The following is a 138,711-nucleotide window of genomic DNA, read 5'->3' as shown; positions in this document are numbered from 1 at the left end:
TGTCTACATACAGAGTTCTGTGAGGACAGCCGCTAGCAGGTACACACACACAGAGCGCCATCCGAGCAGGGATACGTGTGTGACACACACAAATTCCCCACCTATACACTCACAACATCATCGCACGCTTGCTCACGCACCTCAGGATGCGTACGCAGGGACATAAAGAGCTAAGGGCACACGCATCCTTCGGATGGGCTCATTAGGTGTGCGCACTCTTACGCACCAACAGGAACACACACAGATACGTGCCCGTTCACGTGTACATAAATATACGTCCCTACAGAAGCGCCACACGACCAGACTCACGCAGACGCCTCTCGACTGAAGCACATGCACACACGCACACAAACTCACACGTATACACATACATTAAGATGCCCGTACAGGTGTGGGCCAGCATACTGTGCACATCGGCAAGCACAACCTTGCACGCAGCCGGAGGACAGCTATGCACACCCACGGGGAGCAGGACACAAGCCTACTCACGCGCATGCATACACACACGTTTATTTACACACATGCTGTGGCACCCAGCATCCCCGGCTCCAACGGCTGCACTTGCACGAGCAGCTCTTACAAAAAAAGACTGGTGAAGAGAGCTGAACCCTTCGTACGCATCTCTGCGTTTCTCCCACCTCCCGTTCCCATCTGTCCACGACGTCACCCATCCCAAGAAGCAGGGCTGGAAACGCACAACGCGCTTTGATTCAGGGAACATACCTTTTTTGAGAGGTTTCTCAGTGGAGACTTCACACAGTTGCCCATAATATGTTGAGTCTGCCTTTCCGGTGGACTTGGTTATAAAGGAACTGGAGCAATTGATCCCATTAAAGGTACTCCTTGGGAGCAAAGCAAGAAAGGCAGCGCCAGGCAAATCCAAACAGCTACTGGCTGCTGGGGCTTCCCTCTTCAGGGAGCTTTTTCTCTCTCTGCCTCTCTCTCTCCGTGTTTTTACTTTATGTTCACTTTCTTGAAGAGATGAAGCAGGAAGGAGAGGGAGGGGAGAGAAACAGACAGAAAGAGAGGGAGAGAGAGGGAGAGAGAGAGAGTGAGAAGGGGAGAGAGAGGGAGGCGGATGTATAATCTACATCAGATTAATGTTCAAATCCCTCCCACCCCCCTCAATCTGCAGGCAAGATTGTTTCACTCATGGGAGAGGGCTGATTCAGGGAGAATTAAAACAGAGAGGCACCGCAAGAAGTGATTTCAGTGATGAGTTCAGTGAATCCAGCTAGTTTGGGTCCGCACAGCCTCTGAACATCGCATCCCTACCCACCCCCCTTCTAACTCCTCTCGGCTTTTCAATCACCAGAGAGCTAGGCTGCCCAGAAGGCAATCCACTTAGGGGCTTGCAGCAGAGTCCGGAGCTCATTTCGGAGCAGAAACGGACCATTTATCTGGGTGGGACCTCTTTCAGCTTATGAACACCAGCAGACCTAGAAGTCCCTCATTCTTTTCCTGCCGCGGTGGAAGCAAGCCTGGAGGCGGCGGTCCAGGGACCCTACAACACTCTCAGCCCCGGGACAGTAATTTTTAACCACAAGGGAGAGACCTTGAGCCAGTCTTGCAGTAAAGCTTTTCCAGCTTTCTGCAAGTAGAAATCAACTGGCGGTTTACCTGCACAAGTCTGCCACAGATGGGCTCACACCTCAATCCCAAATCTGAACAGCCCCACGCTAGATAAGGTGAAGCAAAGAATTTGGACGTCAGATCCATCCGTTCCATTTCCAAGCACCCAAGTCCTGGAATAAATAAGAGGCTCCTAAACCTAGAGCCAGCTCTGAACTCTGGACTTTAGGCCTGTTGTGGTAACAGAATAATCTCTGAACGAAAAGGGATGAGTCCCCAGTACATTTGCCTCTGATCTCAGGCTGAGCATAAGAGCATTCGGTTTGAAAAGAGACTTAAATTGCATAAAAAACTCACCATCACACCCAGGCAACAGGATCTGAGCAGGACAGCGAAGGCACCCTTAGCTATGAAGCCACCACAGCTGCAGCTCTGCAGTGATAAGAAGCCATGGCATGAAGAGCTACCTCCTTCAAGAACTGCAAAGAGCAAGACGACATTGATCCTACACCCGGTCTATGCAGCAGGCTGGTTGGACACTCAGGTGTTCAGCTGAAAGATTTCACAACTTTCTTTGTGAGTGTGGTTCCAAACAAAAGGCTCTACAAAGACCTAACCCACGGGCCGAGGACTTGCACCACATGCTTTTTTGTGCAGGAGCCAAGGACTCACTCTCCCGGCAGCTCTAGGGCTGTAGGACAGAGAAGGATGAACTATCAATGTCACAACAAAGCAGGGATTTCTCTGCTTCTGCCCTGATGGTGCTGTGGCAAATCAAGTATGATTATAAGGTGAATCAACACTTGCTTTAGAGCTTAGAGGCTTCTACCACCTGAGGAGATGAGTTTAGGAGTCCAACCATGACAAGAGTCAACAGCTTCCCCAGTTCCAGTCGCAGCCAGAAGTGCACGGCCATGCGGGATGGTGTTTCTTGCACCAACCGCTTCCCAAGAGCGAAGGCAGTGGAACAGCCTCCTCTCAGATCCCTTCAATGCCTTCTTCACTGCATGGCCTGGGAGGGAGCTGCACAAAGGTCCACAGGCCCTCCAAAGCAAGAAGCTGCCGTAGCAGAGACTGGAAGACACCTTTTGTACCCAGGGCAGACTGAGAGAGGGAGAGAGGGGATGGGGAAGTCTGGTCTGGAAGACCTCCATAGCAGAGCCCAGCCGTGGTGGGCTGGGAAGAGAAACTGTTCCTGAGCCGGGCCTGTCTCCTGCTGTCACAGTTCGAAGACCCCTGACGCTGGGGAAATCTACGGTCACTCCCTGGGGCTGCGCCAGCCCTGGGCCTCGCAGTGGGGGACTTTGCAGGAGGATGCTGAAACTCCCAGCTCCTCTCAAGGCTGCCATCTTTAGCTCTGTTTCTCTTTCCCCTCTTAAGGCAGCTAATGGGAGGCTGATCTACCCTCGGCCAAAGTGCCCGTCGTTAATAATGTCCTCTGTCAGCCGGAGCCATTCCCCAGGCTCCTTGTTTATTGACGAAGTGCTTGTCTCCCTTGAGCAGAACCTGCCACACAGCGAGCGAGGCGCCTGGGCTCCTTCCCGAGACAAACGACTCCAATTCCAGAGCAGAGAGGAGAGAGAATCGCCTCCCTGCCGCTAATGAATCTCCCCTTGACAGGCAGCGCGGAGGCCAGGAACGCCCTGCAATTGAGAAGTGCCCATCTCCCGCATCCTCCCGGAGAGAGGGAGCGGAGCAAGGGAGTCGGGCATCTCCTGCCAAGAGAATCCATCACAGCCCAGACTGCCACGGGACAGCTTCAGAAGACAGCCGTTGAGCGTGCCTTACAGAGCTCTAAAAGCCTCTCAACAAAAGTTGAGATGGTCACCCTCTAAATATTAGCTTGTACCAGAGCATTTGGAGCCAGCCACCACAGCACGCTGCTGCGTTTGCCTGCTCTCCTGCCTTTCTTCCCTGCAGTCGCAGGCAGCTGCGGGAAACGTGCGGGGCAGAGGGAGCGGGCTGAGACCTGCTGCCAGGCTTGGCAGGGAGTTCGCAGTCCAGGGAGGGAAGAGGCGATGGGAGCCCACTTGCACCAGGTTTGCAGCACAGTCACAGTCCTTCGACTCCTCAAGAACTCTGGCAGAGCTGCAAGAGGCCCAAGAGACGCATTCGTAAACAATTTTCTTATCTCCTTATTTATCCTGAATCTCTTAAGAGCAAATGGGCAGCACATCACAATCTAGCAGACAGACCCTGCTGACCTCTGAGGAGGAAAATCACTCTCTGCATTGGGATCTTGTTCCCATCCCCACCACAGGCAGCTTAGAGATAGGCAGGGAAGTGGAGTTGGCAGAAAGGTCATTAGAAGATTAGGTTAGAAAGAACATATTTTCTCCCTTCCTCCAACTGAGGCTGCTGTAAGAGAACAGGATGCTGAGAATAAGTGTGTCAAAAACATTTGTGTGTAGGTGCTGATCTGTGGGTATGCCTATATCTGGGGTAGTCAGTATGCGAGTGGGAGGGCTGCACATGCATGTATACTGGTTTTCCCACACTGTTCTTTGTGGCAATCACACTGTTCTTTTAAGGTCTGGGGCTCTGTTGTAAACTTTCTAAAAATCGGTAGGATCTTTGTGAAATGCCAGTCTTGCCTCTGCGCCCGCATCCCTTCCTCTCCCCTGAGGCCCAAGGTGGAGAGCGGAGACCCCAGTGGATGTGGTTTGGCACAGAGCGAGGTCTCGGCTCGCGGGAAGGAAGGGACTGGCACATTGACTGACCTGAGCGCAGAGCAGGGAGGAGGCCGGGTGACTTGGCATTGAACAGGGAGTGATTTAGGTGGTTTAATATGTCTGGATTCTTCATAAAAAGCAGCAGTGCTGGGCTTCGGGCTGGCACCTTTGGCAGAAATGCTCATTCCGTAGGAAAATGCTGGATCCCACCAGAGCTAATCACTTGCCAGAAACTTTGTCCAGTGGCAGCAAATATCCAACAATCACAACAGAAAGAACAAAAGTCAATCCAAAACTTGGGATTGCTTATCAGACTGCAGCTTTGCTTGGCAAAAAATGCCAGTGGAAGTATGGATTTGTACAGGGAGACTGTTCGGATGCCAGGCCCGCTTCAGTGCGCGGTCTTTCACTTGCTGGAACATTATATCAGATGGTCGTCCTCAACACAACACGGACACTGCAGCAGGGCGATGTCAGTGGGTAGGGGGTAATCTCTGAGGGGAGCACACAGTAAAGCAGGGAAAACTCATTCCTAGCATCTTTTCACTGAATTCCGTAGTTTTACCTAAGAGCCCATTGCATGCTTTGAAGATTTAGTATTTCAAAATAGGCCACCTTATTTAATTTATCCTAACAGGGCAAGAATTTTTGATCTATTTTTTCCCGTCACAGAGTGGAGAATGCACATATTGATTAGTAGCTTTCAAATCGGCTCCCAGCCACCCTTTAGCTGGTGCCTATAGATCTGTATTTTACAAGAAACAACCCAGACTTGTTTGCTGGATGACCTCAGAAGAGCCTAAGCATTTGGAGCTGTTAACATCCTCCCCTTGCCAGTGCTGTCGGGGGCCTCATTTCAAAGCTCCCGACGGCTGGAACACGCACTGCCACTCCGAACTTCTGCGACTGGCTTCCCGCTCTTCTCCTGCGTCAGGCTCCCGAGTGCTTTTGCTGCACATTGTGTTGTGTCTTCTAACCTCAAATGAACCTTGGATGGCTCCATATTCCAGCCAGACAAGTACGGGTCGACCTCAAGGGGAGGCACCAGCAGGTACTGGTGGGTGCAGTCCAGATCCTCATCTGGGGGGAGGAATATTTCTGCAGAGAGTTTGGGAACTTTCTTTGCTGTCAGCTGTTCCAGGAAGAAAGTGTTGCTGACTCATGCTGTGCATAATATTCTCCTCCATTAGAGCGACTGGATCATATTCAATTGCGAACAACAGAAAGGTTATTAAAAAGACCAAGGGTATTTTCCATCCCTCTCAAGGTAACAAAGTCTGGACTGTCAACTTCTGTTTAGAACAGCTTTGCCTGTAATTAGCTAGCTTTATGCTGCGTTAGATGAAAAGAGATGGGAACGTGCCATCTCCTGACACCTTCCATGCAGATCTGGTCCACGTATTTTGCACTAGCCCAGCTTCCAAGTCCCTGCACAGGAGATGTGTTGGCCAGAGCACAATGTGTTGTGGATATTTTCTGCTTTCAAGATCATCAATGGGCTACAAAAAGACAAGTACAAGCTTGACAGCCCAGAAGCTGCTGTGACAATTTGCCATGCACACGCAGTACAAAGATTGCTTAAAACAAACCTTAGGTGGTCCCTTCCCTTTGCTCAGGAACATGCGAATCGTGAATCCCTCTCTGTCTGCCTGGGACTACTGCAAAAGCAGCTAATTCTGCCCTGGCTCCCTCACCTCTTTCGAAGTAGAAGGGACAGGGGGTCAGTATTTGGCTGGCACACCGAGGTGCTACAGAAAGCGTGGCTGATTACCAGGCGAGCAGGAGCCTGGGAACCAGTACTACCCAAATGCTCCAAACCTACCCTGTAGCATTACACGAGATACGCCACTATAGAACTGAGGGCTGCCTCACGTCTCTTTTGAGTAAGGATCTGGCAGCACCTTTAGAAGGACCAAACTGCACATCCCAGTATGAGCTCTCTCGCTGTATCTCAACACAAACTACCCAGGCCCTTTCTGCGTCATTTCAGCAGGACGCAAGGGGTTGCTGGCGGTTTTCGGCTTCCTGCCTTCAACCGCTGTGACACGATGCCTCACAACGTTACACGGTTGCTGTTTCCTTCCAAGAGCAGAGAATGTATTTCATCTGTGTGGGATGAAGCAATGCTATATATTCTTTCCAAAGATGGGTGCAGGGTGCAAAGTACTCCAGGGGAGGAATGGGTGGCAGAAATATTAGAATATTGCTAATGACTTCATTCATAGACAGTATTGAGTTCATGGTCTTATGCTGGTGCAGAAAGCTACTAAAAAACCTAAATATGACCATACAAGCTAGGACGGCTGTTCGTCTTTATTTCTAAGTGGGGCTTTTGATTGAAATTGGAGGATTACTCAAGTTCATGGGCACTGCTGTTGCTCTCTAAGGTCACAGGAATGTCAGAGGATTATTGAAAGGGAGCCCAAAGTTAGCTAGGCGTCTTTTACTGGATGCACACCATATAGCTGCTTGTTATTGGAAATCAATACCACTCATGGACTCATCAGGGAAAAACGGTTACTGAAGCTGCGATGCTACAAAGAACCACAGCTAATTCAGCTGACAAACCTGCAGCCCAGCCACTACATCTAAAGCTAAACTCCTCCCTGACACCTTGTTCAAACGCAGCATTGCATGAAACGAACATCAAGGCGGTATAGGTTGATGGAATGCACAGTGGACTAATTTAAATGATGATTAATTTATTATTAAAAGATTTTCTTCTCTCAAAAGATAAGTTGAATCTAACCAGAAGGTTTGTGTATTTCAGTGCATTAGATCATGCTGCTGTATATTTCATGAACGGAATATTTAATGAATGTTCTTTTAGCTTGGTTTTATTTTGATGTCTTTCCATATCCTTTTAAAACAGATTTGTTTTAAAAAGTAAATCACTGACAAAGATTAATGTTTGCTGGCAGGCCCACTGCAGGCAGGAAGCTTATCCATTGCCCCTCAGTGATTCTGTACGTCTGGCTCCCATCCCTCAAGCTCTTTACAAGCAATAAATGTGATAAATTTTCCTCCAAGCTGAGCAAGGGGGGAGCTGAGTGGACGTGCTCAAGTGGAACAATGTTTTTCTGTGTCTGTGTCCATTACACATAGAAAACATGAGACGTACCTTAGGAGGTATGGGGGGTGTCAGCAGGCAGGGTTGTACGCATACGCCGATCGTTTTTAAGCACAGGAATGCATACGCATGTAGAGAGATGGTTGCACAGCCACAGAGAAGGTTTAGCAGAGGCTGCACGCGTACGGGCTGTGTGTATGCAGGCAAGACGTGCAGACGAAGGCTTTTTATGTCAGGCGACATGCATGGGCACGGGCTGTGTCAACACATGCGGGGATGGAAGCACGGAGGCCGCAGGAGCCGCAGGCAGGTACCCGGACCCCTGCGAATACGCGCCCGGCCATCAGCTCTCGCCTCCACCCGGGGAGCCAGGGGGCTCTCCCCGGGCCTGACGCGCCCACGGGCGGCCCGGGCAGCGGCCAAGCCCCGGCGGCACGGGCAGGCCCGGGGTGCGCAGGGCGAGCCCGCTCCGGGGCCCCGGGGGAGGAGGCGGCCGGGCCGGGCCGGGCCGGGCCGGGCAGGGCAGCGCCGCCCGCAGCAGGGGGCGCCCTGGGGCCGCCGAGCGCGGCGGGACCGGACGGGCCGGGGCCGGGGCCGGGGCCGGGGCCGGGGCCGCACCAGGCCGAGCCGCCGCTGCCCCGGGGGAGCCCCGCGGCGGAGAGAAGCGGGGTGAGCTGGCGCCCGCAGCGGCCTTTCCCGGGGAGCCCCGGCGGGCCCGGCCGCCTCAGCACCCGGCCGGGCAGGGCTGCGGCTCGGGGCGCGCCACCGGCTGCAGCAGCGTCCCCTGCCCCCGGGACACCCGTCCCTCGCCGCGCCCTTCGAGGACCCGCCTGGGGCCGGAACAGGCCTTCAGGGGTGCCGTAAAAAGAGGAGCAAACGTCGGGGGAGGATACGGTGCCCCTTCTGGTTTTTTCCCCTCCCAACCTGCGCACCCATGCTCCGCACCAGCGAGCTAAGGCTACGTACTGGGATCAGCATGGCTACGGCGGTTGGTCATTGTCAGCCAGAAGGCGGCTGTTCACCCCAAATTACTGTGCCGATGTGACATGGTAAATGAGCAGCCGTCCCAGACCGCCCTCGCTCTGCCTGGAGCCCTGACCCTGCCTTACAGCACGGCACGAACCCTTCACCTTCACCTTCACCTTCTCCATCCCACAGCACGACGCCCGAAAGCTCCCGTCGCTGGCGTCACCGCTCCAGCACAGCCCGCAGCGCTGCGGCCTCCCTCGCTAATACACGGGGGCAACTGAAAACTTCCATTTCTGAACCATTAACCACTAGCCCTTGGCCGGGCTGGCCGGGGCTCACCAGCTCTCCGCTGGCGGAGCCGAAGCCACTGGTCATCCTGCAGATGAGGAGGCCAGAAGGGCGAGAGGCTGGACAAGGCGCTTTTTCCCTACCCGCTCCCGGCTGGTTTAGAGGAGAACACTCTTGACACCTGGTTCCCACACAGGCAGCCGCCCCGAAACAGGGCCACTTCTGTCATCCCGGTTTGCTGTAAGGTCCATTAAGACCTGTTAAGAAGAACTAAAGCCCGTGAGTAAAGGAAGATAGAGCAGGAGAAGGAAAGGAAACCGATAGAGGAAATGCAGAAAGATTCCTCCCCTATTTTAATGGTAATGTGGACGCTGACATTAAAGCAGGAATGGGAGACGGTGCAGGTAGGAGAGGCTTTTAACTCCCTGTACAAATAGAAACACAAAAGCCCCTTTGGCCACAGTGCTAACAGCAGAAGCCTGTAAATATTTAATGATTCCCTACGCGTTGTTTGACCCCTCTGCTCCCCATGCTACCAGAGGCAATTGACAGAAAACTGTTGGGGAATCACTTCACTGAAAAATTTAACAGGCAGGCAGGGTGTGAAAGCTAAACGGCTCTGCAAACGGTCAGGTCTCACATGGCAGGATCACTTGCAAATTAATATTGCATAGCAAAGGTCCGGAAAAAGCTCTTCTTAAAGGTGCCAGCTAGGCCAACGCTGTGGCACGGGAGGAATGAAGCACGGAGAACTGGGGGGTTTCTGTGCCGCAGTACCCGTACGGCGCTGTGCCGCAAGCCCGGTGCCAAGCTGCCGCATCGCCGCTGCCCCGGGAGTCCTCCTGCCACAAAACTGTTGTATCGCGGTCCCTGCTGCCACTGCACTGCCGTCCCAGTCTCTGTGCTGCTGTTGTCACGTTAATGAACTCCGTCCTGCTGCCAGGCTGCCACCTCACCGCCATCCCGGCTGCCCAGGGAATCAGGGAATCACTGCCCCGCTGCTGTTACGGACGTGCGACTGCTCGCTACTGCACTGTTGCTAAACTGTGTCCTGTAGCCACGCTATAGGACCATCATGCTATACTGCTCTGCAGGGCTGACAGCGTGCTCCTTTTTGCTCCGCGACGCTCCTTTACCACTTGGACACTCCAACACTATCCTGCTACCGGGCCAAAATTTTATGAAACGCCCTCCCCACGCTCCCTTTTCTTGCCACTTTCCCACTTTGCTGCATTCTCACACATGCATCTCTTGCCAACTACACCCGTGAGTCACCGCACCGCGCTCGCACCGCACTGAGCTCCTGCTGCCGCGGGGCCGCTTTAAAGCACTGCTGCCCCGCTCTCACACGCGGAGTACAACCGGCCCGTACTCACGCTGCGCTTCTGTCGCCGTGTCAGCCTGTGGCGTTGCCCTCGTGCTAACTCACAGCCGTGCTTCCGAAACTGCGGCACGGAGGTAACATCTCGCTCGCTGCCTTCTGCTACAGCGGGATGGTGCTGTCAGATCAGCGCGGCCCTTTGCTAATATCACACCAGAAGTAATCACTGCTGTATAGAATAGCTCCCGTCTGGAATATTGTATTACTACATCATTAGACTGCTAAACTCTTCTGTCAGGCTACAACACTACACAATTATCACGCGCGTGCACTGCCAAACTCCTACCTCATGGCACCAGTATCACATCTCTGTTCTGCCACGGGATTGCGTTACCACACCGCCGCGCTGTCAGTGCTGTGCTCTCCAGGCACTCGGTGCTGTGCGGCACTGCATGCTAACCCGCTATAAACTCCACAGCAGAGCGCTTTTCTGCAGCTGCCTCGCCGGTCCAGCGTGCAAACATGTCATTAGACTAAGATGACATCCTGGCTTATACTAATACATCATTGCACTACCCTACATTTGTTAATTCACGAACCACTCAATTACAAAATGGTAAAATGCCCTAGAAGAGTATTATTGCTTTATTATATTAGAACATCACTGCACCAATATAGCATGAGCCTAATTAATAAAATATCACTGCATCCTGTATCCTGGCAGTATCTTAGCATTCTCCTGGAGTACACACCCACAGTGCACTATATTGCTGTGCTGGTTATATAAACACGGCACTTCTGCCTTCACTCCGTCTTTTTTTCTGCACAGCTACAAATCTGCCTCCCTCAGACACAACCCCGTAGTCCTGGGCTGCTCCTTTTTGCCGTTACTGCAATCATGACATCCTCCGTGAAGTCATCCCTGCAATCTTTTCTGCGTATCTGACTGTACCACTGTAGTGGCTGCATCTGCGACCACATCACTGCACCACCGTGGAACAGGGTGATGTTCCACATCTGTAGAGCTGGGACAAGATATACCGGTGCTGCTGGACCACAGTGCTCTGCTGCTGCAGATATGCATCACTCTGCTCCTCTCCTTCTACGTACTGCAAAATTACTGTTTTAGCTGTTTCACAGTGGGCTGGAGAGAAGTTCTTGCATTAAATAAATTGTCTGCCGAGCTGTTGCTCTCTTCTCATTACAATGTGGAGCAGCCTGGTGTTACAGCACCTGCAGCCTTGTACTGCAATCCTGGGCACTTCTGTACCTGCGGCCCTGCCTCAGCCCAGGCTTGGGCTCCTGCAGGTTTAAGTCCCTGCCTGTCTCAAAGCATCACTCACATTTTTACGCAATGCTTAGCGTTTGTTTCTTCACTCACAGAAACAAAATTTCCATCATTCAGTTCCATGACAGAATTTCCACAGTTCTTTTCCTCAGGCCTTTATTCATCCCAGGATTTTGATATCACTACAAAAAAATCTTCACATCTCTCCTCCTGTAACCAGCTCTTTGCGTATCCCCCATTACAGTTCCCCTTCTTGTATCCACAAATCCCCTGTACAGCCCACTCCTAAAAGCCAGTCCTAAAATCTCCACTAGATGGTCGTTCTCTCATAGTTACTTCAAACAAAGCAAGTGAGAGCTGAATACAGAGAGAAATGGGAATAAATAATATTATGCTCTAAAAGAAAGGTGTTGGTGTTTGTTTGTAAGCACTGGTGCAATGTACCCCGTGGAAGGATGAAAACTGGAATCGTACCCGTCTCTTTCCTGTAAGGGACATTGCTCAACACTGCAATGAAATTTTGCTAAGTTTACGGCTTTCGGAAGCGTCTTATGACAGTGGAAAGCAAGCAGCAAAGCAGGCAAAATAAAGATGCCGTTCAGACAAGCACTGAGTTCAAACCCAGAGAGCCTGCTGTGAGTGGGAGCCCTGGCATGGACTTGTTTGTATTTCTGACACTTTGGGGACACGCAGCTCCGTAGACTTAAAATCTGTTCTCAGATACATCTTCACTTTCCTCAAAACTACAGGGACAGCACAAGTCAGAGCTGAGCCCCCAGATTTCAAAGCCTGGGGCTGGAATATTGCTTTTTGTAACCCGGTTGAGCACCAAGCCGCTCACCAGGCCGTTCCTTATCGCTACTCCAAAATTTTAATCTGTTCTTCTGGTACACCATTGGCGCAGGGAGGGTAATACCCGTTCTGAGTTAAACACAAGCGTAACGCTCATAAATAACAGACTGTCAGTGAGGATGCAGGATTGTTGAGGAGAACAGATGCGGTTTGATTTTTCTCTGGAGAAGTCAAGACAAACAGAAGTAGACAACACTTCCCGACAGCAGATTAAACAGATACGGGTGTATCGCCTCCTTCCACCCAATTACAAAAATTCTTCTCATTCTCCCCACAATCTTAATTTGCACGGGCACCCTGCAAAGCCTCCCAAACCTGCTTTAAAAAGAAAAAGACCCAACGACAACAAACCCCACAAATCATAATTCTGGTTTAACTGATCACTTCCAGGGCTGGAACTGAGCTGCCCAGGCTACTGGCTTACACCTATAATTGCGCTTCTGGGAGACTGCAGTTACATTAATCTTGCCGGAGCTTACATCTCCCAGTAACATCCCTAAATGGCTCTAAAAGAAAATTTCGAGCCAGTCTCCCTCTGCCTTTTCATTTTTAGAGGGTAGCCCTGTTGGGTAATTTCACTACCAGCAGCAGCTAAAAGCGACAGCTTTGTACCGAAAGAGCTTGCAAACACCGAAAGCATCTGTTCCATCCTAACATAGTGACTGGGAAGGCTTCGGAATTGGGTCAGGATTTTTTTTTGTCGTCCTCCCCACTACCTTCTCCTGACAGCTTCTGCCATCAGAAATGATTCATATGCTGATTGTACAGAAATGTACCATAAGGAGATGTAAACAAATACAGCAAAGCAAGGCGGGGAGCCAGAGAGATGGAATCTAATAAGTAAATACATTTTAAAAATCCGCTTCTCTGACTCTCGCCCTCAGCAGGCAGAGCCACAACTTCCCCCGGCGACAGGGAAAGCGCCGGCCCTTCTCCCGCCAGCGCCGCCGAGAGCCCCCCGCAGCGGCCGGCGGGGCGGGCGGGGGCCGGGGGCTGCGGGCGGCTCCGACCCGCGCCCCCTCCCCGCCGCGGAGCCCTCCTCGGGGCCGGCCCCGCAGCGCCCCGGCGGTGCCGCAGCGCCGGGAGAAGTTCGGCAGGGGCGGCCAGGGAGCAGTGCGTTTACAGCGGCGGGCGCCGGAGCGGCTCCGGAGCGGCTCCGGAGCGGGGAGCCGGAGGTCCGGCCGCCAGCGGGCAGGAGGAGGGGGCGCGGAGGGCAGGCGGGGGGAGGCGGGGGGGGCCGAGAGGCGCTTTGCCCCTTACCTGGCCAAAAACCGAGCTGAGCATGGGGTGCAGCTGGTGGAAAAGGGGGTCCGCTTCCACCGACCGATCGCTGCCGCTGGACTTGGTGGAGTACTTGCTGCTGGATTTGGACAGAGGTGAGGCGCCTTCCGAGAGCTTCAGGGACTCTCTGCTGGACCTCTGCCTGTGACCGAAGAAAAAGTCCTCCTCTGCCTCCTCCCCATCCCTGTCTGAGAGCTGATGCTGGTCCTGGGGGTGACCGTGGCTGCCGTGCGGCGGGAGGCGGCCGTGCCTGGATGTCCGCGCCGCTTCCTTGCCGCTGCCTCGCCTCGGACCTCCTTCCGCCGGCTCGGGCTGGCTCTCCCCCCGTCCATGTGACAGCCTCCCCGCGCCCCGAGCCCCGTCCTCCCGGGCGCCCGGGTGGCAGAGCGGCCTGCGGGCGCTGGGCTCCCCGGGGAGCGGCTCCGGGCTCTGCTCCCTCCCCGCCGGCCCGCCGCGTCCTCCGCCGTCCCGGGCGCGGCTGCCGCGGGGCTGGGGCTGGGCGCCCGCCGCCCTCCGGCTCCCCGCCGCCTTCAGCAGCGAAGTGCGGGACTCGCTCTTCGCCATGGAGGAGCCGCTCATCGCGGGGCCGCTAGAGCCGCATCCCCGGCCGGGCGGAGCGCTGCCGCTGCGGGCAGGGCTGCGGCGCGCCGCTCACGGCATGTCCTGCGGAGACCCGCTTAAATCCCGCACCGCGGCCCATGTGACAGCGCAGACAAAGGCCGCGGAAGGGGCGCTCCGGCGGGGGCTGGCGGGCACCGTTCCCCCCGCCGGGGCTCCCCCCCGCGCCGCCGCCGCCTCTCCAGGTGAGCCGGGGCCTCCCCCCGCCAGGGGCCGGCTCAGGCCGGGGCGCGCCGGCAGCCGAGCGGCGCCGCCGAGGGGGTGCGGGCGGCGGCGGCGGGCGGCGCTCCCGCAGCGCGGCGGGCGGGCAGGGCCCGGCGGCCCCGGGCGCGGCGGGGAGGGGGACGGCAGGGCCGCGGCGCGGCGGCGGGACGGAGCCGCGGGAGCATCGCCCCCGGCGGCGGCGGCGGGAGGCCTGACCGCCGGGGCTTCCGCGTCTCCCAGGGCCGGAGCTCGGTGCCTCCGGGGGCAGAGCCGGGAGGGCGAGCCCCGCTGCCCCGCGGGGGACCGGCCCTCGGACGGTCCCTGCGCGCCGGCACCGGCAGCCAGCGCGGTGCGGGGCCCGGGGCCCGCCGGGGCGCTCGGCCTGCCGAAACGGGAGCACGGTGGATCCCGGCTCTGCAGGGCAGCACCTCTAGGTCTTAGCGTTACAACTGAGAGGATTCAAAGCCTTGATCCAAATCCCAGCCTTCCCAAAGTTCAGGAGAGGAGGCTGGGCGGCCAGCCTGCCCGACAGCCCGCGGGGGAAGCTGGGATCCAGCCTTCCAAACGGCCACAGAGGCTTTGTTAGGGCAGGTCGCTAAAGGACATCAAAATGAGGGAGTTTGTACCTAAAAAGCCGATCACTTAGCGTCTTTGTAATCAAACACAGGTAATTAAGTGGCAACAGGTGGTTCAATAATGATGTTCTGTTTAAAAACAGTAAAAGATAATGGTGTCAAATCAGACATATGTTCGCAGTGAGGAAAGGACCCGGCTCCTTCTTGCTCATCTTCAGACAGTGAGCGTGCCTCACTGCCAGACTTGGATACCTCAGCAGTTTATGTACCCAGAAAGATGAAGGTGTGATTATCGCATAATAAGCTTACTCATGCTAGCTCTGCTCTTGCTGGCACATGCACAGCAGTTACTATGGGATGACACAGTCTTTGCAACAACCCAAGTGCAACGTCTCGCTGCGGCGCGGGGTCCCGCTGCAGCCCGTGCTGCTGTGCCCCCGCCGCTGCAGCCACGCGCGCCGGCCAGGGCAAAGCCGCCGCGGAAGGAGCCGCGCTGCAGCCCTGGCGCGGGTGCTGCCGGCACCAGATGCGCAGCAGCCCCGTGCAATTCCTGCGCAAGGTGCCTCTGTCCATCCTCAGGATGCCAGAGAGGCTGGTCCCTCTGCCTCTCTCCTGCTTTGGGTGCTTGGCGGCAGCTGTCTTGGTGGCTAACGGGCTGTTGAAGGGCTTTGTGGTGTGGACATTTGTCAAGCAACAATTTCCTATTCATACCTGCAGCAACATTTCAGCTCCTAATTACAGCCAAGATACTTTTTTGCGGTTGTGTTTTGTTTTTTATTTCAGAACAGGCTGCTCCTGTTTGGTATCAGCAGTGCAGAACCACTGCTCACGGCTGGATGAACGCGAGCCCCGGCTTTCCCTCCTGCAGCTGCATTGCTGGGGCTGCGGCTGCTGAAGGGGTCCTTCTGCCCGAAGCTCAGAGGTAGGAGGAGGCTGAGATGAACGTTTCTCAATACCTCTCTGTCCTGGGGAAGTTAATTCCGTCAGGATGTAACATTGCTTCTAGATAAGCTGCCATTTCTGGAGTTGCAGCTGGTGCTGACGAGGCATTGCTGCGAGGAAGTTCACACAGATAAGATTCCTGTCTAGCATGACTAACGCTGCCCTCGCCCCCCTTGGGGTCTTTGGAGCTATTCCTGGGACTGCAGCGGCGCTGCTGTCTACAGGTGGGTTGCAGCTCCTTGCCTCGATCAACGGAGCACTGCAGAATTTGGAGCAGATGCCTCATTAGTGAGAAGGGACTCACTAGTGCAGGTGTGATTCATCACTTTGGAGAGCACTTCAGGGATCAGGGCAAGAAACGGCTTGACTAACAGAGGCAATAACAATGCAGGCAGGGGCCATGTTACAGAACCAAGCCACAAAACAGCAGCAGCAGCAGCTGAAAAAACTATGAAATGGGCCAGAGTGAGAGCACAAACCAGAAAGCTGGCGGTCCACAACACCTGTGTTTGGGTTTCAGCTGGGGATGAACCCCGGCTGTTCAGAGAATCTGGAGTGCACCCTCCTCACAAATTCATTTTGGAGGTTCTTCATGTATATCCTTTTCTAGACAAATTAATCTTGGGATCAGAGTGGCTGCGTAACATCCGCAGCATACTAAAGAGCTAGCTATTCTGGAGCCAAATGCCAGGGAACAACAGTGCCCGGCTGCAGAGAGAAGCACGTAATTCCAGCACGGCTGAGCGGCGAGATGCGCAGGGACGTCTCTCCAGAGAGAGCGTGGCTCCCCTTCCATCTGGCAGCACAAAAGAGGACAGGCCTGAATCCTCGAGGCACAAAGATTATATTATGTAATGTGCACGCTTGCCGCTTCTGGAGACGGAGCGAAGTCAAAACCACCCGCGTGATTCAGTCAGGCCACGCCAGAGGGGAGCTGCGCTTTCCTCCCCAGACCCGGGGGATTCTGGAGCGAGGGAGTAGCCTGGGGCCGGCGGGGGAAGGTGGCTCCGATTCCAGCTTGCAATGACAAATACGGCACTGCCTGCAAGCGTAAAATCCTGTCTTTCCTTAAAAGTGCTAGCAAAAAGCATGCATGTGAGCAATGCATGAGCATTTTTGGGGGAAGGGTTTGTTCGATTCTTTTTTGGCTTCACTTGTGTAGGGAAAATTTTTGGAAAATATTGAGAACACCGCTCAAAAAAACAGGGGCTGCATTGCCTGCCCTGCACTTGGAAGAGTGTTATTTCAATTTCAGTTAAAGCAACAGCCAGAAAAGGAGTTTGAGAGTGAAATGAGAGAGAACCGCCCATGAAAAAAAAGTCTCCAGCAAGCTGTTGACAGGAAGGCACAAAGAGTCTGTAATATTTTGGAGCAGTCTTGTTGGTGCTAGTTTCTTAGTCTTCATTATTTCTCTCACCTGCGTTTGCAAGAACATCATCGTCTAGGGTAAGTTTGATATCATACAAACGATCTGCCAAAGCACAGTAAATCTAAGCTGGACTGGCCTGAGAATCGGGATACGAATCGGGAATCTGTCCCGTAACAGAGGATGAACTGTCTAGCCCTCATTTGTGGCCTTACCTTTCCCTTCACTATCTTCGCATCGCCTTTAAAGGGTTTCAGAAACGTGGCACATTTCAACAGTCATAAAGATGCCAAGTACCGGTCTTCCGGCATATTGTATTTGGACAGGCAAGCGTCTGCCTCCAGAGGAAGCAAAAGCACTAACAGCTGGAGATTCTGTTTGCTTGAAGACTTGGTATTGCTCTTCAGGTTTTACTCCACGGGAGAGGAATAATCCCGACAGCATTACAAAGGCATTATTGTTCTGGCTGTAATCCCCGTGCTCAAATCCACCCCGGTTACTTGCATCCTGATTGCAAACGGAGAACTTCCCTTTGTATTTGTCAGGACGAGACTGGCAGATGGATTGGAAGTCACTGTTTTCTATGGTCAAATAGCATCGAAGGGGGGCAAAGGCCGCAGGGTGATCCTGTAATAAGCCTACAGGAATGCAAAAGGAGGATGAAGAGCAATGGAACAAAAATAACAGTCCACAAGAGGAACGGATGAACTACAGGAAAAACACGGCTGGAGGAAAGCAAGATGAGAGAAAAGGGGGAGAAGAAAATGTGTAGGGACAAAGGTGAAGCTCCCTATACATTATAATGTAAATACACAGGGCTCACCAGAGGGCCGGGCTATGCCCGCGGAGCTGGCAGTGAGAAAAACAGGTAAGAGCAATCACCAGCGTGGAAGAGGGGATGGTTTCCCAAGGGAAGCAACAAACCTTTTCACAACGATGCTCTATGAGCGCACAGACCTCGGCTTGACAAATTCAGCTCCGTGGTGTTGGCACGCAAGAGGCCAGCCAGAGCAGGAGACCACACTTCACACAGAGATGATGCCCCAGCCCTTTCTTAGCTTGTTAAACCAAATAACGTGGAAGAAGACGCAAGGAAAACTCTGCTGCTCAATGGGACAGACGTGGCTGAGCTCCCTGAGCCAGCACGTGTGGCCTAACTTTAGCCAGACTCCAGAGAAGAGACCCAACCGTCCCTATTCCAGGTGTGTAAAAATAAAAAGTAAATAATTTTCCTGGAATTACGCCTCACCCTACCTCCTTCCCACACACCCTTTTTGAGACTTATCGTCTTCCAGTTCACACAGCTAGGAATGCGATTAATTAAGCTGATAGAGCTGGCTCAGCTTTGCAGTTTTAGAGCCCACGGCTGGCAAATGTCACCTCTTCTGTATCAGCCATCTCTGTTGCCAAACTACAATAACTTCACGGTCACGTCTATGTAGAAGGCACTGCTGTGCAAGTGGAGGTGAACCACAAGGCAGGCAGGATGCACATCAAAGTGGAGGTCTGAGTACAGGGTTTAGGGAAAACAAACAACTTTGAAAATCACTGAAGCGAGACTGACATGGATTTAACAGTGACAGTGGTGCCTCTCTCCGTTTGACACAGTCTCAAGGCACAAAATGGTAAGGTGCCAAAGAGTAAATAGCAAAGGAACGCTCAATTGGTTGGCTTGTCTTTGGCTTACATTGAGAGCAGCAATTAATATAGGAAGAAAAACATTAAATCACTTCATAATTTTCCACTTTCAGATGACCTGAGCTCTCCTAGAGAAGAGCAAAGCTTTTCACGAGCCCATGCAGATGTTTTACAGTCACAATAAACTACGTATGTGATGGAGTGATCTTTTTCTGAAATATGATCTGGATCACAGGATTATGGCTGCTTGTCAGAGAGACAGGTGGACTCTTCAGCTGCATTAAAAAGGATCCCTGATTATCAGGTTAAAAGCCTGCATTTTTTTTCTAACTAGGAACATTTAATCTTTGGTAGTTTACAAAAAAAAAAAAAAAAAAAAAAAAGGTTATTTATCACCTGCTTAAAGAATTAGTTTAGGGAATGGGAGGGAAAGAGCGCAGCACTGACAGCCAGATACTTGAGGTCTGGGTTGGAAGTTACTTGGGGACAAGGCTGAATAAACTGCTATGGTTTGCTCATCGCCTGGCAGCCTGATCTCTGGCCAGTCTCCTGGCAAAGAAAACCTCTTGTGTTTATTGTGGGAGAGGGTTACTTTCCAATGGGAAGGGTATTAAGGTGTATCAAGATTATGATAGATCAGTCCTCATGTTTTATTCTGCCACTACTGATGCAGCTGGGAAATCAGAATAAAAGTAGTTGCTGCTTTTCATCCTTTGACCCTTTCACTACCACCAGCTAAAATACGAGCTACCGTCATAAGACAACTCAGTTATACAACATAAACTCAGTTATACAACAAACAGGCAAGAGTATGAAATAACTACAGTGGGTTCAAATCCGTTTAGGGATCAGTCGGAGTGAATCACTCATTATCTGCAGGGCAGCTCTTCTCTCTCCATAGAGCTGCTCTCTCTCAAATATTTTATTTAATGAACACAGATACCGGTACATTAACAGCACAGCGCTGGTAAGAGAGAGCTCCAGGGAGAGACAGGATTTGGCACATCTGGCTTGTAAGCAGAAAGGAAGCTGTACGAGTTGCAAAATGCGGTCAGGTTTCTGTTGGCAGCCAGTAGTCCCTTTCAGACAAAAAATTATAGCCCTGGGACTGCCACAAGAGAAGAGGGTCAGGAACACGTGGCCAGTGGAGGAAGGACGCCTTGTTTCGGTGGCAGAGCTGCTCAAACCTCCTGTGCAAGCATGCCCACCTCCCCGCTGACTCAGCAGGCTGGGAGAGGGGCAAGCTGTTGCTGCCAGTCTCACTGGCACGAGAAACCAAACAAAGGCACCGAGGATTCGTAATCTGGGAGGTCTAAATTTTTCTTTTTTCCTTTTTTGCAAGAATTTAATAAAAGACCTGATGTCCTGAACAAATCACAGCTTAGGCAGTTACATTCTGCCTAAATTACCCTTCAATTTCAGATAAAGTCATTTGTCAATTCCACAAATAAGTTAGTTGCAAAATGCTTTTTATGCCTCATTTCAGAGGGGTGCTACGTTTTGGTAGGTGATCTAACAGCATCTCATTAGTACAATTATCAAGTTACATTGAATAATGTAGGGTTTTAGTCATTTCCAACATCCTGTTAAACATCTAGAGAAGCATTTCTAGTTCATAGTTGTTAGAGGATCAAATTAACTCGTACAGAATGAGTTGTTCTATCTCGTGCAGCAGCAAAATTCAGCTTTGCAGTTTCGGGCAGGCAGCACACACTAGTGTATAACCGGGGAGCTGGGTGTCAGAATGAGAGCCAACGACCCCTCTGACTGCCGTGGTTTTGTTTGAATCGCTGAACACTAAATTCTGACATCTTCCCCCCCCAGTGAAGAGTACCTACGGGGATTTGAGCTTTTTGCACTATGCCTTAATTTCTTTCCATGAGAAGCGCAGACAGTAGCGCCTGCTTTCCAAAGGTGTTCCCAGCTCTTTGGATTTAAGAATTTCTGTTCGGATACGAAGTGTTGTGGGCTTCTAAAAATCATTTAATGCAGCATGGACAGAAGCTGGAGAAAACTGAAATCTTCTGCTTCTGGATGTGACTTCAAAATGCAAACTGCAGACATGTGCTGGTATGTTCTTTATCTTTTGAAGTGGGATTTAAGGAGAGGTTTATATTTGCTCAAGTTCACATCTCTCCTTTATTGGCTTATTAATAACATCAAACTCTATTAAAACTGTTTGTTTCCTGCATTAGTTTACCAGGAAGGCTCTCTGTTTACTCTCTGGGCTTTGTTCAGTCTGAACAATAGGTGTCTGAGCTGAATCAATCTCCAGAAGAAAATCTCCTTAAGACAAGTAAACATGAAGGTTCGTATTCTAAACATGCCAGTTTGTTAGTTTTAAGGCTCGCTCCTAGTCTTTACTAAAATATATAAACATTGGGAAAAGCTGGCAATTGCCTGAAATAGCTGAAGCAGTATAAGAGGAAAAGGGATGATCATCTGCAATGAATTAAAAATCTTAAGAACCATACTTCATAAAGGCTTATTATTGATTAGTAAAAACACCTCTCCTTTCGTCCTTTTCAGTGACTTTCTGGGTTATTCACAGTGAGGAAACAAGTAGTTCCCAGTTTCCAAGTGCTCTCATCTATTTACCCAGCTCAAAAAAAGCTAATGTGTAGTAGGATCTTATCAGCAATGGCACTTCATGGAACACCTTCCTTCTCTCCATGTCCTATAGCTTCTTTCACTTTCCAGATGATTTAGAGCTGCAAACAAGGCTCCTGGTTTATAGAGACTTTGCTAACTACATCACTTAAATCTGTACATGACAGCAAGTCATACTCTTTCTAATAATATCAAATATTTAAAAATATACATTGACTGAGCTTAGACTTTTGAAACGTATTGTTAATTTCTAATGGGTTTGTGCATTAAAGGCATGAGGACTAATGACAGCCTAGGCAGATCAAACAGAGGTTTCTCCTGACACTCCAGCTCTGAAAGACTCAAGGGTGGATAAGGCTGTTATGTAAGACCGGCTTTCGGATATCACTGAAGTGCTTTACAATTAAGATGGAATATTAATAAAAGACTTAAACTGAAAACCTCCAGCTATTAGAAGGATTAGGACTTTGCGGCGGGCTAGGGGAATACATGCAGTGTCAAAGCCATCTTCTTGGCTGTGATCAAAGGCAGAAAAGGCTCTGGCAGAAACAGCATCTTGGAGGGAGGGGAATAGATCTGCAGCGTCACATAATAATAATAAAATATAACAATAATAGCAGCAACAACAGCTCATGCAGAGATTGCAATCCATAGCAGCAAAAGACAACGAACTAGGGGTGCAGCGCAGAGCTTCTCCGGCTCAGCCGGGTGCCCTCTGACAGCACGCGTCCCCACGAATGGAGGAAAGCAGCCGCTCATTCACACGCGTGTGGCTGTACCGGCCTGCCTGGGAAGAGCACGCGGGAACAGAATTCGCGCTCGCTGCGTCTGTCATTCAGCGGTGACATCTGCTCCTTACACCTCTGTGCTGGCCAAGAGGAGTTAGCACCAAAGCTCACAGGGCTCAGTGCTACGTAAACAAACTGGAGTTTATTAGATTTATTTTCTGGTGATTGATTCTTTTTTCAAAACCAATCTCCTCAAGGAAGTGCCCGAAAGGGTATTTCCTGTAAGAGCCCAGGCCATTTCCCTGTGATCCTCGTGGGAACAATTACTCTGATAGTTTCATTCTGTTCTACAGAAATACCATTTTGTAATATACTGTAATCAGGCAAATAGTATTGACTGCATTCTGAATATACTTCTTATGAGGTGTCCTCCTTCTGGAAAAACCTGAGACCTGACCCCCTCTGCAAATACACCATTCCCACACTGCACCTTCTACTGCAGGCACCGTGCCTGGAGCGTGTCCCCTCCCGAGCCGTAGCCCTGGCGACTCTGTCTAAAAGTGGTTTAGTTGCCCAGGCTCCGGAACAGGGACGTGGCAAGAGCCTTCGTTCTAAGCAGAGGCAGCTGGAAATGTGTCATTAACAAGGAATAACTTTTAAAGCAGTTTGGGTGCGGAGGGATTAAGGAATGCCATATGGTATCAGGAGTAAAAAGATGCCAAAGAGTGTAACTTGAATGGGAAAGACGACGCTACCAAGATGCCCAGAAGAGCCAAAAGTCTGGAAATACAGAAAGCAATTGGGAAAATATTAAATTGCATGTGTATGTGCTAGAAATCCTTGTTTATCTAAAAGCCATATATGTCAGTAAAGAAAGGAAGACAATCAAAAGCTTTATTTTTCTTAATACTCAATTTTGATGCATTTGAAATGTTTAAGAGGTTCCAGTCAATTCTGGCAGTGAAAACCTCTTAGAAATCCATATACATTATGAGATATTACACTTCACGCAAAAATGAAGTGTAGAAGATGTTTTTTTAGGCAAATATAAAAAAAGGAGAGTGAAACTGTGGAAATGCCTGCACCTGGCTGATTCTTACCTTTTCAAAGATTACTAAGGGGTGTCTCTCCTGAGATTTTTGCTGAAAACTCAAATTATGGCCTGGCCTCTTATTAGGGAATTGGTTTTCCCTCAAAAGTTTCAAGTCTGATAGAAGGTCAAAGAACAAATCTATGGCAATCATCCCGTCCAGAATTAAGTGCCAGTCAGATTTAAACACAATGAAAACACAAAATACCCCAAGCAAGAGATCTGAGAGAGAAAATCACATTAAGCTCAAAGATAAATCATGCAGAATCACACACGCACTACGACAACCAGGACAGACCAAGAAAATATTTGGCATATGGCAGAAGATGCAACAAATGTCATGCAAGCAGCAGCAGAGCATTGCTACCTCAGGTAAACTGTTCGTAAGAGGAAAGTTCAGTGTTGCAGTGAGAAACGAATACGCTATCAGCTTGAAAGGCAATGAAACATTTATTGAATTGGACAACGGCACACAAGTGAGTATGATGCTAGAAGCGGTCTTATGTCCAATAAAAAAAAACAAAACAGAGAGAGCAAGGGATATCCAGGTAAAATTCAGAGATTACACTGATAAGCCTGTCACCATTAAAGGATTATAGAGACTAGATATATGAGTAAATAGGAGACTGAAAATAATTTAATGGTAATGGCTAAGAGTATTGTTTACCGTGCCAAACGCACGGCAAGCCCTAGACTTGAGCAACCGGCAGCACAGATGGGAAGGGTGGTACAACATGGGATGTAAAGAAAAGCTTGATAATGATTTTCCAGCTGAAAGATGCCAGCCATATCTCTAAGCCCTTCCAATGCAGGAAAGGCTCATGGGTCTCAGAGTCACCAACTGGTAAAAGAGACAATAAGTGAAACAAAAAACCCGACACAATGCTTTCCCAGCGGCACCCACGCTGTATTCTGTCCCTATAGAGAACTTCTAGTCTCCCTTATCCCCACTCCAACAACGTGGTGGAAACCGCTATTAAAATAAGTTCTCGGTTATTGGCAAATGCTGTTGATAAAACTAGTGCTGTCAGATGCTAATATGTATTTCATATTAGATAATTTGATCTGCAGCAAGTAAATCCAACGGGTATCCAGCTGGATTCAACGCTCACGGCTTTGGCAAAAGGAACACTGGTGACTTAGGAAAATGTTCAACCAAAATATTAATAAACATTATTAATAGCGCACAAGCAATCCAGAACATTGGCTGAAACAAGAGAATATTTAAAAAACGCATTTTCCAAATACTTGTCTACTTCTGTTCTGCGGTGACAAAGCACAAGGTTAATGAATCAGTTACTTCTGCAGTAAAATCTCCACATTTTCCAGCAGAAAGACAAGACAGAAATTTAAGAACTCCCTTTTTACTCACATTAATTCAATTTCTTATTGATCCTTCAGAAAATGTCAATTAGATATAATTTTTTACACTCTGAAGGTAGGTAAAGAGACTTGCCTATACTGTCGCTGTAATAAGTAGCTGAAGCTTTCAGGCTAGGCAGTACCTACTGGTTTATAAATTAGTGTCCTCTTCTACCTAACAGACTTAGCATGATTTTATTAATGAAGTTCCAAAGTTCATTAACACTTAAATTTACTGTCCCTGGCTCAAAAGCTTGGCGATTATTGACAATGTTGAAATAAACATACAATTACAAGCAAGAATATATTAACTAGATAAAGTAAATAATTCCTGAAATGCTATTACTGTACTTACAACTAAAAGTTAAACATACACTTTATGTATAATTTTGAGTATTTATAATGCAAACTAATAGTCTCCGACGCAGCATATTAGAAAACCACATTAATAGAATAGGGCTTCTCACCTGTAGACTATGCATGTAACAAAACAAAAAATGAGAATTAGAATACTTATCCTGAAAAAAGCCGAAGTTAGAGGAACTGAAGTTTTGCAATAATGGAGAGAGAGAGAGAGATAAAATGGGACAAACTCGCGAGCTACACCTTGTAGTCCCTGGGCCCAACAGCTTTACAAGCATGGCGCAGTACACATTTAGGATGAAAATCCATAGCTCTAAACAAGTATTCACGGGAGGCTGTGGACATAGGAGGTTGTCCTAGAAGACAGGCATATGCTGAAGAGGAACACACATTTCCAACTCCAGGAACAAGATTTTTTTCTTGCCTGAGCAAGTGACAGCTTGGTAGCAGTTGTAAGTTGAAACAATCTAGATTTGGTATCACCACGTGCACTTACCACACCCTAACATCAGTAGTTTTATGCATTGAGAGACAGAGTCACCTTCATGCAACACTCTCAGTCCTTCAGAGGATAATGAGGATCTTTAGCATGCTGGTTATAAGTATTTGTTAGAGCCATGTATCATAGAACGATTGCTTTGTTTATTTTTATTATGATGAAGATGTGGCTTGGCTAGAAGGGTGAGGTATCGAGCATTTAAACAGTTTAGCCTCCCAGACGCAGGAACTCTGTGGTAGAAGCCCAGCAGAAACACATGGTGGCTGAGCAGCTGAATTTTTGACTGATTACTGAATATTATGCAAGCAGAGCCCTTGCACAGTTCCCCACAGTGATTTCTGCTGGCAGCAGAGGCTGAAAACTGTAACAAAAAGCACTACTTGTCCATTACAATAGCAGTATGGCAAATTGTACACATGTTCAAACAAGATGTCTATGGTAAAGGCTGCTGATTACCCAGACAACGCTTCAGTCGCTAACCCCATCTCTCAGCCTGGAGTGTTGTCTCACTCCCAGCTAGAGCTGGGGAATATGAAAGTTTTCCCACAGTTATTCACCCCAATCCAGTGCTATTCCTGGAAGCACAATCTGGTCCTATGATTTGAATCCCCACTTGCAGCAGAAACACTGATCTGGAACATTGCATCCTGTCCCCCTCAGAACAGCAAATCTTTTATGGGTCCTCCCGTGACCCAAGAGCCGGGAGGACAGCATGGGAGGAATCATCAGCAAGAAAGCCCTAAATGAAGAAATGAAATACATTTCCCTTGGAGAGGAGGCTTACTGGAGTGTAACGAAAACAAGCCGCGTCCCTCCTCCCCTGCGCACACATACACATACACCCTAAAGGCTTTTGCAAAGCCACAGGAACGGAAATAATTTCGTTTGAATCCATCAAGCATTAAAATCCGTTCGCTGAGGGATTGAAGTGAAAAATGAGCTGGAGACAGGAATTAGAAGCTCACCGCCTGGGCTGTCAAAAGGGATTTTCCCCAGATAGAAAACAAGCAATTGGAAATGCAGGGAGGTAAATCCTTTCAGTCTCTGACATGTATGCACACCCTCGGTTTTCCCTCCTGGCCCTCTCAGTTCTGGGTTCGTGGAGCCGAACCCGGACACGTCCCCTGGTGCGCTCTCTGGCCATAGCACCCATCCTTGGGATCCCCTTCCAGGGGTCTGCGCAAGAGTGTCGCAGGCCTCGGGCCAAGGGGAGGTGGTGAGGCACGCAGGGGAGCCGGCTGCGCTACGTGCAGCGTACTCACGGGTGCCTGAGGTGCCAACGGGAAGACAAGGCAGCTGCTGAAAGGATAAACCAACAGCTCTAAGAACCATTTTATCTACTGCGTAAAATTTGCTGAAGAAAGAGACAAGGAGCAAAGTTGACATTATAGTTACAATCGCTATTATAATCGACATTATAGTTGCATCTTAGTTTGCCACTCAAAAAAACCAAACACGACGCTCCATGCCCCTGAAATACAGTCTCTTTCTCTCAAGACCAATACAAATATCTCTGCACCAGCTACATTTTGTTGATGTTTCAGAGGCTTATTTGCAACCATAAGAGCTAGAGGTCTACTTTCTCCAAAACCAAACTGAGATTCAGGAAAATAATGTGGCAGCTAGGGAGACTTGGGGCTACTGTGCAGAGACCACCTCCAGTCCAGATTATGAGCTGAAGCATATAAGGTACATCTCACATTCACAAATCTCTAAGCCTTATAGCTGGGCTTTGAGAAAAAAAACGTTCATCACGGCACTGTTTGGTTTATGCAGGGTAGACTTCCCCTTCAGTTGGTTGCCAAAACTGAAGGCAAGAATTATTTACAGTACTGCTTCTGTATGAAGATAATAAACACTGTAAAAAAGGCCCGTACACCTCTGGGTCCACAGCGCAGTGATGCAGGACAGCCAAAAGAGAGAACACCAAAAAACCCTATGGATCTACCAAATGGCCTCAGCAATGTGCCGAGACTTTATACTCATCTAACTGTACACCGGTCGGATACTGTGGAGCCAGTTGTCCATGTAGCGAAGAAGAGGTAGGAAGAGAGAAGTAGAGAGAAGAAAAAGAGAAGATGAATAGCCAGATAGGAAGCATTTAAGCTACGGGAAGAAGCCTACAGAATGACAGGAGCCAAAAAGCCATCTAACCGCAGCCCAGTTCCAGATGCGCAAATTGGTTTAAGAACAAGGCAGAACAAGGTAAGCATTCATGCAACAGGATCCCTGGTGCCGTGTGGCTTTGAATTCAAAAGCCAGTTAAGAGAACAGACAACTTGAAGAAGTTTAATTTAACATAAAATTCAATAATTTTAATGTATGCTAATATGCTTCAAGATAAAGGCCACAGTTACCTAGATACAAAGATGTATGTGTTCGTAGTAAATATTTTCTTTAACACATGCTGTCCTCTACTGTTGTGTAATATGCTTTCCTACTGTTCTGTGACTCTCTCTGGTAATAATACTGCCACTTAGGTGGTGTTTCATAGCTATAGATCACACTGTGCTTAACCCAGGGGGTATCATTATCTCCGTTTCACATATGGAGTCATGGAAGCACCTAAAGATGAAATGAGTCCACGGCAAGATTGGAAAAACAACTACAGTTTTACAAATTATAGTGTTAGCTTGTATATAGGAGAAACCTCAGGAGGTTTAAATGGGATTTGCTGGCAGCATAAAGGCTGTTTGAAAACACCCGTGAACAGAGCTCGTCTTAACGGCAAGCCAGGGATAAACATGGACAGAGACCAAGAAAAGATAAGGTGATAATGCTATGGCCACGGGTCAGAAAGAATCAGCAAGTCAGCTTAGCAGCTACAGCATAAAGAGTTTCTGTTCTGTTCACACTGATGATATTCACAGTTGTCTCCCTGCTCTTTGAGGAGCTGATGAGTTATCAGCAGAATCTTACACCAGGACCAGAGCACCCAGACAGCTGAGCAAAAGGCTTGGGAAAAAGGGCTGGCTGAAGTCAGCTGGGGGCTACAATATCGGGGTGGGGGTTGATCTGTATCTGGAAAGTCTTATGTGCCATCCCCATTCTGTCCCCCTCCTCCTGCTGAAGATGCTGCTGCACTGAACCTGAAAGGTCTGGTTATAAATAGCTTCTCCCTGCAGCTCCTCAATGAGCCACTGAGGCGGAATGAGTCATCTCTGCCGGCTCCGTGGCCCCCCCAAAGCGACTGCGTCAGGTTGGGAGCGTGGCTGCCAAACGCAGTGGTACAGGCTGTTCTCTCTCAAAGGGCAGTGGCCTTGGGGGACAGGGACACTAAACAAACTAGCTCTACTCATTACTCATAAGCACCCGAGAGCCGCATCACTTTGTGAATAAGAATAATGCGAAATCCATCAGGAGCGCTTAGAAATGACACGGGCACTTCAGCCCCCTCTGTCCACACCATTATCCATGCCACCCTGCTTTTCAACTGGCGCTTCTAACCCATCAATTGGTTTGTTATGGAAAGGATCGAGCACATCTCGGAAAGTGAGCCTCTCCTTCTCCTTACAAAGAACTCCTCCTTACCAAGACTTGGTGGCATTGTTCAGTGAAGAGACACAGCAACAAGTAGGTGAGGTGACAAAGCCTCGCCTCTAGCTGAGGTGTGATACCAAGCACACCTCTGTATTTCCCATGAGAAAAGATGATGAGAATTTTAACAAGAAAAGTCAGACTTAGATTTGCTTATTCCATTGTGAGAGAAATTCACCCAGGACCCGCATCCTCTTCTAAACAAGACAATGCACGGGGCTGATAGACAGCTGTGTCTCTTCTAGTCCTGTTGCAGGAAAGCAGTGTTCCCCCATGGGATTCCCTGAACTTCCATAGGACGTCAGGTGCCCAGAGTAAAGGAATTCCAGCAACTATTTGCTTTGTTCACGTGGGCTTTATTCAGAGGCAAATGGAGCTCTCCTGAAACATGCCCTTTCTCAAGCCTAAGACAATAAAGAAAGGTGTTTCGTGAGCTTTAGGATAAACACCTACGTAAGTAAGTAAAGCACAAGTCCTAGCCGAGAACATACCAAATGTGCTATGATTAGCAGAGACTGGAGGGGTTGGGAGTAAGTACTTATGGTAGGGGAAATAATTTAAACCTATACTGGGTTAAAAGGAAGGAAAAGAACACCAGGTAGGGAGGAGAATACAAAGTGGAAGCCAAAGAAGAACACAAGCAGGGTCTGGAAGCCAGTATTACTGTTATTAAAAAAAGAAAGATTTGGAGATGATAGGAAGCGAGGAAATCTCCTAGTGCTACATTTCTTTCAAATGGAGAGTTTAAGATAATGTGATCAAAGTGATTCTGGTATGTTTTCCATAAACTAAATTTAATGGCTGTGACCCATGGCTCACTCAAGTATTGTGTGAGAAAGCAAGCTCAGGACACCAGCGAGCGAGGACAACAGGACGGGCAATCAAGAATATCTTATGGTTCACTTGAAGCCAAACCTTTGCAAGTAGAATCTTGAAAAATAAAATTCACACATAGCTATTATTGGAACTGAAAACTGGCAAGGTTGATGAAGATCCACACAACAGAATAAACAGAGCAATATATTTCAGTTCCCTCGGTCTGTCAGCATTCAGCCGTGCTGACACGAGAAATATTCCCCAGCTATATGGCCACTGTGGTTCTGCAAGCGATCCCCGGCACCGTACTGCGTGACAGCAGAGGGTATGTTTGCTCTTGGGTCACACTGTCATGCAAACGATGACAAAGCCTGGCAGATTTTTTGCTGCCAGTAAAGGTGATACAGTGTTGTCTCAATGGAGGCAGAGGATGATGCAGCTTTACATGAGCTGCCTTTTCATTTTCCTTCCAGTTTTTAATTCGTCATCGAATCAACGAAGTACATTCTGTTAAAAGGTAATGACTTTGTTCTGATAGAGTTTTAAAACAGACCTACTTCAGAATTGTATAAGTTCATCATGTGCAGCCTAATCATTTCTATATTCATGTTGGCTGGGAATATTTTATCTTTGATGATTTTTTTTTTCCCCCTAAACAGAAGGGACTTACTCCACAGAACCACCTAAACATGGAAAAGACCCCTGTCCTGCTTTCGACCTTCTTCTCAGCACTTAGAAAGTTATTTACTAGTACCTGGCATCCACAAAAGAACAATTCTCCTTTCTGCTATCACCTCTAACCTCTCCTCCCTTTCCTCATTATTACCTCTTCTCTATCTCCTAACAAGGATACAAAGAAGAGTATCTGTTTTCTCTTGCAATGTTCCCATATCAGCGAATAACAACAGAAGATCCTCACCTCCTTAACTTTCACTGTGCAGAAGAGACAGGCTCGCCACCTCTTCGCTCATCTCTAAATTGTGCAATTAGAAAAGATCTCGCCACATTGCTATTGATCGCTATATTCCTTAGCCTCTCTGTGGAATCCAAGCTTTACAAAGGTTGTACAATTTCCTTTGGTGATGGGAAAAGGATAGAAAAGGTGAACTCCTGGAATTTCATTAATTTTTTAGCACTCTAGGATTTTTTAGTCTCACTAATAAATGTATTTATCAATTCAGAAACTTAACATTTTGGTCCTTTGTTGTATTTGAATCTCAATGCAGGTTATTTTAACCATAACTGTAGTCCTGTTACTTGCCACTTAGATGCAGACATAGTAGCCAGTACAAGATACAGGACATAGAGATACATCTCAATACATAACAGAGCAAATTCTTTGCTCATTTGCAAATACACAATTCCAATTACTTCAAGAGATATGGCCAGTGTACCCAGAGGGAGCATCTGTCCTAACAATGGGAGGGCATGCCAATGGCAAAGGCTACAGGGACGGCTCCACAACAGAGAGGATGGTGGGTCCCATACTTAAGAAGTACAACATATATTTTTATTAATGATCATGAAAATAGTTAGTAAAAAGAAAATGAGGTATATGGGAGGCAAGAGCCTTAGTGAGGGTTGAGGTTCTGATGGGACCAGGGGAAATACTGACGAAATACAATTTCTTGCTTTAAATATTTGTAAAGGCCAACACATCCCAAAACAGCTTTCGGGACATGGAAAAAAACCCAACAAAACAATTCCACCAACAGGTGTCCTAATTGTCCCAAGACTGTAAGGCATCCTCTTGTTATTGCACACAGCAAACTTAGAAAATAAAGATACTGAAACCAATGCAAATGAAATAGCTGCAGCTAGGAAAGGACGAGAACTTTGACAGAGCATCTGAAGCTATATAGCTGCTACTACCTGGAAAGGCCTGCCATTTGCAATCATCAAACAAGAAATGAGAGAGTATCTCAGAAACAATCTTCTGTTGAACTGGGCTATGCAGGATCCTATCTATATCCTTTCTTACCTGAGATCAGGTACGTCTCCAACATCCAGGTCTGTTTCATCCTCATCTATGTCATTCTTTGGATACTCTGAGCACAGGGAATTCCAGCTCCTACAGACAAAAAGTGAAAAAGCAATTAGCCCAAATACATCCATGGTATCAACTACAATTGCAGGTGGGTTCTCTGTCTTTTAGACTAGGATTATTTGAAGTATTATACTCATTCCCTAGAAAAGCAGGCCTTTTTGAGGCCCTAGAGGCTGCCCGCCAAGCTCTCCAGAAATTTATACAGACTTTCCTTAAACATCCCAAGGGAGGAAGTTTTCCGAGAGGCTTACACGTATCCCTCAGGTTGTGTACTTTCCCAGGTCATCCCATGAAGAGCACGGTATACAGAAGCGAACAGAGATAAGCAGATGTTTTTCATACGAGCATCCCCTTGCAACAGACAAGAATTCATGCGAGTCAAGTTCCAGACTGGACACCCCACTTGAAAACTGACGAAGGAAATATTTCAACTGAAAACTTCAAGGAACAGGGGAAACAGTTCAAAAAAAAGGCACATCAACCCAAAGCAGGTTCAGGTAAGAATAATGCAGGACTCATAATTCAACTCTATTTTCTTTCCTGGATCCTTCCACCATCGTATTTTTTCTCCTTTCTGATCCACTGGATCCACTTCACTTTCCCTTCTGCCTGTTCTACTGCATTAAGCAGAGACGTAGTGATTATGCAATGAGATTTTTCTTAAATTGCCAAGTGGCATGATTAAATTGTGTGTATGAATAGAACAAAAATTCTCCTGATGGAACTAAAAAGTCAAGCACAGGTAGTCAGCTGCTGATGCCCAACGGCATGTCCAGTCGCTTGGCCGTACTGTATGGGAAAAGCCATGGTTGAGGTGCGCTGTCACCCTACCCAGTTACAAGCAGGATTTTAGATAATGACGGGGACACAAGCATTCATAGCTGCTGTCATCGTTGCTTAGCAGAAAAAAATTATTCCTTTTAGGCTGTCCAGACATTTCAGCTTCTTTTAGGACCCAGTTTAAGAAAAAAGTGAAAGAAACTGATTATTCCACCGTGGATAGGAATATGGAGGAGGTCACCATATGCGTAGGATAAATATCCTCCTGTTGCAAACTTGTATCAGTCAGTCACCATCATCTGGTCCGTGGGATAAATACGTCTCAGATACCGTGCACTCAAACATCAGAATTGCCCATCTCATTTACAGTGTTTACTGCTGTTCAGCAGGATCAGCCATGAATTCTTGTTCAGCCAATTGTCCTGTCCTTTCCTTTCCTTTCCTTGTTCTTTTTTTTTCTTTTGGTATTGAACCTTCACCTCCTCCCTTTCCCCAATGTTAAAAGTAAAAAAATCTGAAGAGACAATGACGCAGTCATGAGAATCGCAAAAGAATTGATTGCGCTCCTGTTGGGTTGTTTGATTGCTCCGCAGAACTTTCAGCAGACCCTCTCCAATACTGCTTTTATTCCTGTCTTTCACTGATTTTGTTATACAGTACCAAAAAGACACTGTAGACCCACATCTGAATCTAGTGCCAACGCACTGAACAAAAAGTCGCTCTGTCCCAAGGGAGAGGAGGAGTGGGTAAAGAGCAATGAGAGAAAGGGAGAGGAGCACAGGGAAGAAAAGAAAGGCCAAGCAAGAGCTGAAAAGAAAAAAAAAATCCTTTCTTTTTGCTCTGCATATCTTCTCTTCTTTCTTTCTCACACTCCAGTTCCCCCTGTCTCCTCCCCTGGGTAGTGGGATAAAGTGGGCTGCAGTATTGTGCATAACTGTGGCTTTAGACTGCAACTGAGTCCAAACCTGACTTCTCAGTTTCTAGAGCTCTGGAAGGGAACGGGCAGGAGGTAAGAGCATCCCTGAGGAAGCAAGGCTTCTCCGGCAGAGCTGCTGCAGCAGCAAAGCTATTAATAAATGTGTGCAATCTTTTAATCGCTCTGCTAAATTGCCATCATGTTCTTGCAAACCCCATAGTGTGTCAGTGCAGCTGCCTCCTCCCGCCTGCCTCCCCGTGTTCGTGCATGTGAGTGAGGGGGAACATCAGGAACATGCTCAGATCTGAGGGCTGCTGCAGCATTAGAGGCAAAATGATTTTGACAAGTGACTTTTTAAATCTTCCCTATTCCAAAGTAAGCGGCCCTATTAGTTGCTGTAATAAAAATAAACTGTACTGTCACCTGGTTTTCCTTCTCCAGCAAATCCTGCCTGCCCAATCCAGACACTAAACTTTCCTTCATGAAAATATCACATCTGATCTGTCATGGCCTGGGACCCACTACCCGAGAGGCCACGTCTCTTGCGATGTGATAGCCCTGTAGTCGCAATCAGCCAGCAGTCACTCTGGCCTAAACAAAGATATTTTCAGCAACAGAACATTTTTGTGCACTTTATCTGACCCACTATGGAGTTGATAGTCATCAGGATACAACATAAAAATATATTGCTTTTCAGGCTTTTTCTGCAGGGGCAGTTAGTCAGAATATAAGTGGACTGGAAAGCTGCGATCCTATTTATGGCAAGAGATAACATTTCAGGATGAAAAGGATTAATACTTTTAAATAAATTGTCTATTTGCCTCTTCATGTGCCTAAAGCGTATCCATTATTGTCCAAACTAGGATATAAGAGACAAAGCCACCTTCTAACATCATGGTGGAGATCAGCTTAATCCTTTGTCTGTTCCCTCCCCCAGCTCAAACTCTCATCTTCGTCCTAATTATAATAGCATTTGAAATTATCATGGTTTAAAAAAAGGTGCCAGCTTATATAATATTCTTATTGCTTATTAATGATTTCAGAAGGGAGAGCAAGTTGCCTTGCATTCTGGGAATTATGCAAACTAAGCCTGAGCCATACCTTGCTGGGCTCCACCAGTTTCTTATTTGGAAGCCTGATGGGTGAGGATTACCGTGTAATAACAGATGTTAAGGCTTTTAGTGAATGACAGGCCTGCCGCACATACTTGAACAAGAAGACATGACAGGCGTCACATTTCACAGTGATTAGCCTTGGGCACTTTTCAGAGGCAGAAGACTCCAGGCGAAGTGACTTCAACCGCCCTGCAAGCGTGATAATCCCCAAGACGGCACAGCCTGAAGAGTCTGATTGCTGTTTGGCATGGGAGCTTATGAATAATAATAAAGAAAACATCAGTCTGGATATCGGTGACACAGTTACCCGGCACTGACAGGCAGAAAGACAGTCTGCTTGGATATGAAGTCCTTAAGTCCATTACTTAATCTAAAGTTACTTATACCCTGTCCTCTCAACATCACCTCCTCTATGAAGCTATAATGTGTGCAAGACACTAAAGAACTGAACTTGAGATTTAGTATATGCCCTTCAATCTTCTGTGTTTGTCAGGGTGGTATCTTTCTGTTGGAGAATACGGGGTAGAGTAGGAGGGAACGTGAATGGGAGCAGGAGCTCTGTATCCATGTTACAAACTGCTGCGTTTTTATTGAAAAATGAGCTTCAATATAAGGTGACACCATCAGCCTCTGATACTAGGAGACTATTAAAAGACTAATGAAGTTGCCTGCCCCCATGCTTACAGAGGAACACCTGCACCCTGCAAGTCCCAAAAATAACAGAGCTCAGCATGTGTAATTTAAGTAAATTAATTAAATAAAATCATTTTGTTAATGTCTGTGATCTGACTCACAGATGTTGATCTTACAATACTGGGTAACATTATAATAATAGAGAAACAACAGAGAGTATCTATGCTTTTTCAAGCAATAGGTTTATCTATGTAGCAATATACATTAAAATGTTGAGAGCTGAAGTTGAATGTATGTTTTAGGGGAATCTAATAAACACTCAAAATCATCATCTTATGCTTTTTTAAAATCCTACATCTTACAAAAAAGAACTTCGTAATTATTGCTTAAATAGCTGTCCCTCTGCATGCCACAAACAAAGCTGAGGGAGTTTTGTTTGGGCCAAGTGGTTGGGGAGGGACAGGGAAGGAGAAGAGGCGGAAGAAGTTAAAAGAATCGATCCCTCTCCTGGAGACAAACCATCACGTGTAGAAAATTCCCCATGTCAGCATATTTAGAAATAAGCGGGGATGTCATGCAGACAGTTCTGGACATTAAGCTACGATGCTGGGAGGACCGTCTCCTCTGCTAGCCCGGCTATTTCATCAGCAGCGCCCCACCCTGCTGTTTACCCTGGGAAGTCCCTTAGGTGCCCCTTATGGTATCAACAAAGAGGAGCCATGCTGTGCAAAAACATTGGCTCCTCTGACACTACAGGACCAAAATCCTGCTACCTCTACACCTCCTACGCAGAGGAAAAAAAAAAAAACAAACCACCACACTTTACTGCCTCTAGCTTAGTTTCTTGACCCACAAACAGGTACTAGTTTTAAGCTATGCGCAGTCCACAACACCAATTCTTGATGCATCTCACGTTCTGTCTCTACACCATCTTGTACCTTGCTGGCTGGAAGAGTGGTACTTGGCTTGGCACGGAGACACAGGCAGCCCGGGGTGCTGACATACAACAGGCATATGCTGAAATGTGGGGAAAAGTGAGCTCCCTTAGGAAAGATGGAAAATGAAACCAGATGCCACCAGCACTGAGAGAGAGAAGAAACCAGATCTGATCCTTTAGATGACTTGATGGAAGCTGCTCATGTTCAGAGGCAGTAGGACCAAATTCAGCTCTAATTAAGTCACTAATGTTACAGCAGGATAAACATGATCTTTTAAGCATCACAGGTATGAAACAGGGACAGAGAAGGTCACATAGCAACAACTGCTTGAGTTCCAGCATGAGCACTATGGAATTTTACTGAGGTGGCCCGAGGGACATGCCCTGGGTCAGTTGCCCCCAGATCATCTCGCTGTGGCAGATGCCATCAAGCACTGCAAGAAGGTTGCTGCGTGCATCACCAGGAGCTTTAGCTTGGGACCAACCAGCAGCAGGCAGAAGTCATCTCAAGTGCCAGCTCAAACCCCCATGCCCTCAGGGCAACTGGTGGAATAAGCTTAGCAAATGCAGCAAGATACTTTTTAGTTTGCTTCTGTCTTCATGGTGCACATGGTTAGGAAAAGTGGCAAATATTTACAGTCTCTTTGACTCAGGTGCAAGCACATCTTTAGGAAAAAAAAAAAAATTGAACAAAATAAAAGCAAAAAGCCCCAGCAAGCTTCCCAAAATAGGTCAGATGCTTCCAGTGCTTTTTGTCTTCTTCAATCTGTAACAACCACTGCCTCTGGAAATCTGCTTGCTCTTACTGGTCTTTGTGAGCACCCCCAGTCAGCGCAGCAGAAATAGAAAGCGTCGCTGTTGATTCTCCCCACTCAAATCTGCACTCAAACGCTGCACCCTGCTCTGCTTTTGAGGGGCTTTCACTTACTGTGCTGGGCGGTGAGGTGCTGCAGCTCAAATTGGATCTAGGCAAGAACAGAACGGGCAGGGAGGTCTCTGTCAGAGTGGGTCAGGCAGAGCGCCGAGAGCCGTGTGCCCCAACTAGGCAGTGACTGACATACTCTTTGCACCAAGCTGACACCAGTACAAGCCCAGACCCTGCAGCTGCCAAGGGGAGCCCCGGCCGTACCCCACCAAGCGGCTCCACCGCAGCTCCCCTCTCCCCAGCACACGCTGCCGCTGCCCTGCCGGAGCCAGGCAGCAGGCAGGGATGATATAAAGTTGCTCTAGGATGCCTGTCCTCTCGCCTCAGTGCCACAGCTGCTGCGTGATGGGTGCACTGGAAAATGTTTTTCATTGCCTCCCTCATTAGGCAGACAAGCGCTGTGCGGAAGACATCTCTGATCCTATGCTGCTCTAGGCTGCGGGAGTTCAACATAAAGCCACGCAGAGAAAGGATTGTTCAGTATATGGCGACATAAGCAGATACATCTTACTGTAACATAGGACCCTGGCTTAATCTGCACATTCAGGGGAAAGAAAAAGCAGAGAGCAAAGATCTGCAAGACAAGCAACACTAGACACATCGTTTTTGTTTCAGAGCAGCCTCTACACCAACTCATATGTGAAGAAGGTGGCTCAGGGTAGGCTATGTTTATGCCATAAGAGCCTCTATTATCTCAATTATTATATTATTTGAGTGCATAATAACTCAATAACTTATTTGTAGCACTCCTTGAAGTAGAAAAATTGTTATTATCCTCATTTTGCCAATGTGAAAGTGAGGCCTAGAGAGCTGAAGGGCCAGACTTTTATGCATATGAAGGTGCCCAACTCCCACTGAAATCAAAGGAAGTTATGCACCTAAATATTTTGAGGATTTTTAATTAACAACAGAAAGTGGTGGGCAGTTAGGAATTTCAGGTGTCAGGCTAACCAATCTACTAATCTTATATAACTGAAAGTGCTCTGCCCTTGTAAAAATCATAAATTTTTTTTCTTTTTCACCTTAATTCAAATATCTCAACACAGTCCCCACTCTTTGTCAGACACCTCTCCTGCCTGTGCTTACCCACACGTGATGTACTGGTTACTAAAGAGCCATGGGTTGTTTTTTCTTTTTTTCAAAAGCTTCCTTCCCAGATAGGCAAGCTCAAGGGTTTGTTTCATTGTTGTTGTAATTATTGTTGTTTGTTTGTTTGTTTCTAATACTTTCCCTTTGGTTCACCTGTGGGTGTTCCACAGGTTTCTGGAAATTTACTGAGGAAAACTCTTGCAGCAGCATCAATGACAATCATCAGCCTTATGAATGGCATCTTCTGTTTAAGTGCCATTCAGCACAGAACAAAACACTGAGTCCTGTCTCACTAGCGTGCTCCGAGATCTGTAATCTCTGAAAATACCGGTAACGCTCTCCGAGGCCGTTCTTAAGTTTATGGCAGTCTTTGCCATAACATTACAGAATGTTGTACGCCTCCCTATAGGTAGCAAGAAGTTAAAATCCCGCTAATGCTATTGGATTCTTTGTGAAGGAGCAATTTTTCAATTACGCATAATTAATAGTAATTACCCTTTATCTTCAGAGACCAGAACAAAGAATAATTAATCCATCTTAACATCCCCGTTAAGGAGGTATTAACTATGGGGTTTTTACAGAGCAGATTACATAGTAACTTACGTGGCCTGCTGTTCAGTCTGGGTTCCCTAATGCAGAAAGGAAAGAGAAAAGAGAATCCTGAACTATCTGGACTAATATTCTAGTTTTTGCCTTAATTTAATTAACTAGTTTGGAAACAGCTGCTTGCTTCTTGCAGCAGCTTGCTGCAAATGAAAAGCGTGCTGCCTACAGATCTCTCCTATATAGAAGCAGTTTTACTATATTTGGTAATTAACAACATTCGAGTGGACGTTTTACTAATTTTTAACATGTATCTGTGAGTAAAGTATTTGCAATTATTCCCATGGCAGAGCTGGAGAAAATGAAGCTCGGAAGTTTAGGGCCAGCTTCTCACTTGGCACAAAGCCTTTTTGCACTGCTCTCTCTCACGCTGGTTTTTGCTGCGCAGAAAGAGAAGACTCCTGATTCTGTGTTCGTTCTAGACAGCACGTGCCAAACTCAGAGACACTTATGCCCTTTATCAGATCTTAAACTTTGGCTTCAATCTTCCAAAGTGGCTTCCAATTTTTGATATCTTAATGGAAGCTCACCTTACAACACTTGGGATGTCTCTCAGAGCACACAGTCACTGTTAATCTGAGCTGAAATTTCCTGGGTTTGACTTTTAAAAAAAACCAAAAAAATAATCAAGGAAACGTGAATTTACTATTTTGATCTTAAGTGAGTAGTCCAAGATCACACTGCAAGCCACTGAAAGAGGCAGAAACAGAATTTGCTTCAAACACATAGTTTTGCAAGACAAATATTCCATGTGGCAGGACGACAGCAAAGATGAGGGCAGCGCTGCAGGGAGCACACGTGGCAGCTCCGACAGACAGACCAGCAGGCTCTGGCCCGTGACAGCCTGGGTGCCCAGAAAGCTTATGATGAGTGGTTACATGTTAAGGTGATAAAAAAGGATAGCTTCTATTCCTACATGTATTGATCTGAGGGATCCTGAGCTCAAAAGGGGGGAGAGAGATAGAAAACGGGGGAGTAAAAAGGAAGGGATGGAAGGGAGGAGGAGAACGTCCCAAACGTTACATGAAAGCATCGGCATGAAAGGCTCCAGGCCAACGTGCTCAGAGAATGCACTCTTCTGTCTCAGTGACTTTGTGAAGATAAACTGAACAAAAAGCTTCAGGCAACATCAGACAGAGGATTTAAGAAGCAGTTTTAATTTTAGCCAGATTGTTTTGTATTTCTGACTGCGGGGTTATCTGGGGATGCAGTGTGCATACAGTGGGACAAAACGTAGTTGTCACCCCCAACTCTGATACTGCACCTGATGGCAAATTCAGTTCCATGCTTCCAGGGGGAAGCAAAAATCATGGGTTTGGCTACGCAGGGAAGATCAAATTGTGGTATCACAAGGATGGAGTACCAGCGCATCCTAATTTTACTCCAGAATGTAATTACTTGGCTACCTTATGCACGAGCAACATACAAGACCTATACTCCAACACAGTATGCACCAATACGCTGGTTCCCACTACGCACATTATGTCCTTGCTCTGTATCTCCAGCCTGATGGCGATTTACTATGAACAAATTGTTTAATCCTCCTGTACCTCAGTTTCCTCATCTATAAAATGGAAACATCCTACCTAAAAAGAGTGCAAGGATTCACTAACTGATAGATGTTTTCTCAGTGAACGCATTTTCTGGTAATTTTGATTATAGCAAATACATACAAACTCTAAGAGCTGGGTGCATACAATAAAACATATGCATTAATCACGATGTCTATTGCAGCCTATTAGCACAATTAATTCTATACAATATAAATGCAATCTAACCCACAATCTGGAGATTATGAATGCCATATAAATCCAAACTGAGGGTCTAGATCTTCAAGCCTATAATAAAATGTCAAATCACGAACTAAAATGGTAATAAAACCAACCCAGACTGATTGGGAATAACCCCTCCACATGCAGGCTGCCACACGTAACAAACACGAGCTGGGAAGGCAAGACCTCAGTATTCCTCCTGCACCTCCCTGGCATCACCACCTTATTGGATAAGCATTGACGTACATTTACGCTGATAAAGAATCTTCTATCCAAAGTTCTCAAACTGCTTTACAAATTGTCTCTAATGTATATAGACAGTGCATGTTATTTCCCCCTGTCCTCGTATAGTCTGTCCTCCATAATTTCTATTTGATAAGCTATCTCCCAGTCTGCAGGAGAGACATCCATCCTCTCTCCTGGCAGGTCTCTTGACACACTCTTCAATTTAAATAGCATTTTCTGATTTTTTTTCTCTTTCAGATCTCTTCTTAGGAGACAGTTCTTTCCCACCTTGACTGTATAACTCACCATCACTTGCTACAGTTTCTTGAATCACTGACGCTGGAATCAATACAGCAAAGCTGGCAAAGGATGGGAGCGAGGAGGTGGGAAAACAAATGTGAAGATGTTGTAACCTTTTAGTCCTGTGCTGTCAGCTCAGCACACCGTGACGCCTGACCGGACTCAGACGGCTTGTACTAACACGGACAGTGACTGTGCAGGGAGCTGCGGTGGCTCGGGGCAGCTCTATGCATCCTCCAAACCAACAACAGGGAACTAAAGGCAACATCCTACATGAAACGAAGCAGGACAGGGCTCTCTCACAACACTGCTCTCTCTTTGCACTGCGTCTCTGCTAATCAGCCTTCTGGACCGAAAACAGAAGCCTTCGCTATACATGAGGCCCAGCCTGTAGCACGCACAGTGCACATGTCCTATTGGATTACAGGGCAGAGTGCACTCACATGCACTGCTTGTCAGGACCCAGCCCTGCCTCTGCAAAGAGAGGGAAACGAGGGAGGGCACGAACGAAAGCAACCCGAGCAGCCCAGGACAACCCCAGCCCAGTCAGAAGGCAGGATGGGGCATGCCATCAGAAAGACGGGGGCAGCAAGCAAATAGACCTCGGCAGGCATGCTGGAAGGCTAAGCCGGGACCTCATCCCACAAAGAAAACACATGGGAATATTCATGGATTTTGATATGGTTAAAAAATGTGAGAATAGCTTATCACCTAGGAGCTCACTGTATTGACAAGTGGAACAGATGACAGCTAGATCCCAGTTTGGATACTAAAACACAAAGCAATACGGCAAAGATCAATGCAGTGCAGTCTCCCTCACCGAGAAAATGCTTCTGTGCGTCAGCTTCAGCAACCAACAAACTTCCCCCGGTCCCGCTAGTCACGGCGCAAAAGAAAAGGTCTCTTGGCAAGCCCATACTGGACTTTGTGCTTTTTTCTCCTCAGGCAACTCATATTCTGCACTTCTCAGGAAAACATGACTCAAAAATGTGATGACAGGTGAAGGAGAGAAGAGTTCATAGAGAAAGGGAGAGAGCAGCAGAACAGGCATCTATTTCAGAGGGCAGAAGTTTATCACCCAGGACAGGATTTCCACTGGGTTTATCATTGTTCTCTTTGTCTAGAGTTAAGGTCATTAAAGAAGATGTTTCCACTCTGAATCAGCAATGAGTTCCCACTTAATTTATAGTGCCTCGGCGCTCCCGTGTGATTTGGCCCCAGGGACCTCGGTGCAAGAGCTTCTCCCGTGGATTATGTGCCGCCCTAACCGGCTCTTTCTCCCCCCTCACGTTCGGGTGCCCGCCTCCCATCTTCTCCCTTACCCCCGCCTTCCCCTCTCCCCAGTTTCTTCTGGTGCTCGCTCCAGAGCCCTCCCTGCTTCCCAGACCGTCTGTCAGAGGTCACAGCTTTGAGAACCACTACAGAAACAACGATAAGTAGCTCTGTTCTGCGATTTTCTCATCTGTTATCATTTGTTCAACAGCTAGCATGTATCCCAAAACACCTCGTACCCGGAGCCTGAGGAGCTACAAATACTGGCGGACGGTTTTGTGAGGTAGCGAAGGCAGAGAGCCCTTCCAGGAGCGCAGGGGTGGCACCGGACACTCTGCCAGAGCCCCCAGCCCCGGGGGGCGGATGGCGGCCCCGCCACCTGCCACAGCCAGAGCGGCGCCCGCAGCACCGGGCCTGTCCTCACCTTCCTCCCCCGGACCTTCCCGCGGCTCCGGTCAGACGAAGCGGGGGTGCGAGCGCGGGACGTCCCGTCTCCATCATTTGGACTTTTTGGCCCCGGACACAGCGGGCTTAGCCGAGGCGGGCTGAAGCGACGCGGCGCAAGGGGCTGAAGCGGAGGCAGGGGAGCGGGGGGCCCGCCGCCCCCTCAGCCGCCCCCTCAGCCGCCAGCCGCGCGCGCCCCCGCGCGGAGGGCGCGGCAGGCGGCGGGGTCGCCCCCGGCAGAAGAGGGCGGGAAGGCGGCAGCGCGCGCGCGCAGGCTCGGCAACCGGCGGAGGGAGGAAGGCGGGACCGCGCCGGCAAGTCCGTCCTCTGTCCCCGCCCCACCGCGCGACGGCGATTGGCTGCAGTGCGCGGAGGCGCCTCGCCCATTGGCTAGGCGCAACGTCCGTCCGGATCGGGCGCCGCCGCCGCCGCCGCCATGGTTCGCTTCAAGAACAGGTGAGGCGGGAGCCGCCGCCGGGCCGGGCCGGGCCGGGCCCTCGCCGCTGACGCCGCGCTCTCCCGCAGGTACGTGCTGTGCGAGGTGGTCTCGGAGGACCCGCGGTGCCGGCAGTGCATCGAGGACCGCGCCGTGGGCCTCGCCGTCAGGGACGCCATCGGGCGGGTGCACGGGGACTACGGCCTGGCCTGCTGCTCCATCTCCTTCACAGGTGCCGGCGGGACGCGCTGCCCCCGGGCCCCTCGGGGGGCTCCTCGGGGAAGGGCCGGGGCGCGGGGGCTGACCGGTGCCTGTGTGCCCCCGCAGTGAAGTACCTGAACGCCTACACCGGGACGGTGCTGCTGCGGTGCCGCAAGGACTCCTACCGGCTGCTCTGCTCCGCGCTCCCCTTCGTGAGGCAGCTGGAGAGCAGGAACCAGCGCTACCCCTGCTTCCTCAACACCCTGCACGTCGGAGGTCAGCCGCTGCCCGAGCCGCCCCGGGGTCTCCGGTGCCCGGGGGGGGTGGGGGGAGGCCGGGGAGCTGAATCGTACCGCAGCCTCCAGGCCTGCTCCAATGGATGAACCCCCTCCTACTGCTGCGGGTGCGACAGACCCATCTTCCGTGCCCTAACTGAACAGCTTCTAGCAGATCTAAATAAGAAACTGGCACCAGCAGCTCTTTGTTGAGACCCCTCATTAATTCTGCTTGAATCTTCATTACATTTAACACAAAACCAGAGCAGCAAATACTATATTACATTATTTTCTTTTTAAAATATCTTATTTTCAAAGTATAGCATCATCCCTGTCCTGAAAATTAACCACCTGGGGCAAAGAACAAGCACGATGTGTTAGAAATTATTATTCCACCACTTAACCTCAGCAGTGGGGAAATGAAGTCTACAGCCACTTCTTAGCACTTGCATTAATAAAGTTGTTGCCTGGGGCATTTGTCACTTGATACGATGATCTTCAGAAAATATACTGGCAGCTCTGAAACACTTGGTAGTGCAGATTGTTACATACTGTTCTTGTGACTCCTACAGGTACCATCAGAACGTGTCAGAAGTTTCTAATTCAGTATAACAGAAGACAGCTGCTGATGTTGTTGCAGAACTGTACAAACGAAGGTGAGTTCCTCCAGCCGCTTTCCTAAAACGCAGCCTCAGTTCCTGGGGTTCTGTAGGATAAGGTGGGCTACTTCTGAATTCCTGAGCTGCGAAGCGTTCCTTTCCTTAGAAGCTGAGGATATTCCAGCGTATGTGAAGAGATCAAGTAATGACCCTCTGTCGCTCTCTTTATTGCAGAGGAAAGACGGTGTATACAGAAGTCGGTGTTGAGCTGTTTCCTTACAGAAGAGCAGTCTCAAAGCGGAGATGAGGAAGATGATGATGGCACAGAGACAGACTGAACATTACCAGTTACTGTTCACCTCTGTCCTGTACTTGTGTAATCAAGATGTTACCAGTTATCTTCAGTGTTAAGCAAAGCAGGGGACAGAAAAAGCATCTGTTCGTGGTTAGACTTCATTCCCCCATTCTGAGTGTTCTTAAATAAATTTTAAAAAACCCCAACAACCTTAAGTAGGTTACTTGCTTGCCTGTTTCACTCCAGGAATCAAACCCACCTGCACTCCTAAGGAGTGCAGCAGCTCGGTGTGATCTTCCTGCTGAGGTAGAAGTGAGCTTTAGGCAGTTGGCATGGACAAGGAATGTAGTTATTCTCCTTCAGTACAGAAAAAGCATTAACATCTTACTGGTTTTTACCTTACCAAGTGCACCCATAGGGCTACCCATTGCTCCGAGCCACAAAAGCACCAGTTGCATACACGGGAGCAGAGACTGCACAGAACACAAGGCAGAGCTGTAAGGCTCAACTCCACCCGACCCATTACAAAACTCATAGGTACAAGTACTGCTTAGGTATTTATTAAGTTTACACCAATCAGTTAGAGGAAAGTAGCATTGCTGGTATTATCTCTTGAATCCATAGGAAAACAAGGTACAACTTGAAGATGCTGTCCTGCGGAGACAGCCCCTGCAGGAGGGACGGTCTGCCTTCCCCGCACCGCTTCCCCTGCTCGCGATCGGGAGGTGAGCTACGCCAGCTCCAGCCCTTCTGTCTCTTCCCAGTGCAAAGAAAAGTTGACTATAAATGTGTAGAGATAATAGAACACAACAGTACTGCTTAGACAGTAAGTAGTTACTCCTGTTCCATGGCTTAAAAGGACTACTACAAATAGGAAGCGATAGTACTGTGAAGAGGTGACTGCATACTTGAATCTTTCTTTCTTAGTTGCTCTCCCTACCCTCAGCAGTAATTTCCCAGCGTGCACGTAAAGCATTAACAGCAAGGTGCGTCACCACTTTCGGCATCTTGTCTTAGTTTCTTTGCGCTCTCTTGACAAGCTGTACTGTCTCTCCAGCAAGTGTAGTTAATTGTGACCAAGCGTGAAGCCAAGCTGCTTTCAAAGAATGCTTTGCGAGTGTTTCCTCTGTCCTCCTGGAGCAGTTGAAGTGTTCTTACACTCCCCCTCTCCCCGGTTCACAGCCGCATACAGAGTTTTGTGAAGTGTACTCTTTGGTACTAGCTTCCCCTGGGCACACGCGTACGTGCCTGGAGGAAGCACTTGTATGATGTGGCGCCTATTGCTTTGAAATCAAGCATCGATGTATTGCCATAAACTTTCTGAACAGGGACACAACCCATGATCTTACCCGTGGTGGTGGAATACCCGACTCCCGCAGTCCCAAACACACGCCTCCGTGCTCAGATCAGTCACGGTGTCGGAGGGAGAGAGCACGTCGGCTTTTTAAAGCCTGAGCAAGTGCAGGCGGACTGAGGATACAGCAGACATGGGTCAGCCTTGCACTTAAGTTAGGTGGTGCTTTATGGCAGCTCCCTGGCATGGAATCTGGCAGCAGGAAGGCAAGATTTGAACCTGTGCAACCAGGCGGTGTTGTGCTCCACGCTGACGTGGCGGTTCACTTAGTGAAGTGTGCAGCACTCTAAGTGTGTGTGCATACGATTTATTGCAACTGTTGGCCTTGACTGGTACATTACACCTAGAGTTCATTTTATTCAACAAAATCCACACCACTTAACTCATTAGCTCAAATCAAACCACAAACAGTGCAGAACGTGACCACCCGAAGGAGGAGCGGGGAGGGGTCCAGAAGAGGCATGTTTACAGCCCGAGGTGCTTAGTGCAGGTCAACTTACACCCCAGAACCAAGCGGATACAGGCCCTTATCCCGGCACAAGAGACCCCCGTTTCTTGCTGGGGGACAAAAGTTATCTACAGACTCCAGCTATCAGTTGTTCTTCCAATTCAAGAGCAGCCACTGTCAAAACATCATTCAGGGAGTTACCAAGAGCCCTAGGGTGGAGTGTTTATTCTAGATGATCAGGTTACAAAGAATCTGTAGCAGGTGGTTGGCAAAAAAATAATAAAAATAAAAAAAAAATTAGCAGCCTCACTCACCCACATTAAAACAGAGTTGAACAACTGAGAGAAGCCAGGAGGTTCCTTCTACCGCTAGTGCCAGTACGCATTTTGAAATACACAAAGTCATCAAGAGTCACTTCAAAACCAAGTAGCCAGGTTCTGCTTTACACTCACCTCAGCTTTAAACCTTTCCAAGCCAGGAGAACAGGAGGAATTCTTGCTCTTTAGAAAAAGAACAGATACAGCAGCTAACACCCTAAAGCCAGGAAGCTCTTTTGCCCATTTCCAGTGCAGTGGAAACCAGTTTCTCAAGAGAGCAGTTGGACAGCTTTACTGAAACAGCACTACTGTCGCAGTCCGGTGGACTTCTGCCCAGGAATACTTCTAGGGAAATAAAGGCTCTCTGCCTCTTCACTTCGGTAATATTGCAGTATTCTGGCAGCGCCACACAGCTGTAAAGACTTTCATACTGCGTATTAGGCCAAAAGAACCCGCTTGGCACAGACTAGAAGCCTTGGCTGATTTGTCTCTGGGTTGTTTCTTTCAAAACTTTGTTTCGGTATAAACCGATTAAGCGGTTGGAATCAAAAGATCTTACTTCAACATGAACTGTCATGGTTTCCTCCTGAACCCCCCAGAAGCCCTGGAAACACGAGTTTAGTCTGTTCAAATTTAAATACTTAAAACTATAGCAGCAAAACAAAGCAAAATGAAAAGAAAACCAGGAGAGGAAACTTCTCTTGAATAGCAGAATCACTTTGTGTGAACAACAGAGGTGCTGAACAATAGCTTCTGCTTCTGTTTCTTTCTTTTCTTGCCTCCCTTTTCCTCTGTGAAGAATTAAAATGATACTGTCATTCTTCTCATGGAACAGGAACATCACACAGAAATGATAAATGGTCTTCCCTAGCCTAAATGACTTCTACAGGTCCGTGACACTTCCTATCCACTCACTGAGCACCAGGTAGTTTAATTTTAACAAAAAAATTACTGCAGACAAACTAAGGGAGACTCCATCACACCTAAAACACACTATAAACACGCCTAACTGATTCTAAAGTTGCTGGTGCAACAGCGGATCCTAGGACAGCAGCGGATCCTAGTGTGCAGCAGTTTGCCTTTCGGACAGGTATCGCTTTCATCCATGTCCAAAAGCCACCACAACTGGAGCCGATACTCAACTTCACGGGAACTCCCAGGCCCTCCTGTCCAGCTCCCGCCATCGTTCAGTGCAGTCTCCAAGCAGAAGCCAAAGCCAAACATCAGAACTGAGCACTGTAAATGAGTTTTATCAGCCAGCACCAGGCTTGGAGGTTTACGTTCATCTCAATTTGTTTCAGACTCCCTAATTTGAAATTTCAGCTAGCAGTTACTGGGACATTTTGGTCAAACTTCAGCGGTAGTCCAGCAGCTCAGGTATTTTTAGTTTAAAAGTGCATAACCTGAACTTCCTTGAGTTAAGCTTAAATTAAGTTCCAGTAGAGACACGGCAAACGTGACTGCTGAAAGCCACCTTTGTTCTAACGGGATTCTTTGCTAGCTGGAGATCATCTCAGCTCCCACTAAGAGAGCTGCTTTAAGCTAACAGAAGCCCTAGTCAAGCTGTTCAGAAACCACAACCTGACAATTTTCAGAACTGTTCTGCAGCCAATTTTTGGTCCCCAAAACTGCTGCTCTCACTCCTCTCAGAGGAAGACGGGGAAATATTCAGGTTTTTCACTTCAGAAATTTTTCATGCCTTCCCCCCCGCCTTTTACCTGATAAATGATCAGCTGTGGACGGTTTGTCCAGTTTCAGGAGGGCTGCCTCAATAGCTTGGCTGAAGGAGTTCTGGAAGCTGGGCACAGGTATGCGGTCAGAGCTGTCACTTTCTCCATCGCTATCCACTGGCACGGGGAGCGCCAGGGTGTTCTCATCTGAAAGAGGGAAAGGGCCTTGAGAGGCAGAAGGCTGCGTCGAAGTTTCGCAGTGCAAATGCCCCTCCGCACGCCAGATCTTTCTTGTGAAGTTACAAGATTTCTCAGATTTAGATGCCTGGTAAAGAACCTGAAGTAGTAATACCAAATTTTCTTACCTCTTGCCTTTGGAGCAGGTTTGGGCCATGTTTCTGGTTTTGCCTTTCCAACTCTCAACATCTATCAAAAAAGTTGTAAGACACGATTAAATCCCCCCTACCAGAACAGTCCTGCATAGCCCCTAAGCGGCAAGAAGATCTGGGAACCCCTTCAAGCACTCAAACCCTGTGTTATCTCCCTAAGATTTATCCCACACTGTTTTGGTGGCGGAAGCAATTGTGTTCTCAGACTAATCCCCAACTAAGACACAAGTCGTTCTGACAGGATTTACTCTGCTACGTGGCTTACCTGGGCAAAGGAAGGGAAGGGAGACTCTTCCTCCAAACTCCCACAGAGCAACGGGCTGACCTGGCTGGCAGCAGGTGACAGTGGAGCTGGAATAGACTCTACAGAGAGAGCAGCAGGTAATTAAAGCCAGCTGCATTTGGCAAAGGCACTCATTATGCTGCTTATCAGGATGAAACAGAATAAAGTTTTATTATCTTATGTAATGAGCCATTTTTATCTCATCAGTTCCATCCATTAGTCACACAGTGGGACCTCTCGGATTTCCTCAATCTTTTTATTTAAGGGAGATTCAAGTTTGGGGTTTTTTTGTTTTGGGGGTTTTGTTTGCTTATTTTGGGGTGTTGTATGGGGGGCTTTTTGTTTTGTTTTTGGGGGAGGATTTCTTTTGTTTGTTTGAGAAAAACATTTAAGAATAGTTTCTATTTAATATCTTTTATGAACTGCAAGATAAAACATTTGGTAAAGCATCACTGGACGACAGCCTAACTGAGTGCTCATTGACTACGTTCTATTTTAGTATAACGTGGTGGGGAAGATGGAGAGGGTAGAAAGAAAAAACGCCAGTAGTGTTTTCCTGGCATACACACTTTTCTTCCCTTTTTGGGGAATTTTTTTTCCTTTCTTTTCTTCTGCCTCAGCAAAGATTTAAAGATGGGGTAACTACAGTGCAGATCTCATATTGTCACTGAAGTAGAGGTAGTAAAAAGCAGACAAAGGACCAGAATGTTTCTTAGGCGTGTCAGCCTTTTGTGTATGATCTCATAGGCAATCTAGGAAAGAAGCAGCTTTTGATCAGTATTAAGGAAGTTTAGTGTGATGACCTGAGCAGTAGATCCCAAAAGAACGATCGAGAGCTAGATGTGATGTGTTTTTCCAGATGCTCACCTGTCTGAAACACAGGGCTTCTGCCAAGAGGAGACAGACAGAAGCTCTGATGATCAATGCTGGTAGTTTCTCCGGGGCAAGAGGTAAAAGCAGGGAACTGCTGCAGATTCTCTAAAGCAATATGGACCTCTGGATCTAGAAAGAGGTTTTAAATTAAAGCACTACACAATGTGGGGGAGGACTGTCAATATGCAAGTTGTTTCAGGAGCCTAGAAGGTGCCAACTCAATTTTCTTTCCACCCTCTATTTTAGAGACCAGTACAAGCCCTGCTGCTGGATGGAAGCAGTTCCTAGGCATTTTTTTTTTTCCTTCTTCACTTTTACTATAAAAACCTAAATTGAGAATCCTGAGAGCTATATACGCCATGGAGATAGCTGCGCCCTCGAATGCCCTCTGCCTCTCCCATAATGTGCAAGTATGCAGCAATTGCATAACATCAGTTAACATCCTGACTAAAACAGCTTACATTTTTCACTCTACAGACGTTATTTCTAATACCTTGTAATCTTGTTCTAAGTACACACTACAAACTAAAGGCCTTAGAGGTCACCCTGTAGCTCAAGGAATCAGCTCAGCAACTAAAGACGACTGGCAATCCTCCAGCTACGCTCCATCAGGACTTACATTTGCCCTGTTTCTTGTTTTCTTCTATCTCAATTCTGCGTTCACGTCGTCGTTCATCACGAGCTTTCTTCTGCCGTAGACGTTTCCTCTTTTCAAGGTCATCTAGGAGCAACACACAGCATTGGATATCAAAAAACCCACACCAATAACTTGGGCAATGTTTTCTCCAGCTTTGAGAACAATGTATGCAGTTATAACACATTAGTAACAAAATATGTTTACAAACAACATACGCTCTTCCAAACAGTCAGGCTTTTTTATTCTTTGTATAATTGTTGTCTATGAAACAGTGAATTGGGGTTGTTCTGTCTGGTAGTCATCAGACAGTTGGTGCAAGAGGAACAAAGCCGCTATGTATGTATTTTTTTCTGCCGTTAAGGGATAAGAACCTGTCACCCTCAGGGATATGTGATAGAGCCTACCAGAAAGGTAGCACCAACCTGAAAACAACTCCAAAGTCTCCTTAGAGATGATGGGTGGCTTCAGAGCCAGTTCACAAATGCTGAACTCACAGGTGAGGGGCAAGTGACAGAGGTAACGATGACGCTGTCTTATATCCTGATAAAAAAAGAGCAGATAGATCATCACAACGAGGTCTAGAGGCTGCCATAGTGATGAATAGCTCACGGAGACAGAACACCCACCATTCATCAAATGGAAAAAACCAGCAGCAGTGACACAATAAACACTTTATAAACTACAAACACGTGAAGGATGCCCTGGGTCAGAACCAAACGCTCCACCAACTACATCATAATCAGATCTGGATGCAGTTACTGCAGCTCGCTTACTGATTTTCTTGTTATTCCTCCCTTCTCACTCACATCACTGGAATAAAATTCTACAATACCAGCCTTCTGGCACAATTATTTTTGCACTAGACCAAATTTGCCTTTTACACTTAAATTATTTGGACCAATGACCACTGCTTTGCTAGACTGAAACAAGCCGAGTTTTGTATTTTTCCTCACTTTCTTAAAGAGGAATTAAGAATTACGTATAGTTGTTACTGCACATGCCAATTCTTACAGTTGTCTTTATCTGAGGTAAAGGAATTCAAGACCCATCCCCTCTTCCAGAACTTCAGTGCCTTATGCACTTTCACTCCCTCTCTCTCAAACACTGAAGTTTGTTTCCGTCCTCTTTATTTTCATAACATCCCACCTCTACCCTTGATGCTCAGAAACAACTGGTTGTTCAAGACAGGGGCAGAACACTTCTCCAGGTTGAAAAGATGATCACCTGTCTAGTTCAAGCTACTGTCTTACATGAGAAAAGACTTTACTTTTTTTAAGACAGCTTTAACAACAAACCCATCTTAAGCTTGCAATTCTCTTACTCCTAGAACTTCCTACCTTCTGGGGGGGGGGAAAAAAAGCTAGACTGCAGCCCACTTATCAAAAGCAACAGAAGGTACCACACCTTACACAGATGCCCTTCACAGATTAGCACGCCTGCCCATTCATAGTTATTATTTCTTATTACTGAAGAGAAACAAGTCTCATCTGTCAGCTACAATGATCAATCTGCTAAAACAAGGGCCCTTAATTAATTAAGAAGATAAAATAACTACCTCTGTCATTGAGTAGCCAGTTATCTCCACTACAGCTGCAGTTATCTTCTCTGGACTCTTCTCCAGGCTGCCGTATTCACGAACAAGACATCGAACATTCACAGGGTGAAGATACATACACTGTCCATCCTCCGCTGGAAGATAAGACATCATCACTTGTTCTCTGCCTGTTCATTTTCAATACCCTTTGCCCCACCTCGGTACATTCTCCAGTAATAATATTAAAGTTCATTTCTGAGTGTCTGTGGGACTTCTGTTTCACAATAGGGGTTAGATGCAGCTAACGAAGTGACAAACATCTTCCTCAAGAAGGATCCCAAAGGAGGCATCTCTGCCCCTGGGACTGCAGGATTTCATTGCACTGACCTTGATAGAAATAGTAAAAAGGAGAGTTGCTAAGATGTCCACTGCTAATTGTATCTTTAGATTCTTGGGAGCTTGTTTCAGGTGGATTTGGTTCTTCTGTAGTGTTTGTATCAGGTTCCTCTACGGTCTCCACCTCAGGTACTTCCTCTTCGTCCAGCACTGCCTCTTCTGCTTCCACAGGAGGCGAAAAGGAGCCAGCCAGATCAGAGCAAGGCTCCACAAGCTCCTCATCAAATGCAGAGAGATATTCCACACCACACTATCACAGCAGAGAGCATACAGTTAGTACCACATCACCCCCTTCAAAAGATTATCATCTCTGCAAAAATCTTTGGCACCAGTTCACCATGCACTGCAGTGTAAATAAAGTGGCAGAATTAAGTATTAACGAGATCTACCAGAGCAGAGTTGTCACCCACCTTTTTCTCTTGGGAAACTGCAGGCTCCACAGCCTTGGAGCTTTCTAGGACCAATTCTTCCACGGCTGCGCTGATTCCAGCAATGCCACTGTTTTTATCCTGGTCAGCAGAGAGTGCTGTTTCTCGCTCCTACAGGTCACCCAAAGAGAAAAAGTTTCAATTTCCTATTTAAGCCAGGAGACTATCACCATAGTTATCCTCAGCCTTGTCCTACACTTCAGGTTTTCTATAATATAGGTATCTATAATTCATCTGTGACGAAGAGTGACCCTTGAAGAGAGGTCCTCTCCTTCTTGTCACTGCAAAGCACACCCATTGTAGGACGCCTAAAGGCTGTGAAAAGGAATATTCTATCGGGCAGACGTGAGCAAACCTGTAGAAGTTATCCCAGAAATTGCTGGACCTGAAAGGGAAACACATCTTCCTTTGAAAGCAGAACTCCTTTACATTTATGGAAGGAATACCATTCACTAAAATGCATTCTGTTCTGTTACCTTGAACATCACGCCAGATACCTGGGGTCCAAAGGCTACAGTCTCCTCCAAGATTTATAATGCTGCTCTAGCAGCAAACATCACCACCTTGCTAGTGCGTACATCGTGGAGACCAGAATAATCACAGACAACCACTTATGCAGCAGATGCTCAGCACGCTCCTAAAAATAAAGCTACTAAAAGCCTCCAAAGAGGTTCTCACCTTCAGTTCCTGGATAGCTGCCTCAATAAAGCAAGCCTCTGGCGTGTGTTTTTCTTCCTCGTACTGTTTCAGTAATGCCGCTTTCTCCTCCAGAATCACCAGCTGCAAGACCTGCTCCCTGGATGCCAGAAGCAGCTTTGAATACTGACTGTGCTGGTCATCTGAACAGAAGGAGCACCAAATCGTTAATATCTGCACATAGAGGCAACAGTTTGGCCTGCTGTTTCTTCTGAAGTTTTGCTACTGCTCAGTTTTCTGAGTTAATCCATCCCAGGGCAGACAATACTTAGCAAGAGTTTGATACAGACTCCGCATATGACCGTTATATCATTGACGACACAAGCTGGTGCCACGTACCTGCTCTGCTACACCCATCTCCCCCCCCCAGCAGTTTATCTGCCACTTTCAACCTGCCACTTCACCGCTCAGTTGCTACACATCCAAAAAAAATCAAGTCAAAACTTCCTGAAACAGTGCAGCCTGCAGGTTCTTCCTCTCCTCTATACACTCAAAAACACTGCAACTGGAAAGTTCTGCAAAAGCGACCTCTGTTTTGGCTCAAACTAGTTCATAAGTCCGTACGTATTAAAAATCCGTAGAAAACATTATCATGAGGTTTTTACAAGAAGCGCAGCAGAAATAGTAAGCTAAAGAATTGCAAGTTTAGCAAAAGGTAGTCGTCTTTGTTACTAGAGAGCTTATCTTAACTATGAACTTTGCAGCAACCATAGCATCACATACTATGTCCCTATGTTCACTGCTCCCCAAGGGTCCAACCTCGTCTACAGAACACCAAGTTAATGCTGAATTTCCTGCGTTTGGAATGATCTCAAATCCCCTATTTGTTTTTTTTGTTTGTTTAATGAAAGGATTTAAAGTCCTTTAGTTTCAAATACTGAGAAACATGTAAGCCCACAGCCTGCGTGCTGGATACCCATCATGTGTTAGGAGACTTGACTTTTTACAGAGAGCTTAAATGCATGCAGCCTTTCATAAATGTGACTGCAAAACGAAGTGAGCCAAGACAGCCCACAAAACAGCAATGCTAAGTAAAATTATTTCTTCAGTCACAAAATTTTTGTGATACTAACAGATAAGATGATGATGTGTTAGTCACATTACTTGACTGGAGAAAACTGAAGAAGTCAGGCAACAGATGTTTGGAATAGGTTTGCAATAATTTTGATTATTTTCCCATATCATTCACAGATTTTAGTTGAGAAGTGAAGATGATGAAAACCTTGTTGAAGATTACATCCTTGAAATAGTTTAGACATAGAGACAGTTATTTTTGCTAAGCTGTATAATGAGGAACCAGGAGGGAAAAAAGTTAAGGACGCTGAAGAGCCAACAAAAGCAGCAAGAGTCACACCAAGGACCGTACGATACAAAACACACATCAAACGAATACCAATGGTTGAGAAGGCAGGAGCCTGCAGTGCAGTAACTTGAAGGGAAACAGCACACAAGTTAAAGCCTTACAAAAAACAAAGTGTGGGTACAAAGCTTGTTATTAATATGAGGTCATTAAGGTTTTCAGCTGCTAAAACCCATGTTTCGTAGTCTGGTTTAGTTTAAGGTGACAGCATGGCATTGACGTGATCAATCCTCTCTACACAACTCCTAGTCACAGTGCGGAGCAGGATGCCAACCACCGGTACTCAGATACACTCACCTCCGATGTAAAGAGGCTTCACCACATCCATCCACTGAGATTTGGGCAGTGCTATCAGAACACCTTTCTCTCTTCTCATAAGTTGCATCGTAATGGTATCACCAATTGCATACTGACGTGTTTCCATAGCAACAACACTGTAACGTAAGGAGGAGGTTAGTAGGGTAAAGATAACATTTAAAAAAGATACACCATTTAATAAATACCAAGTCTCACCTCTTGAGGTCCTTCTTGTGAACAGAGCCGTAACAAATAGGGCATTTACTCCACGTCTTTTCACTCAAGGAGAGATAGTGAAGGATACATGCCCAACAAAAGATATGCCCACAGCGGGTGATCTTTGCTGCGGTTGGTGGGTACAGACATATGGGGCAAGAGGGCACTTCGTGGCTACAAATTCGCTGAAATGGCACATGAGAAGAATAGCACAAGTTTTAGACTTGGAAATCAGTTCCTGTGCTACAGAATAAGCCACCTGTAAGATCTACTCTAACATATTAATGTTCCAGCTCTTTAGGCTCTGCTTATTTACCAAGAAATTAAGTACACTGTGAACTAAGTAACACCTGCAGACTGCACAGGGAATAACCTTCAAAGCCACCCATCTGGTATTTCTACTCCAATGACATTAAAAAAGTGACTCTTCTCATGTTTCCCCTCATGTATTCATCATCTCTAAGAGTTAGCAGCACCTTCATCATCCGAATTCAGACACTGAGAAGACAGCAAACGAGCTCTCTCGCCTCGCTTACACAAGCAGACTTGTGCAGCCCTGTTTAACTGCGAGACTGGACTTACCTATTTCCATGAACACGCTAGTTTAGTCAGACACTTTGTTAGCATCTGTGTGTTGCAGAGACATAACTGCCAAGCAAGCACCTCGATTATTCAGCTCTCCTGTAGCGTCAGGTAACAGTAAGCCTACCTCCTCTCCAGCTACACCATACACCAAGACTAGTCTTGGCAGATAGTAAGTTTCTACTTGAGGCAACCCAAAGTTCTGACCACAGTTCTCAGGAGATTTTCCATTTTGTTGCTAGGCAAGATGGGCCACCTATGCACAGAATAATTCTTCAAAATTCTACACTCTAGTCCTCTTCCATGGACTCATGCCCAAGTTTTCTGTTAATATCTCGATCACAAGGACTCTGTCTACAGAATGTCAGATACTATTTTTGATGAGCTCCCATCTGCGAAAGCAAGAAGAAGCTGCTAATTTTCCTAATAGATTTTAGCACTTCTCTTTTCCTGTCATGAAAGTATTTCATAATATATTCCATGACAGATCTTTCCCAGTGTTGTGGGAGTGACAGAAAAGGCCTCAACTCAAAAACAGCTGAGTTTTACGTAACATCACAGAGATAAAGAGGCAGTTAGAGACAGGTTGAGCTTCTTAATAAGAAGAAGAAGAAGAAAAAAAAATCTAGCCCATCACAACTGACCACTTGCTCCACAAAGTCCCAGTTGACCAAGGTATCTGGATCAGCAAAGTGGACTGTGTAGTCCTGTTCTTCAGAGACAACAAACTGGCAGCTGGGGAAAGGCAAAGAGACAGATGATCCACTCAGTTGCTTCTAAAAATTCTTTGAGAACTATCCTATAGGATTCTCTGAGCTTCTTCTTTGTCCAGCAGAAAACTGCTGGACGCAGTCAGTAACTTCTACCAACAAAAAACAAAAGAGTTCAAGTCACAACCAGATTTCCAGAATACAGGTGCGTCTAATTTCAGTTAGACACAACATCTCATACTAACTACAGAGTGAGCCAGGCAGAGTGGTTTTCCAGAAACATGTAAGAAACAGCCAGCTCCATCGGGGATCTATTAAAAACCAGGGAATCCACAAGTGGAAAAAACAGGCTCACAAAAAACTAGAACTACTGGGGTTCCTGCAAATAGACTTCACTACAATAAGCCACAAAACAATAGGGAAAAAATCAGAAGCATCAATGCTGAAAATAGTTTTTATTATCTTTAACGTGATCAGACACAGGAAGTCCTGAACACACTTCAAATTCCGGTGAAAGCGACCATTATTTCCAGTCAAAAGCAATTCTGCTGCTGGATTACTATACTGATCATCATTTGGGTTATACTACATACCTAGGGGCCTGTGAAATAATCAGCAGTTTAAGGACTAAGACTCATATGAGCAATTGCTTCTGGGACTTATAAATTCAATTAGCTTTCATGCAGCAACTGCTACCCCTACCATCCCAACATACTATTTTTTGGAAAAAACGACCATCTTCCGTAAGGGAAGTACATAGGTCTTCCCAAATGAAGTGTCATATTCCACAAGCGAGGCAAGAAAATTAGAGCAGAAGACTAATTGGTTTGTATCTAAAGGACTCACTCCATCAGATACCTTGTAAGTAGGTAAAGACAACAACTTGATATATTTTTATCCCTTTCAAGTACAGTCATTGCCACTAAAAACACTACGGAGAGGTAACTTCACCCTGGAGAAGCCAATACAAGTAGTCAAGGCCAAACACAATTCCCTGGCTGATCACCCCTTACAGCTCAGTGTCTCTGGAGAAATCTAAGAGCCCTGCTGGTCTTCCACTCACTTGGCCTGTAGGAAGAGCTCCTTGTTGAAAGGCTTATGTCCCCACTTGTTCCTTTTCCCCCAGTTGCCATGTCCATTCCCATCAAAATGGCCTGCTTGGCCACGGGGTTCAAAAGTGAAGTTCAGTAAGTGGTTCAGATTAATCTTCTTGGGACCAGAGAATTGGGCAGGGCTGAACTCTGCCCGCTGAGCCTCTGCTACCTAAGAGACAACAGCATTTGTTAGAACTTGCTAGAATTTACTGCAAAAGCATCAGTACGAGTTGATACCCAGGCCCCATCAGTGATTACATACAGAATACGCAGCATCCACTCACTCACCTTCTCCCATTCCAGTTCTGCAAATCAAGTAGTGCAGCGTTAGAAGCACATGAGAACCTGAAAGTTAGAACTGAGTGGTCTTACCCGACACTGGTCAAAAGGAGGACAGCATAAAAACAACCCACATAAGGACAAGTAAAAAGCCCGCAAAACCTAGTAGTCACGGTTAAAAACAGAAGAAAGTTGTTTGAATCCTGACAACATTCTTTTAGACAGCCAGTAATACAAATCTGATTATTATTTGCACAGGTTGTACTTCTTGTGGTTAGTTTTCATATAATGAAGCAAAGAATGAGAATTCAACAGAGACAGCAGGTGAGTTTTGACAGAGTCAGCAATTTAGGTGAGCAGTGTTGCTCATCCACTAAAAGAGAAAAATCAGAGCATCAGTGAAAACCCACGATAGTCTACAGCATTTAGACCCGCATCAGCGTAAAAGCCTCAGTATGGTTTTACTCCATCTCGATGTCACCAAGGCTAACACGATTACTTTCCCAATACCACTATCACACGCAGATCTGTACACTGAAGTGGTTAGACACAATCACCTCAGACTGAAAAGCTAGAAATTGTATCTCTAGGTATTTTCATGAAGGACCTCTGTTTCATGAGATATGTACGTGGCCTGCCTAGGTACCCATTCCTCAGATGGTATTTTTTACTGCAAGTCTCTCAGAGCAGAGAGCACTCCTCTTCTGTTGTTGCCAAGTTGTTCTGCTCACACTCACTCTGGCATCTCAACGATGTTAGCACCTCTTATCGCTCTTTCCCTTCCCAGCCCAGGAGCTGAACACAGAAGACCTATCTAGGCAGGTCAGAGCGATCCTCTCGTCCCAAGAAAGAGGGCCTTGGAGGCACGGCATTACAATTCTCACCTCATCTCGTCTTCCACCATTACAAGAGCTAAAAAGTTTGCCACTTCCGCCGCTACCGCCCCTTTGAGGGGGCATCTTGTTAAAAGCTTTGCTTTTCTGTGAATTGGAGCGACGGGACTGACTGGAAAAGTTCTCATTTCTTGAATATGAAGTTTCTCTTTTACGATTATAACGCTGTTTGGATCCATTCGCATTCTTTCCATCTGAAAGGAAAAAAAAAAAAAAAAAACAAGAATCAGATCTGCAGCCTCGCAGTTGTCCACATGTACCGCACCTCAGCTAGCTTCGCCTCGGAGATGCGCTCACCTCGGCCGCTGCCTTGGGCCCTGGTTAAAAGGCTGGTGTTTATCAGGACATCAACCCCCCCCAGCAACCCAAACCGCTTCATTCCTACCACTCCCCGAAGAAAAGTGTAAAAGAGGAGTCAAAGAGTATGAAAGAAGGATGTATTTGCTGTGCTTTATCTTCTATTAGAATGGTTGAATTTTCTTTATCCAGATTTGGAATTGCAGTCACCAGACATCAGCGTGTTGCCTGGTGCGTTAAGCGATAAACACCAACACCACACCTTCACGCCCCATTACAAAAATTGACAACAACTAGTTCATTTCTTCACTCCATTTTCTGAAAACACACAATTTATCATATATTGTTCCCTCATGTAAATATACTGCTGCCTGCACTTGTCTTGGAAGTCTCCCACTTTGCAAGACCCCGTTGCCTCTTTTCACTCACGTCTGCCCCTATGCTTAAAAGACCCCAACAGATCTAATTCTGTTTTAAAAACACCCTTTTCTTTCACGAGGTCAACAAATGTTAATCGATGCTGAAGCACGAACCCAATGCTTTGGCCTTGCAGGGCACATACCTAATATCTAAGTACTAAGTCCACCAACCTATGCAACAAGAACTGTTTGCCTGAAAGCCTGCTGAGCACACCACTGACCCTAACACAGGGACACGGTGGTGAGGCACAAAGCAAAATACTGCAGGAATAAAGCTCACAAGAGCAGAAAAATCAGTCAGGCTCTTGAGAGGGGTGTCCTGTCTCTAAAAACTGCTTCATTAGACTGCTAGAACAGAAAATTAATACTATGAAGGTATTTCTAATAGTCTTAACACAAGATCAGAGTCGCCCCAAGGACAAAACAGACGGATCACCTGTTCGCTTAATCTAGCATTTCCACCAACTGCCCTAAGTTTTATTTGTAGAAGAGGTACGTTGATAAGCTTGGAAGCAAAACTCGACAGGCCTAGCGAGAGGTCTGTCCGCACCAGCCAGCCCCAAAGTCGCTCTGGACACTGTGTTACACAAACAGGAACGCCTCATACAACATCTAGATCCATTTTATAAAAGCCTACTAGTTTCCCTTTTCCCACTTCGTAGTCCTCCCCACCCCTCAATATAAATCTTATGTGGTAGGCAAACACGCCACCCTGATTCAGGTGTTTCTCATACGGGCAGTTTTCATTACCAGTGCCTCCAGTTTTCCCCTTCCCCGGCACCACTTCCAATCTACCCGAGCATTTAAAGCAGCTGGAATGGGATCATTCACACAATCTCTCACTTTTTTGTTATTTTTAGTATTCTCTCCCACCTGCAGCCCCAAAAAGAGGGGGGCAGTGGACCGAAAGGTCTGTGTGCTATTGTACATTACTGAGGATCTGACTTCTTAAGGATAAGTTAAGTAATAAAAGTGGCTTGACTGGGTTTTGTGGTGGTCTGCTGTTTCTTGCACATGGCAGACTTCAGTCTTTGCCTGCAACTACAGCTACAGAAGTAAAAGGACACTATCATTACTTTCACATGATGTGACAAAGCCATTTTGCAGACAAACTTTATCGCCAGAACTGGTCATTTACTCTGCTATTCGAAAGGCTGATCCTTTAGTTCAGAATTAAACCACCTCTGTTGGAACCACAGATGTGTAACTAACTCAAACACATGCTTGCACAGCTTGCAGCGCTATAATGCACGTCAGGCTAAAAAGACATGAGTTGAGCGTTATCGGGGGAAAAAAAACACACCAGAAGCTGCCAAGTCCTGAGGGTGTGACCAGGTCTGGCTGAATGATTATTTAGATAGACCTTTTTCGAGAGTGTTTGTAGGGAAGAGGCAATAATCAACACCACTGAGTCTCCGCTAAAAAATGAAGTCATTTTGAAGAGGTCTGGACTACTACTTCGGTTATTGAGGAGCAGAGCTTGTCATTTTAGAGCTCAACCACCCTCTTAAATCTGCAATTTCGGTGAACGCGCTAGAGGGGCGCGTGCCTATTGTAACTTTGCCATTTCTCTGCAATCGTCAACTGGGGAAAAGAAACAACTCAAGAGAAGTTCAGTCTAAAGTGGGTCTTTACAAGGCCCAGGAACAAGGAACAGCTTGCGTCTGCAGCTGACAGAATAACTTCCTACCACTTAGAGTTTCAATCAAGTAAGTCACCATCCAATTTGTCAGGCAGCTGGTTTACGCACATTCCTGTCATACTACAGGTCCTTTCAGACCAACTCCTAGAGCCTCTGGGAGTCACTACAGTGACTCTCCACCTGTGCCTTTTTCAGGAAGGACCTTACACGACAGTCTAACAATGCTTCAAACCTGATTTTACTGCCTGCAAGTTTCCCCTCCCAGAATAATTACCCTCATGAGGATTCTGGTCCATCAGAGCAGTAATGAAATCAGTCAACAGACAACCAAGAGTTTGGAGTGTGCATTTGTAAACTGGAACACCTCTCCCCGACCCCGAACCTAAGCAGTGCCGTTCCTGCCAACCTTTCCAGCACGCCACGTGTCGGACAGCCCTGTTTTCTATCACCCCTCCCTGCGTTCCCACGAAGAGCGGGGCAGGACAGGGCGATCTGCACTCATGCAGGGAGAAAAGTGGAAGATTCTCACTGCTGTCCTCTCTTGTTTGATCCCAGTCTTAAGGAGCGTAGGTTTGGATTTGGGAGTTTATTTTTTCCTTCTTTTTGTGGCAAATTAGGAATGAGCAACAGCAACAGTGCTGGTGAGGTACTTACTCTTCACTCAGGTCCTCAGTTAGTCCTTTTGCCGTTCTCACGAGATCTAACCTATAATAAATATATCTACCCATCCACACTCCAAGAGAACACAGACTTATAAAAAATACCGTCTATATAATTTTATAAAACTAGCAACAAAGCTGTTCTTCCCTTTTGGAGCAAGCCCTGACATCTGTGGCTTCTCCTGCTGGATGCCATGTTCTGTTAGAGGACCTCTATCTCCAAAGATCCAGAGAGAGGAGATCACGTCCACAGGACTAAAGGCAGCTCTACACGACCACAGCTGCAGCACTGGTTTGCAACTGGGGTGAGGACAGCAGTTTCCTTCCATCTTCGTTCGCCTCTTCTTTTCAGCTGAGACGTGTTGAAGCAAACCGTATTGCACAAGGGGTTTGGGTGGTGGATCATGCTAAGCCCCAGGGTGATTTCACGAAAACGCACTGAAGCTATTGCTGCTGCTAAGACAAACATCCCGGTGAGCAAGAGGTGACTGAGCAGTCACACACCCCGGCTAAGCATGCTCACACCGTAATAACAAGGCCCAGGAACGTTTGTGAGAACTGTTGTCCACCCGGTCTCGAGGACTGCCGAGAAACCCAACAAGCCTATTTTCCCTTAGCTACTTTATTCCATCCTAATGGGATGTGACTCCTGTTGGTGCACTAATATAACCCAAAGAAACTTTTCTGTTGGAAACTTCGAAGTCTAATTTAGTTTCTAAGGCCAAGTTTGAAAGATAGCTGGAATCCAACTTCCACAAGTACCAGAGCTGACAGTATCCCATTTAGCCCATTTCAAGCAGTGCTGCAAGAGAAACAGAAAGAAAAGCTACTGCAAGGTTTCACAAGTGTCCACTTCTTCATTTCTTCTGCTGGACTTGATCACAGCAGGTAACTGTGAGAAGTACCTAAATGGCAAGAGCTTGACAAGACTCAAATCCAGCGACCATCAGTGCAAGAGTCACTTATGCAACAAAAGGTCAGCATTTCGGGGAGGATCTGTGGTCCATCGAGAATACTTTCCATTTCCAAGGAGACACAAGATTTTCAGAATACCTCCTATACCTTTCCTGAAACAGGAGAGAAATTGGGTGGACCACATCAGCTACGCGTAGAACGATAAGGAACTCAAGAAAAAAATCCCATATGGTGACGCACCCATGTCTTGCGCGCAACAGCTACCAAAACATAGCCACAGTTTAACGCAGCTGCATCCTGTATGTTCGTCCTGTGGTTGTTTGCCCCAATCTGACCAAGGGAATCTTCTCATTTTAGCTTTCAGTACTCTCCAGTTACGATATTCCCAAATATCCATCTACTCCTACCAAAAGAGATTCTAATTTTGCCAGGCCTCTTTGATGCACCGTGAAGGAAGCAACTCATTCCATATCCCTTTGCCTTCCATTGTAGTTAAGACAAGGATCCTAAAAGTGGAATTATGTCAAGCCAAAATTTTCTTCTGTTTTATTAAAAAAAAAAAAGTCTTAAAAAAAGGTTGGGTTTTTTTTTTAATTAAAAGTTAATCTACTGTGTTGGAGTAGAAGAGTATGGTACATCAGGATTTCTCTCCTCACTGCTCCTCTGCTACCAGTGACACTGTTTCAAGCTTGTAAAGGGTGGCATTCCGCAAAAATCACTTAACGGCTTTATTTCAGACTGGAACGACAGGCCTTGTATTTCCTTCCTTGCTACAGATCCTGATTCTTCTACATGAAGGCATACCAGCCACGGGACAGGCCATCTTTACTCCTTACTGAAGGATGTTTATATTCTGCGAACAAGCCTCCACACAGCACCACACAGCACTAAAAAAGCAGCTGGAGTGATGAGGTGTCTCTTGGCAAGACAGGGACAGAAACCAGTGCTCCACAACAGGAAAACCTCACGTCTGCTCGCCCTTCACGCTGCGTCTCACAATACGCGTGGAGAAGTTCATATCGTTTGTTCTTCCATCAGAAGCCAAAGATCTCGTTCTAAAACTCTTATGGCACACCTAGCACACAATATCCCCTGCTTCCCTTGGTCCGTCCATCAGAGGGGAAAAAAAATTAAATAAGAGACTGAAAAATAACAACAGTATCTAGGGATAATAAGACCCTCACATCAAATCCTGTTGCTGATGCAAAAAACTTTGCAAATCGGTTAGGAGTTCTTCCAGAAATGACTGCCCAAAAAGTTCCTCCTAAAAAGACTTTCATGTGTTTGAATTTGAAGTTAAAACTTAACTATAATCGCACAGTTACACCACAAGCTGGGAAGTTGTGGGTGAGCCAACTCCCATGTCACTCGCTTCAGTCTACCCTGTAGAAGATCAGTTAATACAGGCGAAGAGCCGGTAATACTTGGTTACCCGGGATCCGAGTGCATTTAGAAGGTCCAAAAAGGAGTCAACACCTTCAAGATACTCATTTTGTTAACCCTCCGGAATACACTGCTGCTTTCTCAGGGACCTGAAGCAATACAGTTGAAACAAACCACTGAGGAGGAAGGAAATTAATACAGCGACGGTGTTGTAGCAGCCTGTAGACACTCTCACATGTAGTTCCGGGACTAAAAACACTAATTTTAATCACTACTGCCCTGTTTCTAGGTTTTGGAAAAAAAAAAATGCAAGGTTGCCAGAAACACTCTGCTCCCAGAGAGCTTCAGAGAACTGGGGGTGGCTCGGGTCTTACCTCGACAAGACAGATGACAGGAACCAGAAGAGCTCCTCATGAACTGCCATGTCAGCAAAACTAGCTGTTTGCAATGACAGACGTAACACTTTGGTTTACGTGCCAGGTGAGCAAACAACACGTAACTAACTCTGAACTCCTCCGATGCAGGTTACTGAAATACAGCCGGTAAGGGGAACGCCGCGTGTCGATACAAGACCTCCTTAAGCAAGATGTAAAAGCACGCTTAACTTGAGTATGGAATAAAGTTAAAGTTTCTCTTAGTAAGTACGGGCAAACACGTATTCTTATTATAAAACCAAGGCTTTGGCTCTCAAGCTGATTACTCCAATGCTAATGGAGATAAAGCATTAATCCTTAAAGGAAGACGAGGGCAGGAGCCGCAGCTCACCCAACAGGGAACAGGAAGAGGAAGGAAAAAGAAAGCAAAAACAAGCAGCGAGCGGAGACGAAGCCCATTAAACCCCAGCTGACAGACAAACAACCCGACGGGGAGCAGTTCAGCTTCGCCGCCGGCCCGGCCCCGGCACAAGGCCGCCGGCCCCGCGGCCTCCGGGTCGCTGCTGGCTCCCTCACGGTCGCCCGGTCCCTGCCTCCGCTGCGGACCCGCCAGCGAGACCCAGGGGCCGCCGAGGGGCCGCCGCCGGCGGCCCGAAACCCCCGGGACTCCCGGCCCGCCCCCCGCCGCCCCGGCCCTTACCGCCTTTGGGCTTAGACTCCCCCGCGGCGGGCCCGGCCGAGGCGGATCGCGGCTGCTGGCCTTTGCTGCCGGCCGAGGAGCCGGGCGCACCGGAGCCGCAGGGGCTGCTCTTGTCCATGGCGGAGGCTGAGGCGGGGGCCGCGCCGGGCGGGCTCTGCAGCATCAACGGGCGCCCCGGCGGGCGAGCGGCGGCCCTGGGCGGGGGGGCAGGACGGGCGCTGGCGGAGCCGGCGGGGGCCCAGGCTCATGGCCCGCGGGGGCGACCGGCGGGGGCGGCGCAGCGCGGACTCGGCCTCCTTCATGGCGACATCTTCTCGCTGCTCCGCTCGAACCGGGGAGGGCCGCGGGAGGCCGGGCCGGGCCTGCGGGGCTCCGGGCGAGGCGGGAGGGAGCTGCTCAGGGAGCCCCGCGGGGCCCGGCGCTGCCTGCCGCCCGAGTGGTCGGCACCACCCAGGCACCCACCGGCTCCTCGGCGCCGCCCCGGCCCCGGCCCCGGCTCGGCCGCCGCTGCCCCGTAATGGCGACGAGTCGCCCACAGCTGTGGCCGGGACCCGGATGGAGCCGTTCCCGGGCGGGCCCGCGGGCACGACGGGACTCGTAGGCCGCCGCCGCCGCCGCGCACGCCGGGAGCTGTAGTCCCCCGCCACGCCGCGGCCACCCCCACGGCCCGCGGCCACCGCCCCGCCCGGCCCCGGCCCCGGCCCCGGCCCCGGCCGGGCCGCAGGAAGGGCTCGGGCCGCCCGCCGCCTTCCCGGGCCCCCCGGCGGCGCCCCGCAGCAGCCGGCCGAGCCCGGGCCGAGCCCCCCGCCCCGGCGGCCCGAAATAACGACCCGGCGGCTGGGGAGATCGCGGCCTTTATTCGCCAAAGCGGCGCTCCGAGAGGCAGCGGCAGGAGGAGGAACGGCTCGGGGGGCTTTGGGGCAGCACAGCCGGCAGAACAGGAGGGGAAAAATCGCCAAAAACGACAAATCGGAAGAATAAGGGAGGTTGGAACACAGAGAACTGAACGCTGCCAGATCCTCAGCAGGCGCGAGCTGACAGTACAGGGGGTTAAGCTTCTGAACAGGGAGCCCCGAGAGGATATAAAGAATTAAGTATTTCCACTGAATTGTAGCAAACAACTGCGAAAGTAAAAACCAACCCTACACTGCCTAATTTAAGTGATACTTTTAAACTTTTCCTTCAAAGCAAAAGTAAAGGGGGAAAAAAACCACAAGGCAGCAGAGATTCCAAAGGCATTTTAATTAACCCTTAAAATAACATTCAAAGAGCTTGAGCTGATCCTTTCCCATTATTTCAGGGATGAGAGCTTCAAGTTCCCCGGGAGAGCAGCTCCCAGGCTTCTTACAAGAAAAGCAGGGATGGAGTGTGAAAGGGCAGAGCTAATAAATAACATTTTAGGAGAAGCCTCATAAAAGGCTTTCTCTTAACTCCTGTTTGCTCCCTATTTAGGTCTGTTGTGCTTAGAATTACTGACCAAATTGTGAGGGTGGTTACCACAGCGTTTAATGTTTTGGATTTGAGAAAAGAAACAAAGTTAGTCATCCGCATTCACAGGGAAATAAGAAATAGCACAAGCAATACTAGAAAAAGAGGGTATATAGCCATAAAACTTTTAAAGCCAAAACATAGCGCTTTTATTAGCAAAGAAGCTGGCTGTGGAGAAAAAATAAATACAAGGAAGTCTTGTTTGTTTGTTTTTGCTATTTTTCCCCTAACTACAATAAAAGCATGCTAGCAAAATCCCTGCCGTTACCCTTGAAGGCCAAAGGCACCAGGCTTCGTGCCGTTAGCACACAACTGAGTAACGAGATGAGAGTCTGAGAAACAGTCGGTGGCTCTACGCACCCTCGAGGAGAACAGCACCAGGGCCCAGGCAGACAAGGATGAAGCGAGGGTCTCACGAGTCAGAATTCCTTCCCACAGCGCACGGCCAGGTAGGATTATATTTCCTATCAAACTCCAGCAGAAGAGACCACTAGGAACTCAGTATCGCTACTCCAGTGCTGTCTTTGGAGAGCGGAGGAAAGGACTTAAATAGAAGGAATCGTGAAAGAGAAGGGGAAGAACTGGAAAAGTGCATATAAGGGGAACAGAAAGGAACATAAGGACACCAGTCCACAGAGAAATTCTGACTGGATTATCTAGTGTCCACAGAACTTGCTTCTCTAGAGCTACTTACCCACCAACATTTTTGCTTGATTTTTTAAGTCCATATAGCATTCAATAGGAAGACATTACGAGCAAACACTTATCCTCCTGATATGAGCTGCAGTGTCACGCTCAACACTGCATTCCTCCAGAGACGGAATGGCACCCTCCACAGCATCTTGCTGCATCTCTTCAGACGTGTCTGTATCCTCTATCACTGCCTTTCGGTCACCCATGGCTCCCTGTAATAAACAAAGAGGAGGAGAATCCACAGTCTGGGGAGCAGCTGCCTGCCGGGGTCGCCCGCCAAGCACTCGCACAGGTACCGCCGTTCCCAGCCGGTTCTGGGGGCCCCGGCCGTGCCCCCACCGCGGCCCTGCGGCGTCTGTGCCCGGGGGCAGAGGCTCAGGCGCGGCCCGCGCCCGCAGCCGGGGGAACGGGGCCTTGGAAGCCCGGCCACGGCGGGTCCCTGCTCTCCCGGCGCTCCAGCCCGGAGCGGCACAAGCACCGCCGCTGGGGAAGGGCCCTGGCACGGGGGAGCCACCGGGGTGCTCGGGCACCGGCTGCCCGGCCTCAGCCTTCCCAGCGTCCGGGCGGGCCCGGGCCCGTGAGGCGGCCTTGGGACAGTGCCGCTCCCGAGAGGGGCCGGGCCCCGCCCTCACGAAGCTCCCCTCACGCACCGGCGCCGCCCTTCCCTCACCGTTTCGCAGGCACCGCGGGACCGGACCGGACCGGACCGGCCAGGCCCCGCCCGGAGCGGAGCGGAGGGACCGGACGGAGCCGCTCCCACCCCGCCGCCGCGGCGGCGCTTTAGCCGACCCGCGCGCGCTCCAGCCCCGCCCCCCGCGCACCGGCCGCCAGCCATTGGTCACCGCCACGGCCCGCCCCGGGCGCTCATTGGCCAGGACCCGTCCCCTCTTGGGAAGGGGGGGCGTTCCCGGTCGGACCAGCATGCCCCGCGCCTGCCCCCGTTCCCATAGCGACGGGGACGCGCGGGCCCGCAGCGCCCCCTCCCGCCGCCCGCCCCGGGACGCGGGGGCACGGCGGGCACCGGGGGGCACCGGCCGCAGCTGGCGTGGACCTGCGGGCACTGCAAGCGAACAGGAACGGGGCTCAGCTCCAAGCCCCCCCGCGCTGCAGCTCCCGAGCTGCTTCTCGATGAGGCAGCCGCTGGCAGCAGGGACGCCGGGTCCTGCAAACACCGGCGGGACACGGAGCTTCTCCGGCGCGACGCCGAGCCGCCGGCCCGCGCACACCGGCTGCCCTGCCCGCGGTAACTCCCGTGCGTCCCCGACAGAGCAGGGTCCCGTCCCAGCAGCTCGGGGTTGCTGGCTGACTCCCGCGCCGAGCTCAGCGCTCGGGCGTTCCGGATCCGAGATCCCTTGGAAAGGGCGGCAGGGAAGCGAGCAGGAGCACAAGCGATGCTCGGGAGAAAAACAGCCGTAAAACTCTTAAAGATGGAACACACACATTTTTATTAGCAAAGAAGCCGACTTTGGAAAGAAAATAAATACAAGGCTGGTTTTGTTTTTCCTTTTTTCCCCCCTAAACACACCAAAACCACCAACCGCGCCAGAAAAGCCCCTGGCACCCCCCCCCCGAGGACCACGGCCTGCTCCCGGGGGAAGGCTGACGGCAGGCACCAACCGCGCCAGAAAAGCCCCTGGCACCCCCCCCCCCCGAGGACCACGGCCTGCTCCCGGGGGAAGCCTGACGGCATGCACCAACCGCGCCAGAAAAGCCCCTGGCACCCCCCCCCGAGGACCACGGCCTGCTCCCGGGGGAAGGCTGACGGCAGGCAGCTGCTGCGCGCGCTCCCGTCGGCACAGGCGGCTCTGAGCAACGATCCACGGCTCCGGCCGCGGTGCGCAGAGGAACAGTTACCCCACGCAGGAGGAAGATGATGAAGCGCTCGGTCTCACCAGACCCACAGCTGCCCCATTTCCCTCCTACAACGCCGTGCCGAGGGGGCTGTACTTCTCAAGCTCCTGCAGCAGAGATCACCAGGAACGCAGTACGAGCACAGCCCTCACCCAAAAGCTGACTGCAGATTTTCTGTCGTTCATGCCTCCCTTCCTAACAGGTATCGCTTTTTGAAAAGGCAACTGAGAAGCAGCACGTGCTTTTAAGTACAAGGATTGCGTTATTTACCTCTCATACCTCACCTGCTGCTTAGACCAAAGAAGAAAAGCCCGCGGCGCTTCCTGGCCGAGCAGGAAGAAGCCCAGGGACTGCAATTCCGCCCCCAAAGTCACGCCACATTCTCCAGCTATACCACTGAAGTATCAGGTCGTGCGATCCCCTTCTCCCATCATACTCGGACGCCTACCACACGCCTCAAAACCCAAGACACGCAGCTCTACTACCAGCAGGACGTTCCAGCCGGTGATTGTACGCTGTCACATCCAACAGCTCTCAAATGAGGAAACTTTCTGTGAGAGCATGCAAGCATTTCCGATCAGTTATTACGGCCCTGGATAAATTCTCTTCTCACCACAATTTCTCAGGTTCCAACTGGGAGCCTCAAGGAAAATCTGATGAGCTCGAACCCTCCGCTAACACAGAACATCGTTCTTACGAGGGGAAAAAATAAACCTGCTTCTATCTCTGTTAGGGTGAGAGGAAAGGAAGACCTCCCCAGCAGAAGCAATTGTACCACTTAGCTGAATGACTGTTCAAACAGGTCTTCTGCTCAGGTTTGTGTAACATTGAACCTCCACTGGCACCCTTAGGTTTCTTTATTCTCCTGAGATGGCAAAGCAGGAACTGTATCAGCACCAGATCTTTTGTGCATCCCTTATTCTTCTTCATGCATATATAACGACAGGTATTGCATGGACACCAGATAAACACTGCCCCAAGACATGGGATCTTAGCATGGTTCAGCACATAAAAAGAGGATGCAAATACAGAAGATGTGCAGAAAATTACTTTTCCCTGCAAATTTTGAACCAGCTAGCCAACCTTGCACAGCTATTACAGAACTATGCACAGAACCTTAAGACTAATTTGAACACGACTTAAGTCAAGGACTCGGTAAGAAAAGACATTCCCTCAGAGGAAAGTTACAGCTGACTTCAAAGGGCGGTATTTTCTACCAGCCCATCAGTCACACTGAGAAAGGCCAGCAGACACTCTCCTGTTCTGCTAGACAATGAGAGAATGAAAAAAAACCAACTAAAAATAGAAGGTATTGCAAGACAAAAGCTAGGAAAGGTACACGTAATGGGTGGGAAAAGGAACACAGGGATACCAGCCCACAGGAAAAGTCCAATGTATCTTGTGTCTCCAGAACCTGCTTTTCCAAAAGGTGTAGTAACACCCACCCTGCTTGGCTTCTGGTGTGGATAGCACTCAACAGCAGGATATCGCAAGCAAACATTTACTCTCTTGATAAGGGCTGCAACTTCTCTTTCAACATTATATTTCTCTATGGCCAAAATGGCACATTCCACAGCACGCTGATGCATCTCTTCCGACGTGTCTGCATCAGCCCGCACGCTGTCTCATCACCCGTGGATGTCTGTATCGAACAACGAAAAGAATCCACAGTCTGGGGAGCAGCCGCCTGCCGGGGTCGCCCGCCAAGCACTCGCACAGGTACCGCCGTTCCCAGCCGGTTCTGGGGGCCCCGGCCGTGCCCCCACCGCGGCCCTGCGGCGTCTGTGCCCGGGGGCAGAGGCTCAGGCGCGGCCCGCGCCCGCAGCCGGGGGAACGGGGCCTTGGAAGCCCGGCCACGGCGGGTCCCTGCTCTCCCGGGGCGGCCCGAGCGCCGCCGCCGCCCTCCCGGCCCCTCTGCGGCCCGGCCCAGCCCGACAGCCCCGGGAGAGCCGGCTCCAGCACGACGGCCTCTCGCACCGCGGCTGGCGCCGCTCCCTCACGGCCGGGCGGGCGCGCGCTCCCCTCAGCGGCGGCGGTTTAACCGGCCGCGGCCCCCGGCCCTTACCGCCCTCCCCCGCGGCGGGCCCGGCCGAGGCGGGCGGCGGCTGCGGCCCCTCGCTGCCGCAGGGGCGGCTCTCCTCCGCGGCGGCGGCGGTCACACGGGCCGAGCGCCGCAGCACCAAGGAGGGCGCTGGCGGGCGAGCGCTGCCCCGTAATGGCGACGAGTCGCCCACAGCTGTGGCCGGGACCCGGATGGAGCCGTTCCCGGGCGGGCCCGCGGGCACGACGGGACTCGTAGGCCGCCGCCGCCGCCGCGCACGCCGGGAGCTGTAGTCCCCCGCCACGCCGCGGCCACCCCCACGGCCCGCGGCCACCGCCCCGCCCGGCCCCGGCCCCGGCCCCGGCCGGGCCGCAGGAAGGGCTCGGGCCGCCCGCCGCCTTCCCGGGCCCCCCGGCGGCGCCCCGCAGCAGCCGGCCGAGCCCGGGCCGAGCCCCCCGCCCCGGCGGCCCGAAATAACGACCCGGCGGCTGGGGAGATCGCGGCCTTTATTCGCCAAAGCGGCGCTCCGAGAGGCAGCGGCAGGAGGAGGAATGGCTCGGGGGGCTTTGGGGCAGCACAGCCGGCAAAACAGGAGGGGAAAAATCGCCAAAAACGACAAATCGGAAGAATAAGGGAGGTTGGAACACAGAGAACTGAACGCTGTCAGTACTTACATAGCACAAGCAGTAATTGGGCAATGCTGTAGATGGCTATAAAACTCTCAAAGGCAAAACTGCTCCAACAGCTCTACTAGCAAAGCAGCAGCCTTCTGGAAAAAAAAAAAATACAAGGAAGACTTTTTTGGTATTTTTCCTTTTTATATCCACAATGTAACATCATCTGCTATAGCATAATCCCTGCCATTGCCCTTGAAGATCAAGGCCTGCGTCCTCAGGAAGGCTGCAGTAATTAGTCGGAGGAGTCAGCACACAGTCCTGTAACCGGGTGCAAGTTCCGTAACAGTCCGCGGTTCTAACCAGACTTGAAAAGAAGAATAGCGACTTGGCCGAGGTAGAAGTAGATGAAGTGCTTGGTCTCATGAGTCACGTAGCTGCCAAAGTTCCTTCCCACGATGCAGTGCCAAGTGGGATTGTATTTCTTGTCAAACTCCTGCAAAACAGACCACTGGAAATTAAGAACTCTTCTGGACAGGTATTCACTTTCTGAGCAAGGCAATTAGAGGAAGAGCAGATGCTCTTAAGTACTGGGATTATCTTATTTACATCTTACTGTTCACCTGCTGCTTAGTCAGACATAAAAATAAAAAAAATCAGGCACGGTGCTTCCCATCTGAGCAGCAGGAAATTTAAAACATTACTTTTGTTCAGGGATAGTAGTCTTTCTCCACACACTTCATACCGTGATCTGACACTAGAGCCCTCGAGTAAAAGCTTCACCACTGCTTTCACACCCACAGAGATTAAGCCGTAATTTAGATTTCATTGTTCATCTGCAAGACGGGTGCTGAAGGGACTCCGTGGAAAATTCTCTGCCGCGTGCTCTGTAACACCAGCACTATCCACAAATCTAAGAACTTCTGTTTTACACGCTTCAATCAAATCCTCTACAAATTCCCAGTAGTTGCTACAAAGAATACCTGAAAAATATTAGACTAACTCTCTCTTTTCCACTGTTGTAGATGCTTCCTGCATCTGAGGAAAAAATGCCTTTCTGTCCCGTGGGCATAGCAAACCAGTATTTCTCTATTCCTCTTAATCATGCTGCGCAGTTGAATTCTTAAACCGCTCTTGCACTCAGACACTCTTCAATTTCTCCATTCTGCTGAATTGGCAAAGCAGGAAATATAATCAGAACTAGATCTTTCCCACGTGCAGTATTGTTAAGCCTACACAATGAACAACACAGGCATTGCGAACAACAGATAATCAGTGCCACCACGATTTTTTTGTGGTTTGTTTTTTCTTTCTTGCTTACGTCACTATGTAAGGAGAGGTGTGATTACAGTAGACTTGCAGAAAACTACTTTTCCCTGCACTTTTTGTTCCAGCTGGACAGAACTGTCAACAGATCCTTAAGATTAAGTTCAATAAAACTGATGCGAAGGACTATGTAAGACATGGTTTCTCTCAGAGGAAAACTATGAGAGCTCAATAGAGCCCCTGTTTTGTACAGCCCACCAGTCACAGGGACGGCCGGCTGCCGCTCGCTGCTCACCTGGGCAACGGGACAGCGGCAGAAAAGGTGCGAGGAGGAGGCACCGCGAGAGAAAAGCAGAAGGACCTGGAAAAGGCCACGTAAAGGGTGGGGAAAGGAACATAAAGGACGCCAGCCTCCAGAGAAAGCCCAACTTGATTATCTAGTGTCTCTGGAACTTGTTTCTCTAGAGCTACTTGCCCAGCAGCATTCTCCCTCCTTGATTTTTCATGGGCATACAGATTTCACCGGGACAGTACAAGCAAACGTTTACCTTCTTTATGTGAGCAGCAATGTCCTTCTCGATGTTGTACTTCTCCAAGGCCTGAGTAGCACACTCCACAGCGTCTTGCTGCATCTCTTCTGACATGTCCGCATTCTTGATCACTGCCTTTCGATCGCTCATGGTTGCCTGTAGAGCAAAGAGGAGGAGAATCCACAGTCTGGGGAGCAGCTGCCTGCCGGGGTCGCCCGCCAAGCACTCGCACAGGTACCGCCGTTCCCAGCCGGTTCTGGGGGCCCCGGCCGTGCCCCCACCGCGGCCCTGCGGCGTCTGTGCCCGGGGGCAGAGGCTCAGGCGCGGCCCGCGCCCGCAGCCGGGGGAACGGGGCCTTGGAAGCCCGGCCACGGCGGGTCCCTGCTCTCCGGGAGCGGCCCGAGCGCCGCCGCCCTCCCGGCCCCGACCGAGGGAGGCGAACGGAGCCCAGCGCCCCCCGCCAAGGGCCCGGGCGGCTGCAGGGAAGGCTCCCGCCCGCAGCGCCCTGGGATGCGGGAAAGGCAGCGGCGGCCGCCGGGGAAGGGCCCTGGCACGGAGGAGCCGCCGGGGGTGCCCGGCCACCGGCCTCAGCCTTCCCAACGCCCGGGCGGGACCCGGCCCCTCTCGGGAGCTGCCCCACCCCGGCGTTCGAGGCCCCCGGCCGCTCCCCTCACCGTTCGGCGGGCGCCGCGGGGCCGGCCCTGTGCGGAGCGGAGCGGGGGCTCGGAGGAAGGCGCGCACGCAGCTCGCTCCGCCGCCGCCGCCTCGGTTTAACCGACCCGCGCGCGCCGCCGCCGCCTCAGAGCTCCCCCAGCCCCACCCCCTCCGCACCGGCCGCCAGCCATTGGTCACCGCCGCCGCCCCCCCGAGCGCTCATTGGCCGGGAACCGGCGCTCTCGTAGCATTTTCCCGCAGCATTTTCTTTCAGACCGGCATGCCTTGCGCCAGCAGCCCGTTCCCATAGCGACGGGCGGCGGTGGCGATGCAGGCCCAGCCCCGGGCTCGGCGGGAGCGGGGCCTCAGGGCCGCCCCGGGCCCCCCACGGCCTCCGCCGGGGCGAGCCCCGCGTACGGCCCGTCCGCAGCGCCCTGCTCGCCGGTATGCCCGGGCTGGTTACTCTCAGGCGGTGCGCAGCCTCTGCTCGGCCTTCCCCGTTCTTTCCTCACGGCTGAGCCGCCTGAAGGCGGTCGGTGCAGCGGCCTGTGACTGCGGCGTGAGGGAGCCTCTCCCGGTCGCTTCTCTGGTAGGCAAAGATCGTCTCTCCCTGTAGGTGAGGCAGACAAAAAAAAGAAAAACCAAACCCCAGAAAACCATACGCGATGCTTCGCAAGGCATCCTGCTGCAAAGAACATAGAACAAGAATCAAAATTTCAGGTTTTGCCTAATTCTGTAGGGAAGATAGGAGAAAATCACGGCAGGTCTGAGGATGGCGGTAATGGGTCCCAACGTGACAGGCAGATCTGGGCGAGGGAACGCTGCCCTTGGCCCGGGTGTGATGGAATCTCTGTGAGAAAGGGTTAAGTTTGTACCTACAGCGCTGACAGAACTTCTGGATTATTCAAACAATGGGATAAGCAGGGCAGCTTTTGAAAAAAAATAAAAATAAAAATTAGACAAGGTCCCTAATTTGTACCAATGTTCCTAACAGGGACGAGAGGCGACCTTTCACTTCTCCCTCCACCAGAGCCCCCAAGCCGATCCTCCCTCCTGCTCCCCGTCAGGTTTTACTTTAGCCAGAAAACCGCAAAATTAAAAATCGAAAGACGTCAGAGGCAATTATTTGCAAAATTACTGACGTGAGGCGTGTTGGGCGGGGGGTTTGGGGCTCGGTTCATTTTCCCCGCTGCCCTGTGTATTGTACCCGGACGGATTCAGCCGGTGGCGCTGGGGCGTTGGGGGCCGGTGCAGGACCCAGGGGTGCGGGCCCGGAGCCCCGCCTTTCCCGGGGCCGGGGCCGCGTACGGAGCCCGCCCCCAGCCCGCCCCGCGCCGGTCCCGCGGTTGGCGGAGCCGCGGGGCCCGGGGCGGCGGCGGGCGCGGAGGTCGCGCCCTTGCAAGATGGCGGCGGGGCTCTGCCCGGGCCGGACGCTGCTCGCCCGCCGCGGCGGGGCTCTGCGGGCGCTCTGCGGCTCCGTGCGGGGCCTCGCCGCGGGGCCGGAGACCCACTTCGGCTTCCAGACCGTGACGGAGGCGGAGAGGAGGGAGAAAAGTGAGGGCGGCGGCGGGGAGCGCTGTGGGGCCGGGCGGCGCCCCGGGGGAGGGCGGGCTGGAGCCTGACGGGGCTCCCGGGCAGCCGGTGGCCGTCGCCTGCGGGGTGATGTTTGGAGCTGGGCCGTCGCTTTGGGACGAGAGTCTCGGTGAGCGGTATCGGCGTTATGCCCGCTCGATTTTTCCCCTCGGCTCCCGAAGGGATGCGGGAAGGGGCTGTGTTTCTCCAAAGAGACGCGTGTCAGGCAACAAGCTCGGTAGGATTCGATCATATTTTTTGTAAGGAGTTTCCAGGTGGTCTTTTTCAGTTCCACATGGTGGCAGACCTCCACGAGGCAAGAAAAGACACATTTTACTTCCACAGGAGCATTTTGAAGTAAATCGCATCTCATTCTCGTGTCCTTTCTTTGCAGTTTACCAGGTCTTTGAAAGCGTGGCCAAGAAATATGATGTAATGAACGATTCAATGACTCTCGGGATCCATCGAGTGTGGAAGGATATCCTCATTCATAAAATGAACCCTTTCCCAGGAATGCTTCTTCTTGATGTTGCTGGAGGAACAGGTAAATAATTTTGGTGAGTTCCACGTGACAATGCCACGCTGTCTTTGAACTGTTCGAGTCTGCTCAGAATTAAGTTGCCTAGCCTTTTTTTCCCCCCCCCCTCAGCTCCCTGTCTTTAAAACTAGTGAAGCATCTACTTGATTTTCACAGAGTAGCGTTGAGAGCTAACTTCTTTGTGTTTTGTAGTATCTTGTTCCAAGACTCTGAAAGTGTTATAGCACTGCCATGGTATGTTATGGAAACCTGTTTCCAGTTGTAGGAAGTCATGGACTCTTTGCTTTTAATACGTTCCCTTTATATAGTTTTATATATATACACACACACACTCCCCTCTCTCTCTTCCCTGTGTGTGGGGGTTTTATTTTTATATATATATACACATATACACATTTTTTAATATATATATATACACACACATATACACATTTTATATATATATACACATTTTATATATATATATAAAATTTTTATATATATATAAAAAAATAAAACTTAACTCAGTTTGATGTTCAAAGGCTTATATTTCCAATTTCTTGGAGTCAGAAAACATTCTGAAACATGTATCTTTCTTTTAAAACAAATGCAGGTGACATCGCCTTTCGATTTCTTAATTATGTTCGCTCTGCACGAGAACGCCAGCTCCAGCGGAGGCTTAAGCACCATCAGAATTTATCGTGGCAGGAAATTTCTGAGAGTTACCAGGAAGACAAATTCAAGTCGCTAGGGGATTCCCAGGTGGTGGTCTGTGACATTAACAAAGAAATGTTAAAAGTTGGGAAGCAGAAAGCACAGCATCTTGGCTACTCCGAAGGTGAGTCGTGCATTGTACCGTTTCAGTAGCATGCCCGAGAGCAAGAATTTGACGCCTGGTAGCCATCAGGTAATCACCACTTCAGGACTGCAATAGCCATTATATAGCCATGGTGTATACTATAGCTGTGCTTGCATATTTGCCAATGTTGAGTTACTTTTTCGGTGAGCATGTATGTAGTATGTTGTTCAGATGTACAGTGATCCTCTTGAATAGTACTTGAACTTTCGGAAATACATATATGGAAGTGTCCATGAGGCCTGATACCCAGCTATCCTTCAAAATTGGTTAAATAATCTAAACCTGCTCTTTATATCTGTGCTAACAAATCTGATTTTACTAAGGCAGATAATGCAAAAGAGCTCAGCCCTAGAATGATTACACTAAAGATCTTACAATGGATATTTTAAGAATCAAGGCAGCAAATAAAAAATGCAAGAGCTGAAGGATATAGTGAACATATAATAATTTCCACAGTTAGAGCATATGCTAATAATACTCAGAGAAACTGAATTATATTAAACGTTAGTTTGCAGGTCAATGGATTAATTCACTGATATCTAGAATTTGTTGGGGACCACGCCAATCCTGATTGAAAAGCCTGATTTTAAGAAGTAAGACATAGAGAAAGAAGTCCTGCTTATGGCTCAGCGTTTGAATGATAGTTGTTTGTCCTCTCTTCATTTATGGATATTCAGAAAATATTTTAGCAATGTAAAGTATACCAGGAGGTTCCCAAGCTTTGTTTGCCTGGGTACCACCATTAGGTATGCCCTGGGCAGCCTCTGCCTGTGTGTTGGGAGATCTGCACGTCCTTTCACTGCGCCCTGCTCCCACACCCCCGTCGGGGCTTCAGCCTACGAATTGTGTGGGCTGAAGGACAAACAGAACAGCTCAGTAGCGCGAAGGGGCTGAAAGATAAGCTGCTGGCATAGGTTCTCTCAGCTGCTCTTGCTCCCTGCTGGTGGGTTACCCCAGGCCGTTGCCAGCCTGCCTCTCCCTTTTCTTTAAAAAACAAACTAATTGTGAAAGCATTGGTTCTTCCAGCTCTGGCAGACTGCATGCAGCACACTTATCTGAGCAGCTTGCAGGCCTGTCCAGGGCTCTTTTTATGCGTCATAGTTTGGGAACGCCTGACCTGTACCAACATTCCAAGTACGAAAGCTTTATGACTGTAGCTTAGGACCTGAAATGAAGCTTGATGCTGCCTCCTGGCTGCTATAAATAAAGCGTTTTGTTTAATTGGCTGCACTTTTTAGGTATTTCTGTGACTTACCAAATTCTCAAAATGAGTATTTACGTTTTTTTAATTTTCTTCCCCTGTACTGTAGCTGTAGAAGCCCAACTTCTTCTTGTTGGCTGGGTTGCTTTATGCCCCACTGTGCCACAATTCTGACTTCTTACTCTTTCTTTCACTGCCTCGTTTAGCACATATCCATTTAGTATGTCCTACCTTCTGGTTTTCATGCAGTTCCTCCCTGTTGTAGTAATCTTATTTCTAAGCTTGCTTATCTGTTGATTGTCTGAGGTCTAAAATGTGTTTTCCTTAAAATTGTAAGGGGCAGAGTTTTCTTTCACTATTTTCCTCTGTATGTTCACCAACAGTGGGGGCTGTGTGTGGTGAAAAGAAACACCCGTGTTGCACGATCGCCGATTGTGCATTTTGGCCAGCGGGAGTGGTAGACTGCGCTGCACGTGCCCCGGTTCCTCTCGTTGGACGCTGACAGCCCCTTTTATGTATCCACTTACGAACTCCTGGCCGTGATTTTACCACAGTGTATTCTGAGGGAGAGTTTTCCTGTTGCTCAAAACCTTTTCTTGGTGCTCACTTCTTAGGTGTCTTTTCAAACTGTCTACGTTTAAATAACACTAACAATTGCTGCTTTAATAATGTTGCGTGCTGCTTTGCATACAATACTTTCTACAACTATAAATATATATATTTTGTAAAAATGAAATTTGAATGTCTCCTGGCAACAACTGCGGTTTTCTGCTGTGTTTTGCTCTCCTCCATGTCACTTTCTAGTGTACTGCTCTTTGAAACTGCTGATCGCTGTTGCAGAAGACTCCTGTTTTTTCTGTTAGTTTTTTTGTTTTGCATTTGAGGCACCAAAACCAGCGACTTTAAGAACTATTAATTGTAAATTGAGCCATCTTATTTTTGGTACCAATAACCTGGACATCCATGCTCCACAGATAGACGTGGCCTTGATCCATTGGGGTTTGGGAAGCAATGCAGCTGCAACAGGATCACAGACTGATAGTGCTGATGGAGGGAGTGTGGCTTTTCACGTTCCTCAATCTACAGAAGCTTCTTAGAAAAATGTTTTAAGTGTTTTGGCCATTGTTGCATGGCAAGACATTAATCATTGCTTATTAGTTACTCTTTGAGCAGAGATTCTCTTTTTGCAACTTTGCTACAAACAAATGGCAGCCAGTTTCTGGAAAGCCAGTTGCTTTCCACTACGACGCAAGATTTGGGTGACATCTTCTTGACAGACTAAGGCACTGTGAGCACATGTGTGTATATGCAGAAGAATGTTTTGGCTGATCTGCAAAATTAACTACTTTGCTTGAAAGACAGCAGTACGGTACAGGGCCTTGAAAGGTTTGTGAGTGTAGACCAAGGTGTCTTTCTGCCAACAAAAATGCAAAATTGAAGTATGAGTATTAAATATCACTTTATTAATAATCATTTCCTTCTGGAATAGATAAGTTCTAGTCTTTCTGGAGCAGTCCGAGTTCAATTCTGTGTCCTTGGCTTTTACTACAGGCTTGTCCTGGGTACTGGGGAATGCTGAAGAGTTGCCCTTTGATGACGATAAGTTTGATGTTTACACGATTGCCTTTGGAATCCGAAATGTAACTCGTATTGATTTGGTAAGTTGCTGTAGTGTATCCTGACATGGGGTCCTTAGGATTCACATGAGGTTTATTTATTCTAGTGGAGGAAGGGAAGGAAGAATTCCTTTGGATAAAGGAACATCATTGTCTACCCCTGAAGCATTTAAAATAAGTGGCATGTAGTGTGCAACTTGTTTGAATGAAGAATGCAATTAAATGCCCCACCTTTGTCATAAAATGTTAGATTTATACTAGTTGCGCCCCATCCTTCCAGCTTGGCAAGCCATGCAATCTCTTCCTAAGGCAAAAAGGGCTGAATGCTACAGTTGTCCCCCACCTTCCCCTGACCTGTGATCCCACTGGATCTACACACGCACAGCGTAGTCAGTCTGCATGTCCCAAATCTTCCTGAAGCACCCCATCTATATCCCACCTGCAGCAGGTCCAACGCTTCCTGCCCCGCTCTGTTTCCCTGCCTGAGCCAGCAGAGCTCCCAGAGCAGAGCGGGGAGCAGCAGGCTGCTGCCACCACTGCCGCTGGGCTAACCCATGCAGCCCCCTGCTGCTCAGTGTCTTTACACTGGCTGGTAGTAGGGTTTCCCCTGAAGAATGAGTAGGATTTTAATTAGGGTAAGTGGTATCCTTTGTTCTAAACAATACCTGTCCTTTGAGAATGCCTAGCTGTCTTGGGGGGTGAAGATAGGTCACCTGCCTAGCTGGACTGTGTCTGTGGTTTGGAGGAGCGTTGTTACAACCTTGGCAATGCTCCTTCTGCGGAAGGTTTAGTGTTTGGACCCAAACCACCGTGAACTGTATGCCTTTGAACGTCTCTGAATGTGGATGGCTTTTCATGATGCTTCGTCCGCACCCTTCCAAAACACAGGCTCTTCCCTTCATGGATACAGCAGTCCGGTAGCATAGCTCCCTGGAGACCCGATACAAAACACATCCAAGCCTCCAATTGTTTTGCAGAGCTCCCATCACGTACGTGTGCTGTTTATATTTTATCCCTTAGGAACATGACAGTTGAAGCCAAGCAGATGTACAGCCTGCAGAGGTTCTTGAATACAACTCTGCTGTGCTCTTGTATGAAAAAACATACGCTTGGAAACGGAATTTTGTCTTGGTTCTTCTTAGGTATTTTATTTTGCATATAGGATGGAATTTTCAAAGTAGCCAAAGGTTTTCTTCCCCTCTCCTTCCTGCCTGTTCTCACACATTGCTCATCCAAACCCCAGTATCATTTCTTCTTTAATCCTTTGGGTGTGTCTCACAGTTGAGTAAAATCTTTTCTTTTGATTAAAAACAACCAACCCAACCCTATCATGCCTTCTTTTCATTTTCAGCTTCTTGTAGCTGAGTCACCTTCTCCCTTTTGGGTTTGGTCTGTAGTTGCAAGAGCTCCGCTGGCAAACGTTCATCAACTAAGAGTAGGGAAAAAGAAGAAAAATTGCAAAACTGACATCACAGTTCCGACACAAAGCCTGGTATAAATCTATTTATGTAACAGCAAGAGTTTTTCTGGTTTGTTTTTGTTGTTTGTTTGGAGTTTTTTTTGTACTTGTCTTGGGATGCTTCTCCACAAGTAAATATTGGAGATTGCCAGTCAGGATTCTCTTTACTCCCCTCAGTTCATCACCGAGTTGCCATCACATGGCATGATAATAGGCAGGTGCTGTTCTACAGAAACAAACGTAGCGCATCTGCTTTGTCTCAGGCGCTGGAGGAGGCCTATCGTGTGCTGAAGCCAGGAGGAAGATTTCTCTGCCTTGAATTTAGTCACGTCAGCAACCCTCTTCTTTCCAGGTAGGAACATGGTGACGCTTTATGCCGTGTCACAAGGCTCTCTTAGTTGTACTCAGCCAGAAGAAGAGACGGAGACGCTTTGAGGCCACCTCATTGTGCACTTTAAAATCAAATACAGACTCCATAGCGTAGATCAACTTGTGTTGGAGAGGGTTGGTTTTAATCTTGTTTGTATTAATCTGCATTCGCTGTCTGTCCGTGCAGGCTCTATGATCTGTATAGCTTCCAGGTTATCCCTGTTCTGGGCGAGGTTATTGCTGGTGACTGGAAGTCTTACCAGTATCTCGTGGAGAGCATCCGACGTTTCCCCCCTCAGGTAAGACAGTATTTCTCTGAATTCACTAACACCTAAAACACAGTCCCAGCGTAATCGTGCAGGCAGCTGGCTTGTAGGCCTTCAGGTTGTTATAATTATGGAACTATTATTTTTCAGGAGGAGTTGAAGGCAATGATAGAAGATGCAGGGTTTTTAAAAGTGGATTATCAGAATTTAAACTCGGGCATCGTTGCCATTCACTCAGGTTTCAAACTGTGAGTCTGCTGTGTAGCAAAACGCAGGAAGTGTACTTTTCCTGAGGAATATGAAAGCTGTGGAATTTAAACGCTGTCAGGATTGAAGAGGAGTTTTAAGAACTTGTGCAACAGATACTGGCTCAGCAGTCGGACCCAGAACAGCAGCTGCCTTCTTTCCCCCGAGAAACCCGCGGACGAAGCGACTCCTGTGGCGTCTCTTACACTTGCATTTCCCTTCAAGTGCAACGTAAAGGACGTGGCCGAAACTGAGCAGCGCTAACAAATGAAGCAACTCAGTAACCAGCGGCGTGGATCCGGAAACAGACTGACAGTCTTCGGATAAGATGCCTCCTTTTTATTACTAAGCTTCAAGGAGGCTACTGTACCAGTGAGAAGCGACTTGGATTTATCAGATTTTTATTTACCTGTCATTATCTTTGTCATGGGGACGCTAAGGGATTTTTCCCATGATTCTTTTACTTCTTTCAAAGGCAAATGGGAGGCTTGTAAAATAAAACAGCTCTGCATCAACTTTTTTCACTTAAGTCAATATTTTAACCTTTCTAAGGAGGTTTCCTTTCTAAGAAAGATATTTTTTTCTGAAGAATGGCCGCATAACTGTATTCTGGGATGAGGGGACACGTTTTCACCTCCATATGAAATCTTTTTCTTTGTCAGTGCTACATGCATAATCTCTACGTAAAAATATTGTGCATTTCCTTCTGTTCTGTAAACTAAACTGTTGAAGAACAGATGCTTCTGTAGCACCGCTGTAGGGTACAGGGACAGAGGAAAAAAATAATCAAGAGAAGGTATAAATTTACATTCTACAGTGACAGCTGTGTAATGAACCAGTATGAAAATTTCTCTCTCCTGAAAACTGGGAGATGGAAGGACGAGTGCTTTTAGCTCACCAGTTCATTTGACATCAGAAAAGCAACACCACATATCTAAACACCAGGATTTGCACCGGAGGTTGCGCATGCTGAAAATATGCTGATCAAGAACTGAAAAGCAGTCTCTTGCTCTCAGGGAAAACAGCTCCTGCTCTCAGTTACCGACCGAGGACGTATTCATAGATTAGCTCAGGATTCAGACGCTGCGGATGAAATGGGGGTGAGGATGTTCCTCCTCCATTCGCAGCGGAATAAAGGGGGTAATGCAAGCGCTAAGGGCAGAAGGGTAGAGAAAACTCTTAAAGGATAAACTTGTTCCAACAGTTTTATTAGCAAAGAAGCCGTCTTTTGAAAGAAAATAAATACAAGGAAGACATTTTTGCCTTTTTTATAGCCACAACAAAAATACCAGCTGCTACAGCAAAATCCCTGACCATTGACAATACAACAAAAGGCCCGAAGATGGGTTTCCTCAGGCAGGCTGAAGGCAGGAGGCTGTCTGGAGTTAGTGTGCAGTCCTGCAACCGGGTGCAAGTTCCGTAACAGTCCGCGGTTCTAACCAGACTTGAAAAGAAGAATAGCGACTTGGCCGAGGTAGAAGTAGATGAAGTGCTTGGTCTCATGAGTCACGTAGCTGCCAAAGTTCCTTCCCACGATGCAGTGCCAAGTGGGATTGTATTTCTTGTCAAACTCCTGCAGAAGAGAGAACTAGGAATTCAGCATTTGCGTGAGACTTGTGCTAATACTGTCTGACAGGGGTTGGTTTTTTTGCAATGCTATGTCGCTTGTTAGCGAGTATCGCTTTTGGAAGAAGGCAATTAAGGAGCAGCATATGCTCCTAAGTGTTAAGGATCATCTGTCATTTTATAGCTCATCTGCTGCTTAGTCAGACCAAAAAAATAAAACCAAAAAAAAAAAAAGTGCTTCCAAGCTAGGCAGGAATAAGCTTAAAACATATGCTTGGGGAAGTAACTTTTCCCCCAAAGTCATACCATGATCTCAAACCGTGACTTCTAAGAATGTCACTGCTCGTTCTGAACCTATACAGACCAAGCCACTATTTTGACTTCGTTAGTTGTTTTCACCAAGGATGATGAAAGGACTCTTGATGGAAAATTCTCTGCCACGTCCTTGATACCAGGCCACGAGACCGCGTTCTTCCTACACGCTCTGGTCAGGGGCCTCCTACGACTTTCAGATAAACTGGAGCGTACAAGTCTGCTACGAGTAAAACGCTGCAGCCAGTGGTTATGTACTGCAGTACCCAACAGCTGAAGAGACTTTTTGCAAGAGCACGCGAGAGTGTGTTCCGCTCAACCAAACCTTTCAACTACTTGCAGCTCCAGCAGGCTCCCCGTAGGAGTCGGAGAGAAAATCTGACAAACTGGAAGCTATGAACCATCTGTTCTGAATTAGCGTGAACAGTTTGTCTTACATGCGGTGGGGAAGAAAAACCAACCCACAAAACCACTTCTTATTACAGGGTCAGCAAACCACCGCTCCTCAAACAGGCGCCGCAGAGCCCCTGTTTTGTACAGCCCACCAGTCACAGGGACGGCCGGCTGCCGCTCGCTGCTCACCTGGGCAACGGGACAGCGGCAGAAAAGGTGCGAGGAGGAGGCACCGCGAGAGAAAAGCAGAAGGACCTGGAAAAGGCCACGTAAAGGGTGGGGAAAGGAACATAAAGGACGCCAGCCTCCAGAGAAAGCCCAACTTGATTATCTAGTGTCTCTGGAACTTGTTTCTCTAGAGCTACTTGCCCAGCAGCATTCTCCCTCCTTGATTTTTCATGGGCATACAGATTTCACCGGGACAGTACAAGCAAACGTTTACCTTCTTTATGTGAGCAGCAATGTCCTTCTCGATGTTGTACTTCTCCAAGGCCTGAGTAGCACACTCCACAGAGTCTTGCTGCATCTCTTCTGACATGTCCGCATTCTTGATCACTGCCTTTCGATCGCTCATGGTTGCCTGTAGAGCAAAGAGGAGGAGAATCCACAGTCTGGGGAGCAGCTGCCTGCCGGGGTCGCCCGCCAAGCACTCGCACAGGTACCGCCGTTCCCAGCCGGTTCTGGGGGCCCCGGCCGTGCCCCCACCGCGGCCCTGCGGCGTCTGTGCCCGGGGGCAGAGGCTCAGGCGCGGCCCGCGCCCGCAGCCGGGGGAACGGGGCCTTGGAAGCCCGGCCACGGCGGGTCCCTGCTCTCCGGGAGCGGCCCGAGCGCCGCCGCCCTCCCGGCCCCGACCGAGGGAGGCGAACGGAGCCCAGCGCCCCCCGCCAAGGGCCCGGGCGGCTGCAGGGAAGGCTCCCGCCCGCAGCGCCCGGGGATGCGGGAAAGGCGGCGGCGGCGGCGGCCGCCGGGGAATGGCCCTGGCACGGGGGAGCGGCCGGGGCACGCACCGCTGCCGGCAGCGCTGGCTGCCGATGTTCCCGGGCACCGGGACGGGTGAGGCACAGCAGCCGGTGCCGGTCTGCCCCGGAGCCGCCCCGCTCCAACCCCCCGCGCTCCCCTCACCGTTCGGCGGGCGCTGCGGGACGGGACCGGCCCTGGAGCGGAGCGGAGCGGCGCTGCGGACTGCGCGCTGCGCCGCCTCAGAGCGCCCGGCCCCGCCCCCTGCGCGCCGGCCGCCAGCCATTGGTCGCCGCCGCCGCCCCCCCGAGCGCTCATTGGCCAGGGCTCGGCGCTCCCGCAGGCTTTTAGTCGTGCGTTTTCTTTCAGACCGGCATGCCCCGCGGCCGCGTCCGTTCCCATAGCGACGGGCGGCGGCGGCGGGGCAGGCCCAGACGTGCGCTCGGTCTCCGGTGCATCGTAATGTGCCCACCAGCGGCTGTAAAACACCTTTCCGTAGGTGATATCTGCCCCCCCCCGAGGCCATTTTGTTATAACTCGCCCCAACCCCGCTCGCAGACAGCGAATTTCACCCAGCGGTCTCTGCCACAGGCCCCTGTTTCTCCTTGCACTGGGACGGCTCCTTCAGGAAGGTGCCCCTTACCGAGGGGAAAGCCCACCCGTGTCGGAGGGAGGAGTTCCAGAGCTTGTAAACAGCACTTGATCATCTTTCCTACTCACATGTCGGTTTTCAATTTGTCTTTGTCTTTCAGACTAAGTGACCCCTGGTAGAAATCTTTTACCCGTGTTTACCAAATATGATCAAGTCAGCTCTAAGCTTTGTTCCTTCAGTGAACTGAATCCCTCAGGCTTCTTACGTCTCATCTTTTGCAGGCCTCGCCGTTTCTGCAACTCTTGCCTTTTTGGTTTTTTTGTTTGTTTGTTTTTTTTTTTAAATGAAGCAAGACGTTTTGGGAGGTCCCCGGTGTTCTCTTTTGTTGGTTTCACTCTCCCTGGGGCACTTTCTGCTTATACTCTTGTCAGCAGCTAGAAAATTGCTGTTGAGTCTTCCCTAGCTGGTGATCTGTTAATAACAGGACTCTGAACCATGTCTACAGCAAACAACACAGGATGATTTAAAAGAGGTTTTCAAATACTGGTTGGTGGGACTGCCATTTCCTTGTAGAAATAAAAAAACTCAAGAGCAGTTATCCACCTCACTTGAAATGCGAATATTTTTCATGTTAGTACAATATAGTTGCCCGCTCGGCGTCACTGGTAGCAAAAGCAGCACGACTGCAAGCAGCCTTTTGCTTTTGCAAGCTCTGAGGCAACCTCAGAAGAATTATACTGTCCCCAAAATATTAAAACTGGATAATGTAGTTCTTTTGTCACCCTAAAGTATCTCAGAAATAACTTCTGGCTTTAGCTCCCAGCGTTTAGCATTCCAAGTAGGAGAGATGCAATTCACAGCTTTGCTTTCTGCCTTGCCATCAGGATTAGGGACAACTCAAAGTTCTGAGATGAAGGGAACTTACCTGCTTTAATGCAGCAGATGAAAGGACATAAGAGACCTTGTGTGCTAGCAACTTGAGGAAGCTTTGAATAGTCTCGGGGCCACAGCAAGCAATTAATTTACAGACCTGTGTGTGGTATCTGCAGCACTAGCAATGGTTCTTTGAGTACTACAGTTTTGTGCTGACAGAATGGAACCATTTTACAGCCTTCCCAGTGCCTTCAGAAACAGCCATGAATCTCTGAGGAGGTGGCTGCGCTTGGTAGCTGCAGGCAAATTTCTATGCATTTGTTAAGAAATGGTTAGCTGAAGGAACAGATGTGATGACGACTGCAGGAAATGTCAGTGTGGGTGAGATACACGTCGTTAATGAGAAACATTAAAGCCTGAGATACACGGCTTTAAAGAGAAACATTAGAGCCTTACTTGTTAATCTAGAATATAAAAGTATAACTTCCCTCAGGACGGAGCTGCAGGGGAAGGCAGAACAAATACACACAGGAGCTGACAGCTGGAGTAGAGGAGGTGCCGAAGGAAACTGGGTAATGGATAAGGCATATCACGAGATGCCTCTTGCAGATGGAGGTTAGATTGTAAGCACTTTTCAGTTGAGGCTTTTTTTTTCTCTCTCTGTGTTGAATACTGTATCACTGTATCTAACTGAGATTCTTCTTGGTTCTCCTAGTTACTATCAAAACATAAAATAATCATTATTAGCAATAAAACAACTTCCATTTTCTTTTTTCCATAAAACCGAAGCAATGTCCACCTTGAAATTTTCTTTGTAAACCTGGAATCTATATGCTAGGGATTATAATCCAATTTCATGTTACAGATCTACATAGTAGTGGAAAAACCTTAGCAGGTGTAGGTCAAGTTATCTCCATGGTCTCTGGGGAAACTAGCTACATTTACATAATCTCAGAATCTGCCTTCCTTTTGTTGTTTGGGGTTTTTTTTACCAGATTTTTTTTTCTTTTTGCTGTATGTATTAACCACTGAGAAAAGATGAGTTATTTCACAAATATACATTATGTTTGCCATGCTGCAGTTACAAGGAATTTACAGGTAGCAATTTTATTACACGAGTCCTTAACTATATCTATTCACTTGCCTGCGTTTATAAATTGCATTGTGGCAAAATACTGCAAAGATCTGCCCCAGATCCAGGCCTGCTTGCGCGTCGAGGCCCTGGGGTGAAAGCAGGTGAACCGGCACCGTGAAGGGCGTCTCGTCCCCACCTCAGGGTGCAGCCGGGGCCCAGCGGGGCTTTGCGCCGTCCCGTGGGGCGCAGCACCCGCGTCAGACACGCCGAGGGCGGGCTGAGGCACCAACGTATTGTGCCCCGCGGGCAGCTCATCCGGCCGGTGCTGGGGTTCCTGTTCTGGTGGTGCAGCTGTCTGAGTCAGGGCTGTAATTCCCTTATTAGTGGTGAAGTTGCAACAAAACCCTTCATTAAGGAAATGTGTGTTTTCCACTTTAAATGCAGTTTGGGCTGCGGGGAACAAGCTTCGGGCAGTCTGTTCTCTCACTGGAGCCTGCGGGTAAGGGAGCGGTGGTGAACTGGCAGTTTTAAGCTTGGCCTGTGCTGCACTGGGAACGTGGGATCACCTTTGTCCAAACTGGTGGTTTGGTTGTCGCTTTTAAATAGTTATTTGCTGATATATCGGGGTTGGGAGCTCCTGCGGCCATGCAGTTCACTCTCAAATTCCTCTTCCATTTTCCATGTAAATAACATTGTCCCCATTCTCCCTGATGGTCAAAGGAGGTGGCCAAAATGGATAGAACAAGTGGGGATTTCTCAAACTGGGAATTCTCTGCTAACATGCTTGTTGTGTGGTGTGACCTGAGGACTTTCCTTGTCGTGATTTATATAGGCATCATAAACGACTTTTAGGCTGCGCTTGTATATTTGTAAAACTTCAGCGTTTGCAGGGTCTGAATCTTGAAAAGCCTGAGACTAAAGCACTAATACAGTGTTACAGCTTTGCAGAGAATTGGATTAGTGGGGTTAAATACAGACTTTAATTCAACGCCCTTGAAAGAATTCAAATATCATAATAATTACATGTTTTATGCGTATGCATATATGTATGTGTATATATTATGGAAGCTTAAACAAATAATGTAGTAACTGCACAAGTAAGAGTGGGACAAGTGTTTGCTCTCACTTCCTGCCAGATAAATAAAAAAATTCAGTTCCAGGAAAAAAAAACAGTTCAAAGCTTACCAAACGTGCAACCTTTGAGGGCAGCGAGTGCGGGTGGATCCTACCCAATGGCCGGGATTTCTTACGCCAGCACAGACGGCCGTAGCCCTTTTCACTCAGCCTAGGTTTTCCATTAAATACGTGGCACATAACGCATGGCCCGAGAGGGAGCTTGTCAAAGCAGCACCCACGGTATTAAGAGCAAGCCACTAATGGCTGAACCCAGTACCTGTAGTATTCAAACTCATTAGTATTTTTTTCAGCAAAAATATACTTTGTGATACTTAGATATTTAGAAGTGATACTTCTAATATGCTTGGTGGACTTTTGAGATGTTAAGAAACCATGCATGTGTGTCACTAATCTCTAATTTGTATTACCTGTTGTTTGCAGGGATGTGGAAGATGCAGTGCATAGGAGTAGCTGTCATGGCCATGCTGAGCCTCTCCGACAGCGGGCAGGGCCCGAAGGGACGCCTGCACCACGCTGGTGGGGTTTATTCTGCAGATGTACAGGAAGGCGGAATGGGAGTTATGGCTTTTCTCTACAAAAAGATACAGAACGTGCACTGTGCAAGCTAGATGACGTCAAGTTACGATGGCATGAGGTGAGTTTCTGCCCTCAGGAGAAGCATGTGCCTGCACAGGCACGGAGGAGCCTACTTTCCTTCTCCTGTCAGGCTCTCACGAGCCGCAAGAGCTGACTCGGAACTGGCGATTAGCAGTATCCTACCACAGTAACTTCAGGGGTCTTCTCTAGCACTTCTGAAGAAAATTCCACTGTGGCTCAGGATGTAACTCTATGCACTAGAAAAAGATTATGAAAATTGGAATAAATAATTCTGAATTCTTAAGTCTGTGTATGGATTTAAGGACCGCCATCCAGGACGAAAAGTTACTGCTTCTTCTAATAAAGCTGTTGCTAGCTTCCTGCTAGCAATGTCTGCCTGCAACACTAACGGGTACTGGGGTACTTTTATTTCTAAAACCTGTTCCAACAAAAAAACAATGGTTATAGTGCGTATTTAGTTCACTGTGCCAACAGAACAAAAATGCCAAGTTCGCAAGTAATTACATTCTTTATTTACAAGCTTAGCCACACAGGATATTTTACATAACACAAACAACTGCAATGCTTTATTTGAAACGGAACAATGGTTTAATCCAGGAAATATCGCTAGTGTCGCTAGAGGGACACATCTGGTGTACAGAAATATTCACGGCAAAGATTTTTAATTCTAGAGCAGCTATTTCTGTCTATGAAAAATTCTTTCTCAAATTATGTACAACTCGAGTATTTAATTTGTGAGAATAAAAAATACAAAGTGGGAAATAGAAGGTAACCCACACAGACAGGGGGCACAGAGATAACACGGAAATATTCAATGGAAGCAAAATATTTGAGTGAATCATCTCCTCAAAGTGCCTTTTCTCCCCTAATGGAAATCTGAGTTCTGTCCGTTCGTCGGAGAGATACTCAGCAGCGTTACGGCCTCTTCCATACCGGACTTTGTTACTTCTGACAGGGTCAGAGCCAGACTTGAGCTAAAGGTGAGAAACAGGCAAAGACAGCCTTCCAGCCTCTCTTGTTTTCCTCACAAACTTGTTGAGGAAAAAATACAGCGTCCTGGGTTATTTAATGATCACCTTTCAATGTTCTCTTTAAAGCCTTTAAGCCGTTCAGTATCTTAAAGAACAACATCAAATTCACTTTGCTAAATAAAAGCACTAAGGACATCTGTCATGCTGCCTTCCAGCTTCGTAAACACTGAGTATTTCAGTAGCACTACTGAACTTCGTACACCTTCCTCCTTCTGTGAGTCGTCTTGCAAGCGCTCTTCTTTTGATCAAAATGCATGCCAGGGTTTCTCAGCCGGGACTGCACAGACCCTGGTTTTCCCAAATAAAATACCGACATGGCATCTGGGCTCTGGGCTCTCGCTAAGAACCCTGCAGAAAAGTCTCTCGTTCTTCTAACTTCGGCAAAGGGACGTTACCTGATAGAAGACAAAAAAAGTTGTGTGAGACCAGCAGTAAGTTACCTTCTGGGGAGCACAGCTTAGCAGAAAAGCGCTTCTCCAGTTTATTCTGTGTTCTTCCAGGCAGCTTAAATTTCCTGCACAAGTAAGGGAAGTAAGTCCTGCCTGACTTGTGTAAGTAATCGCTCAACACGTGCAGTGACTTTAGAGTAAGGTTAGCTCCCGTTCTGCTTTTGGACCAGCAGATTGCAGTTTGGTTTTTTCAGATGGCTTCGGTTATTTTTCTTACTACTTCCTTATTACTAGCTAATACTTCTGAAAGTAAATGCCGTTACAGCAGGTTACACTCCTCAGGTGAATTCAAGCAAAATTAAGAGGTTTTTATAAGGAAGACAATACCTGGTGGGGCTACAAAATATTCCTCTACTTTCTCTCTGGCATTTTTCAGCAGCTCATTCGTGCAGTTGCCCTCTGTAACATCGTCTTCTCTGAGATACAGACACCTGAAGAACAAAGATTACCTGCCTGTCTTTAAGCTATTCCATGAACATGAAATATGAAGTGTGGCTTATCTCTAAACCTGGTTTTGGTCTTAAGTAAGCGGTAAGACAAGTATTGGAACATTTTGAAGCAACTAAGAATGCCACGGACAGGTATTTGGGGAGCAGCGTGCGCACATCGTTTGTGACAAGTACGATACACAAAGGCGTTGGAGTTCATCTTCGCTGTGCTTACACACAAAGGTCACGGGTGCCAACGACATCTGCCTTCCACGCAAAACCACGGTAAGACTTTTCTGCAAGCAAAGGGGCCAAACGCATAACCAGGGTGATTCCCGGGGGGAAAAAAAGAAAAGTTAGGAAAGTAAAGAGTTTGATACCTTAGCAGTTAAAAGGAGGCTGCTGTGATTCATTACCTGTCCTCCAGGACCGAATCCATCGGTTCTACTCCGTCGGTGTTTACTTCACGAAGCTGATCGGCAAACCCGATCGCTTTCTGCAGCCGCTCTACGCCCTCTGCATCGCGGAAGTCCACCAAGGCCAGGCGCTCCAGGTGATCCAGCACTTCCACCGTCACTTCTTGCTGCACAGAGACAAGTACGGACAAAAAAGAAAAGGTGAGCAAGTTTAATAGAGTGTTATTTTTATTTTTTTTTGAACTAGAAACTGGTTACGTGGCAAAACCCCGAGTTTACACCTGCTGGGACACGCCGATTCCTTTACTTTCTTGGAAAATTAACTTTAACCGAACTCGTATCTTTTCATCCTCCTCATCTCCCGCCTAAAGGAGGACGGGCAAACCGGACCCGGCGCTCGTTCCGGTAGCTCAGCCCAGGGCAGAGCGGGGCCGGCGGGAGCAGCCGCCCGCCCCTCCCGCTGTCCTCCGGCCGAGCCGCCCTACCTGCGGGGGGGACGCGCCGGGCGCCGCCAGCGCGGCCCGGGCAGGAGCCACCGCCGCCGCCGCCGGGGCCGGGGCCGGGCCCGGGGGCAGCGGCAGCAGCAGCAGCCGCCCCCCGCCGCCGCCGCCCCCCCGGGCCCGCAGCCAGCGGCCGAGGCGCAGCGCCCGCATCGCGCCCTGCCGCCGCCGCCCCGCGACGTCATCCCCCCGCGCCGGAAGCGCGTCAGAGCGGCGGCGCGGCGAGAGGGCGCGGGCGGGCGCTCGGCCGCCGCCATGAACAGCGTGGGCGAGGCCTGCACCGAGCTGAAGCGCGAGTACGACCAGTGCTTCAACCGCTGGTTCGCCGAGAAGTTCCTCAAGGGCGAGGGCGGCGGGGACCCCTGCGGGCAGCTCTTCAAGCGCTACCAGCTCTGCGTGCAGGTGCGTGCGGCCCCGGCCCTGCCCCGCCGGGCCGGTACGCGAGGGCCCGCACCCCGCTCTTAGTGCTGCCCCTTTCCGCCCCAGGGCTTCTCCCACCGGACTTAACTCCCCGTACCCTCCCCCGGCAGCCCCTCCGCGCTGCTGCGGATTGCCGCCCGCCTCCTCTCTCTGCCGGTCGTGACGTATAATGTCTTACAGGTGTCACTTACGGTCTGCCGGTCGTGACGTATAATGTCTTACAGGTGTCACTTATCTCGTTAACGCGACTGCTTAAGCCTCCTGGTTTAGAGCCTGTGGCACATTTATGCGACAGGGTCTGGACTGCAGTTCAGCGTGAGTCCTCAGTATATACTTGAGCATCTCTAATACCAAAGCGTTATCCAAATCAGTCTTAAGACTACTTTTTCTAGATCATGCTTTGTACCAAAGATTACATCACTTAGCACTATAAAGACACGTCAAGTTTTATTTTTTAGTTTTGTTTTTCTTCTTTTCAGAAAGCCATCAAGGAGAAGGACATACCCATCGAAGGCCTGGAGTTCATGGGCCCAAGCAAAGGAAAAACTGAAAACTCCTCTTGACCTCAACTGTACGGACGGGTGTCACTAATACGAGCCTTCAGACTGAGCCACGTCGCCAGGCGTAGGACTAGACACCACCTGGATAAGACCTTTGTTAAGCTGCTTTCTAGGAAGCGAGGCATCTTCTCTGCTTGTAAAAACAAACAGCCGCACAAAAAAAGAAAAAAAGACAGAAAAGGACTGGATCATGTGGTAACTACTGCCTCCTTTTCAGTGAATTTTGGTGGTGGTTCAGCATCTAACAGCGTGAAAAGCCGTTTGAACTAACTTCCTATTGAATGTACTCCATAATGGGAGAATGCGTATTAGAGTGGGCTGAGACAGTAGTTGCTTTGTGACCAATTTCTCTTGCTTATTTATATAACACTTAAAAGTGTTTAGAAACTAGAGTAGGAAGGAGGTTGATTTACTTTGTCTCCTCTCTATGCTGCTGAATTTTGGTGGAAGAAGTTTGTTTTATACGATCCTGAATGCTGAGGGCCTAAAGCATTGTTTTGTATCAGCAACAGAGATGGTATAAAAGCACTCTATTGGACCTGCAATAACGTAGCTAAAATAAATATAACCAGGTTATATTTTGTTCAAGTAAATAACTGTCCGGTAGAATCTGATTGTGACCTCTAGGAGAGATGGAGGTGGCCTGCAACAGGAGCTGAAGAGGATGCTGTTAATGCAGAGGCTGATTCTTCAGCCTTTTCTGAGGTACTGAAACAATCCTGAACTTGAATTCTCTCTCCTTGAGCATTACGTGCTCCTGCAGTGAAACTGCAGCGCAGCCCTGGCCGTCCCTTTCCCCGCTACCACAAAGCGCCAGGCTGGCCACGCTCACCGCTGCCGTCGCTGACTTGTGGCAGTCAAGTGGCAGCTTTAGCGCGCGTTGAATGAGGGGAACGTTGGGCCGAAGCTTGAGAGCCGATAACGCTAAAAGCCCCAGCTGCCGCTTGGGGATCTCAGCTGCTCACAAAGCTGCTCCTGAACCCTGCGTACTTTACACCTAGGAAAGCAAACGAAAGTTATTTGTGCTGGCTTGTAAGCTGCAGAAACGCTTGCGGCGATTAGAAAAAGGGTGTTTGGAGGAGAAGCACGGGATCGGGATCCATCCCGTCCGGCGGCCCTGTGAGCGCTGTGGCAGGGGAGCGGGTTTCTGTGGATCCTTGTACAGGGATGGGCAAAAGCTGTCCCCGCTCGTTACACCGACACAGGTGAAAGAGTATAAAATATTGCAGTCTGGGGACGAAAGAGAAGTCAGCTTCCTAATTCTCCTAGAACTGCAGTGAGGAGAAAATGGAGCTTCACTCTCTTAGCTTTTAAACACTACCTGAAGGATCATTCAGAGGTTTTACTTTTTTAAAACCTTTAAAAAAAAGTTGTTCTCAAACGTAATAGCTGGCTCATCCGCACCACAGCTCTGAGTAATGCCCCCAGACACCGAGAGCGGCGTGGGACTTGTGCAGAAGATCAGGACTCGCGGCAGGCTGGGGCCGTCGCTCCCCGCGTCTGCAGCGACGGCCTGGTCGCGTCGGCCGGAGCGCCGTCGGGCGCCTGGGTTAGCCCCGCTCCTCTTCGGCGCGTGAGACGGCCGGCGCAGCGGCAGCACGGGGATTAAACGCAGCACTTGGAAAACAAGCTGTTGACGCTTAAACTGCTGGGTCGCTCGGGTATAAATAAAAATAGTGAGCTAAGGGAAAGGTCTCTGTAAGAGCATGGTAAATAGCATTTTGTGGACTGCTGAGTATGTGGCTTATTTTTTTTTTTTAAGGAGTAGCACATACAACCAGTTTGCTTTTCTATGATCTTCATGTAGGAATAAGTGTAGTGCGAGTTTGTCAGTTAACTTTAAAACTATTGTGTCCATTAGTGCCTTGTTCTGTGCTTTTAACACAGAAAAGCTTGTCTTAGCTGTCATTTTACTACTAAGTGGATGAAATAAATGGCATTGAAACGTGGGGAAGGGTGAGATCCCGCTTTGAGATTCTCACTTGCCATCCATCGCTCCTTTCGGCAGCAAGATGCCAAGTCAGCTGCTGCGTTCTTCCTTTTGGGAAAAAGAGTATTAATGGCAGCTAAGACACAGCTTGCGCTTTCATACTATGCAAAAAAATGTAGAAGTTGCAGGAGGATTTGGAAAACGGTTGACTGGCAGAGAGGAAAAACTTCAAAATTAACATTGCGCTGGAACAGACTCGGGGCTTTAGAACTGGCTGATAGCTGTGGAAGATAATTAAGCTCTTCCAGGTTACGAAGCTTCCGAGTGACACAGCATACGCTACGCAGACGTACGCAGCGGAGCAAAAACTGTGTTTTCATGTGTAACACCTGTATGAGAGACTTCGTACCACCAGGCTGCAGCTTTATGGAAAGCAGAGTTGTGAGCAACGTACGTGCTGATACACCAGAAAATCCGAGTGCTGAATGAAGATTCACATTGTGAAGGCACACAGGGCTTAGTTAAACGTCTTTGCTGCCACTGCCTCGCCCAGAGGGGCTAAGAGAAAATTGCCTTCATGGCTGTTAATAAATACTGCAATAGCTTCAGCGTATACTGAATTTTAATAATTTTAATCTACAGTATTAGCCTGATCCCTGTTCATCTGGCTGCGAGCTGAGGGCTTACAGTGATCAATTAAACCAGACATGAAGAATATGAAATGGAGTAATGTCGTGTGCTGAACGCGTTCCTGTCGCTAGCGTTACCAGATACGGGAGCAGGTATTGACGTTCAGGCAGTCAAACCCCTTTGCTCCAGCACTGAATCCTCAATGCTTCCAGCTAACACCGAACTAAAGAACTTCTAAGGGTTCAGATTAACAAAAAAGTCAGATCCTCAATTCAAGTTCAGAGTTGTTTATTTAAAGGACCTCTACACAAGTACAGACAGAGGCCACAACGCCATTCGGCTTCATCACGGAAGGAATGTGGAGTTTTTTAAATGATGGTTCCCTAAGCGATGGTTCCCACACAACCTTCTGGTCCAAGATGGGAAGAGCCAAAGTTCTGGCTGTGGTCAGGATCTTACTGTTCGTCTTCATAACCGGTTGGGAGGGCATTAACGTGGGGGTTGTGGAATAGAGTTTTGTTCCCGTCACCCCAGGGGAAAGGCTGTTGAAAGAAAAAAGAAACAAGCCGGTGGCAGCTGACAGCGATCTGCAGCGCAGGAAATCAACAGCGGTAGGGGCTCAAACATCACACAGCTCAACGGGCTGATGAGTTAAGCAGGTTGGCATCTGTTCCCGTAGGAAGCAAGAGCTGGAAAAGTCTCCCTTAGCTGGGAGCCAGCCCCTCTAGACAGCAAGGTCTTTGCTCTTGCTTAAACATCAGCTGTGCTGGACTGTGAGGACCCCAGATTTGAGAATTTGGGATCCCCTGTTAGCTTTTAGATCTGCATTAGTTTAAGGCAAGTACAGCAGCTCTAGGACCGAAATGTTTTTCAGCAAGACGTTAGCAGGATTACTCGGGGGCGGGAAGGCCTGCGAACGCCACGGGCACTTCGCCTGAGCTGCGAGAAACTTCTGCCGCCTCGGAAACAAAGGCAGAAGGTCACGTAGGCAGGCATCTCCGATGGGGAGAACGAGAGGGCCTTGGCCGTACCTTGGTCCTGATGCGGAGGTGAGCGTAAGGAACGAACTCGGGCCGCTCGTGCTCGTGCTGCGCCTTCAGGTAGCAGTTCAGCATGCAAACGCCAACCCCGGGCAGGGCCACCACGAAGGTCAGCAGCTTCCACAGGCGGGCTAGCAGGGAGCGTTACACGGGTTAGCGCGACGCTCGCCGCCTCCGTTAGCCCCAGCGACCCGCGAGCCCGTTGGGTCAATTAGCGCGTTAACGAGGCGTTAGGCCCCGGGGCCCGGATCTCCCTCCCCGCCCCGGCGGGGACCGCGGCTCACGGCTGCAGCCGCAGCTCTCCCGGGCTCACGCCTGCCGAGCGCCCCGGTTCCGCCGCAAAGGGCGGCGGCTGTCAAGGTCGGCGGCGCGGCGCCCGAGGGCCCCGGCGGCGCCCTCGCCCCCCGGAGAGCCCCCGTTACCTCCGCCGGCGCCCTCGTGGGCCGCGGCCGACATGCTCCGGCCCGGCAGGGAGCGCGGGGCGGCGGCGCCGAGCAGCAGCCGGGAGACCCTTCCGAGCGCCGCCATCGCCTCGGCCTCCGCGGGCGCCACCGGAACCGGAACCGACGGCGGGGGCGGGACACAGCAGCTGCGCGCGCCGCCGCCCGCCGCGAGCCTGACCTTGAGCGGCCGCGGGCGGAGGCCGCCTGGCTGCGCACGCGCCGCCTTAGTCACGTGGGGCGTGGCCGTGTCTCCTTAAGGGCGGGGGGGGGGACGGGCGCCATTTTGGCGCTGAGGCGCTGGGGCCGGGGCTGCGAGGGGCTGCGGTGTGGGGGCGTCCCGGGCGTGAGGGGGCCGACGGGCTCCTCGGGGTGGAGGGGGCTACGGGGGGCTGTGCTGGCTTCCACGGGGCTGTGCTGGCTTCCGCGGGGCGCTGAAGGGCAGCGCGGGGTGGGACCTGTGACCACGCAGCGCTGGGAGCAGAAGGAAAGAGGCCGATCTGCGGCGTTGCGGCCAGGGGAGGCTGGGGAGGGAGGGCTGCCGGGTGGGTGCCTGTGAGCGAGTCCCGCAGCCCTTGTGCTCAGTGATGGCGCCTGGGAGGCAGCCCTGGCGTCCCACCTGGAATTCCCCGGCGGCGAAGCAATTGCGCAGCTGTGTTTAAGTTCCTTCTATGCAACAACAGGGAAGGGATTGTGTTTGTTATATCTGTTCAAGTGACTTTTTCACATGAGGGACCAATCCTATCACTGGGATACGAAAACTGTTTCAATCATAACAGTAAAAAGATGTTTGTCACTAAGGAAATGCACTTCTGTAACCACTGATGTGTTTTTAATTTTGGGGATTCCTGGGATGATTCTCCTGAAATAGTAACATCACTTGAATAAACATAAAATCTCCAGGGGAAAAAAGAAAAGTCATAATTAATTTGCAAGCGTCTAGATCCTATTTTATTATAATTCTTTATTGCAGCCTGATGGTTGGCTGACCTTTGGTAGAAGCCGTGTAGATGGAGAGCAGGCTTTCAGACAGTTAAAACCCCGCAGTAAGGCGAGGGCTGCTGCGGCGGGCGAGGCGGACGGAGCGGGAAAGCAGAGCAACGGGGCTGTCGGGACGGTGGCAAGGTCCGCTCTGTGAGCGAATGGTGGTGAAGGGGTTGTATTTTCTTCCTAACGAGCTATATTTGTGGAAGGAGAAGGAAGAGGTTCTGCCGGAGGAAGTAAGCATCTGTGACAAACGGAAGAGGAGCTGAAGGGAAGTGCAAGAGCTCTGTTTGTATAGCCGGCTCTCCTGCCTTGGGGTTGTGCTGCTACATGGTGCCGCACGGGCTCGCGTTTCGCCTTGGGCCCACAAAACCGATGGCTTTTCTGTTGGCAGGACCAAGGCGCGTGGCGCGGCTGAGTTGCTGTTACAGCAGGGTTGTGAGGTGGCGGGGAGCTGTGTTTGCTGCTGGGGAGTGTGATTCCTTTTCCCTTTTTCACTTGGAGCAGGGCTTGTGTCAAATTTACTGCGTAGCACGTAGGAATGGTAAGGTGGCCGGGATCTTGGAAGGCTGTTGTGAAACACACCTTGGCAGAAAAATATTGCTCGGTTGTTTATGTTTACTGTATCTTTGCAATGTAAACTGTTAATAAGTACTTTAGTTTGTTACTATCTTCATTTTTAAAATCACAGTTACCTCTTCCAGTAATTTGCTTTCATATTATTTCATTTAATAAATCATTTTAAGAACAGTCTTGCTTCCATACTGAAAGGGGAAGTTATTCCCTGGTGGCGTTGTGTTCTTCTGTCCTCCTCGACCTGATGCATTTTGTACAGGACAGACCTGAAACCACTGCAGCTGACCGTGTGCTCCACCGTGTGCACGCTGAATGAGGCTGGGAACGTTGTGTCGTGAAGTCCTTGTCCACGTTGGAGGTAGATCTTCCCTTTCTCCACCTGCATCCTTTGGATTCACGCTTATGAGATATGTCATATCAGACTTTAAAAAAGGGATTTGCATGTGACTTTTCTTGGCAACAGGAGGAGATGCAAGAATTATTTTGTATAATATTTAAGTGATGAAACCAAGATTAAGTTCTGTATCCTAAAGCAAATTACGGTGTTGTTTTTATAGCAGGAGCTATGTAAACAAAACTACCCTTGTTTGTAGCAAAAAGAACTGTACGTAAGCAACAGACACTGATGTTTACAAAGGAGGGAAAACAAAAAAGGATCAGCAAAACAAGAAGCAAACTTCTGTCTAGGATGAGGAAAGAAGCATCAGGTGGTGCTCTCTGAAATAAAAAGAGCTTGTTTTGCTGCGGTAGCCTCCGAAGACAACGTGCAAGCGTTCAGCAGGAGCTGAGGGCAGCCGAGGTGTGCTTCTCCCTCGTTCTCCCCGGCACCTTCGCTCTTCTGACAGTCTTGAAAACGCCGTTCAGAGAAGAAAATGCTCGCAGGGCGCAGTACGTAGTAGTGGCAGCTCTCAGCACGGCTGCCCCAGGTTCCAAGTTCCTTGCGAGCACTTCTTCCACCCACGGAGCTCCAAGGGGCTCGTGGAGAGCAACTGAAAACGGGGTTCAGGTCTGCCCTGAACCTGAGCGCGGTGGCAGTTGCATTACGGTCTGAGTTACTCCGCTTTAAAGCGGGGCTTCCTTAGGCGGCGTCATCCCAGCAGCTGCGATGCAGCTCCACATTAGTGTGTCGGGAGTCTCACGGGTCCGATTCACCTCTTTAAATGTGGTGTAAATTGGGAGTGACTGCTAGAAGGCACAGAAGATTCATGTGAAAAATTCCTTCTCGTTGAGATAAGACAGATGGGTATTTGAAGGAACCTAGACATTTTAAAAAGTATTGTGAAGAATGTTTTGATACAGTTGTATGAAACGTTTAACTGCGCAATATGTCATGGTTATTGTCACTGGGATGATCGCGCTCATCCTGACAGCGCGTGTTTTTTGCAAAGGTGTGGGGAAGATACCGGTGAAGGAACAGCCGGCTCTGCCGCGGGCCCGGTAGCTCTGGATTATTGACCTGTGGCGTGGGAGCCCCTCTTGCGCTCGCTGGTGTGCACTGTTGCCTTGCAGAAGGGACTTAACCTGAGTTTTTCCAAAGCCTATAGCTTGATTTAGAAAATAGCTTATCACCTTTCAAAATACGGTCCTAGATCCAATGTTTTGAGGAAGTTTCAACGTTTTTCCAAAAGATCTGGCATCCTGGGGGCCTCCTGAGTGCAGAAATGCTACGAAGTTAGCTCTGAAAAAGGAAAAGGGGAAAAAATAAAGTGCTGGTAGGCAGTCGCTTTGAGAAAGCTGGTTTCGGGGGGTGGGAGGCAGGGCAGAACGCCTCGACTCGGCTCCCCAGCAAACGTCTCCTGGTGGGTACGCAGCGGGGACGTGCACCATCCGATTTGAACCCTTTGGATCGTATCGCTGTTCAGCTTAGCAAAATCTGAACGATTGCGGCGAGCTGGTGTTCAGCAGAGGGGGAGTGGACTCGCTAAGCTGAAAAAGAATATTTGTAGCACAAAATAAAGCTTGGGCTTATATGTGCTAAGGACAGAAAGGCTTGTGGAGGCAGGAAGCGTTGGCTTTCGGGTAATGGCCCTAAAGTTAGTGAGTGCTGAGGTGGGGAGGTTCCACTAATTCAGAATCAAAGGCCGCTTTCCAAAGACTCGTCTTTCACCTTTCTTTTTTCTTATTTTTCCTAGCTGCAGGGGTGGATGGTGGGGAGAAGAGGACATGGATAACAGCATGAATCGCTGATGAGATGCAATTTATAAAAGCCGTCAGCTGGGGCCCAAGGCGCTCGGAGCAATGCCGGACTGGCCCGCCTGGTGGCAAACTGCTTTCACTGGAAGCGCCTCTCCGTTTAGGAGGTTTGGGAACAACAAACGTGCTCGCTGGGGCTTCAGACTGTAATCTCATCTCTCTGCATTTTCAAGTTTTCAGGGGCCTGCTCGTCCCTCTCCCATAGCAATGTTTCCTCCGTCAGATACTCTCTGAACGAACGCGGGGTTGGTGCTGCAGAGACGGCGCCCGTGTCTCAAACTTCACAGAGTTTCTGGGGGGTTCTTCATCTTCTCCCTGCAGTCCTGCAACTGCAGAAATCAATACTCTGCCATCTGTAAATCCTTTGTTCCCCTTTCCACCAGGGCTTTATCAGCTTCCTAAGTGAAGGAGGGAGGGGGAAGAGGGCGGTGAGAGAGCCATTGTCCCTTCTCTCGGGAATGATCTGGAAGTACTATGCAAATCTTCATTTGAAGACCCTGGGAACTGGGGGAGGGCTTTAGCTGCGAGCTCAGTGGGAGGGGAGCTCTGCATCCCTGCTCACGCACTCCTGCCTAGCGCAAGTGGCTGGGAAGAGTTTTTTGAACTGGCAGAAGAGGCATTTTGTGCTTTGTGCGCGTCTGTGAGGCTTTGCGCTCCTGGCGTCTCCCGCTTTGTGCCTTTCCCTGCCTGCTGCTTCTGAATGTTTGTATAAGAACTGGGTGGGGGAGAGATCCAAGAGCTGCGATCAGCAGCGGTGACGTCGGGAGGGTGCAGGGTGCAGCAGCCCTCCCGGCCCCCCGCCTCGCGCCCTGGAGTCTCCCACCAAGCAGTGGTGCAGCTCCGGCGATGCTAGCACACGAATAGCCCGGCTGCTGGCATTGGCGTAGAGCAGGGAGGCAGTTCCAGTAAGCAAACGATTCAGCTGGTCAGGAGTAGTGGAGTCAAATAGTTTGCAGTTCTCAAATTATCACGTTGTAGCCAGGTCTTAAAAAGCCTCCTCTTATGGGGGCAAAGACTCACAGACCAGTACCTGTGTTACAGAGCCCCGCGGTCTGTCCTGGCTTGGCTCGGGGCTCTCTGTCACCTGTTTTGTGTTAGGGCAGGGTCACGCTAACCGCCAGCTTCCTGGAGACTGCGTAGGGTCCTCCTTGGGCCTCATGGAGGGGGAAATATCCTGGCTGCGTGGACACACGGGTGAACAGGGCGAGCACAGATTCCTGTCTGGGCGTTTCTGTGTCCGTAAGCTACTGTAAAGGCAGTCGTAGTCTTTTTGATTTTTCTGACCTTCGTGGCATCAGTCCCACTGTTTATTTTACAAATGTTGAGGGGTTTTGTGTTCCAACAAACTGTAAGAATCACTTTTGAGCAATGACAGCCCTGGAAAACGCAACGCTCTCCTCTCTGTCCCAGGCTGCTGAGAAGCTGCAGCCTTTTAAAAATCCCACCCTCTGTCAAAGCCGTAGGAACACATGCCCCGACACCTGATCCTGTTACCTCCCACGTTATATCCAAAGCAACGTACGACACTCGTGTTTTGTTCTGCAAGTACTTTACCGCTTTGTAGAGGGCAAGTGCACCACAAGCGTACTCTCGTATGCACAACTGGGTCTAAATCTGCTCTCATTTTTTTCACGTGTAACTCTAGGGTGACTCAGCTGGCTTGGATGAACGTCCCCTGGAACCGTGCTCGCTGGAAATCCGCCTGGACGTGCCGCCTCGCTCCCGTAAGTGCTCCCGACTACCTGTGCACGCTCACGCCTCCATGTAGACGCTTTTCCGAGTACGCTTGTTTGCATGCGGGCTGGCGCATGAATGCACGTTCTTCTCACCCGCTCTTCACATATGCATGCAAACACACACGCATTCTCAAGTGCACACATCCATTCCCTTTCTCTCGTATACATTTGCGCACATACACAGACCTTTTTGAAAGCTCCTGTTTTCAGAAAGGTTTTATTTATAGGTCCTGCCTGGTTGTGAATGTGAAAGGGAGAAAGCCCCTCAGAGGGTTCCTTTCATGTGTAAATCAGCCTAGGCTGGGAGCGTTGGGGTCACAGAGAGGAGGATTTCACTCTTAATTACTCAGAGAGAAAGCAGGCAGGGGACTTTCTCAAACTAATAGGGTTGTTCTCTGCTGGGGAAAGCAGCTTGAGACGCCCAAGTTTCTCTTGCATCAGACGCGGGGCTCTGATTCACAGGCCGCTTCTGCCAGTAGCGAGAGCTGGTGTCTTAGTGGTGCTTGTAACAAACAGTTCACCTTCCAAACCGGCTTACTTATTAAAGATGGTTATGTTCATTCTGATAATTGGGTGTTCTTTGGAGACCAGTGGAAGAACTGACCTAGTTTGCTTTATTTTTATGCCGCTTTTATTGAAAAATTATGTTAGTCTGTGCTGCATATATCTGTGACTCCATCTGAGGACCTCAGTGTTCTTCCAGCCGTACCTGAAAGCTCCCATCTCTCTGCCAAGTAGAAAAACGTTATTGTGTAGAGATCGGTCCAGTGAGCAGGGCTCTGAACTTGGACTTAAAACCAGCACTGAATTCCCAGTTCAGCCACCAAATGCCTTTGTGACCTTTGACAAGAGACTCATTACCCTGTCCCAGCTGTGAAACGGCCTAATCTTCTCCCTAGAACGGGGCTGTTAAGAACAGAAGTCAATATGGGTGGTGAAACTCTTGGTACTAAGGCTGCGAACGCCAAGGTAAGCGTGGGTGACGAGCATGTCTGAGGAGACGTGTCTTTTTCCTGGAGCACGGTGCAAGCACCCGGATTCCCCTGCTGAAGTAGCGTTGTCACCTGTGGATTCCCCTGCTGAAGTAGCGTTGTCACCTTTCATCCATCGACACAAAACTGAATCTGGAAACCTGCTGCGTAGACGGGAGCGCCCCAGTCGCAAGCCACGCGGTTCTCTGCAGGATCCACAGGCCTTGCTTGTGCAACCACACGCTAATACGAAGTGCAGCTGCAACGTGCAGCGGCCAGTAGTTGCAGGGAAGAGATCTGCGTTAAGTGCACACGCGCGCACAAGCAAGTATATTTTTTTTTAAACTTCAGTTGACTCAGTTAAAATTACCTCCTCTCATCTGCACCTCCTTTTCCTATGGCCTCTGCTTTTCTGGATAGGAAATAACTGCTCTGAGGGCCGAACCTTCCCCTGCCTGTGCGCAAACAGCCCCCCGGCAGCCCGGGTACGGGACTGTCGAGGCTGCGTTAGTTCAGCTGGCCTGGGAAGGCAGAGGTTGTAGTCGGGGAGCACCTGTTTGAGGAAGCTCGCGGGAGCGGCAGATGAGGTCAGCAGTCTGAAGTGTCTGCAGAGGTCAGAGAGAAATGAATGGGGCATTTCTTTTGCAAATGAAGAGCTGCAGCCTGGAGCAGCCTTAGCAGAGCCCAGCATGTGGGTCCAGGCTGTTCCTTTTATGAGCTGATGGAAATGGGGCCCGAAAGGACTTCCCTGATGGAGTTCTGTCACAGCCTTTGTTATCTTTGCCTCCCGCAGCAGGGACTGGGCATAGAATATGGATTGGGGGTGATCCTGGCTACCGGCACAGTCAAGAGGCTGAAGGCTTTATGGCTGCATAGCAAACCTAAGGCCGCAGGGTATCCTTATTGCCATTCCACAAGGAAAATCTTGTTTTAAGATGTAGAACACATGTTTCTTTCTGCTTTAGTGCTCCTTTTTACCCAACCTACACTAAAATGAGTAAATCCAAGGGCTGCTTTAAAATAACGCACATAACTGAGTAACAGGGATTAAAAAGCCTGGGTTCTATTCTTCATTCTGGTGGTAAACTGTCCGTTACTTTGACAAAGCCCTATGAATGCCTTATGCCTCACTTTTTCTCTAAAACACTGAAGAATAGCGGTGTGTTCTTTTTTCTAAAACATTTTGAGGATTTGGGGTACAAAGTGCTTTATATATGCAAAATGTTGCTGTTAGTGGCACCATCTGTCAATGAAACAACTATTTTTGTCTACTTTTTACGCAACAATGTTACTTTTCTGAATTGTTGATTTAGAATTAATTTTGTTATATAAACAACGTCCGTTGGGTCTGGCCATTTGCTCTTTTGCTTCTTTGCAGACCACCAGGGAACTTCTTTTGCGGTGACATTGCAATGGGAGGTGGAGACACCTCGAGGAGAAGGTTGAAACAGACAACAGCAATTGCAGTCAGTAACATCTGACTTGAGAAAATCTTGCCTCAGCTACAGCTTTGTGTGTGATCCACGCGTGCCGTCTTTCCTGTGTGCAGGTATTTAAAATAAGGCAGGACATGGAAATAACTGTTTCCCTTGTAGGAGCTGTAGGAACAGCTTCCTATTATTATTGTCTTTCCTCAGCCTCAGGTAGAGTAGGGCAGGGTCGGGGTTTCCAGGGGAAGGCAGCTAAGGTTGGAGTAACTGTGCGCAGGGTTTTTCCTCACTGCTGTGATGTTACAGCCATGATGAGCAGCTAGAAGTTAGAACAGTCCTGGGACTGCCAGAACTTGCACTAAAGAGGAAAAGGAACTGAGGTTTAGATTTTATTTTTCAACCCCTGCTATGTGTGAAGGATTGTTTTTTTGTGGCGTTTATCTCCATTTTCCTGTAGAAACCTCAGGAGGACTGTCCACCCTTCGAATCTGTTTTGGTGTGTTTTAAAGGCGTGATAGGGAGCACAGCCACTCTCAGTAGGCTGCAGAAAGAGGACGTAAAATCATCATATATCTTTGGAGGGGTAAGCGTGTTCTTTATTTCCTAGAAGCGTCAGCCAGGTTTACACCACTTTGTAAGAAGAGCTGCAAGAGAAGATGAATATTTCTGAGGGCTCGGGGAGAGTTTCGTGTTTGGGGTAAGGCTGAGGTTAGCCATGGAGCCTGTGTCCAGGCAGTAATTTGACAGCAGACATGGGCACACAGTAATGCAGTCTCTGAAAATCACAGAAGCCTGCTGAGTTATTGTGAGCTGGAGGAGCTTTTCTGTTTGCGGGCACATGGGTCTGCCTGCCCTGCATTGTGCAGACATAACTGAGACATAAAGGAGGCTGGCAAATTGCAGAACACTGATGGAAGGGGGGACAGGGGGCAGACGGAGAAAAGTTAAGAGTTTGTAGACAAAGGGCTCAAGCCTCGTTGTGAATTCCTAGCAGGTAGCTGGTCTTTAAATGAAAGCATTTGTCAAGTAACGTACTGATTTAATGTGGGAATTGGGTAGATATCTGCAAGGGTTTTTGCACCCTATTTGCAGTGTGATTACAGGAGATGTTAACAGAGAAAGTGGTTTTACTTTCTACCAAGTGTGCATTTGTTCATGTACCTAAACTACGCGGGGCAGGCAGTATAGATGACATCATAGGAAGCGAGACATGGATGGCACTATGGGGTACGGCCAGATAACGTCCCCACAGATTATGACTGGTTGCAAATAAGGCATATAACTTGCCTTCCTTCTGTTGGTACCCCACCATACTGTGAGCACCATCGTTGGTTTATCCAGGGCCTTGCATCAGCAGCACGTTGCTGTACCCGGCTGACGATCTGTATCCCCTGTCCCACCTGGGCAGTGCACCCTACTCCGCATCTCTGTGACGAGTAGCGTCTTTCTTGGACCCTGCATTACCTCTTTTCACTGCGCTGGGGCCTCGGTGTCGTGCTGTAGTTGCTTGGTTGTACTCAGCAGTGGCCGTGATCGGGCTGCACATCCACGCTGTGCCCGTCGCTGAACTGCTGGAACAGATGCGTTCCCCAGGGCGCAGCCAGCAGCTCCCCTCTGGTCGGTGTGCGTCCCCTTTTTGTGCCTGCCAGGACGCAGCAAGGGAACAGAACAGGCTCTGCAGGGCAGCTTGGTAGGCGCCCCCCCCCCGTATCCTACCACAGCCCTAGCTGATGCACAGGGTCGTAGTATTTTGAGATTGGTGCCTCATTTCAGACTTTTTTTTTTTAACTTTCAAAAGCCTGTTCTCGAGCCTCGAACTCTTCCCATGCCGGAGCCTTGTGAGTTAATTGCCAAGGACTCACAGGTTGCTGATAGATGCGTGCAGAAAGTAGCTACATGGTTGGCCATTCCCGTAAATCATTGGACTCTTCATAAACTTCATTCTGGGCTTTTCCTTCAAAGCCCTCTCCCAAACTGGACGCAAGACAATGGACACCAGCAGGCACAGCTCCCAGTGACTGGGATATTGTCACATATCCAAAAGCCTGGTGGGAGGAGCAGACATTAGGTCTGAATTCATCCTGGCAGGGAGATTCGGCTGAGAGAGGAGGAAAAGAAGGTCAGAGGCAGCTCCAAGGAAACGGCTTTGGTTTAAAATGTTTCATTAGAGTTTTCACACTGGAAATACAAAGTACGGGAATACAATTGCTTGGCAGAGGAACCACATTTAGTAACAGTCCTGTATACACTCAGCACTCTCTACAGAAGGAGACAAAATATATCCCTGGCCACCTCAGCAAAATTACGCGTTCCTCTTGTAAATGCGACTCTTTTCCAAAGTAGCTTACATAATCTGGAGATGTTTATCGATACTGATAAAAGATGTTCTTTTTCCAGTAGACCATTGCTCTCTGCTGTAGCCACGCAGCCTTTGCAGGGCAGACTAGCTCTATCTAAGCAGCATATCAGTGTCATCATGGGAACACTACTGGGATGCTCACCTCGCATCGTTTCCCTTCCCCTCTGTGTCTGTCTCTGATTTTTCCTGTTGTAACTCAATAAGATAATCACGGTCACCCTTTTCCAAAGGGTTAGTCTTGCCCTTGTTGATTTGACAAGCTCCTTTTCTGAAGATAGTTCTTACCTGCCACTTGAGCTGTGTCGCCTCGGGATGTTTTACCTCCCGGTGCAGGCAGGGTTGGGAGTTTGGACTGGCAGACATACCTGCGAGATCCGCCAGTGCGGGCTTCTGGCGCGCGTCGCCAGTGAGGAGGTAGGAAATGGGATGCCACTGTCTCTCGCCTGCTTTCTTCTTTTGGGACATAGCTTGACCGCAGAACTGAGCAGTTGAAACGTCACAGAGGAGTATGTGGTGTGGATGGATTTTTTATGGGAAGCCAGGATTAGTTTACATTTGTTTTTCTCTGTTTTAAGTTCTAGGTGAAAAACTTGGAGGGGCTTTGTTATTACATCCCAGTGGCAGTTTTAAATTTACTCTGGTTTCAAAAGAAGTGTTTCCCAACAGACTGGCAAAATAAAAGCACACATACAGGGTCCTGCAAAGGTCATTCCTGACCAGACCCTGAAACAGCTGAAGTACAGATTGTCAATCTTTCACACTGCCAACCCCCGTGGCATGTTTGTACCCAGGTTCTTTTGTCAGCACATCAAATCATTTTTATGTTCTTCGCTGACTGTGCTGGGCAGTGTGTTGTCAGGGCCCTGGGTGCACCGGCTGACTCTGCAACCTCTTCCCCCTGTCCTACAGGTTTGGCTGCCTGTGTCCAAGGTCTGCCCTGATATGGTGGAGCGTAACCTGGGATCAGAGCGCTGCGAAAAGAGCTGTGTGCCAAAGAGCTGAGAGAAGCCTGCTGGGGCCTCCCCGCTTCCCGTGGGAGCCGCGGCACAGAGCTGCCCTTGTCCTCGCTCCTCGTCTGGGGTAGGCTGTAGGGGTGTCTGTGCCTGGCCGCGGACCGTGCTGACCCTGACTTGCTGACTTGACTTTCTGGCTTGGCCTCAGACCCGGCTCATCCCTGTGGGCTTGTCTGACAGTCGTCGGGCTCCTGGCTAAATGTGGTTACTGTCACCAGACCTGCTCCGCGCTTCTGTCTTGGTCCGTGTGGCACTGTGCCCCTTTACGCTGAGGTCCCGTCCCTGCCAGCCTTTGCTCCTGGTGCTCGCCAGGCTCCCCTGCGGCTGCTGCGCTGCCCTGCTCCCGGCGTTGGCCGCAGCCCTCTAAACACCGCATCTCCGCCTGTCTGAGACATCAGAGAGTAACCGGGCAGCGATGCGGGAGACGCCGTGGGATCATGCTGGTTTATTGCTACGACAGATAAGGAAGATGTGGCATTAGCTTTGCCTCCCTTCACTTCCAACTTCTGAAAAGCCAAACCGAAAACCGGCTCTATTGGCAAGAGCTCGGACTGCTAAGAAGAGAGCCGGCAGGAGGAGCTCTCTAGACATTTCGCTGGATCATTTTCGGACAGTCGTAGCCGCGTGTTGCAAGGGCATCGCTTCAGATCTGCTTTCTTGGGACTTCCTTGCAGACAAGCCAGCAGCAGCAGAAGACAGAGGCAACTTCGTGGCCCTGCAACTGAGCAGCTCCAGTGATTTTTTTTTTTTTTTTTTTTCCCCTGAGACTTCTCCGGTTCCTTCTCCCACCTTGATGTCTTTCTCTGTCATTGTATCAGAAACTTAGTGTTCCTGAAGACGTTAGGGATTCTTTTTGGTCCCTGGAAAGGGCCAAGTGTTTTGTCTTCCAAGAAAGCTAGGGTAAGATTTTATGGACAGCATCCTAACCACAAAGTAAAGAATTCCAAAACAATGCTTATCTTTGCATGGAAAGATATCCTCCTGGATTCCTCACGACCTCCGAGGGGACCTGTAAGCAAAGCAGCTCTGAAATGTATCAGTACCAGTCTGAATATTGGCTTGACAAAGTTATTCAGCTAGTTCTGCCTCCGTGTATACAGTTCATCTCTTTCTTCTGTCGGAAGCAGGTACGGAGGACAGCAGTCACGCTTTGCACAGCACCGTGTTCTCGTTAGTTAGGTGCAAAGTATCACTCTGCTTCGTAAGGCCTGCAGCCCTAAATTGCCTGGGCCCACGGCTGTGCCTCTGCACCACCTTTAAAAAAAGTATTAAGTTGTTTTTTTTTTTTTTATGTGGTGAATTGAATTCTCTACTTTTGTAAGTCTGGCCCTTATTTAGCTATCTAAATGGCAACTATGTGCCTTCTGGTCTTGAATGTTGCTGTAATAATTATTTTGATTCTGAATGTGCCAGAAACTATTCTAATGCATATCAGTGTAAATTAAGTCAATAGAGATTCTTCAAATTTATCCTGGTGTTCCAGAGAATGGAATTCATGCACTTCAATTTACAGCTTATTAAGTGATCAGAATTAATGAACTTGCAACAACCTTTTCTGTTCTTGTTTACACGTTTTCTTTCTATTCACTCATAATGTACATGATGTAGAAAAAGCAGAGAGTTGAAAAGGCAGCGTGTGGGTCAGATATGTCCCATGGAGCACAGCATTGTGCTTCAGGCTTTAATCATATTTGCAAAGCCGCTATGTAGAAATGGCACCTTCTGACTCCGTTGATGCACAGAAACCCAGCTCGATTCGCAGAACCCTCTCTGCATTCTGAAAGCTAGAAAAATATTTGTACTGAGGAACGGGGCAGGTGTTCTTCGGAGTCACTGGAGTTTAATAGATGCAGAACAATTCCTCCTTTTTTTTTTTTCCCCCCCCGAAAGTCATTTTTTCAGTGTAGTACCATATTTCAGTCTGGAGGTTGGGAATAATGCAAGCCATTGGATCCACCTTTCCTTTTATTCTGAGATTTGGAAGTCACTTGGGATGTCACCAAGAAAACCTGACATAAACCCTCTTTTTCCCAAGACCAACTGCAGGTATCCTACTGTGGTTCATTCAGTTCAAGGTTGGAATGACAAAAGGTTCCCTTTGATTTTCATAATGTTTAAGGCTAAACTTGTGAGGCTGCATGCTCATCTGGACATCGTTCCTCTCTGACTTCATGGAGCAGTACAACTTCTAAATGCTCCATCTGATCAACTGCAGAAATTTCAGAGACTTCCTATTATTACTGGGAGAGAGAACACCACCGATTTGTGAAAATACTAGGAAATAAAAAAGGGAAATATAGGGGAGCAGCAGTAATTTAGATACCGCTGCGTTTGTAGATGAAGCAACTGGGTGATAGCACTCGCATGCCAGTAAGTTTATCTCATCTCTGTCTGTCACTCTAGAAAAGTTATGGTGTGAGCACACTGAAAGATCTGTCACCAGATAAATACAGGGCTTGTATGCAACCTCTGCAGAACTGGAGGAGAGTGAAGATCCAAAGTTGGAAGGCAAAAAGGATGGGGGACACGGAGCAAGCCCGATGTGAGGGGGTTAAGGGTACCCCACTACAGCAGTAGTGTGGATGTGCATGGAAACCCTGATAGTGATGCTGAGAGGACCCATTTACTCAGGGAGAGGAGGTAGATGGGGCATTAAAATGCTATTGTAGGAGAGAACAAGGGATTCCTGAAGAGGAAAATGTTGGAATCACAGCAACCGTAGGCAGCCTGCTTGGGGGCACACACATGCCCCAGGCACTGGAGGGGGAGCTGATAGGTTTGGAAAGGTGGCATATGAGGCATTCGTGCACGGGGGGGGGAGCGCGGCTTATGGAGTAAATCCCTGTATGAGAGCAAAATCTTCAAAGGAACGGCTGTAGATGGTGAACTGCCCTCAAGAAATGAGAAATAGAGGGCAGGCCAGCCATCTCATGCTGAGCAGCTATGCTGACAGAGCTGCTGAGAGCGAGGGGGGCCGAGGCAGCAAATGGGACAGGTTGTTTCAAACCCTGTGGGCTGGTTCTGGCTGATGTCCGACTTGCTGAAAACCAGAGAAACTGGTTAGTAACGCGGGCGGGCTAGAGTGGAGCCCGGGGCTGGACAGAGCTGCGAGCAGAGCCACACAAGCAGCTAACTGTGAACTTGGTCCCTGCGGAGCGGCTGAAACCGCCGGCCCGGGTGCTCCGCTCCGTGCTGGTGTGGAGGTGGTGCACCTCAGGGGCTGCCCGTGACAGTGCCGTGCCGAGGCAGGTAGTCTCTGGAAGGTGGGCTATGGCAAGTTCCTAGCTCTTTTTACCTCTTTTTGCTTATGTACTTGCATACCAATGTTAAAAGACGAGAAAGACCCTCAGAGGAAAGAGTAGTGAAGTGGTGCCAGGCTCACTCTGAGGATTTGTGAAAACGGAGAGAGGATAGCCCATGGTTGCCTTCGAGGAAGGCAGAGCATGCTGGATTCGTAGGACTCAGCTTTAACTACCACTGACTTAAAATTCTGATGGAAAACCAAATATGCCTTAATTTCAAGTACTGCTCTGTTTTCTGAAGCTGTTACCTTTTTTCCTCTTTCTTTCTTAGCGCTGAGTGTTCAAGCCCACAAAGCAATATCTTAACAACACTGCTAGTATTTCCAAGTTCTGTTTCTTTAAGAAGTTCATAAAACTTGTCACAATACCCCAGTAAAGCTCTTTCTGCTGCGCTATCTAATCCAAAGTAGTTTATATCAGATTTACGTTCTGGCAGCTCTGTGATAAACTTGGACTCTACCACGTTACAAACACAAAAGATTACTTAAAGTTGTTGTTACTGAATTTGAAGGACTCTTTTGTTTCATGCAGTCCTGTACCCTCGTACCAGGGTTGTGGTCTCCATGGCACTGCAGCTCATACATTTACAAACTTAGGCAGCCTGGGATGAAGACGCTTCCACCAGTGAAAATTTAATATGTTTTTTAACCTCTTCTTTGAGTTAAAATTGTGGATGTCTGAAACACAGTAGAAGACATAAAGCGTTGGAGAATTCTGTGAGGGCTGGTATTTTGACCAAAGGGTCCTTGAGATGTAAATGCTAGGTTTCTCTTCTCTCACGTAGGTCCCCTTAAACCTGATGTCTTAATTCATAAGGCTCCCCTGAAACCCTGGATCAACCTTGTGAAATTCCTAGAAAAAGATAATTATGCAGAAAATTATCAGACTCTTGATTTCCCCCTCCCCGGGGTCAGGCCTTGCAAACTTGAGCCTGAAAACATAAAAGACTGAAACTATGATGTCAGTCACACCCTCAGCACAAAGATTATAGGTGTAACCAGAGGAGGAATTCATCGCAAAATCTCTCTGATCTGAAATCAAGCAGAACTCTGGAAACAGCTGCCAAATACCCAAGGCCAGAGCCCTCTCATCCTGGGGCCAGTTCTCATGTTAGCCGGTGCTCTAAAGCTTGTTCTAGCCCCAGTGTAGGGAAAGAGGGAAGATTACTGACATCCATTGCAGAAGCTGAAATGTTTTATTTGTTTTTTTTGTTAAAATGAATCTACATTTGGCTGAAGGAATAGTAGTTTTTCTTACTATGACTCCAGGAGAAAAACATATTTACTCTCTCCGGACTTCCAAGCGAGAAGTTCACCTTACAACATCGGGTGTACCCTTGGGGTTGCGACTCATCATTAGCGACTGCCATCGTTAGTAGTACAATGGTCAGTACTGTCTAATTGGCCCTGGGGCGAAAGATCAGTTTAATCATTAATGAATTCATCTTTAAATTATTTGTCTTGAAAAGGTTATATATTACTTGTGAGGGCCCATGCAGCCTGGTCTCTATATTGTTTCTGTACTCATGTCCATCACCATCTGTTTTGCACGTTTGTTGTCTGATTCTGCCGACATTTGTAAAGCATTCCCTGAATTTGGGGGGTTTCTTCTAATGTTATACCCCAAACGCGTGACTCCCTCGCTCGGTGCGACTCTGGTGGAGGGTCCCTCCGCCTTGCTCCAAGCCCTGTCGGCAGCCCAGGGTGCAAAGGGTCCCCCGGACAGGGACAGGCAGAGGATACAGCGAACTTCTCGGCTGGCTTCGTTTCCAGCCCCGCGCTCTGTACCGTTGTGTTCTGCTGGGAGAATCCTTCAGTTCCTCTTCCCTTTGGGTCTTTAATGCTAGCAGATGGAAATGCAGCTCAACTTTCAAAAACTCTGAATAATTTATTAAGAACAAAATTGTTGGGTCTGAGAGCTGGTTCCTTCTCTCTCTCTTTCTCCTTTTCTCTCTGCAAACTGCCTTTCAGAGGCAAAGTTTCTAATTACAGGTCAGGGAGGCAGGTTTAATCACACAGCAGAGCCCTTGATGCAGCATTAGAGAGTGTTATTTATACACCTGAATTAATAGGGATGCAGCATTTCAGTTGAGAAGAATAAAGTGGTTTTCAATTTCACTCTTTTTATGTGAAACAAACCACATCAGATTCACTGGGCTTTTTGACCTAAATTATCAGGATTCTGAGTAACTAACAAATAACTGCTGTGCAGAGCTAGAGCAAAAAGAAGCCAGAATAGACAGAGAGCTGCTCCCGTAGCAGGGGGACAACAGAAGCGGGATGTATCAGGAGTCAGGAGGGGGTGGAATGAGGAAGCCGTTGGGAAAACTGAACAGGGTAAAAATGCACATACGCAACTGTCGGTCCCAGGGAAGACTTTTGCAGAGTGGTGGCATCCAGAGAAACTGGAGGGCGGTCTGCAGCGTGTAGGCATGTACCCAGACACCTCAAAATATTGTTGTTCAGTTAAGGCCAAGAATAGGAGAGGTGGAGATGAAACCTGAAGCGTGTGAGGAGTCCCTTCTACTCCGTGCTGCAGGGAATGGGATCCCTGCACCGTCAGCACTTGGAGTCACCGTCAGCTTTTACTGGCGGTGTTGGTGCTGTAGCACTGAAAAGAAGTGGGGAGTCCTGGACGGGATTGTTCCTGCAGTGTTGTGAGCTCCAACGTGACTTATTTACAGCAGCGCAGAGATGAATTTTCTCTGCTATTTTGGATATGAAACTCACAGTCCCTGTGGACTTTCATCCAGTTTTATCTCTGTCTCTAACTTGTGTCGTTTGGCTTCATGTTTGGTTTTTGCTTGGCTGCTTGGAAAGCCTGTGAAAATTTCTAGAAGCTTTTTGGACTTTTTTCCAGGTTGAAAAATGGGAGACCTGTGCCTATGCATTCTCTAAGTTGTGGAATAGACTGAGCTGACCGAGATCCTGATGCTCGGAGTCATTGTTCGGGCTCCGCGAGAGGTGTATGTGTCTCCCACCAGGCAGACGTGTTGCGCCACGTGATGGGAAAGGGCCCCCAGCGCTAGGCTTTTCCTTCTAGCTGCAGTTCTCCTGGTTGCGGTTCGTGGATAAGACACCTCTCCCACAGTGTGCCCAGGTACCTGGCAAAGCTACGAAGCTCACCGTGACCTGCCAAACCAACGTATCTGCCACGTGAAAATCCCAAAGCGACAGAGAGAGAGGGATGCTGTGCTTTAAAATAGCTAAAATGCAGGTTCTGTGGGTAGGGAGCAAAGCATAGCAGCCAGAATACCGGGTCTTATGCTCAGTATGTGAGACTTGGCATGGCCTTGAGCTCCTAGAAGCTGTATTTTGCTGTGAGTGGTAGATTTCTAGAAGCTGTACTCAGCAGTCTCTAAGCTAAGCTAAGAGACAGAAGAATGCAATGCAGTCAGTACCTATATGATATATTACTTAAGTAAAAAAAGGTTATCTTCTTCTGTAAATTTACTTTCAATCCCAAGATATTTTTTTTGTTTAGATTACCTATGCTGTGAACCTTGTTCTGATGTACGTCTGCAAATCATTACCACGTTGCTGGAGCAGCATGGGCAGGGGATAGAAACTGATTCAGCAGGTACAGAGTGTCACGGTGCCCCGGCCGCTGGATCTGTCAGGCTGGGTCTCCAGCGGCGCGTCAGGATCCACAACTGGGTTGCGAGCTGGATGGAAACTCCGTTGCCGAAAAGAGGTGACAAGCCTGAGAGCGCAAGCAGAAGAGAGTCTTCAGCAGGGAAAGATGGAAAAGACTGCTCCCCAGGACGCAGCCCTTCTCTGCTTCCCGGGCTTCGCGTTGCCAACAGGAGGTTTTCTACCAGGCTGCAAGGGAGGAGGACGCGAGGTCGGTGTGCGCTCTGCCTGTGACATCCCTGTTATTACTGTCACACGCAGATGGCTGACACCCGCCGTGACAGAGGCAGCCGAGGGTTTGGTGTTGTGCTGTACCAGAGAACTTGTCGGGTATGTGATAGTCAGGCTGCCCTTCCCGTGGGAGGAGATTGAGAGAGCACTGTTGCTTTTTGGTATATATGTGGTTTTCTCCTCCAAAACTAGCTATCTGTCGAAGTGGGAGGATTTCAGAGATGGGAGAGGATTAGCAGTGATGACATGGATGGTCATATTTCAGGGCAAACACCTGTAAATCAGTCTAAGCCTGTAAGTAGCAACCTATTAAACGGAGCTCACCTCAGCAGCACTCGCCCTGTGCCTGCTGAGGAGGGCTGGAGCCAGCTGCCCAGCTCCCCGGCCCGCCGGCTGCCGCTGGTGCTCCGAGCTCAGCCTCCTCCCATCTTCTGTGCCGATGGAGTACTGTGGATGTTTACAGCTGACAAGACAAAACACATTAAAGAGGTGATGACATCTTTTTAATAAGTCCTCTGCATTTCTACTTCTCTCTTATCCCATTTCTGACCCTTCTTGAGTTCTGAACTGCTTTTCCCTCTTGTTTTGTTTTTAGGGGCTTTTTAGTAGAGGAATTCTTTTTAACACAACAGATCAGATCAAGTCTTCCAGCGCTGCCCCTTCCGCTCGGCAGAAGAGCTGCTAGCAGGGATGTGTTGCCTGGTTTTCTAGAGGTGAAGCACACAGCTGTCCTGGCATCCTCTGCCCTTTCCAACCTGCAGGCACGCGGTGAGAAATCAGGCTCTTAACTTCAATCTTCTGTTATTGCCACTGGCTCCTCCTCTTTCAAAAAGGACTCTGCCATGTGGAATTTCTGGATGAACTCCCGTTTAATTAACTTTGCATAACAAAGTGTTTGGAAAACATTTCCTATAGATACATGGCTTAACCACAAAGTATTAATGATTGTTAAGTGACGCTGTGAACAAACACTCTGTACCTGTGACCTGGTGGTGAAAATGTTACAGGCTCCCGCAGCTCAATCCCGTTCTCCCATCAGCTTCCAGAGGGATTTCTGACGTTACAGTGTTTTTGTGCCTGGGTTCCCCTATTCCATTGTCCTGGGTTTCTAGAAAAATAATATCAACCTCACCGAGGCTCTGAAGACATACGAGATCTTTGGCTACTTCGTGCGTGCAACTGAGATTGCATAAGGAAAGCATCCTTATATTTTCTGATATTTAATTTTTCTGTTAGCCGCTCTCCCTTTTATATAACTTATGTATATATATACACTTATATAGCTTGCTTTACATAACTTAACTTATAATTTTCAGTGAATATTGCTGTGAAAGAAGACCCAGTCATTTCAAATATTAGGTTTTAATAGTAGTTTATAAGTTTTCTTCCTTTTTAAAGGAAGCCAGCAAAGTTTCATCACTCTTATTAGCTTGTCACCAGTGGATTGGAGTGTAGGTTTATATAACGTTTTCTTTGTTACAGGGGTTGGTAGTAGATACTTAGTAGTATAAGAAGATGTAGGACAGAGTCACTTGGTTTTTTACCTGCGAGAGAATTTTCTTCTGTAGGTGGGGCAGTGCCTATCCAGCAGGAGCTGAGCGCTGAGCTCAGCATGTGAGCTGGTCCCATAGGCTCTAATAAACCACTGCTTCCAGTAGGACTCCATCCTTCCTTCGAGCTAAGCGTGTGTTTACGTGGTCTACTAACTGCAGATCTGAGATCTGTTAAGCCCGTTAAACTGTCTCCTATTTAATGTACCTGGCTGTTCCAATGAATGATATAAATGCCTTTCTGTCATGTCACTGCTAAGGTGGAGGTGCCTAACTGGGCCATACCTGACCTGGTTCGGAGCACAGCAGTGCCTTTCGGTCTGCCGCAGAGGAGCGGGCTGTGTCGTATCTGTACGGTACGGGGCACGCAGTGCAGCTCTGGGTAACGCAGGCACGCTTCTGGTGCTCAGCTTCTGGTGCTCAGCTGCCCCCTCTCTCCCTTACGTTTGTTTTCTTGAAGAACCAAGCCTGGCTCACCTGATCGTGGCAGTCGAGAACTTCACCAAATTCTGGAGCTATTTTATTTTCTCAGATGTTCTCGTGATCCTGCAGACGTTGCAGGTGATCTCTTTGCCTTTACTTCAGGCTGGCTGCTGTCTCTGGCCACCCTGCCAGGTAACCACGGTGGGCATCAAAGTCCAGAATAATGTGTTGCGAACAATGAAGAGCTGTTGCTTTCTGCTGTCACTTTGTATTTGCAAATAGCAAGTTGTATTGTAAAGACTGAGAAATATGCCTCAGAGGTCCAGGGAGAGACGAGAGTTCTAGACAGGCAATACAGATCTCTGCACATCTTCACACTGGTGCTGTCGCTGCCCTGCCTTTGAGCGTGGGGATTCCAGTGGTGCCGATGCTGGATTTTCCAGAAAGGACTGGGAATAAAGAAATGGGACAGGTTCGACAAGGCGGGTGCATTTCTACCGTTTCTGTATGAGCTCAGTAAGATTACTGCTGCAGATCTAAACGGTTCTTAAGAGTCACCACTTCTCCAGGTCACTTACATACACTGCTCTCCCAACAAAAAAAATTTGGCATTCAAAACAATTAGCATCCAAAGAAATCAAAGTGAATATCATCAGCCCTGGTTTACAGATGCAGAAACTAAGATTTCAGCAAGGATTTACACAAGTGAGAGAAAAATATGAGTCAAATATTGTATAAGGATGCTCGTGTAAATACGTGTCCTGCATTTTCACTAATAAGTGTTCAGAGTTCCTTCTGGCTTTGGCGTTTGGGAATTACTGGGAACGATCGAGCAGTCGGTGTGCCTCTGAGATGCTGCATTCATCACTTCAGGATTGTGCTGATAGCCGCTTTCCTTGCTGAAACACCTCGCCCTCGTTTCGTTCCAGGAACTACGGGCGTTAATTTCTTAAGAAACTTTCGTTAATTGTAATGTAAGCAGTTTGGGGGGGGGGGGGGAAGAATCAGCTCTATGAGAAAGAAGATCCAGTTCTGCATGTACAGAACAATAAAGATCTGGCTGTGGCAAAAGCCTGCTCCCAAATTTTCTTGAGTGCTTTTGGGAAACACTGCACCTCTGTGGGAAGCACGCTTGGCCTGGGCGAGTTGCTGGCATACAGCTGTCGGATAAAAAATGCAGTCTGTGCCGCTGCCTGAGTGAAGAACATTTCATTTTCTAGTAGGCATAAAGAGTTGCCAGCGTCATTGAAATTTCCTAGCTCTGAATAGTTGCTGTAAATTTCATCTGGGCAATATCCCCAATTGTGTTAGATATAATTACATTCAAAGTTCTTTTTAATCATTTATTTGGAACGTGTCCCAAGATTCAGCAGTTTTGGATTGGGACAGAAATTGAATTATTTATTATCAATTAGAGGTTGTCAGAGCCTTTGACACCACGTTGAGCTGGCATTGTTTGGTATCTGTATTAATGATCGTATAGATAAAAGCATGAAATTATTGGTTAGGAAGCTTTTATTCTGGGCTGAGAAGGCTAGTTTGCATACTTGGCTGGATGCTTCCCTACGCTCACTGTCATTATGGCTCTGTTTAATCAAGTCAACGTTGCCTGTGGAATCGCTTGCCCATAAATTGATGAATTGAGTGTAAGAATAATTCCCCCTAGATGGAACCCAGTTGTGACTTCCCTCGCCATCCCAGCCCAGCACATTTAGACTCTTCTGCTTTGGCTGGGGTCTGCTATAGACCCTGGAACAATCTTTGTCACATCTGTTCTTTTCTTACGAGAGCAATTCATGGATGGCTGTTGGTGCTATGGTAATGCTGGATGCTGAGCTTTTGTTCCCCCAGGTGAGGGGATGGGGACGATAACCCCACAGGTGTTCCCGAGCTCTCTTCAGCATCCTTCTCTCATCAGTGGGGGTCTTACAAATAATTTTTCTTATTGCGTTTTGGCACTTTGCAAGCAACCTCAGCTTAAGAGGAAGATGGCATAAGAGAAGATTGCATCGGGTGATCCCAGATGCATTGCTGCAGAAAGGGAAGCTGTCAGGACATCAGAGGGAAGGAGCATGGAGAAGCTGCCGTGGCTGAGGAGAAATATCTCATCCCCGCGTCTTCTGGATTTGGCTGTTGCCAGGGTTAGTACAGCCTTCGTGGACAAAGAGGGGAAAAACCCCTTCTGAGGACATACTCGCACAATTTTTTGTAGCAAATACATGTGTTTTCTGCCTGCACTGCGAGCTGCTGGAAGCGGCGTGCGTTAGCCCAGCGCAGAGGCTGATCCAGCCCGTTACAAGATGTGATTTGAACAAGGTTATGAGAAGTTACGTGTAGATCCAGGGAGAGGGCAGGAACTTCTCCTATGATAGATACAGTAATCCCCCTTGTAACTCCCTCGCCAGTTCTGCTCCCCATTGGAGTCGGTTTCCCTCGTCTCAATCTTCCGTGAATTCCAGTATCGTTTCTTGACACTTACGGAGATTTCTCGGTGGGATTACTGATCTGTTAGGGCTTTTCTTCGTCTGATTTTTTTTTTCTGCTTCACACACACTTATCAAAAGCAGGGTTGTCCCGCTGTCATAAGGAAATTATCACCTAGACCACTTTTTCAATTATTTCATTACAGCAAAGGAAACTGGAACTAGAGAAAGACAGACGTTCTCATTTTACTGGGAAGTGTTGAGATTTCAAAACCTTTTCCATTCCAGAATAAACCGTGTTTTAAATCAAACTTTCTTACAGAATGAAACTCTGAAAACATTGTTTTGTTTTGATCAGTGTCCTTCAACTGAAAAAAGTTATTTTATATAGCTTTATGTAACTTTTAATATAATTGTATATATTTTTTTTGTTTTGAAAAGCTTTTCTCAACAACATCCAGTACACTGAAAATGCCAAAATAGGCCTTTTTGACATTATTGAAATACCTCATTTATTTTGTTGAACAGAAAAATCACTATGTTTTTCAAAACAGTCGGGTTTCAACAAACATATGTTTCCTTTAGCGTTCCTCCAGACACAAACACTCATTATCTAGACAAATATTTTAATACTACGTAACTCTCATTCTTTGCAAATTGGTGCCCGTATGGCAAGAGGTACCTCTTCCAGTGAGCTCATTTGGAAAAGCCGGAGCTGCATGTATCCAGCCTCTCGGGCTCAGCACTGACTTCCACAAAGGAAAGTATGCAACTGGAATTCCTGGAACAGACCTCTCTTGAAGTATGTGCTTTGTATCAAAGATGCTATTTCTCGAGGAAAAAAACCCAAACCAAACCAAAACAAGCCCCAAGCCAACCAAAGCCCAGCCCGTAACAACAAATCAACAAAAATAAACCCACTTTTGTTATAAATCAGCTTTTGTCTTGGCTTGCAGAAGGCGCAACGGCCCCTTCATCCGCTCAAATCCTTCTACTTAGGGAAAAACAAAGTGGAAATGGAGAACGTGGCATGTGGAGCTGCGGTGCAAGCGCGCCTCAACCCCTGCGAGCAACTTTCCTGTCCCAGTCTGGAAGCGATGCTTCTGATTCCCGACCTCCCTCCTCAGAAGCTGACAAGCAGCAGCAGCTCTCAACTGAGGCAGACTTGGGAAACGACTAATTAAACAGTGATTGCAGGATTGCTTCCTGACCTGGGTATCAGACCGCAAGGGTGAAGCTTCATAAAGATAGAGTGAATGCAGGAAGCAGTCCTGCATATTTCCACAATAGGGGCATTATGGAGACATGCCCTGGAGGCTGCTTGAGACCTCTGAATGGATCCTGATACCATCGGGAGCGGAGTACCTGCTAGTTCAAAGCAAGCCTGAAAGCAGGTTTTAATCCCTTCTGACAATTGTTGAGAGGAAATGGCCTTTCCTCTGACCTTATCGTTGTAAACAACAACTAGTCATCAGGCTTGTCCTGCTGAGGGAATAGTCAAGGTCTATGCAAGGGTTTTACTTCACTTTTTTTTTTTTCTCTTCTCTGATTACAATGGTTTAATTCTCTAGACCTGAAATGCATTCTCACCCCTTAATATACTGGCTTCAGGTACATTCTTCGTTAATTATTGAGTCCATACAGCTCGGCCCGATTCAAATTAGCTTCTCGGAGCTGAGGGCAGCCATCCTGTGGCCAGTTTCGGTGCTCAGCCCTGTGGTTGTTTTTGTGATGGGTGTTGTGAGATGTCTTTTGGATGCACTGGTACCCGGAACTGGGCGTGAGACAAGGTGACAAACTCCCAGCATGACAGAGAATCACGAAGAACGATAATGGCCAACGGGCAGGATGGAGGACTCGCTGCTGGGCACCATTAGGGTGGCAGTTTTAATACGATAGAAGGATGCACGCACTTCTGGAATTGCAGCAGTGGGTGGATTTAACTCTGTGGATTCATATGGCTTTTAGTGCTACGACAATACAGATGACAGAGGAAAGGAGACAGTAGCTTTTGCTGCTCCTGGAGCTAGAGCCAGCTGTCTGTGACCAGCAGGACAGAGTGACGATGCAGGAGAGGGCTGGCCTGCTGTACTGGCAGAATTTCAGGGTGATGAAATCCACTTTCCCCCAGATCTGCGCAGGGCTCTGCCGCTGACAGGCCCCCAGGACTGGGAAGCCCATCGCTGTGGCCACCTCTGAGCATCCCCATCCCAGGTGCTGCTCATCAGGTGCTAAGTGGTGTAACAGAGATCAGCTGTCGCAGCCTTTCCGAAGGGGAATTTGCAGAGCTATTAGGAGGGCGTTTTGGTGCTGGTCATAGACCTTGGCAGGGTGTAGGAGGTTACTGATGGCTTTGTGCGAATGGCTTTTGGATTCCAGTGGAGGTTATGGGTAGCACTCACACGTCTGCTCTTTGGGCCTCCACGCTAAGTCAGGTGGCAAGCCAGAAGAGATTTCTCCCTGGTACTGCGTGGTCTGGCTGATCCCTGCAAAATGAGGGATGGGCTGTAGAAGTCAGCGTGCCTGAGCTCTCTGGAAGTCACAGCTTTTTCACTGCAGCAAAGGAACATTTCTTCTCTAGGTAAAGACAATGAATTTTAATTTTTTCTTGTTATCCTGGTTGACCCAGCTTAACTTCTGCTTCTCTAGCTTGTAAGGATGCTTACTACTGCTTTGACAAGGGAAATGTGGTGTGTTTTCGGCAGGCTATAGTAAGTTTGCTCTATGCAGGTCCATATCTCTAGTGAAAAACCTGCAAGGATCTGCAAATGAGAAAAGGTTAAAAGCCACTTTCCCTGGTTTTGTAGGAACGTCTGAGCGGGCTGTGGCCGGCCGAGGGGAGACTGGTGGATGTTTGTGGAAAGGATGGCTGGTTTTCACAGTTACGTGCTACCTGTGCTAAGTCTGGGCTGTGTTTCGTGTAACGTATCTGTGAGTAAAGGGAAAAGCCTGAACGCTGCGGGGAGCAATCTCTGAACGCCGCATGCGTCCTCTGCCAAGTGGATGGTCAAGGTCAGGGTCTCGGGTGGGGAAGGAGACCAGGTTGGATCTGCCCTGGGCTTTGGCACCCACGTGTGCTGTGGCCATGAACGGGCTGTACCTGAGGGGATGGGTTTCTCTGACTTTCATTAGGGATCCATGGCTGTGGGTGGAAGAGGCTGTTATAATGAGTACTTGCAGTCTGTCCCGTAACCACGTGAAGTTGTTGTGCTTGATCCATACCAAAATGAGTCGGGATCGCTTTGCTTCTAGTTTTGCTCAGAAAACAACTACACAAAGCCGTGGCCCGCGGGTGCCGGTGGGACCGAGACATGAGCAAGCGGGAAGGATCTCGAGCAGCTCCGAGGTGATACGCCTGGCAGGATTTCCTTTCCTCCGGCCCCGGGGGCTGACCCCTGTGGCAAGGTCCCGTAATTAGGCTGCTCGGAGGCCTGGTCGCTGGTCACAGCGTGCGCCGCGTACCTTGCAGGACAGCAGCAGGTCGGGGGGGCAGCACCCCCACCCCGCTTGCCTTGCGCGCGCTGTCCGCATCATCCGTGCGTTCTCCGCATCGGGGGCGCGTTGTCAGACCGAAAGGAAGGATATTGGAGGAAGTATTCCCCTTTCAGTTGGGATTAATGCAGTAGTTCCTGAAAAAAATGCCCTCTTTGCACCCCACCCCTCGCCCCCTCTGAGATTTACCTGTTTATATAGTTGCAGGTGGTAGCTCTTTGCCTTGTTGTGGTATTACCTGTGCTAAGGAGAATCATAAAAAGCTCAAGCACTTATTGATTCAGTAGTGGGAGCCATTTCAACAGTGATAAAACGCCGCTTCTCCCTCAGTTATGAAATACCTATCGCATTTGCCTTCCCACCCTGAGGTTCCCTTTAAGACTTTTTGAATTATTTCCTCCACTTTACAGAGCTATAACAAAGGATGAGCGGCTGGATCGCTGTGCCAGCTTTACCTGAGTAAAAGGGGCCACAGAGAGGCTGAAAGGGTGCCTGTCAGCAGGCTACTAATTGCATGTGTCCATCAGCAGGTTGTCCTTCTACCGAAGAATGTTATCTTGAGATGAATCCATAGGCAGCACAGAAGGGTCTTGTTGAGCGAGGCAGACCAGGGAGCTATAGAGTGCTGCTACTTATCAGGACGGTGTCTTCACAGCAGGTGCAAGAGTGAAAGAAGAGCACTAGCTATGTGAGAACCGCTTTGCCTTGCAGCGATCACGTTAAACGGGAGCGCGCTTTGCTTTCCTTTCTCGTAAGGGGCCGCTTGGGTTGCGTTTTGCAACATTTCTGGAAGTCTGCAGCAGCCGGTTAGCATTCTGTGGTGAGTGAATGCTGCTTTTCCTGCTTGTTTTGTCCCATGCACGTTACGCTGTGGCACTTCTAATGCGCTGGTCGTAAAGAAGAGCCATCTTCTTGTTTCGGAGCTTAGCGAATACTGTCATGCGCTGTCTTGGCAGTTTTTGTACCCGAGACTTCCCCCCGCCCCGTGCAGGAGCGGCACGCTTCGCTGTTCTGCACAACCTGAGCTCTGGCAGTGTCTAAATATTCCTGTACAGTTCAACCGTTCCCTGCGGCCCGTCCTGGAAGCTTCTCACTGAGGCCAGGGGAAAGGGCAGTTACTCAGAACTACTCACACGTGGTTAGACTTTTTTCTGATCTACTGAGAAATAATCACAATCACTTCCAGATTGTTTCTTTGACTCAAAGAAAGCGTCGCTAGAGCTGACAAGGTCTCATTCTCAATATGGTATATGTTGTAATTAGGATGTATGTTGCCATCAGCGCCCCGAGACCCCAGGAGAACATGAGCTGAGGATTTTGCTTGCCTGCCCTTGCTGAATGCATGTGAGAGTCTCATGAATATTTTTGAAGCAGGTCAAATACTTGCCATCGCAAATCTAGAGAGGCCCTAATGAAAGCAATCCTTTGAGCAGGAGCGAAGGTGGATTTCTCCTTCCTTACAAGAAGGCTCAAGGAGTGCTGGGATAATTTTGAAGCAGTAGGTAACGCCTGAGGAGTGAGTTCTCACTCTGAAGTTGGGGAGGGGATGTTCCTGACCTTCATTCAGCTGCAGGCTGGCACTTAGCGCGGGTCTGGGGGCAGTGGAAGAGCCAGGCAGGGCTGCGGGATGGCAGGGATATACTCCGTATGGAAATAGCGACGCTTCCCAAAAGCAAGTTTGCTGATTATATGGCAGCAAACAACTTGGCGTTACGGAGGCTTGGGGTAGGGTAGAATCCTATTCTTTAGTTTATTGTTATTGTTGTTATTAGTATTTAGAGGCACTTACATTGTTAAATGAACACCTCACAAACATCATTACCCAGCAAAACGTCACGCGTGACGCTGTTGGGAGATGGGGGAAACGGCGAAACTGAGGCAGCGTGTCACCCCCTCGATGCCTCCAGCCTGAAGCAGAGGAAACCCCCAGGCTGCTGGAATTCCGTTTTCGTGCAGAACGGCTTGTGGGATCCTTTGTAGCCGGCCCGGGCGCCAGGGGTGTGCCTGAACCCTCGAAGGAGAGGGCTGGGTGGAGATGCGGGGTGTGAAGTACTGGTCAGATGGGGTGACACTGGAGCTGGTAAGACGACGTCTCCTTATCGCTTCAGAGCCTGACTGCCAAAACGTCTGGTCCAATATTAGCCCCACTGATTGACTGAGAAACAGGACTACTGAGGAGCCAAGAGGTTTATCCCAGGGTTCAGCAGCAACCCTGGGAATAGAAACAGGTATTAGTGGAAGAACTTGCTGTCTGCCCGCAGAGGCTGAGAGCGGGGAAACCTGCACCTCTGAGCACCTGGCCGCGGGGACTGGGAAGCCCGTATTTAGCCCTTTGTGTCTTTGGCTGTTGTCAGGGGGCAGGAGTTCTCCTGTGCTGTTGAGCCAGCGCTACATCCATGACTGGGACCAAGTCTCCTGTTTCCTTGAGCTCACGCTGCCGTTCACCGACTCACGTTGCCAGGGCTCCCTTTCACAGCTTGCTCGCATCCTGAACCGAACTGCGAGCAAAAGACTGGTGAGGTCCCAAATGTTGCCGTCTTCGTAACTGAAGTTCCCTCCTCCTAAGGCGCAGGCAGGATCGCTGATCCTCCTCCTGCGCACGATGCCCAGAGGGCTGGAGCTGAGCTGCAGCCCCAGCCGCTTGGGGATGGAGTTGGTCGCGGGAGGGGAAGCCTGCGTTTTGGTGGAGGAGGCCGGTATCCTGTCCCCTATTCCTCAGCAGCCAGGTTTTTCTGTTCTTCAGGGCTCCATACATCCAGGTAGACTTTTTTTTTTTTTTAAGAGACAGAATAATCTCTGCTCTGGCCTCAAAGGAAAGCTTACCCCCAAACTTTCTCTCCTGTTGGTTTGCTTGGTGTGGCCCTCGAGCCGGGAAGGACCTTTCCTGTAAACTCCTGCACAGAGGAGGCCTGTTGCTGTGAACTCTTGCATAGCAATTAGAGGAAACAACTCTGGGCTCCCACCACCGGTTACGCAACAGGGCTGGATCCCGCCGCTGTTTGCGGCTGTGAGCTGGTGCCTCTGCCCAGAAACCCCTCCTTCGCCTCCGTCCCCCCCGGGGCAGCCGCCCCGCAGGTTGCAGGAGTCGGCTCCCGGGTAAATCCCGTCTGGGACCTATGGAGGGAAATGGTAGCCCCTCAGCAGAAACGGTCCAGGTTTCCAAGGCAACTCCCCTCTAACCCTATTTTGAACGCCGCCTCGTTCCCATAGAAAGTTGCCCGTTAGTCTCGTCGGCAGCTGCCGCGGGGAGCGCGCCGCCTCCGGAGAAGTTGTCCTTCGCTGGGCTCTTTATTCCCGTAATGAGCAGCCGGGGGGGCGCGGGTGGCATGTGCTGCTCGGCGCTGCCGGCCCCCGGCAGGGCCCTGCCGGCGCTCGGGCAGGGCACCGCGTCCAGCCCCGCTTTAGGGCAGGCAAGGGGGTGGTGGAGCCTTTCCACCTTCCCGGGGAGAAAGAGGTGCTCGGGGCTCCTGGGAGGCGCGCGGAGCGGGAGGCTGGAGCGCAGATGGGGCTGCTCTTAGGGTTTTTTTGGCGAGCGGGAAGGTGACAAGTGAAGAAAAAGGACATGGCGTTTTATTTAATTAGAAAAACCAAACTCCCTAAAACTAGCCTCCGAAGGGCCTCCGTTGTCATCAGCTGCACAAAGAGCTGTGACAAATGAAAGGAACTGAGCAGAGAAAAGGCTGCTTTCTCTTTGTGTCTCTTTCCCAGCTTCTGTTTGCTTTGCTGTCTCCCTTGCTCCCATTGATCAGGCATGTGGAAACATTCCTCCTCCTGCGCTCCCATTGTGGCCGCCTGGTTGCCAGGCTGCCATTGGCTTGAATAACTTCACTAAGCCAGGCCTCTCCAAAACCGTGCCATCCGGCGCGCTGGATGTGGGGCCAGACGCTGCCCTCCCATCCTCCTCCTCTCCCTCCCCCTCCCCGGCAGCGCAGGGGCGCAGTGAAAAAATGTGCCAAAGAACAAGGGAGGTAACGCGGAGCCCCAGCTGGCCCGACGCGGGGGAGAGGCGCGAGCTCGCCCTAAGAAAATAGGGGCAGCAAGGAGGGGACAATGGCCAGCTTGGGTCGCCGCCTTAAAAAGGTGGTGGGTGGTTGGCGGTGGCGGCAGCGGAGGCTGCTAGCCCGAAGTTTCTGAGCAGAGAGGGGACAAAAAGGCACGTTTCCAGGGGACACGAGCTAGTAAAGCGCAGTGAGGTAAACCCCGGCCTTGCTTCCCGTGGAGGGGAGAGGCGGTGAGGACAGAACGGGAGGCAGCGGGCAGCCGGCTGTGACTGGGAGCGATTCGTGGCCGGTTCTCGCTGGCTGCGCTGCAAAGGCGTCCCTTCGGCAAACGGGGCACCTTGGGCCACGCTCGCCGCTGGCTCGTGCGGCGCCTCTTGTTTCTTGCTGGAGGTGACGCCGGTGCAGGTGACGGCTCCGGTGCAGGGCATGGCTGTGCTCCCGAGGAGAGTGCAGGGGCAGGCCGGGGGCTCTGCCCCCAGGACTTGCCCCTGGGGTTAACTTGGGGTAGCTCTGGTGCTGAAGGACTGGAGCACGAGCCCAGGGACCGAGGGGGCTGGAGCTGTCGCTGCAGAGGGGCTGGCACCCGCCCGCAGCTCCGCTGCCTACAGCCGTTATTATGCCGGATACGAATCTGGCCTATTGTTCTTAATGCTATTTTTCATCGGTGAAATAGCAGTAAGCAATCTGTGCTTTCAGACGTGCTTATTGACTCAGCAGGGCCGGGGCTGGATCCTCAGCTGGTGTAAAGCAGCCCTGGCCCATCAGCTCACAGTGTCACCCGTGACCCCCATTTAGTCTTCGCCCTGCCGGCAGCTGTGGCCCGGCGCTCTGGATCAGAGGAGCCGTATGGCCACGGGCTGAGGCTGTGGGCAGGCAGGGGATCCCCTCCCGGTGGCCCCGGGTCTGTCCGCAGCGGTGGCCCCTGCGTCCCGGGAGGTGGAGAGAGATGTCCCAGGGCAGCTGGAGCCTGAGCCAGGCCGGGTTTGCTCTGCAGAGGGGTCCTGGGTTTGTACTGGGTTTGTACTGGTCTGAAGGGCAGGGACTGCTGAGCTCAGGTGATTAACATAACAATCCTGGGGCTCTGCCTTCATCCTGCGGCTAAAGCCTGGTTTGCTCAATCCAATTTCCAGCCTCTGCCCTTTCTTTAGCAGGCTAATTACGCCAGCAGGACAGTGGAAATGACCTTCTTAAAGCCACAGTGCCCCTCGTCTGCTTACCTGTCAAAACACAGGAGACGGAGCACTGATATCATTCGGAGAAATGACATGTTTGGGTACAACGGGCAAACGTCCTGAAGTAGCAGAGACTCCCCTGAAGTTCACGCTGGTAACCTGTGTGGTGTTTATCAGAAGCAATGTGTGTTTGTAAAGATCTTCCCAAGCAAGGTCCCCTGGCTAGCAGGGCCACGGAGGCGCGGGCTCGTGCAAGTTTAAGGAACACTAAGTGCGCAATATTACACCAATAAACGTGCAAAGTGTTCCCATCTCGCACAGAAACCTGCGAGGGCACTGGGCTGGAAAGCTGCTGCAGCACTGGCTTCTCTCATTAGTCATCCTAGCCTCGTTCTGTCTCTGTAACGCGTGGTGCCCGGCTCTAGCGCAGCTCCGTCCTCCTCCTGCATGAACTTGGACGTGGCCTTTGGGCCCGGAGGAGCTGCGAGTGCTCTGATCTCCGGTCCTGCAGCAACTACAGCCCTGGCGTGGGCTGGGGCGGGAGCCTGCACGTGGAGCCTGCCGGCGGGCTGCAGCTTCGGATGAAGCAGCGTGGGAAGCTGCAAGCCCTCTCGCTGCCAGGCAAGCCGCAGGAAGCCCTTGGGCTACGCGCGGGATGCTGATGTGGCCGTCCACAGAGCAAAGGATGGGTGCTCAAAGTCCTTGCGAGGCCTTGTCGGCTGGAGCAGAAATAGGCCATTTCCAAGGAGGGCAGGGAGTGTTTCTGCACTAGCATCCTGACCAGCTTTGTAAAGACCTGTGCGGTTGGTGGTCTTCGTGTTATAACTCTTGAAACGATGTCAGCAGCCACATAAATCTGCCCCTTTGCAGAGGATAACGGAAGGTAAAAGCTTGTGCCTGGCCAGTGGCGTGGCACAGGACGTATCCGTTGCGGTCCTGTTGAAATCGGCAGCGATTCCTTGTTAGGGCTGAATTTTGCGTAGGACTGTCTTCGTCTGTGTGATGCTAGTACGCGCGAAGGAGGAGGCAATCTCCTGGTTACAGGAGGACCCGCGAGGTGAAGCCGGTCTGGTGGAGCAGCCGTAGCTAAACTTCTTCTGGAGCCGAAGGGATGGTTTTGCTATCTCTCCTGCTTGGAAAGGAGGAAATATGGTGAGCATCTTGAGGTTTAATATAATGAAACAGGCCAGGAATAAAATTAAGTGGATAGCTGATACAGATGTGTCAGTCACACTTTGCCCCAAAGCCACTGCTGATTGCCGAGATACCTGTTCCGTCAGGCATTGCGAAGAGGTAGGAAAACAATTTTCATTTCATGGCAGTCTTAAAGAGACCTGCTGCACACAGCAAATTTGATGCTGTGATAACTGACACTGTTTGTGACAGACAAATCTGTGGCTTGGGTAGTGAAGCAGTTCAGAAGTGCCTGCTGTCGCATACCAAAAGGCTGTGGAGACGGTGCTCGCTGGGAGAAATATTGCAAGAGGATCCCAGCTACCAAAGGCGTCTACAGAAAGCCGTAGGAGAGCAGCAAGACTTTTGAGCATAATGGGAGGTTTTTTTAATTATTCTTCTTTCCAAGGGCACAAATGGCATTTGGTCTGATCCTATTGGGAGCTACAAAATAGGGAGCTGGTGAGAAACAAGGTGGTATCAGGAAAACCAATGCTCCTGCACTGAAGTATAAAGATAAACCCAACGTATCTGAAAGAGAAGGAAACAATTACAGGAAAGGCTGTTACGAGAAAACTGCTGGGAGGAGGGCAAACGCATCCAGGGCACCAAGTCTGGGATAAATGTAGGGAACAGTCCCGGCGGCGTGACCTTGCCCATCCTTACCACGACAGCCTTTTCCTACGTTCTGTTCCTGGGAAGTTAGGCAGAGGAATTGCTCCAACGCTGAACGCGGGGTGGTGGGAAACGGTGCGGTTGCTTGATCCTCCGCAGGGCGATGCGGCTTTCTGGCGAGGCAGGGGCCCTGCTTGGAACGGTGCGCAATGAGATGGACTCGCAAACGTCACCCTTGATGGTGAGGAGCAGCTGGTTGCCTCCAGTGAGTCAGATATCATTTGAAATTACGCCTGTGGATTCATTAAAGCTCGTAAGATAGAAAATGAAATAAATCTGTAACGTGTATGCTACCTGTAATGCAGGTGCGCTATGAGAAGAGGCAAACTGAAGCACACAAGAAACATTGCTTAGAAGGGGAAAAAATGTCTCTCTAACATGATTTGTGGGGCTTTTTCTTTGGTTTTTTTTGTTTTTCCTACATGAGCCTTCCAGGGGAGACTCCCTTGCTGGAGGAAAGCCCTGCTGCTCCTGTAGGGCAGGGCTCTCGTGGGTTGTCACCGGTCAAGCGGTGACAATAGGCAGCTTGGCAGAGCCGGAGCGTAGACTTTGAGGTATTAAAATCAAGGCAAGTAGTGTTAGCCCTTCTCCGTGTGTGGTTAAACGCTTTCTGTGTAGCCGGTGCCAGGCACTGTCGCGGCTTACTGCTCACAAATGCCTTTGCCAGGTGGGGACCGCGTCTCCTTTTAGCTGGAGTTAAGGACCAAATGAGACTTCAGTCTCTGTGTCACTTCTAAATGATACTTCGGCTCCTGTTTTGGGGAGGGGGGTTGGAAAACTGGATCCTATGACACTTTCAGTGGGTGAATTCACTGATCTTTTTTTTTTTCTGTGCCCTGAAAAACATGAATAACCCACGTGTATGAGAGCATACCATGACCACAGCTGTGTCAGCGGAGGATCTGGTGTTTCCTTCAGATTTCACACCGCAGTAAGTGACTCGGATCAGACAGTCTCTTAGAGAGAAGCCATGGGAATGCTGTTTTCAGCGTCCCACACTGTCCTCCAACAGAAGTCGGACACCTCCCATTTGAGACCATACAGTAATCAGCTGCAGTGCCCTTGTTTTGGGGGAGATTAGTGCCATGGTGTCTACAAGCGGAGATTGTGCAGTCTAATTTTGTAATGAAGAATTATAGTAAAACAGTGGGCACTGCTTCCTGCAAAGAATATCTGCTGTGGATGGCTTTATGTGGGATAAACCGTCTGGCTTAAATACAGGAGCAGCATTCTTCTGCCAGGAACTCTAAAAGAAAACGCGTTCGAGTCGGTGTTTGCTGGCAGTGTGTTTGGTGTCATTCACCTACCTATTTAAATTCCAAATGTCATAGGTAAAACAACATTAATTCACTCTCCTATGGTGGAAATCATTATACATTTGTGAGATGTGTGTCCCCCATCACAGCGTAGCAGTCGTCTGTCAGGGTCCGGGACCCAGGGTCTCTTTCGTAAGCTGGGCAGCGTGCTGTACCTCCTGCAACGCCGCCTGTGAAATCTCCTTAGCTCCCGATTACTCTCTTTCACTCACAAGGGCCTGGATTCAGCCGCGCCTGCGGCAGGCTCTTAGTGACAAAACTTCTGTCTGAAACGTGCTGTGTCTGGCAAAACAAGCAGCGGCTCTCGCGAGGTCCTCCCAAGCAGGCTTCTCTCGCTGCCGTCGTTCCCCGGGCACATGCACCCCATGCCCATCCCAGGATTTGCTTCCTTCCTTGTGGTGATCGACTCCGTTATTTTGGAGCACAGGCTCACAGAGCCGAGCTAGAGGATCTCCAAGGGAAGTTTTAAGTGTTCGATAAAAGAAGGAATGCAGGGAGAATGGAAAGCCCTGACTCGAATGGCATCATTCTCTTTCCCTCACCCCTTTGAGGTTCTCCTGCCTTCCCTGCCTGCCTGTGACCTCCCTCCTCTCCCAACCAGCCTCTTTCTTTTTTCAGCCTTCCTCCTGCCCCTCACCCTCCTTGTTCATTGATCTCCCTTAGGCTTTATTAGTGACTCCCCCTCCCACCCTTTCTCTCCCTCGGTTTTTCTGATTCTCTGACATAAGACAATTGAATGAGGCCAGACTCCTAAGCCAACGCTGGGGGTGAGAGGGAAGAGGTGTTAAGATTTAATGATATTGCCTCTTTAAGGAATCCCTAATTCCTAACACCCATCTCCTCCCCCACCTGAGAACCAATTAAAACTCAATGAATTCAAGTGGAGGCTTTTGTGCATCACATGTGCTTGACTAACAAAGCCTTCTCCATGCTGGAATAAAAGCTTCTATTCAGCAGCCAGTTTGTTCTAATTCAAATCACTTCCACTCCAGCATCCTCTCCTTCCTCGCTGCTCCTGAGTTCCCAGGCCCAGCTGCCGCCCCAGCAGCCCTGCCCAGAGCTCCACGCTCCACCTTGCAGAGCCCGGCCTCGCTGGCGGTGGAGCGGAGGCCAGGAGATGACCTCCGCATGGTTAACTGGGCAGCCCGTGGTCGTTACGGCCCTGTCCGGGAACCTGCTGGGCTGGGGGGGAGCCCGCATCGTGCCCTGTAGACAGAGCATTACCTTGTCCATGGGCAGAGCTCAGCCTGCCTTGAAACCAGTGAAAACCCCCTCCGTCCCTCTTCGCTGTCGGGGTTACGCAGATGTGGTGACGCCTGAAGTAGCAGGGGAGTCCAAAAGCACACAAAGTCCAAGCGAGTCCGAGGAGTTTGTACTTTCACCTGCCTCAGGGTATAAATTGTGCTACCTGGGACCCTGAGAGTAGCTTCTGTCCTCTACCATGCCCTGAAAATAAAAAAAGGGGCTTGAATAAAGTCGTCTGGGGGATAGAATATATTTCATGCTATTCAACTTCCAAATTTAAAAACCTCGCTTGAAAGCTTTGCAGCTGCAGACCTGGGGTTTGGGTGACTTTCTGTAGGGAGGCCAGATGTTAGGCAGGTAATCTTCCCGGTGTAAAACAGGCTCTGCTCAGAGCTTCTGCCTGTCCTGTACTGATCGGAGTTACCCGAACTGTCAGCAAAGCTGTACGCCTGACATTAACTGGGTTATCTTTTCTCTGTTCCCGCAGCCTCCTATTTGTAGAGACACTTTTGGATTATTTTTTTTTTTTCCCTCTTGTGAGAAATCTCTGGTAGAAGCAGGTTGAGTGCTCTGCTCTGATGGCAATGAGGTTTTTACTCCCTCTAATCTTGCCTGGGAGCGAGCTCCAGCTCTGCGGGCCAGCTGCCAAGGAAGCTATCTGCTCTGCTCCAGAGCCTTGTTCTGGTACGCGGCGGTAGCATCGCTCCCGAAACACCTGGCTTTCTCGGGGAGTCACGAAGGAGGTGCCCGGATCTTGGGTAGCTGGGACCTGTCCCACGAGGAGCTCTGGTAATTGAGTTCTTGGAAGCTGGTTTGATATTTGCAGAGGCACCAATGGTGAGAGGAGGGATTTGGGGTTACGTGTACGTAGGGACCCGTGGTGTTTGGCAGCGGGGGTAGTGCATTTTGAACTCACCTGAAAGTCGGTAGGACCAGTAACTCTTTCTATCGCACTGCCTTGCAGCTGTGAAGCGTGGCAGCGCGCAAGCGGTAACGCGCGTCGGGGTGCGTTGCAGTCTTCCAGTCAGCTTTTAGGAAAGAAAGATTTGAACATCCCTTGGCGGTCCTGTTTCTCACGACAGCTGTGGTCTCTTGCATCTGATCACCCGCCCCAACTGTGGCCAGCGTCTAGAGCTGAAGATGTTTTAGTGTTCCCAAAGAGCGTGTTGGGGTCTATACTTGTCTGTCTCGTGCGTGGGTTCATAGATTTGGACACGGAACACTCCTTTGCTGTCAAAAGTCTTTTACTGTTTAGTAAATTGGCACAAATTTTTCATCCAGCTTTTTTCCTGTAAGTGCAAGTTGGCCTCTCGTCGCAGTGATGTGCAGAGTTGAAAAAAAATTTGTGCCCTGGATAGGTTTTTCTTTAGCAAACCCAGTCCTATGCCTACATAAATGCAACTCTGAAAATATGCAAATATTTTCAAATACGGGACTCTGAAAATACGCAAGATGCACTGGGCTCTCAGGCTGACCCACAGATTGTAACGAACAGCTCTTTAAGTGACAAGTTAATTTCAGGTAATGCTACGCGCTATCGTGACGGTATAATCTCTGTCCGTGAATATGGTGAGGGGGAAGAAGATCGGATCAAAATCTGTTGGTTTGGAAAAAAACCTTCATTCCCTGTGAGTTAGAGAGTGCTGATTATTTGGAGGAAGTTAAAAAGTGTTTCCCTTTACAGCTTTTGGGTTATTTTCTGCAGCATGTTCTCTCTGAAGATTTCAAAGTTGTTTTTTTTTTTTTTTGAGGTAGGGAAGAGAAGTCTCAGTTTTCAAGTAGAAAAACGGAGTTTCTTGGCCCAAATCACCCGGCCAATCTGTGGGAAGAGGTAGGAGCAGCACCAACAACTCGAGGTTTACTGAAGAGCTCAGTCCTCTTTCTCAAGCCCCCTGCGTCGTGCCGCAACTGCGTCGTGAACTCTGAGGCGGGGGGCTGACGGCGCCGTCGTGCCTGCGCGGGGACCGGCACGGCTTAGCCGGGCCCTGGGTGTTTTGGTGATAAACGCGCGTAATCGAAGGGAGCAGAAGATGGGAGCTCAGGCGCTTGTGTGGCTGGGTGGCAGAGCAGCCCCTGCCTCCGTGAGGCAGCTGCGCTCTCCTTGTGTCGAACGCTGACCTTCGTCTCTGGGGCTCTGCACTTCGTCCCTGTTTCTCGTTAGTGAAATGAGTTTGATGGTCTCAGACTCGCTAGTAAATGGTTGCTACTTCAAAACAAAGTGCGGTTAGTTTGGCAGGAGAGTCCCAGGTCTGACCTAAAACTAAATTACAGCTGACCCTGAGACAGTGAGGCCCCTCCAGGTCAGGGACAAGGGCATTGTCAGGACACTGGGAGCTTGCACTGTAATTAGCCGCAAAGGTATCAAATACCTCCGTTTCCAGCATTCCTATCCTTAAAGCAACACAAGCATGAAATCCCAAAATTTCTCCTACTGCAGCCTCACTAAAAATAAAAAAAAAAAAAAAAAAAGGGAAGTAAGGCTGAACAAACTTTCATTGATTTGCTTTTTCTCTGTTCTGCAGTAAATCCCTCCCCATCCTAAACCATCTCCCACAATCCCTTGTTCCCCAGCATCTGGGAATGAATTTACCAGGCGCCGCATTGCTTTCAAGGCTCCAGAATGGCCAACGAGCTTGAGCACATTTTGTCTGCCTAGCAGGAGTGTGTAAGAGGAGCTTTCCAACTTCAAAAACTTGCTTGGCTCCAGAGCTGCTCTCCCAGCTAATGTCTCTTCTATCCCCAGGTTACTTCAAATACCCTCCCAAATGCAATTTGTTTTAAATACACTTTATGTCCCAGGAACATGATAAATTTCGAGGTAGGCAAACACTTGTACTAGCTTTCTTGGTGTCTAGCAGAGCGTCAGTAAACGGAGGACAGGATGCTATTGCGGCTAAAAACATAGAGAAGGTATAGATTATCCGAGCATTACGCTTTCGACCGAGCCACCTACGCCACTACGTATAAAGAAACGCAGATCTTGGGTGCGCACCTTGAGACGCCACGTGCTTGTTTTGCAGAAATGCTGTGTGCCGGGAGCTTCCCCGGGGCCTTATGTGGAAAGAGGAACGTTTACTGCATCTCCAGCTTTTTGACTCAAACGCTCAAAATTGACGGGAAGTTTTGGAAGATGCCTCACTGTTTCCATCCGTCACAAGTGGGCAGTTTCCAAACCCCAAGGGTGTCTGTGAAGCAGCAAATTTGGTCATCCCCCGAGGGGAAATGCTGGAGCAGGGCAGGACGTACTAACCAGGGCTTCCAAAAACACCCCTATAATCAGATTGCAACTCCAGTGAGTCAGGATATCACAAGCCTGAGTATGATCCCACTATTTCCAGTGTAACTCATGAGATTCCTCTCTTCTGGTGTCTCCGGAGCTGCACCGGCCATTCCTGCAAACGGGAGAGCAGAATCTGCTCATTGGTTGATCAGGAATGTGGCAGGCAGATGGAACTAAAATCTTAAAAACATTTAAGGCTCCTACAAAAATTTAATCTAATTAAGTGATTTTTTTTTTTTTTTAAATGTTAATATTCCCCATTTGGATACATGTATCCGACAGACTTTGAATTGCAGAGGTTACTGTTTCATTCCTACTTTGAGTAAAGGGATGGTTCCAATAGGTGTTGTGCACCTCCGCTGGGAGAGAGGTTTCCTGCTGCTCCTCTGCATCCCCCCGCTTTTGTCAGAGTATCTCCACGTCGCTTGCGTCCCAGCTTTGTGCTGAAGAACGTCTGGGACAGCTGCTTTGGAGGGAGCTGGTCCTTCGCTGTTGCGGTGGCCTGGCCACCAGCCAGCTGGGAGCTCTGGGGAATACGGTTTGTGAATCACTTCTTGCTCCTGCTGGGAAAAGGGTCAGGGACTCGGTTTACTTCAGCTCGTGGAACTGCGTGGGCATGAGGTAGGTGGGGAAAGTCCTCCCCGAGCCCAAAAAAAAAAAGCAAAAAGAAAATGGCATAAGGACCCTGATGTAGCAAAATCAGCCTTGAGGGAAATCCAGAGCAGGCAAAGGCGTGAAAAGATAAATGCTTGAAGGCTGTGAAAAGTGAGCAAAAGATACAAGGGCAAGAATGGACAAGTAGCAGCAGGAGCAAAGTATTTCCCACTAGACTATGAGCGGTGCAGAATCAGAGCTTGTCTTCAGCGAGAGGTTAGCTCACCGTGTCTGTGGGCAGGGGGAATCGCTCTGTCTTGGGACCAAAGAATGGATTTTGAGCCTTGTCTAGTTCCAGACTCAACGTATTTAAGAGCTGGTGTGGGTTGATGCAGCTGGAATCGTTAGAAGCAGCTGCCTCGTTTCACGTTCCCTCGCCGGGAAGGGTCGGCAGCCTGTAAGCCTGAGCGAAGATGCTGTGGCCTGGGGTGGGGGAAAGGCTCCCTCTCGGGAGGACGCCACTCCTGCCCCGGAGCGCCCGGCCGGGGGCACTGCTGTAGAAATCCAGGAGTTCTTCTAAGCACAACACCCACGGGGTGGGTTTGTGCCTTGCCATAGACGGTCCTACGGCAAAGAGGATGACGACAAGTGTCCCTGGCCCCTCGCAGCCTCCCTTGCCCCCGTTCCGCAGGGCGGAGGCTGAGGCAGGGGTTACGTGTACAGAGCCCCTAAGCCGCTCCTGCAAGCCGAGGGTGGGAGCTTTGCCTGGGAAGACACCGGTGTCCGTCTTGCTGAGGATGTGATGCCTGATGTAAGTCATGTGATAAGTACAAACAAAATACCTTGGGAAAACCTTGAGGAACCAGGGCAGGCTGAGCTGCTTAAGGAGATTTACAGCGTGTATTTCTGTCCCGTACACTTGCCTTGGTCTGAACCTTTCCCGTCTCAGGAGCTCCAGCATGCACCCTGAACTTTAAAGATG

The 138,711-nt window shown here is 49.1% G+C and overlaps 9 protein-coding genes across 16 annotated transcripts in view; 3 read left to right on the top strand and 6 right to left on the bottom strand.

Annotated features, from left to right (window-relative positions):
- The window catches only part of CABP1 (calcium binding protein 1), a gene marked incomplete at its 5' end in the record, with an annotated part of 26,734 nt that extends 12,842 nt beyond the window's left edge, over positions 1–13,892 (bottom strand). For 2 of the 3 annotated variants that reach the window (XM_082324702.1, XM_082324703.1), the window contains one exon: positions 724–768. In XM_082324702.1, coding sequence (XP_082180828.1) covers positions 724–768 — 45 coding nt within the window. Of the gene's footprint in view, positions 1–723; positions 769–13,292 lie in introns of those variants that run through there. The other variant, XM_082324701.1, reaches the window with a different exon arrangement.
- Positions 13,893–43,097: 29,205 nt separating this feature from the next.
- POP5 (POP5 homolog, ribonuclease P/MRP subunit) lies at positions 43,098–46,036 on the top strand. Its single transcript, XM_082325359.1, has 5 exons — positions 43,098–43,175; positions 43,245–43,387; positions 43,483–43,632; positions 44,204–44,287; positions 44,465–46,036. The coding sequence occupies exons 1-5, from the start codon at positions 43,156–43,158 to the stop codon at positions 44,566–44,568; spliced, it is 501 nt and encodes a 166-aa protein (XP_082181485.1). The 5' UTR covers positions 43,098–43,155; the 3' UTR covers positions 44,569–46,036.
- Positions 46,037–46,170: 134 nt separating this feature from the next.
- RNF10 (ring finger protein 10) lies at positions 46,171–68,322 on the bottom strand. 2 transcript variants are annotated; one of them, XM_082325353.1, is made up of 18 exons: positions 68,222–68,322; positions 67,553–67,763; positions 58,973–59,175; positions 57,779–57,978; positions 56,650–56,740; positions 55,424–55,608; positions 55,208–55,344; positions 53,533–53,693; positions 52,837–52,965; positions 52,418–52,676; positions 52,052–52,185; positions 50,919–51,036; positions 50,479–50,580; positions 49,854–49,988; positions 48,969–49,066; positions 48,680–48,740; positions 48,363–48,521; positions 46,171–47,435 (listed from the first exon to the last, which is right to left on the bottom strand). In XM_082325353.1, exons 2-18 carry the CDS (start codon positions 67,584–67,586, stop codon positions 47,359–47,361), a joined length of 2,283 nt encoding a protein of 760 aa, XP_082181479.1. In that variant the 5' UTR covers positions 67,587–67,763; positions 68,222–68,322; the 3' UTR covers positions 46,171–47,358. The 2 variants fall into 2 exon arrangements, with proteins under 2 accessions (XP_082181479.1, XP_082181478.1); XM_082325352.1 differs by lacking the exons at positions 67,553–67,763; positions 68,222–68,322 and adding an exon at positions 65,371–65,913.
- A 2,525-nt stretch (positions 68,323–70,847) lies between these two features.
- On the bottom strand, positions 70,848–74,652 carry LOC309596732 (dynein light chain 1, cytoplasmic-like). 2 transcript variants are annotated; one of them, XR_014229622.1, is made up of 4 exons: positions 74,528–74,652; positions 73,872–74,009; positions 72,118–72,553; positions 70,848–71,044 (listed from the first exon to the last, which is right to left on the bottom strand). XR_014229622.1 is itself a non-coding variant. In XM_082325360.1 (3 exons), exons 2-3 carry the CDS (start codon positions 74,001–74,003, stop codon positions 72,416–72,418), a joined length of 270 nt encoding a protein of 89 aa, XP_082181486.1. In that variant the 5' UTR covers positions 74,004–74,009; positions 74,528–74,652; the 3' UTR covers positions 71,953–72,415. The 2 variants fall into 2 exon arrangements, 1 of the variants encoding a protein (XP_082181486.1); XM_082325360.1 differs by lacking the exon at positions 70,848–71,044 and having other exon boundaries at positions 71,953–72,553.
- Positions 74,653–74,968: 316 nt separating this feature from the next.
- On the top strand, positions 74,969–83,127 carry COQ5 (coenzyme Q5, methyltransferase). Of its 4 annotated transcripts, none has more exons than XM_082325356.1 (8): positions 74,969–75,096; positions 76,474–76,623; positions 77,210–77,434; positions 80,208–80,314; positions 81,624–81,764; positions 81,995–82,083; positions 82,288–82,399; positions 82,517–83,127. In XM_082325356.1, exons 2-8 carry the CDS (start codon positions 76,515–76,517, stop codon positions 82,616–82,618), a joined length of 885 nt encoding a protein of 294 aa, XP_082181482.1. In that variant the 5' UTR covers positions 74,969–75,096; positions 76,474–76,514; the 3' UTR covers positions 82,619–83,127. The 4 variants fall into 4 exon arrangements, with proteins under 4 accessions (XP_082181482.1, XP_082181480.1, XP_082181481.1 ...); XM_082325354.1 differs by lacking the exon at positions 74,969–75,096 and adding an exon at positions 75,896–76,061; XM_082325355.1 differs by lacking the exons at positions 74,969–75,096; positions 81,624–81,764 and adding an exon at positions 75,896–76,061.
- Positions 83,128–83,237: 110 nt separating this feature from the next.
- LOC309596733 (dynein light chain 1, cytoplasmic) lies at positions 83,238–86,081 on the bottom strand. The gene is made up of 3 exons (XM_082325361.1): positions 86,006–86,081; positions 85,326–85,463; positions 83,238–84,185 (listed from the first exon to the last, which is right to left on the bottom strand). The coding sequence occupies exons 2-3, from the start codon at positions 85,455–85,457 to the stop codon at positions 84,048–84,050; spliced, it is 270 nt and encodes an 89-aa protein (XP_082181487.1). The 5' UTR covers positions 85,458–85,463; positions 86,006–86,081; the 3' UTR covers positions 83,238–84,047.
- Positions 86,082–89,940: 3,859 nt separating this feature from the next.
- On the bottom strand, positions 89,941–93,091 carry GATC (glutamyl-tRNA amidotransferase subunit C; the record flags this gene model as incomplete). Its single annotated transcript, XM_082324824.1, has 4 exons — positions 89,941–91,540; positions 91,922–92,025; positions 92,439–92,605; positions 92,924–93,091. The coding sequence occupies 4 exons, from the start codon at positions 93,089–93,091 to the stop codon at positions 91,485–91,487; spliced, it is 495 nt and encodes a 164-aa protein (XP_082180950.1). The 3' UTR covers positions 89,941–91,484.
- Positions 93,092–93,158: 67 nt separating this feature from the next.
- Positions 93,159–94,098, top strand: TRIAP1 (TP53 regulated inhibitor of apoptosis 1). The gene is made up of 2 exons (XM_082325362.1): positions 93,159–93,340; positions 93,838–94,098. The coding sequence occupies exons 1-2, from the start codon at positions 93,194–93,196 to the stop codon at positions 93,919–93,921; spliced, it is 231 nt and encodes a 76-aa protein (XP_082181488.1). The 5' UTR covers positions 93,159–93,193; the 3' UTR covers positions 93,922–94,098.
- A 2,657-nt stretch (positions 94,099–96,755) lies between these two features.
- Positions 96,756–98,076, bottom strand: COX6A1 (cytochrome c oxidase subunit 6A1). Its single transcript, XM_082325346.1, has 3 exons — positions 97,941–98,076; positions 97,510–97,649; positions 96,756–97,020 (listed from the first exon to the last, which is right to left on the bottom strand). The coding sequence occupies exons 1-3, from the start codon at positions 98,044–98,046 to the stop codon at positions 96,934–96,936; spliced, it is 333 nt and encodes a 110-aa protein (XP_082181472.1). The 5' UTR covers positions 98,047–98,076; the 3' UTR covers positions 96,756–96,933.
- Between the last annotated feature and the right edge of the window lie 40,635 nt (positions 98,077–138,711).

This window comes from Platalea leucorodia (genome assembly GCF_965183815.1).
Source record: "Platalea leucorodia genome assembly, chromosome: 12".
In the NCBI taxonomy this organism is placed as follows: Eukaryota; Metazoa; Chordata; class Aves; order Pelecaniformes; family Threskiornithidae; genus Platalea; species Platalea leucorodia.
This window is presented reverse-complemented; position numbering and strand designations above follow the sequence as displayed.

Coding starts and splice junctions, on each gene's coding strand:
- POP5 (XM_082325359.1), top strand. CDS start 43,156: ATGGTTCGCTTCAAGAACAG. Junction 43,388..43,482: donor CTGCTCCATCTCCTTCACAG/GTGCCGGCGGGA, acceptor GTGCCCCCGCAG/TGAAGTACCTGAACGCCTAC. Junction 43,633..44,203: donor CAACACCCTGCACGTCGGAG/GTCAGCCGCTGC, acceptor TGACTCCTACAG/GTACCATCAGAACGTGTCAG.
- RNF10 (XM_082325352.1), bottom strand. CDS start 65,533: ATGCTGCAGAGCCCGCCCGGCGCGGCCCCCGCCTCAGCCTCCGCCATG. Junction 51,037..52,051: donor CTGGCTACTCAATGACAGAG/GTAGTTATTTTA, acceptor TTTTTTTATCAG/GATATAAGACAGCGTCATCG. Junction 50,581..50,918: donor GACTTTGGAGTTGTTTTCAG/GTTGGTGCTACC, acceptor TGTTGCTCCTAG/ATGACCTTGAAAAGAGGAAA.
- LOC309596732 (XM_082325360.1), bottom strand. CDS start 74,003: ATGAGCGATCGAAAGGCAGTGATCAAGAATGCGGACATGTCAGAAGAG. Junction 72,554..73,871: donor TTGCTGCTCACATAAAGAAG/GTAAACGTTTGC, acceptor TCTGTTTTGCAG/GAGTTTGACAAGAAATACAA.
- COQ5 (XM_082325354.1), top strand. CDS start 75,911: ATGGCGGCGGGGCTCTGCCCGGGCCGGACGCTGCTCGCCCGCCGCGGC. Junction 76,062..76,473: donor GGCGGAGAGGAGGGAGAAAA/GTGAGGGCGGCG, acceptor CTTTCTTTGCAG/TTTACCAGGTCTTTGAAAGC. Junction 82,084..82,287: donor AGCAACCCTCTTCTTTCCAG/GTAGGAACATGG, acceptor CTGTCCGTGCAG/GCTCTATGATCTGTATAGCT.
- LOC309596733 (XM_082325361.1), bottom strand. CDS start 85,457: ATGAGCGATCGAAAGGCAGTGATCAAGAATGCGGACATGTCAGAAGAG. Junction 84,186..85,325: donor TTGCTGCTCACATAAAGAAG/GTAAACGTTTGC, acceptor TCTCTTCTGCAG/GAGTTTGACAAGAAATACAA.
- TRIAP1 (XM_082325362.1), top strand. CDS start 93,194: ATGAACAGCGTGGGCGAGGCCTGCACCGAGCTGAAGCGCGAGTACGAC. Junction 93,341..93,837: donor GCTACCAGCTCTGCGTGCAG/GTGCGTGCGGCC, acceptor TCTTCTTTTCAG/AAAGCCATCAAGGAGAAGGA.
- COX6A1 (XM_082325346.1), bottom strand. CDS start 98,046: ATGGCGGCGCTCGGAAGGGTCTCCCGGCTGCTGCTCGGCGCCGCCGCC. Junction 97,650..97,940: donor CCACGAGGGCGCCGGCGGAG/GTAACGGGGGCT, acceptor GCTCCCTGCTAG/CCCGCCTGTGGAAGCTGCTG. Junction 97,021..97,509: donor ACCTCCGCATCAGGACCAAG/GTACGGCCAAGG, acceptor TTCTTTCAACAG/CCTTTCCCCTGGGGTGACGG.